Source organism: Rhinolophus ferrumequinum, chromosome 9 (assembly GCF_004115265.2).
Source record: "Rhinolophus ferrumequinum isolate MPI-CBG mRhiFer1 chromosome 9, mRhiFer1_v1.p, whole genome shotgun sequence".
NCBI lineage: Eukaryota > Metazoa > Chordata > Mammalia > Chiroptera > Rhinolophidae > Rhinolophus > Rhinolophus ferrumequinum.
Window position 1 is genome coordinate 49,497,428 of NC_046292.1, and position 144,179 is coordinate 49,641,606.

Consider the following 144,179-nt stretch of genomic DNA (forward strand, 5'->3'; position numbering starts at 1 on the left):
AATGACACTCAGTTGTTCACAGCACAGTGTGAGTAAGTATTTTCAGGGCTTTTGGTATCAACAGTAAACCAAAATAGACATTCGCAGGAATGGAAAAGTACCAGAAATGGAAACTGAACTAGCATTTCCTAGAAAAGTCTTTGTCACTGTCACTGTGGTTTAATTAAGCTTTTGATTTGCAAGTATATTCATGTAGCTATAGCTGTGCAGAAGGCCATCTCATCCCCACAGACATAAAATATCATCCTAACAATCACAGGCTGATACTTTGGTTTGTATGTTAGGCTCTTGCTTCATTAGGTACTCTCCAGAAGATCTAGGGCTTGTTCTCAGAAAACACAGAAGCAAGAATACACCGTCCCCCTCAAACTAGACAGGCAACCACTGATAACAGACATGCATCTACTAGGAAAACTCTCTCCAGATATTAAAAGGAGGAGAAGGAAGAGAAAGGAAGAAAATAGAAAGTTCTCTACAGATGGTTAGATTCCATATGGGAGGGTCACCGACTTGCAAAGAAAAACTATGCAAGTATATAACTTTCCAACTACATTGTTAAAACTCTGTTGAAAATTTTGAAGATTCAACACCCCCTATAACCTTGGTTAACCAAGGACAGTGAAATCTCTCCAGAACAAGTCAGTTCAACTCTAAATATTTGTTGAGCACCTGTTCAGTGTCATTCACTGTGCCACGTGCTGAAGATACGGGAGCAAACCAGACAGATACGGTCCTTGCACTGTGGAGTTTACAACACAGAGAAGATGTTGGAGAGATGAAGAGAATTGCTGTTATCAATAACTATTAGCACAAGTCTTCCCTTGATATTTAACTCTAAATTGAATGATATACTGATGTCCTAGAAAATGATTTCTCTAAAAATATTTATGTGAGATTGGTAATCTTCTGATTTATCTGCATCTGCGGAAAAGAAGAGCATAATGAAATCCACCATTTTTGCCTGCATCTTATTGTATTTTTATAATTTGTTTTGCTTGCTTAACAAACAGATTCAAGTCCTCTCATCTGTTCCCCTAAAGAAAATGTCTCAGAATGCATTTGGAACATCATCTTGTGTCTGAGTTGGCAATTTTGTAAGATGCTGCAATGAAAGTTAATAGACCAATGATCTTTAAACATTTTAGATTGTGCACACCATCAGAAAAAAGGGATTTGAGGATACATCCCAAATACGTGTTCAGTTGTGTTTTCATTTACTTATAAATTTTGTAAGTAATATATATTTATAACATGTATTGTGAAACATACACAAAAATAAATTAAATTTTAAAATGAGATAAAGAGTAAAATACATTTTTGGAATAATTTATTAACAAAATAAGAGCTTTTCTTCTCACTAAAAATTATTGAAAAATCTAATCCATGAATTATACAAGCTAATTATTAATATTTAGTTACCTTTCAAACTAATCAGAAGCAGCTGCATTTTCATTTTTTAAACAAATGGGTTCAAAATTCACTGAAATACTCAATTGAAAAATTGAAACAAAATAGCAAATTGTTTCCAAGGGTATTTTTTTTTTGTAGATGACAAATTTACATAATTTTTAGCAACCCTCCATACTCACACACACACACACACTCTCACACTAATGGCAACATTTTGAAATATTTGTTTTTAAATGTTCTCTTCATAGCACTCTCTCAGTCAGTGTTAAAATGTTATTCTTTAGTTTGAAGGGACAAAGAAGGCTGAGATATTTTTTTATCCCAAGAAAAATATATTAAGTAGCACACTACTGACAGACATACATCTCTACAGAAAAGATTAGCAAATTTAGAATATTTGCTTTTTGTAAGAAAGATAAATACAACAAAAATAACTAACTTTTAACTAAATTAACTTTGTCACAAATGATTTTCACAATCATTCACCATCTTGCTACACACTAATGTTAAGATTCTACAATTTGAAAGCTTTATTTTGATCAAATTGTTCACATAGATAAATTGCTGACGTATGTAAACTACAATATGTCAGAGTGTCATAAAAGCAATGTACTATACGTTGTCGATTCTAAAATGTACATTTCTCTTATTTAACATCTCATCTTATGCCTATTGCCCAAACAATATGGTTAACGCAGTTGACTCTGCACATGCTCAGCAAATGTGGATTGGTTTTAGTGGTCTGGAAGATATCCCTGAGACAACAGTGGGACATTCTTTTAAGAAATGCTACCTTATTAACACTCATGTCACCGAGGATGATATTGGGTGAAACAAAAAAGTAATCCAGAGTGTTAGACTCTGAATGTGAATATATCTAAAGAATATTTTAACCAATTTATTTTGCTTATATATGGTTTCCTTTTTATTTTTTGAATGAACAAGAGTGATACATAATAAACATATATGTCTAGATAAATCTTATAGGAATACTTCAATAAATGAAATTTTAATTAAAAATATTCTAAGAAATGTAATCATAGTAGGGGACTTTAATACCCATTGACACCAATGGACAGGTCTTCCAGACAGAAAATCAACAAGGAAACAGCAGTCTTAAATAACACACTAGACTAGATGGATTTAATTGATATTTTTAGAGCATTTCACCCCAAAGCAGCAGAATATACATTCTTTTCAAGTACTCATAGAATATTTTCCAAGATAGACCACATGTTAGGCCACAAAACAAGTCTCAATAAACTTAGGAAGGTTGAAATTATATCAAGTGTCTTTTCTAACCACAATGGTATGAAACTAGAAATCAATTACTAAAAGAAAACTGAAAAATACACAAACACATGAAGGCTAAATAACATGCTACTAATATACTATTATAATGAATGGGTTAACAATGAGATTAAAAAAAATTCAAAATCAAAAGATACTTGAGACAAACAAAAATGAAACCACAATGACCCAAAATCTAATAGGACATAGCAAAAGCAGTCTTAAAAGGGAAATTCATACCAAGGCAGGCCTACCTAAAGAAACAAGAAAAATTTCAAATAAACAGTCTAACTTTACACATGAGAGAACTGAAAACAGAACAGCAAACAAAACCCAAAGTGGAAGGAAGGAAGGAAATAATAAAGATCAGAGCAGAAATAAATGAAATAGAGTCTAAAAAAAAAAATACAAAAGACCAATAAAACCAAGAGCTGGTTCTTTGAAAAGATAAACAAAATTGATAAACCATTAACCAGACTTATCAAGAAAAATATAGAGGACCAATATAAATAAAATCAGAAAATAAAGTGGAGAAGTGTGAATAAAGAACACCACAGAAATACAAAAAAAAAATTTAAGAAAACACCACGAGCAATTATACTCCAACAAATAGGACAATCTGGAAGAAATGCATAAATTCCTAGAAGCATGCAATCTTCCAAGGCTGAATCAAGAAGAAACAGAAAATCTGAACCAACCAATAACTTCTGATGAAATCGAATCATTAATTACCAAGCTCCCACCAAACACAAGACTTAGACCAGATGGATTCACAGGGGATTTTTACCAAACATGCAAAGAAGAATTAACACCTATCCTTCTCAATCTATTCCAAAAAATACAAGAGAAAGGGAGGTTCCCAAGCTTATTCTATGAGGTCCTCATTACTCTGATTCCAAAACCAAAGACATTACAAAAACAAGAAAATTATAGGCCGATATCCCTGATGAATATGGATGCAAAAATCCTCAACAAAATATTATCAAATCAAATTCAGCTATACACTAAAAAGATCATACACCACAATCAATGGGGATTTATTCTTAGTAGGCAAGGTTGGTTCAATATCTGCAAATCAATTAACAAGATACACCACATAAACAAACTGAAAAATAAAATCATATGGTCATATCAATTGATGCAGAAAAAGCATTTGACAAAATCTAGCATCCATTTATCATTAAAAACTCTCAGCAAAGTGAAAATAGAGGAAACATATCTGTATGTAATAAAGGCCATATACAACAAACCCACAGCTAACATACTTAATGGGGGAAAACTAAAAGCATTCCCTTTAAGATCATGAACAAGACAAGGACGTCCACATTCACCACTTTTATTCAGCATAGTAATGGAAGTGCTATATGACATGATACTATCTGTAGAGATCCCCAGAGATGCCACCAAAAAACAATTAGAACTGATAAATGAATTTAGTAAAGTAGCAGGATACAAAATTAATATTCGGGAATCAGTTGCATTTTATACACCAATAACAAACTATCAGAAAGAGAAATTAAGAAAACACCCATTTACAATAGCATCAATATAAATAAACAAATAAATAAATAACCTAGGAATAAATTTAACCAAAAATAGAGAGCCCAGAAATAAATCCACACCAATTTGGTCACTTTATCTATGACAAAGAAGGCAAGAATATACATTGGGGATGATTGAAGAGTGACGTCATAAGAATGGCGGCAGCGGGGCACACTTTTTGAGTTCTCCTCCGGATCTTATCACAAATAGGACATCTATAACCCATCAAAGGACTCCCTGCTCATCACACAGAACAGCTAAGAGACTCGTGCAAAGATTACTTGAAGGACAATATACACAACACAAGAGTCACCTTTGGAGCACACGCAGAGGAGAAGAACGAAGTAGTGCAAGTCAAATATAAAGGACACATACTACATAAAATAACCCAGCAAAAACTAAGAACTCTAGGGGATCTACCTAATACATCGAAGCAAACACAGAGTCAGCCAGAATGGGGAAACAAAGAAACATGTCCCAAATAAAAGAACAGAAGAAACCTCCAGAAATGGAACCAAATGAAACAGAGGTAACCAACCTATCAGAGACAGCGTTCAGAACACTGATGATAAGAATGTTTAAGGAGCTTAGAGACGACATAAAGAGAGATAGAGAAATCATAATGAACAACCAGTTAGAACAAAATCTATGGGATGCCGTGAAAGCAGTCCTAAGAGGGAAATTCACAGCATTGCAGGCCTACCTAAAGAAACAAGAAAAATCACTAATCAACAGTTTATCTTCACACTTAAGGGATCTGGAAAAAAGAACAGCAAAATAAGCCCAAAGGGAGTACAAGGAAGGAGATAATAAAGATCAGAGCGGAAATAGAAACCAGAAAAACAATACAAAAGATCAATGAATCCAAGAGTTGGTTCTTAGAGAAGATAAACAAAATTGACAAACCTTTAGCCAGACTCATTAAAAAAAAGAGAGGACCCGTTAATAAAATCAGAAATGAAAGAGGAGAAGTGACAACAGACACCACAGAAATTCAAAAATTTTTAAGAAATTACTATGAGCAACTATATGCCAACAAATTTGACAATCTGGAAGAAATGGACAAATTTCTAGAGGCGTACAACCTTCCAAGGCTATCTCAAGAAGAAACAGAAAACCTGAATAGACTGATTACCACCAGGGAAATTGAATCAGTAATCAACAGTCTCCCCAAAAACAAAAGCCCTGGACCAGATGGCCTTACAGGTGAATTTTACAAAACGTTCAAAAAAGAATTATCACCTATTCTCCTCAAGCTCTTCCAAAAAATCCAGAAGGAGGGAAGCCTCCCAAACACTTTTTACAAAGCCACTATCACCCTGATCCCAAAATCAGACAAAGACACCACAAGAAAAGAAAACTACAGGCCGATATCTCTAATGAACATAGATGCAAAAATCCTCAACAAAATATTAGCAAACAATATTCAGCAATACATTAAAAAGATCATACACCATGATCAAGTGGGATTCATCCCTGGTATGCAAGGGTGGTTCAACATCCGCAAATCAATTAATGTGATACACCACATTAACAAAATGATAAATAAAAATCACATGATCATATCAACAGATGCAGAAAAAGCATTTGATAAAATCCAGCAGCCATTTATTATAAAAACCCTTAAGAAAGTGGGAATAGAGGGATCATATCTCAACATAATAAAGGCCCTATATGATAAACCCATAGCTAACATCATACTCAATGGGGAAAAGCTAAAACCATTCCCCTTAAGATCAGGAACAAGGCAAGGTTGCCCACTTTCTCCACTTCTATTCAACATAGTGCTGGAAGTTCTAGCCACAGCAATCAGACAAGAAAAAGAAATAAAAGGCATCCAAATCGGTAAGGAGGAAGTAAAATTGTCATTATATGCAGATGACATGATACTATATAGAGAGAACCCTAAAGACTCCACCAAGAAACTGATAGCTCTGATATCAGAGCTGATAGATGAATTTAGTAAAGTAGCAGGATACAAAATTAATATTCAGAAATCAGTTGTATTTGTATATACCAATAATAAAACATCAGAAGGAGAAATTAAAAAAACAATCCCATTTACAATTACTTCAAAAACTATAAAATACCTGGGAATAAATTTAAACAAAGAAGTAAAAGATCTGTACTCAGAAAATTATAAGACACTGAAGAAAGAAATGAAAGAAGATACAAATAGATGGAAACACATACCATGTTCAGGGATAGGAAGAATTAATATAGTTAAAATTTCCATACTGCCTAAGGCAATATACATATTCAACGCAATTCCTATCAAACTACCAATGACGTTTTTCACAGAAATAGAACACATAATCCTAAAATTTATATGAGACCATAAAAGACCCCGTATAGCCTCAGCAATCTTGAGAAATACGAACAAAGTGGGAGGTATAACGATACCTGACATTAAATTATACTACAAGGCTACCGTAATCAAAACAGCATGGTACTGGCATAAAAACAGACACATAGATCAATGGAACAGAATAGAGAGCCCAGAAATAAATCCATGCCTATATGGCCATTTAATCTACGACAATGGAAGCAAGAATGTACAGTGAGGTAAAGACAGTCTATTCAATAAATGGTGCTGGGAAACCTGGACAGACACATGCAAAGAAATGAAGCTGGACTGCCTCCTTACATCATATACAAAAATAAATTCAAAATGGCTTAAAGACTTAAATGTAAGATCTGAAACCATAAAATTCCTAGAAGAAAATATAGGAAGAAACTTCATAGAATTTACCCGGAGTAAGATTTTTACTGATATATCCCCTCGCGCGAGGGAAGTAAAAGAAAAAATAAACGTGGGATTACATCAAACTAAAAAATTTTTTCACAGCAAAGGAAACCATCAATAAAACAAAAAGGTATCCTACTGAATGGGAAAAGATATTTGCCAATGATATATCCGATAAGGGGTTAATATCACAAATTTATAAAAAACTCACTCAACTCAACTCCAAAAAAACAAACAACCCAATTAAAAAATGGGCAGAGGACATGAACAGACATTTTTTTAAAATGGACATACAGCTGCAAACAGACATATGAAAAAATGCTCAACCTCACTAACCATCAGAGAAATGCAAAAAAAACCACCATGAGATACCACCTCACCCAGTCAAAATGGCTATCATCAATAAATCAACAAACAACAAGTGCTGGCGAGGATGTGGAGAAAAGGGAACTCTTGTGCACTGTTGGTGGGATTGCAGATTGGTGCAGCCACTATGGAAAACAGTATGCAGGTATCTCAAAAATCTGAAAATGGAACTACCTTATGATCCAGCAATTCCACTCCTAGGTATCTATCCGGAGAAATCCAAAACTCTAATTCAAAAAACTTTATGCACTCCTATGTTTATTGCAGCACTATACACAATAGCCAAGACATGGAAACAACCGAAATGCCCATCGGTAGATGACTGGATTAAGAAACTGTGGTACATTTATACAATGGAGTATTACGCAGCCATAAAGAAGAAAGAAATCTTACCATTTGCAACAACATGAATGGACCTAGAGAACATTATGTTAAGTGAAATAAGTCAGACAGAGAAAGACAAATACCATATGATCTCACTTATATGTGGAATCTAAAGAAAAGAATAAGTGAATGAACTAATCAGAAACAGTTTTGGAGACATAGAGGAAAAACTGAGGGTTGCTAGATGGGAGGGGGCGTGGGAATAAGAGGGAAGGTGAGGGGATTAGAAAACAGTCAGTAACCACAAGATGGCCACGGGGTTTTCAAAATTAATTTGGGGAATGTAATCAATAATGTAAAGATTTTGTAGGGTATCGATGGACACTTATCTCATTAGGGAGACCACCTCAGGGATGATATAGATGCCTGATCACTGCATTGTACACCTGAAGCTGAAGCTGAACAATAATGAATGTCAACTACAAGTTTTTATATATATATACTCATACTTACAAGAAGCGGAGTACAGCATTAGGAATAGAGACAGCAGAAATGTAATGGCTCTGTGCGATGTCAGAGGGATAGTGGATGGGGGGAGGGGGTTCACACAGTGTGAGGGATATAAATGATAAACGTCTAAGTATTACTTTGTCTTGTGCACCTGAAACTAATAAAAAAACAAAAACAACTATGATTGAAACACAGTGGCTGACATGTAGTAGGCCCTCACTAGTGTTTTAAAATGAATAAACAAATCAGTGACTGAAAAACAAAAAACAAAACAACAACAAAAAAAGAATATACATTGGGGTAAAGAATGTCTATTCAATAAATGGTGCTGGGAAAACTGGACAGATACATGCAAAAAAAAATGACTGGACCATCTTCTTACTCCATATACAAGAATAAACTCAAAATGGATTAAAGAGTTAAATGTAAGACCCGAAACCATAAAACTCTTAGAAGAAAACATAGGCAGTAACTCTGAGACATTACCCTTAGTAATATTTTCACTGAATATATCTCCTTGGGTAAGGGAAACAAAAGAAAAAAATAAACAAATGGGATTACATCAATCTAAGAACTTTTTGCACAGCAAAGGAAACCATCGACAAAACAAAAGGCATCCTACTGAATAGGAGAAAATATTTACCAATGATACATCTATTAAGGGGTTAATAGCCAAAATTTATTTAAAAAATTCATACAGCTCAACACCAAAAAAACAAAAAATCCAATTAAAATAGGGGCAGAGGACCCAAATAGACATTTCCCCAAAGTGAACATACAGATGGCCAACAGACTTATGAAAAAATGCTCAATGTCATTAATCATCAGACAAATGCAAATTAAAGCCACAATGAGATATCACCTCATACCTGTCAGAATGCCCATCATGAAGAAATCAACAAGTGTTGGCAAGGATGTGGAGAAAAGGGAACTCCTGTGCCCTTTGAGGGGATTGCAAATTGGTGCAGCCACTATGGAAAACAGTATGGATGGTCCTCAAAAAGTTAAAAATAGAGCTACCTATGACTCAGCAATTCCACTTCTGGGTATTTATCCAAAGAAATCCAAAACACTAATTAGAAGAAAGATATGCACCCCTATGTTCACTGCAGTGCTATTTACAATAGTCGAGATATAGAAACAACCGAAATGCCCATCAATAGGTGATTGGATAAAGAAGTGGTACATACATACAATGGAATATTACTCTGCCACAAAAAAAGAATGAAATATTACCATTTGTGACAACATGGATAGACCTAGAGGGTATTATGCTAAGTGAAATAAGTCAGACTGAGACAGACACCTACCATATGATCTCACTTATATGTGGAATCTAAACAACATAAATGAAAAAACAAAAGAGAAACAGACCCACGGTTACAGAGGAAAAACTGATGGTTATCAGATAGGATGGAGTTGGAGTGCTGGTGAGAAAGGTGACGTGATAAAGAAGTACTAATTGATAGTTACAAGAGTCACGGGGATGTAAAGCACAGTGTGGGGAATATAGTCAATAGTAATAGTATTGCAAAAACTATGTATAGTGTCAGATGGATGGTAGACTTCTTGGGGGGATCATTTCATAAACGATATAGCTGTCTGACCACCACACCGTACATCTAAAACTAAGATAAAATAATACGGAATGTCAACTAGAATTTAAAAAACACAGTCACGGGGATGCCGGGTGGTGGGTAGTAGACTTGTTGGGGTTATCACTTTGTGAGTTACGTAAATGTCTGATCACTATGTTGTTCTAAAAAAAAAAATTCTAAGAGATAAGAAAGCATTATGCCATATTTTATGCAACCGTTCTTTTTATTTCTTAATGGTACACAAAAAATGGTGTGTCTTATACTTGATGAATTCCTGGATTCAATGAAATATTGTCCTAAGGGCACCACTGTCATCAACCCCACTGCATTTTGTGCAGTTTTCCCTCTTCCCTCCGAATCCCTCTTGTAACATATAGAACATGGGACCTTTAGGGTCGGTGTCCTGCCATCTGTTGATGTTCATTTCTTTCTTATTTTTCAGATAGCAAACACAGATGCAAGTTCTCATCTTTTCTTCCCACGCCCCAGTCCAGCATTCTGCCCACTCTGGAGATCACCGCCCTAGGGCGCTCCAGAGCACAGAGGAAGACCATTTCTCTGAGGAAAGTTATCTAATGAGTATCAACCAAGCGCCACGTCTCTGTGGCCGTGAAAGCCCAGAACATGATCTTGTAGAGCTTATCATATCTTGGCGCAGAATTCACCACATCGACTCATTCAGTCCTCGCTGGCTTTGGGGACAGGCTTTACTCACCGCATTTTACATATCGTCAGGGGAAACAGAGGTGTGGAGACATAATTACCTTGCTCAGGGCGACACAGGCACAGCCCACCAGCGGAGGGGCGGGTCCCTGGCCGGCTTTGACCCCTGCGTGGAAACCGCAGATGCTGGCGGGGAGCGTCGCGCAGCTGAATTCTATCTCCAGCCGCTTCCCCTCCGCCCCGCAGCCGCGGTCCGACCCCTGCGCGCCTCCACGCCGGTGCACCCCCGCGCGGAAGTGCCCACCCCCCGGGTCTGCAAGGCCGGCGCGGTGGCCGGAGGAGGGGCGCTGGCACCGAGAAGCCCCGATCGCAACACGTGCGTCCCAGAGCACTCGGGCCACCAGGGCCATACCGGCCCCCGCCCGCAGCAGACCATGCGCGGTGAGTGACCAGGAGCTCCGGGGGGTCAGGGGTGTCGGGGATCCCAGGATACAGTATGGCTGGAGTTGCAGTGCTTCTCTTCTCCCGGGGGGCTTGGGTGGTGGCCTCTCCTCGTCAGAATCCTCACTCAGGGTGCTGGGTTGGGGTTTGGCCAGAGGGAGGAGAGGGGGCCATCAGACTGAGTCCCGGGCACAGAATCACGGGGGGCTGAGGAAGGGAGGGGATGGCATCTGGGAAAGGACAGAAGGCACCCCTCAGTGTCCAGCCTTGGTCCAGGCCCACAGGCGTGACTCGGGGCTTGAAAATGGACCTCCTGTAAGATATTGAGGCTCTTATTTAGTCTGGCATGGGGGTGAATTGCCCCTTTCTTGGCAGCACTTTCCTGTGGCCTCCGTAGACAGACCCAGAGTCCCTGCCTGGCCAGTTACTAGCAGAATGCTGGGGTGAGCTGACTGGCCGGCCTCTGTTTTTTCACCTGTGAAGTGTCTGTTTAAGGAGGCCCTTCTTATCTCATTGAAGGGTGCTAAATATAAGACTTGTAAGAGATTAAGTTCTTATATATTAAGGTCTAGACATAGGCCTTAACAATAGTAACCCAAAAGCATACGAAAAGACTTTTCCCTTAAAGAACGGGGCAAAATTAGTCTTTATCCTTTATCAAACTCTGGATAATTGTTACAATCCCCTATGTATATATCCTGAGTAGATAAAATCTTTGTTGAACACCTATTATGTACCTGGCCCTTGGGTACACATTGTTATCCTATATAATGCTTCAAAACCCCAATGAAGTGGTTATTAGTATTCCCATTTTACAGATGTGGACATGTTTGCACTTTCACAGAGATAGTCTCACAAGTTTCTGGCTCCAAACTCTGAGCTCGTTGCTGTTGCAACTCAGGCTTATCCCGTGTTTCCCCGAAAATAAGACTGAGTTTTATATTAATTTTTGCTCCAAAAGACGCATTAGGGCTTATGGTCAGGGGATGTCATCCTGAAAAATCATGCTAGGGCTTATTTTCCGGTTAGGTCTTATTTTCAGGGAAACATTATAACATTATATCCTCCTCCTCTTGGGCAAACAAACATTAGATTCTCATTTCCCATTAAGAAGGAATGGTACAGTGCCCTATTTCTCTGTCCAACATTCTGTAACTGAAAGGACCTTAGTGGCTAAGAGCTGACACTCTTCTCTCCATTTTCATGTGAAATCCTCAATTTATTACTATCACTTTGTTAGGCAGGAAAGGTTCTGGAAGAGTTTGCAGCATTCTTTTAGCTTGTGTCATGTTTCTTGAATATCGTGATGTTTACATAGGATGGTAAATTCCCAAGTTTTGGCAAGCTTGGAATCTTTCCTGTATTAGAATGAATCTTAGTATGAAAAAAAATTCTAAAGCACCTGTAAGATTTTTATGGAAGAAGAATCCTCCAAGTACAGTAGATGTTACACATCATTTCTCAGTTGTGGACTTATTTTTGAGGTATCACACACCTGCTTTGTTCTCTAGCCAATTATTTGCCATCTTTGTAATTATACTCACAGCAGTCCACTCAACTTCCACATGTAAATGTGTGCAGACTCCTGTAAAGAGAGCTAAATCCCAAAGAAGTCTTGTCCAACTTCCTTTGCTCTTGGAATCTTGTGGTGCTCTTTACTAATGGTAACTGTTTTTTTTAAAGTACAGCTATGTATTGAACATCCCTTATGTTCAACACACTGTGCAGGTCACTGTAGGGAATATAAAGAAATGTAAGACTCAGTCTCTGTCCTCAAGAAGCGAAGACTGACTAGGGAGACAATAATTATGAGAATGCTTAATATGTCACAAATGATAGGTGACATGAAGTCACTTATTATGCAGGAGGTATGAAGCCTAGTTCTAATCAAATTAATCTTTCAGTGGTGAGCCAGATAAGTGGGCAAAGAGAGAGGTCAAAAAGCAAGACTCTCCAACATAATCCTGATAATATCCTTGAAAAGTAAGTGATATGATCATTTTTCTTCTAATAATAGCAGATAATATTTACTGAGCTCTTGCTACTGTGTGTCCCCTAAAGTAAGACCGGGTTTTACATTAATTTTTGCTCCAAAAAACACAGTAGGGCTTATATTCAGGGGATGTCATCCTGAAAAATCATGTTAGTGCTTATTTTCTGGTTGGGTCTTATTTTTGGGGAAACATGGTATATACCAGGCACTGGACTAAGAGCTTCTCGTCTCATTTAACCTCCCTAATAATTCTGTGAGGTAGAGACTATTTTTATTCTCATTTTACGGGAAACTCAAGCATGGAAGCTAGTTCTGATTAACTTAATTCTAAATTTTCTTCAGGGTTGTGTGTGTGTGTATGTATTATCTTGGTCACCTTACAGATTACTCCACCTATATGATAGAGGTACTGATAGTTACTTTATATAATAGAAGACCAAATACTAACAAGTCAGTTTTATGTGTTCTGAATTGTGATAAATTGCTAAGTAAATGCCTATAAAAGATTATTACGATTAGAATCTTAATGTACATCTCTTTTGCAGTGATACGCAGAGGAACAGGAAAACATGAAGTAAAATGTTAGGCAGAGATGTTGAGACATGAGGTTGTTAGTACAGAGACTTCTGGTGAATTCTTCGTCTATGTTAGAAACCTTGAGGAACATTACAGGATGGTGACCTTGAGGAACATTGCAGGATGATGACCTTGAGGAACATTGCAGGATGGTGACCTTGAGGAACATTGCAGGATGGTGACCACTAGTCTCAGTCCACCCACAGTGTGGACTGAGTGTGCCTCCAATTCTCTTAAGATAATTGTGAAATTCTTAGAAAACTTTCAAAACAAAGGAATTGTAATGTGCTTAATATTTTAATGCCTCATAGCACTTTATGAAAAAAACTCAGAGGTTGATGTTACAAGGTAAAGCAAAACTTGCCAGGATTTCACAGTACCCAAGATCCAAGGGTAAACCCTTAGCCCCCAAATAGGATGATTGAGGGTGTCCAAGGAGAGGCCTTTCCAATAAACTAAGAAAAGTCAGTGAAAGAGATTTGATTTTCTCAATAAGTGTCGACTATCATTTTTTCAAACAAGGAAAAAAGATTTTGAAATTTGAAGTTACTTGCGATGGTGAAACGGGAAGTGAAATGTGAAGTCCCTTGCGATAGAAGTGGAGGAACCAGAATAGCAGCCAGAGCCTCTAGCCCCAAACACTATGTTGTTTCCAGTTTGTCATCCTTTCCAATTAAACATGGCTTATATTCTTTATAGCTCTAGAAGGATGCAGAGAGTAAAAATAGAGAAGGTTGGATTGTTCAAATTTAATTGAACAAGTGTGAATATTGTGGGCTTGTGGAGCTCATCAAAGAAAGACAAGAGGAAATGTAGCAAATAACATCAGTTGATTTGAAAGTACCTTGTTTCTTCTATTCCGTGTCTTGTTTCTTCTTTCTTTATTTCTATTTTTTAATTGTTCTATTGAGGGAATGCTTGTCCAGTTTATAAGACCGTTCACAGTATAAATGATTCAGGGGGTGGGGCAGGATAAGGGTCTCTAATGCAGTTTACACTTGATCTCAGCCAAAAGGCCGCGAAGCAATCCCTGATGCATTTTAAATATAACTTGTTTACACACGACATTTTGGGTGCCTGTTTATTGTGTCCACCATGATATATCTGAGATGGAATATATATATCTGAGATAAAGACAAATAGAATTGATAGAAAGAACATTCCAGAAAAACAGAAAAGAAGGAATAAAAGTATAAGGGAATCTTGTTACGAAAAATGATAAAGGGAAAAGCGAAAACATTCTGACTGAAAAAAAAAAGAAGTACCCAAACTTCAGAAGTCTACTGAATTTGAGCAAGAAAATTCGTGCACATTATAAAATTAGGACTACAAATGCTTACCAGTGAGATGAGAGAAAATTCAAGACAGCCTCAGCAGCTTCATAAGAAAGGAAAGTGGGTGTGTGTCCAATTTGGCTCATGTAAAGGGTGATGGGATTATTGGATAGACAGATAAAAAAGCAGAGCGAGTTGATACGGTGTTACTTTCCCTTCCCCTTCAAGCCATCTAACATGGCATGAAGGGGCTGTTTTGATCAGAGACGGACAGGCCAGCATTTGTCTATATTATAGCGTCTTAGAGTCTTCACCAAATGGTAGACACAAGAGGGAAAAGGAGACAATGCTTCGGTCAACAGACTGTTTTGTTTTGCATGACTTAGCTCATAAAAAGTCATAGAGAAGACAAGGTTGGCCCAATGGTTAAGTTGCAAGTTAGCTACTTGGTGGGTTTGATTTTCCTTTTCCATCCTCATGGTGGAATGGATCATTAGAGATGGTTACATATCATATATGCACTGGGTTTTGTTGTTTCATCCTCTTTTGAGGGAGATGGATATCAGAAATAATGATTCAAACTTCTGAAAATTAAAGCATTAGGCATTGTAAGTGCTTTACTAGGTGGGTATCCTAAAGGTTGTATATAATGTGCATGGTGCCTGGAACAAAGATCAACAGACTGTAGCATTTCCATTAAATGCAGTGTTGATATTGGCATTATTTTTAATATTCTGCTGCCACTGCTGCTACTGATTGGAAGCAGTCTCATATGCTAGAAGTAAGGTTGGATTAGAAATCTGGAGACCTGTGTTTTGGTCTGGATTCTGCTATCAGTGTGACCTTTGGCAAGTCCCCTCTTTTCTCTAGGCCTCCATTTATCTATCTGTAAAATGGAAGATGTCTTTATACTGATCTCGTACCAGTAAGACATGTCTGTAGGTAGCTTTGCCAGAAGGGAAGGATTCTGTGCCCTGCTTCATCGAGTCAAATGGGTAATGGATGGCATGCATTTGTAAGACAGCCAGTCCTCCGTGCCCGCCAGAACCTTCATTTGGTTGTTCTACTGTGGCTCAGACTCAAATGTCAGCTGTTGGGAGGGGAAGGGAGCAGCAGGCACATGGTAGTTACTAGCAAACCATTGTGGTTCCCTCTTCCTCTGACTTATTAAATTATCGGATAGCCAAGGTTAAGAATAAAGAGTGCTACAATATGATATTCCCTAAAGTCTAACAAAACATGTGATTTCAGTACATTGAAAGTAGTGATTTAAAAAAGAAATGCAAACACAGGAGGCGGGAGGGCAAATGGGAGCTAACCTCCGTGGAGTGCCTGCTTTGTGCTCTTCTTACGGTCTGTGACACTATCTCATTAACCTTCCCAAAACCTGGTCTAGGTCTGTGTTACCTACTCTACACACTGCACGAATGAGGAAATGGCACTTTTACAGTTAATAGCACACAATGGAACTGAGATTCACTAGCTTTTTTTTCTTTTCCACCATACCATGCTGCCTCTTGAACTTACTATGGTGCTACAGAAGAAAAGTAATGTGGAAGTAGAAAGTGTTTCTGCCTATGTGAAATTATCACCTGTGGTAAGTAAGGGTTTTTCCTAGCCTCGTACAAGAAGATTTGAAGTAGTTGCATATTTTGTGTTTCTTCCTGGAGCAATGGGGGAAGGGACACACTGAGGGGTAACTGTTGCCTCTGCCTCCTGCCAGTGGCTCTATTTCTGGCTGGTCCCCCACCTCCCTCATTGAGACATTGTTTTCACTGTCTGGAAATTGTCACAACTTGAGTGATGAGTCAATGACATAGCATACTCTTTGTTTTTCTGATTCAAGATAGAGTTGTAGTTTTAATATCAACCCTCTAGGCAGGCTTGAATGAAGGATGTTTACAGTTGATAAAAGGTTTCATTTTATTGGAAGATACCTCATTTACTTGAAGGTCTTTGGGGTTCTGAGTTTCTTATAAATGGAGAAAGCTATTTTAGCTGGTATTCAGAGAAAATGTGCATGTTTGTGCTTGGATCAATGTATTATATAAATTCAAATTTATCCTCTATTTTGCCTATTTCATATATGAGTTTGTGTGTAGACATGTATATTTCATATGTATACATTTAAACATTTTTATAATAACCAACTGAATATTTTAGTATTGAATATTTTGCTATTTGGAGAATGTTACATAAATTTCAATGCTCACTGAAAGATACCCTGTAGATACCCTTTGCAGCTAGGAAGCAGAAACCTATTTAATGCCTCTGTATCTGTTTATTGAATTATCTTCTAGTTCAATTCATAATTTCCTTTATGGAGAATATTTCAAAATTTAATGAAGCAGCTAAGATAACTGCAATAAAATCTTGTTAATGGCATCAGTCACACTGTAGCAGAATAAGATTTAATATAGTTTTCACGTAATTACATTAAACTAAGAAGTTAAATTAATGAACACATAAAAACCATTTAAGTTTCATTCAGTTCAGCACACCTACTATCTGTCACAAATTGTGACCTCTGCCCATGAAGAGCTGGCAAGCTAATGGAGGAGACAGGTAGATACCTAAGTAAATTAGTTCTACTTATGGCAGATGCTAAGACAGGAGGATGCAGGACGCTCCGAAGATACTAATAGGAAGCTTCAGTCTGGTCTGAAGACATAAGTAAGGCTTCCAAAGATCTGACAACTTCTTTCCATCTTTACGACTACAACTGTGGTCCACATCATCATCCTTTCTTCCCTGGATCTCTGCAATTGCTTCCTAACTGATCTGTTTGCTTCCACTCTGGCCCACTTGCAAGGGGTTAAGACTGGTTTTTTTGTTTGTTTTTTTCATTTCTGCATATGTGTGCTTAATGTAATTCATATCCTGTAATAACCCCAGTTAAATAAATACATGAAATCTCTAATTAAACATCAGTGGATTCCCGTAGATTTGAGGGTAATAAAATCCACGCTCCCTTCCATGGCAAACACGCCCGTAGTAGATCTGGCTCTTGCCGTCTCCAATTTCATTTCATACTGTTCTCCCCACAGGCTCTTTCCCTAGCCACCTTGACCTTATTTCTGTCCCCACCCCCAGCAAGCTTGTTCCTGTGCCTCTGGCTTTGCTCTCACCATTTTCTCTGTCAGGAAAATTCTGAGTTTTCACTTGGCCTGTGCCAATCTCAGCTCAAGCTTCACCTGCTAGAAACAAGTTCATTGATCAGCCTTCTCTTTTCCCCAGTCTCTTTCTCCTTCTAGCCTCTCTCATGTTCTGCTTCTATCGTTATCTACATTATTTGATTGTTATTTCTTTGTCTTCTGTCTCCCCACTCCAGAATGTTGGTTCAATGAGAGCCAAACTCTGTCTATCTTCTTCTCCACTCTGTCCCAAGCCCCTGGCACAGAGAAACTGCTTCCTACGTATTTGTCGACTGAATGACTGAATAAAAGGTGTCTGAGCTGAATTGGGGTGGATGCATATTACTCCGCCAGTCTAAGAACAGTGTAGATGAACAAAGACACAGACACATGAATTGGGTGAGACGTGCAGGGGAACTAAGCAGCTCAGTGTAACTAGACAGCTGAGTGTCAGCAGAGAGTGCTGGTGGTAGATGTGGCTCGTGATAAAGAGAGGAATTAGCTCACAGAGGCCATTGTAAGCCATGACCTTGGGCTTGATGGTTTAGAGAGAGGGAAATGGTCAGATTTCTATTTACATCAGTGTTTCTCAAACATTTTTAACCAAGATCCACAAGGAATACATTGTATATTATCTGTAAACTGGGATTCTTCCCCAGATTTGAGAGGCCCTCATATTCCTTGGCTCATGGCCCCGTTTCTCCATCTTCCAAGCCAGCAGCCACAGATTCACTCCTTCACACACTACAGCTCTCTGTCTCTTTCATCCACTTTTAAGGACTTACGTGAATAGATCGGGCCCATTTGTATAATCCAGGACAACCTCTCCATCTCAAGGTCCTTAATTTTAATCACATCGCTAAAGTTCCTTTGTCATGTAACGTAATATATTCCCAGGTTCTAGGGATTAGGGCGTAGACATCTTTGGTGGGCCGTTATTCTGCCTACCACAGGGATGTTTAGGGAATTTTCTACAGTTCATATTCCTTCCCCCTCCCTGCCCTCTCTCCCTTCCTTCTTTTAATAACCATTTATTAAGTATTCTTTCCCAGTGCTCAGTGCTGGCACAGAGCAGTGTTCCTCCTCTCATGATACCTTAAATTCTAGCACAAAGATAGACGACAAACCAGTAATCAAGCAAATAAATCGAGTGGTTACAGATTGTACCGTGAAGGCAGTAATGAGTAAAAATAGCTAGTTGGGCAAGACCACTTTGGCTAGGTGGTCAGGGAGGGGCTCTCTGAGGAAGTGACACATGATATGAGATCTGAGGATGTGAGTAAGTCAGCCCCTAAAAACCCTGAAGAGAATGCTAGCAGAGGAAATGGAAAGTGCAGAGTCCCCTGGGCAGCAAAGGACATGTCTTGTTTAAGAAAGGTTCTGAAGGCCAGTGTGAATGGAGCAGAGTGAGCAGGGCAAAAAAGTAGAGTACATGATTCTGGCAAGACGGGAGCGGTGAGACCATGCAGTGGCTGAGACAGCATGTGTGGTAAGGACTTCGGATGTAACTCTAACAGCAATGGGGATCTGTTGAAGTGTTTTAAGTAGTGGTGGTATGAAGAGGTAACGTAATCTGATTTACGTTTTTAAAAGGTAGTCAACTATGTGGAAATGATTTAGAAACGGGCAAAGACGGATTGGAGAGACACATTAAGGGGCTACTTGAGTCCTCTAGGAGAGAGATGACAGTAGTTTGGACTAGGGTGAGGACAGAGGAAAAGGAGACAAATGGATTGATCTGTGATATATTTTGGAGGTAAAATTGAAGGGACTTAGTAATGGTTTGGTTGTAGGGGATGAGAAAGGGTAGAATCAAGGGTGACTTCTAAGTGTTTGAGCAACTGAAGGGATAAAAATGTAATTCACTGAGATTTAAAAAAAAAAAAAAGGCTAGGGGAAGAATCAGTTTAGAGTAAAGAGACCTAAAATTTGAACTGAACATGTTAATGTTGAGTAGTCTGTTAGAGGTCCAAGAAGAGATGCCGAGGAGACAGACGTGTGAGACTGGAGCGCAGAGAGATGTCTGAGTGGAAGGTATACATCAACATGCAGATGGCGTCTAGCACCGGGCAAAGATGAGATCCCCCGGGAGGGAGTAGAAACAGAGAAAAACTAATGTCTTGAGTGAACTGAGGTCCTCCAAGAGCTAGACATCAGGAGGTGAAAGAATAGCATATTGAAAAGATGCTAATATTATTTGGGGCTACCCTGAGTGATGACTAGGCTAGAGTTAGAGGAGTCAAAGGAGCAAGTGGGCCCTTTCTGAGAAGCCCACTAGGGCAAGACTGTTGTGTCTCTAGCACTTAATGTGCCTGGCACACGAAAGGCAGCCATGACTGTGGAATGAACAAGTGAATTTTTCTGAGGTTTTCCAATACATTCTGGCACATTTCTAGGTATGGGAATAAGAAGTGAACATTTCTATTAGCTGGTTCCCAGTGGCCTGGCATCACAGAACTTCCCAGCCTACTTTATGATTTTTTTAGCCCACCTTGAATAGAATTTAGAGAATTTGCTAATGACTAGTAGAGCCATCCCTTAGTCTTATATTTGGAAACAATCAGAAATCACCAGCTTGCATTTTCCAAACCGTTCAAAACGAAAATACTTAGTAAAATAGTAAGTAATAAACAAGAAAACACACAAGTAAAATTGAACTTCTATAGAAAACCCAAACAACCCCCTTGGAATTCCTCTCTTCCTGCCAAATACATCAATCTTTTACTAAGTTCCAGAGAGTGTTATGACCCACTTTTTAGATCTCCTTTTACTCCCAGAAGCACATGACTAGATCAGAAATTCTCATTAGTCTTGGGATTTCATGCTACATACTATGCTTGACTATGATGATTCATCCATCCTGTTTGGAAAAAAAAAAAAAATACTGTAGGACTGAGGCTTAGAAAGTTGAATAACTTGCCAGTAGTCTCAAAGTATTTAAACCTAAAGGTCATGTCTCTTTTCCCACCATTTGCTGTCCCCAAGAAGCTTAAGTGACATAGGGACTAGAGGTGGCTAAGATTTTCAATTTACTAGTTTTAGAGGTATATTTCATTATTTAAAAGAAAAACAAAATCTTAACAATGTAGAGAAAATTCAGGGGGTATTTTAAGCTCTTCTGAATGATGTTCGTTCTGGTATTTTCTGAATATATTTAACATGAATAAGTCTGTCTTCTTTTACAAGGAAAAACATAGCGGTGTATTCCAGAGGTGACGTTTCATGGCACATACAGGGAGAGTGTGCTGTTTGGCACTTATTTTTATCATCATGTCGTTGTTGGTTAAAGGGAAAATAGGTAAGTTATTTCTGTAATCTAATCTGTGAAAGGCTTTGTGGTTTAAATTTTCAGTTACAAATGAAATATACATTTGTGGTAAATAGTTGTTCTGATAGTTGTTCTTTTGTAGTCAACCTTCTGTCACGTAAGCAGATAAGTCTGGTTCTATGTATGTAACTAATATGTATTTTACTTAATTTATACTAATGATTAATATAAGAGTCCAGTCATATCATTTCCTCTTAAGAAAGTGGCTAGGTACAAAGTAATTTATAGATGATGTGATACAGAATTGCACACCTGAAATCTATGTAATTTTACTAACAATTGTCACCCCAATAAATTTAAAAAAAAAAAAAAAGTGGCTAGGTAACCACGCTCAGCATCATGAATTAATGTTTTACATTATAATGTATTTAATATAGTGTATTTAATTCACTTATTGGTGAATTCAGCTATGCTAAAAAAAATGGCTGGCATTTTCTTTGCTTTTTGTGTTGGGAGCTTGTTTTGGACTTTCTGGCTTATTAGAATCAAAGATCATAGAAGCAGAAAACAAACACATAAGTAAAAAAGAGACTTAGTTTTGGTTCTGAAAATAGAAGTGAGAAGTTATTTTGAATGAGTTTTCACTACTTTCTTTATTTGATTTAAATAACTTCTTTTAAACATCAATTCCTATTTATGATAGTTGATCTAAGCAATCTTACAATCACCCAAAAAAGACTTTCAATGGAGGCTTTAATCAGATCTAAAAATTTAGGGTGAATCTATAATCCTGAGGTTCTTAGCAATTACCAAGTACCACCAAAAACTGTTAATTCTGAATAGTTGTAATATTTATTTATACAGAAACTTATGGAGAGTAAGAATAGCCTCTATTTTAGAGTTGAATGGGGTAACTGGCAAATAGTAGATAATATGGAGAACTCTTTTAAAAAGAAGAATACATTTATGTAATTTCATATTAGCTGTATTGGATAATGTTTCATCCAGTCCAGGATCTTACATCCTGAAGGAATACCCAAATATGGCATAGAGAGAGAATTTCCATCCTTATTGCCAACTACAAACACACCAGAGCCCCTGGGTATTTTCTGTTATAAAATAATGTTATAGATTATACATACTTTATACCACAAATATAGCAAAACAGGGAATTATCCTTAAATCTGCCCCTTAAAGTTTATACTAGCTTTTTAAAATTGCTTTTCTTTTTTTGGTATGAGTTTTGAAGTAAGCATTATAAATCATAAATGGGGATGGAAACAAATGTGATTTATTCTGGGAAGTACTTTTTAGTAGTCTGGTGAATAATTTACATATAAAGAGACTGGCTTTTCCTGGAACTGTTCTTGAATGTTCTTCCAACCCTATTTTCTCACCCCTGTCCTATTTATAGTTCTGGTTATAGTATTACTGTTTTGAAAAGGATGTACAGTTTAATTCAAACACAGTTAGATTTCAATATGGTTGCCTTCTGTTCTCATTGTGCATCACCAGTACAGCCAGAACAACAGAGGTTATTTATCTTTGCATGATTTGATGGGGGTAATTTTACCCTGCTTTGGGGAATTACACAAACCCTCCATTTTGAAATGGGTTTCTTAGGTGCTGACTGAGTATTGCATTTGTATCTCACTGCAGATGTGTGCAAGAGAGGAGATGTGACTGTGAAGCCTTCCTATGAAATTTCACTTGGATCAGCTGTCAACATTTCATGCTCTTTGAAACCCAAACAAGGCTGCTCTCCGCATTCCAGTACTAACAAATTGATCCTCTACCAGCGTAATAGAACAATCAAGTTACAGGATGGTGACTCCCTCAGTACTCAAGTCTCAGGTCTTCCTCTGGGTACAACACTGTTTCTCTGCAAACTGACCTGCAGAGGTGGTGTGGAGATTCGAATATGTGGGGCAGAGATCTCAGTTGGTGGTGAGCATTTCATTCTAAATTCCTAAAAATTGGTGATCTTTAGGTATTTGTCATGTGTTAAGCAGAAATCCAAATATAGGATAGTGTTCTTTCTTCTCCTACCACATGGACATATTTTTATCTTGATAGCACCATGAGCACCTCAATGTGAGAAGTCTAGAAATCAATTAAATTGAGGTCTTGTTTGGTAAGCCTCTGTTCTGATTCCCTCTCTCTCTCTCTCTCTCTCTCTCTCTCTCTCTCTTTCCTCCCCTTCCTCTCCTCCTCTCTCCTTCACTCTCCTTCTCTCTCCTCCTCCCTTGCTCCCTTCCCTTTTTGTCCCATAAGACCATTTACCTGTTGTCCTTGGACTCCAGTAGCAGGAAAGTAAATCTCTGCAGCTGAGTCTTCATGCCTTCTTGACTTAGGAGAATTTGTTCAAAGCAGTAACGTCCTAAAAAGAAGAAAGAGATGTCTCTTTTGACTTATGCAGCCCAGACTGACTACCCTAGACTGAGTACTTCTCCCCTCTCTAAGTTAATGCACAAAAAATAGTTCTTCCATCCACATTCACTCCTGACCACTGGTTATCATACTTAGCAGAGGTTAAAAGAAAACTATCATTATACTTATTAACTTTTCCTGAGTTTTCTAGAAAACTACGTGAAGCAAAACTGACATGCTAATACTTCATGGAGGGAAGGGAGTTACACAGTTCCAGGGAAGGAAGAGTGAGGGAGTGAGCCAGGAAAGTAGCAGAGCAGATACAAGGTGGTTAAGTAACTGAGCTGTCTACCATGGGTCAAAGTTCACCCACAGAGCATTAGCTCCCCCATACCGCTGGACACACTGCTGGTCCCTCCAGGCAGCTGCTGGGGGTAAGAACTAAGATATCAGAGTTGGCATCTGCAGCATGAGTCACAATGCACAGGGTGAACCAGCAGAGCACCTGCCTGCAGCTTGCAGTCTGCAGCATGCAGCCTTAACAGCCCAGCCAGACAAGCCAGTGAGTGTGCATGGGCCCTGAGAGATCTCGTGGCACTCTGTGCCTGTGCGGTTCCAGGGAAACTCCAGAATGGCAGGTAAGAGGCATGAGGACAGTAGGAAAAAGTGCTGCAGCAGTCTGACCAAGATGCAAGGATAGGGTCCCAGTCACAAAGACAGTGATATAGAGCTCAATGAGGCTCTTTTCAGGAAAAATGGAAACTTCTTCTTTCTGACCTGTAACGATACGGCTGGTGGCAGGCAATCTTCCTAAGGGTCACCAGAAGTATTGAGCAGAATACTGATCAACGGGCAAGCAAATCTTTGGGGAGTAAGGAGACATAAACTAGGTCCAAAATTCTTCTTCCAGCTCAGGGTCTCCTGTTCCCACCACTTATTCCCACCACTTACGGTCACTTACTGTCAGCTCTGACAGCCTGTGGTGTCATAAAACGAGCATGAGCTTTGAATTCCAACCCTGCCACTAGCAGTGTACCCTTAGACAATTTCAATTCTCTGAGCCTCAATTTCTTCATCTACACTGTGAAGATACTAACACCTACCTCATCAGGTGCTTGCAGTATATTAGATGGTACCTTGTATATGAAGAGCTTCATCTAGTACCAGGCACCTAGGAGGCACTTAGGTGATGAGCACTAGGGTTGCACTTTGGTCCAGTTTTACTCTTTGCTTCATGTGTGCAGCATGCTGTAGCTGAGCATGCTTCCCTTAAACAAGTATAAGCATTGGTTAGAGACAAGGTGAAAAATTACCTAACAAACACCAGTGGTCCTCACCTGCCTCGTCCTCAGAACACCAGAATATTTCACCCAGGTAATTCACCATTTTACCAAAGCGACATTGCATGTTTGTGTTAGACATTCCCAGTCCTGTGATGTCAGTTCCAGATACCCAGTGCTGCTGGTGTTTTCCTTTTCAGTAGGCTAACAACATTCTTGGCAGTCGGTATCCTTGCAGATGTCCTTCGCCATTCCGTCCCATTTCCCTGTCTTTGCTCAGGTACATTAGAGTGCTACAACTCCTTTTTATGTTTCACTTTTCCATCCGGAGTATGCAGAGGCATTTTGCAGCATCAGAAGATCTAGGGAGATGGTGAAGAGGATCTGGAGCAGCTCAGTTGGGGGGTGCTGCCAGCATGTTGCTTGCGCAATGTGCTCAAGCCTTAACCACACCATCAAATGGCTGCTGTCTGAGCAAGTTTAGCACCTTTGAGGTCAAGGACAGACTGGAAGCAACACCTTTTTCTGAGTATGACTAGTCATTCCAAGAAAAGAAACAATGAATGTTGGTTTCACCCAGGGTAATAAACCAAATCCTATCTAGTGAAGGACTAAGCAGACCATTTTCTTTTTTGTAATCGGCAATAGTCCATACTGCCATTGCATAACCTGAGAGGGCCTGTCATAAAGTTGACTGGTTCTTCGGAACTGGGAAGGGGAAATAGCCTTTAAGCCTTTTCTTCCCTGCCCCTTCCTGGGCTTGTGCTGCTCTGCTGCCCAGAGCTCATCTAGACTGTGTAGAAACTAAGCAATCAGTGGTCTAGCTTAATCTCATAGGATTGATCCACATAGGATTGCCTGTTTCGATAATCAAGGCAATAAATGAAACAATGAATTCTTACTGGGTTCTTTTCAATATATGTTTGGTTATTGATTATTTCTGAGAGCCATTTTTCTCAGGCGTTTTTATTAACTATACTAAGTGGGGTTTTTAAGAACAATAACAATAATATTCAACAATTTGTTATATTGTAAACTATTTTAATTTTTAGAGCTTTTTATTTCTGTTATTTCCTTGGCATAAGTTATTATACATTTGTATCGAGGAGAATTAGGTCTGTTTTCCCCTGGGACACACAGTCCAGGGGACTGCCAAAACCAAGTCCTGAGCTGAGATAGATACTTTGATTTTATGGTCCACGGAACTCACATTGAGAAGATGATTTGTTGGTTAAACCTGTGGTCTTTAAAATGAGAGTCTCTGCAAACTTTTAGGAGTAAAGGTGAGGATGAGGACTAACTTTGTCATTATGTAAAAGTGTCATGTACTTTATATCTATCTCATTTGATCATCAGAAGACCCTATGCATGGTTAGGGTAAAAATGGTGGTTTGAACACATGTATTTACTTTCATTCCCCCTGAAATAAAGTCAAGATGCAATAAGGAAAGTTTTCTAGAGACACAAACCCTAAAGAACAAAAACAATGAGAGGGGAGACATATCAATAGCATTTTGGAAGCTGGAAAGCAGGTGAACCAATGCTAATTGGCTTAGCCTAATGCTGGCAGTGAGAAATTAAGATGCAACCTGATTTCATGCAGAAGCTCCTACCCTAGAAAGACTCAGACATTGATGATACCAGGTACTTTTGAACTTTTGAGAATCCAAAACAATGAAAGAAAATAGACCCTCATTAAGCACATCTTTGTGAAAATTCAGAAAAATGGGGACAAAGAGAAGATTCTACAGTCTTCCAAAAAAATAAATAGACCATTACAATGGTTCAAGAATCAGAATGGGTTTGGGCTTCTCAACAGCAACCTAGAATGTAAAAGACAAAAGAGCATGATCTTCAAAATCCTGAATGAAAATGCTTTTCAACCTAGAATTCTATACTCAGCCAAAGTATCAGTCAAATGTGAGGGTAGAATAAAGACATTGTTAGCCAAGCTCAAAAAACTTCCTCTACTGCATCCTTTCCCAGTTAACTACTAAATGATGTGCTCCACCAAAACATATAATTAAATCAAGAAAGATGAAAGCATTGGATATAAGAAACAGGAGCTCCAACAGAAGAAAAAGGAGAAGGCATTTTTGGGACACTGAAGATTGCCAATCCCAGAATGACAGCTGGGTAGCAGGTGTAGAGGCAGACCCATTGTATTGGAAAGTTCACAAGGCTCCAAGAAAGAGGTCTTCAAGCAGATGAAATTGATAGAATTCTCCGTGCATCTGAACATGTTGAACAATGATTCAAATAATTGGCCTGAGAGTTTGGAACTATATTAATAATAATAATATATATTAGTAATAAAACCTAAACAAATGGAAAACCAAGAGAATTAATTACTAAGTCCAAGATAAACAAAAAGTTGTATATAAAATGAAAAGTTAACATAGTATTTTATGTAGCTCAGTCATAAGTAATGTATATAGATGTATAAAGTATATATATATACACTTATATATGTATATATATATATACATATATATATATATATATATATATATATATATATATATATATATATATATATACAAGGAAAAGAGTCTATCCTAGGAAAAGAGTTTATTATTCTATTAAAACTATATGAGCTGCACTTTGTTATACCCATTTTATAGGTAAAGACACTGAAGGTCTGAGAAGTTAACTTGGCCAAGGTCACACAGTGCTCAGTCTATGGTGTGTGCCGAGGACAAAAAACATGTATACCATTAATTACAGCTTGTTTCAGTGCAAACGATATCTAGGGCTTCAGGGGATACTTGTTTTATCTCACCAAAAAGGAAACATCTTTCTACACGTGGGTCCAGTATGAGGGTAGAATAAGATGACTGTTATATCTGAAAAACTGTGGGTTCTGTCTTTGACTATAAAATGTCTTCATTTAAAAATACACACCTTCCAATAGAAAGAACTATGTCTGCCTGTACACCTTTGTATTTCCACAGCTAGAACTATGCCTAGCCCATGGAAGGTACTCAATGTCTGTGTACATAAAGAATTAACTTATAAATATTCATAAACTACTCCAAGTGATGCTGCAGAAATTAGATTTAGGTGATATAGCCCAGAAGGCTATGACGAGGGCCAGTGAGTAAAAATATCTTGGCAGCATATTTCAGGTCAATGGAGAAAAAGAGCCCCTAATTTTTAAAGGTTGCTAATATTTGAGTAGGCTTCATTCTGAAAAGGTAAATTCATCATCACTGGGGTAATGGACCTAGCATTAAATGTTCACCTGTTAGGGAGAATGGAATATGGTGGTGAAAGGCTTGGACTCAAGTTAGCCACCCCTTGGCTGGAGTCCTGATTCTGCCACTTTGTGGTTTTGTAATCTTGGGCAAGATGCTTAACCTTTAAGTTTTAGTTTCCTCTTCAATGAAATGAAGATAAAAATAGTATGTACTGAATGTTGCTGCTGTGATGTCTAATTGAGAAAAAAAATGCATATAAAGCACTTAGCATAGGACTTGGTATATAGTAAATGTTAGATCCATGTTCACTATTACTACTATTGTTAGTAAAAGAAATTCATACCTCAGAGGCAAATTTGAACTTGATAGAATCTAAAATAGCTCTCAGCTTGTCTAGATATGGGAGACATAGGAAAAGTGTTATCTTGTTGGCAAATAATAACAATGTGATTGAAATATCACCTGTGTGCTATTGAAAATATATGGTTTTGCCATTTATTTTTAAAGTTGTTCCAGAACAACCTCAAAACTTGTCTTGTATACAGAAGGGAGAACGTGGGACTGTGGCCTGCACCTGGGACAGAGGACGAGACACCCACCTATATACTACATATACTTTACAGTGAGTGAGAGGCTGTTTCTACAGCTTTTCTGTGGGTCTTCTGTTAGATGACATTTAGAAATCTCTAAGAGTTCTAGTTTTACCAAAGAGAAGAAACAATAAACACCTCTGGATAATTAGGTACTTTAAAAAAAAAAAAGCGCCTAGTGTTCATCAGTTGAAACAGGTTCATTCATCTAGTGTGAGAACTAAAGTCTTAGGTTTGACGTTTAACTCAGAGTTCTTTTCAGGGCATCTAAGGCCCATGTTATGGATGTTCTTCCCTGCTCTAGTTGGGCTAAACTGGCTGCATTATATCCCTTTCCTCTTTTGCAGTTGCAGACTCATGAGGTCATGATATATAGACTCTTCCTTGTGGTAGCTTTCCATTAGTCTTGGAGGAGTTTCTTCTCAAAGCACCTTTGCCTGATTTGAGAGTCCAAAAAGAGAGCGTCTGAGAGAGTCTGTTCCTTGGAGTTGATTCCATAATCCCATCCAAAGATCCAGCTGAGTTACACTAAATGAGCAAGAGATGGCGGAAAGGAAGTGGGACCCAGGGTTCCAGTCTGTACTAGGAGCTGGCACTTCTGTGCCCTAAATGGATCCTTTGGAGAATGATTGCATCTGCCATAAGAAGCTAAGATGTCAGTGGGGTTTTGGGAATTCAGGCAATGTAGGTATGGTCGTTCATTTACACGAACGTCAAACAAATTTCAGTCCTACCAAAAAAAGGCAGGGAGGGTGGGAATACGGTCCCATTTGGGCAGGGGGGGAATATGGTCCCATTTATGACTGTAGATTACAAACAATCCTATAGTATATCCCCTTGCAATAAGAGTGATCTTTAAAAACTGTCTAGAACTTTAACTAGGTGAACATTTTGTTCATTTGTACTAAAAGGAGAAAATATCACATAGAGTGTCTATCCTGCTAACACAATTTTTTTATTTACAGGTTAAACGGACCAAACAATTCAACTTGGCAGAAGCAATGTAATCATTGTCATCATTTGGACCTTGGAATCAACCTAACCCCTGAATCACCTGAATCCAGTTATGTAGCCACGGTTACCGCTATCAATAATCTTGGAAGTGCTTCTTCATTTCCATTTATATTCACATTCATGGACATAGGTACGTTTTATTTCACTTTTTATAGGTGTCATACACTGGCACATGAACATAATTTTAAAAATCACTTAAATGTTCTATATGTGATTGTTTCAAAATGGACAGTGGTTGATGGAAAGTAGCAAATAGGCATAGGCAAAGGACAGATGCTACTTTGATACAAGGAAAAGGGTGTGTGATCCTAGAGCTCTGTAGATGTGGCTATGTAAAATTATTCTTTCTATTGGAGAAATAAGAGCCCCTAGCTTCAAATCCCATGAAGCGTCCAGCTGCCAGTGATACCATCTGACTACTAAGGAGAAGGTCCTATGAAGTTATTCAAAAGCTCAGTGTAAGCCCTTCTTGGCAGAGGTGTCTTTTTACCCCCATGGCTACTCCACTGTTCTAAGTTAGGCTACATGTTCTGGGCTAGAGCAGCTGATGCAAACCAGAAGTAAAATGTATCAGGATTCAAATTCATCTTGCTCTGAGAATATTTACCTCCACCTCTCTCATCAGCTTGGTGGCTGCAGTGAGCCAGTTGCAGCACATTTCTGAGCAAACATAATTGGCCCAGTTGAATCAAAGGCCAGTCTCAGGCATTCCCAAATTCCACCCATCCCAGGTAGGGTTTCTGGTCTGCTTGAAGTTCCAGCCTCATACTATATGTTTCTCTTCTCTCTTCCCACAGCACCTCTTTTCATTCATACTGCTAACTACAAGTCTGAACATAAGCATTTGCTATGCATTTTCCTATGACACCTCCCCATCCTACCTTTCATCCCTTTATAGAGACTATTCATCTCGAAGCCACCTTCTTTTCCTCTTTCCTTCTATCCTTTTGGTCCTATGTCCCTTTCCTGTAACTATTTCTACCAATATTTCTCATTAGCCACCTCTGCCTTCTCAGCCATTGCAACTCTTGGGTTTGGCACTTTGGTTTTCTTTAAATCATTGAATTAAATGGAATTGACATGATCACTAATGTTGGTGGTAGTTTATTTGGTAAAAGGAGGATCGATTAAGGGGGATTATTTTAATGACTCAGAAGCGATCAAACTTCTTATTTCTAAAAGCCAGGGACTTGCCTCTTATTTATTGCACCAAATTTGATGGTTTTAACTCATCTTAGAAATGAGTTTTGTTCAACTCTTTATAGCTCATGTCTACGTATAAGGCAATTTCTGACCATGGAGCCCGAATCACACTTTTTGGTTTGTCCTGGTTACCAGTGATGCCCCTTCCTCCGTGGGACCTCAAAATCCAATTTGTCAATGCCTCTGTGAGCAGATGTAGTCTTCAGTGGAGAGATGAGGACCAGGTGCTGCATAACCGACTCCGATACCGTCCCAGTAATAGCAGATCCTGGAATATGGTAATTGTCTTTAGAGTGAAGGGCGGAAACAAGGAGGGTTTTTACTATTATTGCACAGATCTCTGTCTTCATACCATCCAAATGTGGAGTTTAAGAATATTTAACCCCAAAGTATATACTAGAGATACACTGGAAAGTGATACACACCTCTGTTTATTTAAGATATACCTTGAATTCTGATCACTGATTTTGAAATTTTTTAAGTCACAAGCTTCCATAAACCAGTATTAATTTTGTATAATTTTGAGTGACCCCCGACCCCATTATTACTTTTTAGTAATTTTTCAGCATATTAGAAAGAGAAATATTAGGGAATGTCCATAGAGGCTTAGATAGAATTTAGTATTCCAAAGATAAAGCCCTGCACTTTGATATATTATTAGGCATTAATTTTTTACAATAACAAGTTTAGGATTATAATCTCTTTCAGTATTGTTGTAAAATATAATGGCTTATAATGACAATGGATGAGTTTCACATATAGCTGATGCTCAAGAGAGTTATAGTAAATAATTAAATATTTCTTATATAATTAAAGTTTTCTGTTTGAACCCAGTTCTGTATCTGTGTTAAAATATGCATCACATTCTAATTGTGACCAAATGAAAAATAATCTCTAACGTAGAAACTTCTCCAAGGCCTTTTTGAAAACTAGTAGTTTTCAACGTTTAGTCCTTTTTCAGCTGGTTTCCAGATCCCCTGTGGAACTAGTATAGATAGGTTCTTAATCTCAGCAATTTTCTTTTTATGAGAAGCTGTTATTTCAGATTAACATTATGTGTTTTCAATAACCCAGTCATTGATATTGCTTCACGTTGAATGTGAAGTACTGAAAAAGTAAAAAGGTTTATCTGGTCTAGTTTTTACCTTTATGTTAAAATTACTTAAATGAATTTAGTATTAATAGGCATCTTTGAAAATCTGTCTCATTCAAGGTTGATACTACAAATGCCAAAGGAAGACATGATTTTCTGGATTTGAAACCATTTACAGAATATGAATTTCAGATTTCCTCTAAGCTACATCCTAATAAAAGTATTTGGAGTGACTGGAGTGAAGCATTGAGAATACAAACACCAGAAGAAGGTATGTTTCAAAAAAAAAAAAAAAAAGAAAGAAAGAAAGATGGGGGGTTGGGCAAGAAAGGAGGGAAAGAGGAAAATACAATGATTTCCTTGGTATGGAATCTCTAAAATACTGGTACTGAATCAAAAAGTATGATTGCAATGATTAACAAGTTAATTTTGACATGAACTTAAGGACTGAAACTGTCCAGGGAGATATGTTTATATTGGTAGGAAATTTTTAACATTAGGTAAGTCTTACTGTTGTTTGCCACAGGTTTGGCATGTTGCTTACAAGCTTATGCCTCAGTAATGTTTGGTTTTCACTTACTATCACAGTAACTCTCTCTTACACCACAAAGGTAAACCAGAAATTGATTTCATTCTTTTATAAAAGTTAAATCTTGATGCCCTTTACCTTTTGGATTCTATGAAAATTAATATGGTTTTATAAGCCACACTAAAAGCTTTAAAGAAGGAAGACTCTGAAGACGTAACATTTTAAAGTAAAATTTAACATCCAGCCATCTTTTGTCCTCCAAATATTGCAGCATTGCACTTCTTCACGCCTTTGATACTCACTGCCACCAGACTGTTCATAGCTATGAAAAGGATATCAAATATATTTTTAGACTTACATACTTTTCTTTTTGGTAATTACAGGGGAGACAATTTTATTGAAGTGATCAAATATTTTATTGAAGCACAAATGCTTATGTGACCTTTATGCCAATATTAACAAATCTTTGGAGACAAAAAACAGCCATCTGAGTATTAGTTTTCAAAAGCTCTCAATTAGTAATGTAGTATGGAACTTTATATAATTTGTGCAAATTTAGCTTAGAGGAAAAATTATTGGCATATAACCCATTGCTTTATTATCTGGAGATTTTGTAATATTAATGTTTATTTGTGAAACTCATGGATGTGTGTGTGCATATAAACTTGTGATTAAGTTACATTCATTTTTTTGTGAAGTACTAATGGCTTTTGGTAGCTGATGACATTATCAAAGATACCTCAATGACATTCAAGGACCTAAAGAACCTATTAATAAAACACAATTCCTAATATATAAATTGTAGAATAATTGTATATTTTTCCTTTCTCCTTGTATGAATTCCGTCTCTCTATTTAAAAAAATAATGTTTAAAAGTGAATTCATCCAATAAATTAGAATTTATTTCCTCTCATTTTAAGATAAAAATCTCTGAAATTAATGTTGAGCCACTTGGTCACTGCTTAAATGCTTGCCATTTTTATAATTCAGAGTTTACTCTTATTGTCCTTTTGTTATACGTAGTCAACCTAATGTAACTTTTAAAAATATCTCATGGGTTAGATTTTGTTTATACATAGCACAGATAAAATTAATGAAAATGGGCCATATTTTGTGTCCAAATCCAAGGTAGTAAATAGGCTAAGAAATATTTAAGTTATATCACATTAGGCTAAACTATAAATAAGGAAAACTCTGGGCTTGTGAATTCTTATCATTCTTACTCACATTGGATAATGACCTGTTTAGAGATGTGTGAAAAGGTTTTAAGTGTTTATCTGTTGGATTAAAAACCCTTCAAGGTAAGACAGTAACTTTCCCGTATCCTATAAAATAAACTACCATCATAACAATGAGTGCAGCGACTTATTAGAGTTATGAACTCATGGATAGTTGTGAATTGAGCCAAGGAAGCTGGTTTATTCAGATAAATTGCAGGCATTCATAAAGAAAGAAACCCATGCTCTGAGATATAACATGGTAACCAAGCTGTCTTGGCTTCCTTTCAATGTCTGAATCTCCCTTTTTGGTGTTTGATCTTTCTGTGGGTTGTTACAGGATCTCTTCTCTTACTCTAAGCTGCATGGTTTCACCTTTTACCACTACTTCTGTCATCAGTTTCTTTATGAAAAACCAACTGATGGAAACATAAAAGGTGTGAAATTTTTTTTAGTACTTCTTCCTTTAAATGTGTACTCATACCGTGTTTCCCCGAAAATAAGATCTAGCCGGACCATCAGCTATAATGCTTCTTTTGGAGCAAAAATTAATATAAGACTGGGCCTTATATTGCATTATATAAGGCCCAGTCTTATGTTATAGTAAAATAAGACCGGGTCTTATATTAAGTTTTGCTCCAAAAGACACATTAGAGCTGATGATCCGGCTAGGTCTTATTTTCGGGGAAACACGGTATGTAACTTGGCATTTAAAAAGAACACTAGTAAGAATTTTTTTTTAAATTACTCTCTAAAACTGTGAATGATCGGCTGCTACCAAAACTGAGAGCAATATGTTGTCTTCTCATAGATTGGGCACAGTTATTTATATCATGTCAGCCAAGAATGAGGCCGTTATTTACTCCATATGGCCCTTTCCTGTGTCATTAAAATTAATTCCAGCCATGGCCCTCCATGAAAAACACTTTTAAATGACCACTCAGTAAGGAGTAGGAGGAAAGAAACCACTTCTCGTGTTTAGGAGGACAGTCCCACAATCAGTATCCATCAAAGTCAGGCCCAATACTGGAAAGTGAGCAACTATATTTTGCTTCAAGTGGGAAAGCACTCTTGATTTTGGACTGCATGGTGTCCAGACATACCTGAGAATATGCCCAGGTGTTGGGGGAAGGTGATCCCTCACCACTCAGAACACCCAGGAGGAGACTCCAAAATAAAGATGAATGAGCCATTCCTTAGAACTGTATTAGCAATCAAATTAGGTGTTTCTGTCTATTCATTCACCATTTTTAAAATTTTATTTTCATGTTTTGGTCCTGCTATTGTGGACACTTAATAAGGAAAGCATTACATGCTTACACTTGTGCCAGAGCGGTAAAGGAGGAATTCTCTCGTATCATGGTGATGACATAGTTGATTAGTGAGAGATCCCCAAGAGGGAGAAAATGCAGGGTTACCTGCTGCAGCCACTCTTCCTTATATTGAGACAAGCTAGGTAATTCCTTCATTCACTTGTAATTTTAAAATATTGCAAAAATTGGTTAGATGTGAACAACTAAATACTAGAGATTATTTTTATCATCTTGGTTATTAGCAGGCATTTCATAACAGTCTAGCTTAAGGGTCAGCAAACATTTTCTGTAAAGGTCCAGATAGTGAATATTTTCAGCTTTATGGACCACACTATCTCTGTCACAACTACTAAAATTTGCTATTGTACCGTATTTCCCCCAAAATAAGACCTAGCCAGACCATCAGCTCTAATGCATCTTTTGGAGCAAAAATTAATATAAGACACGGTCTTATTTTGCTAATAAGACCCGGTCATAATATAATATAATATATAATATAATACCGAGTATTATATTATATTATACCGGGTCTTATATTAATTTTTGCTCCAAAAGACGCATTAGAGTTGATGGTCCGACTAGGTCTTATTTTCAGGGAAACAGGGTAGTGTGCAAGCAGCCATTGACACTATATACATATTTAGACAAAGCTGTGTTCCAATGAAACTTTTTTTTTGGACACTGAAGTTTGAATTTCATGTAATTTTCAAGTCATTAAAAATGATTCTTCTTTTGATTTGTTATCTACAATTTAAAAATGTAAAAACCATTATTATTAGTTCGCAGGCTGTACAAAAACAGGGAATGGGCCAGATTTGGCCCATGAGCCATTGCTTGCTGACTCCTAAACTAGCTCAACTTGAAAGTATCATACTTGTGTCTTTTTGCCTAAGGCTTGAGGAAATGAGAATGAATGGCTCTTTACCCTTCCAAAGGGATTTATATCCAAACATTTTTATTAAAAAGAAAATGTTATGTTTGAGATCCGATGCCAGTCCTTAGCCTCTTTTCTTCTTTTGGTCTCCTCTAAGCCCAACAACTAAGCTCCCCAATAGGAGAGCAAATGCCTAAGCTCTCCAATAGGCAAATGCCTAAGCTCCCCAATAGGAAGAAGTACTTTCCATGAAGCTCTCCAAACAGAAACCAATGAAAACAATATTTGCTTCTCTGGACGATCTGGGGGGAATGTGTGTGTATATCAGGAACTATGCCAAGTGCTGAGACACAATGATAAACAGTCAGATCTCGCAGACTCAAGGGCTTATAGTCTATCTTGGAACATCAGGGAAAGATTCCTGGAGGACATGCCACGAAGAAGAAATGCCAAGTCCAAAGGGAATCTTGTGGCTTTCCTCCATCTGGAACATATGGCCTCTAAAGTCATTGTAGTAGGTGAAGGGAGTTATGTCTTCCTTGAAGTACTTGATTCTCTTGAATTCTGTGAAATCTCACATTCCTAGTTTTTATTCTACCTAACTGGCCAATTCTTGGTCTCTTTTGCTAGCCAACCTCAATCCCTAAGGCTTTACACTGGGCCCCCTTCTTTATCAGGTGACCTCATCCAATCCCATGGCTCTAAAACTGGATGGATAGATGGATGGATGGATGGATGGATGGATGGATGGATGGATGGATGGATGGATGGATAGGTAGATACAGAGATGTAATATTTAGTTTCAGTCCTGAACTCAATCCAGAACTTCAGATTTGTGTTTCAATCACCTATTCCATATCTATACTTAGATGTCAACAGACATCCCAAACCTCACATAGCTTAAAAAAACTTTTAATTTTTCTCCAAAGCAAAATATTTACAAAATACTTCTGTTCCACTCTTTTCCCTCTCAGTAAATGACCTACCATCTTTCTAGTTACCCAAGTCAAAAATTGAGAAGTTACCCTCAAATGTTGCTTTTCTCCCATTTCCCCATGTCAGCAATTGACTCTGTCTCCTAAACATATTCAAAATCTATTCATTCATTCCATGGCCACTATGATTATGATAGTTTTAGCTACTTTCTCATTACAAAGCATAACAACAAAATGAACACTATGAACACTTATGAACCTACAATTCAACTTAAATACTATAAAATTACCAATATATCCTTACCCCGGTATGCCTCCCCAGAAGTAACTACTATCCTGGATTGTATGTTTATGAATCTCATACTTATATCATAGTTTTCTGAAAAGTATATATCTCTAAACAATGACTAGTTTTGCTCATGTTTGAACTTAAAATTATATCCTACATGCAATCTTTTGCAACTCACGTTTTTTCCCCATCAGTGCTCTACAGCACTCTAACCCAATGCCTCCTTTGATTTTAGTATGGATGAAGCATTCCTGTTTCTATGAAGAAAAAAGCTCACCTTTCACTTGTGATCTGGATGTTAAAAGGTTATGTTTCTAAAAAAAAAAAAATTGGTGGAGGGAGTATTCAGCTATGTCAAATGCTGCTTAGAAGACCAGTGCAATAAGAACAGAGAAGTGGCCATTAGCTTTGGCAACACAGAGTTCATTGCCAAACAGAAGCAGTGTCAGTAGAGTGATGGGCACAAAATCTCAGTCGGTATGGGTTGAGAGTGAGTGTGACGTGAGGGAATAAAGACTGGTAACAGTTAACAATTATTCAAGAAGTTCTGTGAAGGGGACGAGCTTCAGAGCAGTAGCTGCACCAGGATGTAATATTAGGAAATTTTTTGTCTCTTTGTTTTTGTTTTTAGGATCAGAAATAATATAGTATGTTTGCAAGGCAATGATAAGGGCCCAGTAGAAAGGGGAGAAATTAACGATACAGGAAAAGTGGGAGAGAGGCCTTTGATAAAGCGAGAGGATGGGATCCAGAGCTCAGGTTACAGGACTGAACTTTGATGGAAGTAGAGATGCTTCATCCACAGTAAAATCCGTGGGGGTATTGCGTTAGGGATGGAGAAGTTTGTAAGTTTTCATGGTGGAAAGATGAGGGAATCCCTGCCTGATTGCTTCCTTTTGCTCAGTGAAGTGTGAGGCAGAGGCGTCAGTTGAGAGAAACAGATCATTGAATGTGGGTGGGTGGGTGGAGTAACTAACAGGACAGCCTTTGGGAAGGAACACCCATGTGGATGATGAACCACCAAGAATAGTGACAGAAAGAGGTGAAAAGAAAGCAAGAACCAAGTGTTAAAAAGCCATCAAAGAGTCAGGAGGGGGGAAGTCTATATGATAACATCTGAAGGTGAGAACCCTACCATGAAAAACTTGTTTAATGAAGTAGGTGTTTGAAAGATTTGTTTGAATTGGATTGTTTGAAACTAGATTTTAGATAAATATATCACAACCTAAAGAGTAGACATTAAGGAACAAAGACAGTGAAGGATGACTTACCTCTCTCTTGCCCTACTGAGAGCATGCCTTGGACCAAAAAATTTTGTGCGTCTCATTGAGTCCACTACCTAAAACCACTCAAGGAAAATATGCCTTTTCCATATTTACTTTTTTATTAAATTCTCCAATTTCATTGTTTTTGGAGATCTTTATTGTTCTCTTCACTACCTGCTAAAACCTCTGCAGAGATGGCTTCCCACCCCGATTCAGCGGCTCTCGTCCACACCCCTTTCACGACCTTGGCTTCAGATACGGCTGTTAATCGCAGAAGCAACAACACATGGCTCGGTTCTGATTTGTTTGCTGCACACATTGTTTCACAGAATCCTAGAATCTTGGGATTTTAGAGTTGAAAGAATTCCTGAAGTCATTTAGGCCAATCTTTTGCTTAACTTAGGATCTTTTATTTTTGTTTATTTTTTATTGGTGACTCTAGTTATCCCTACAATATTTCCCTTTTCATAGGAGGTAGTTTCATCTCAGGAGAGCTGACTTCCGTTTTCTCAATATTTGTGTATTTAATCACTTGTACCCACTTGTTTTGTAATCCAAAAAAACTTGGACAAATTGGCCTACGACTTTCCTTTCCTCACCTGCCTATAATAGTTGTATCTGTCTTTTGCTAAATGACACTGTGGTTAGAACTTTAAGTGATTTTGTGGTAGCTAAGTGCCAAAGATTATCTTTAATATGAGCCCTTACATTGTTTTAAGCAGCAGTGGTTTGACACCCTTGGTCATGAATAGTTACACTTTGAAACGCATGCAGATTCAATTAATCTCTCTCCCATAGCAGCTTACACTGCAAGAGAGCACCATTAAAATTTCAGTTTCACTTGTAATGTCTCCTTTGAAGAGAGTATGATTCTAAAATTCAATTCTTAGCTCTGTAATAATATGGTAGGTTGTAGATCTTTCATGAGGCAATGAGTGTTCCCTTTAAATTTCTTACCAATATGTAATTAACTGAAGACATTTAGCTCAGTGGAACAAGTCCACTGGCTTTCACACTGAGCACACCCAAGTTTCCATGTCCTGCTTATGTGTCAATGTCTGGATTACCTAGTTTTGTGAAGTGTTCAGATCTTTGATCAACATAGTGAACTGTAGTGGAAGAACAGGGTCTTTGGAGGCAGTTAGATCTGGGCTCAGCTCTCAGTTTTGCCATTTACCAGCTATACGTCGTTTGTAAATAATTTAGACTTTGTCAGCTGTAAAATAGGTGCAATCACACACCCCTGCAGTGTGTGAGGATTAAGTGAGATAAAGTATATAAAGCATCCAAATATTACCTGGCATATAATAAGTGGTTAATGAATGTCAGGTTCCCTTTCCTTCTGTGGCCTGTGCTTTTTTCCTTTTTTTGCATCTGGACTAGCAGAAAAGTCCTGGATTGATTCTTGTGTCACTCTTCATAGTCCTGAAGGATCGAGAGCATTTTCAGATGTTTTATGTAGGTGTGTCTTACCTCTAACTCCTCACTGCAAGGGTAAATAGTACCACTGGTGGAAGAGAAGGGGGTAGAAAAGAAGTGAATATTTAGAGAAAACAAAAGAAAAGAGGATACAAGAGGCAGGAAGAGGAAGTGACAAGGAAGAGAATAGAACACTAATAATACCTAATGTGGAATGCAAATTTTACAGAGAAATCATAAGCTTTCTCAGAGCCAGGCAACTGCATGGTACAGAGTGAAGACCACAGACTATGCAAATAAACAGACCTGTGTTCAAAGCCCAGCTTCTCTGATTATGAGTTCTGGGATCTTGAACAATTCCTTTACTTCTCAGCACTTCAATTTTCAAATGAAGAAAACAACAGGTAAATTTACTGAGTGTTTACTATGTGTCAGCACTCTGCTATTCATTTAAATACTCGCAACAGTCTGAGGTACAGAATTATGATCTTCAGTTGACAGATTGAAGATCAGAGAACACTGGCTTAAAGACGTGGTTAATATTTATTCAAAATCACAGAGATGGAATTTGCTCATAGATGGTCTGGCTCTGGAGCTCACACTTTAACCACTGCACTCAAGCTATGTATGTCACGGCAGTGAGGAGGACAGGAGACTTAACTGTGAATGGGCCCACGTGGGACCTGCCCATAGAATGTGCTGGTACATGCGCTTCTTTCCTTTCTGTCCTCCTCTCCTGGCTGCTTGTCTTCTGTTATCCATGTGGGACTTAATTTTCTGGAAGTTTCCATCAGGTTAAATGGAATTTGCTACTCCAGAAGCCTTACCTTAAATATATTCTGTCACTGTTAAACAAGTTTGGTTGGGGCAATTAAAGCCCGTTTTCAGGGATTGCTTCTATTGATTCCACCCCTGGCTATAAATGAAAACAAATCTGATAATGGGAGAAATAAAACAACTACCACCACCACCACCATGTTTCCCCGAAAATAAGACCTAGCCAGACAGTCAGCTCTAATGCGTCTTTTGGAGCAAAAATTAATATAAGACCCGATCTTATATAAGACGATGTCTTATATAATATAATATAATATAATATAATATAATATAATATAATATAATATAATATAATAATATAATATAATATAATATAATATAATACTGGGTCTTACATTAATTTTTGCTCCAAAAGACGCATTAGAGCTGATTGTCCGGCTAGGTCTTATTTTCGGGGAAACACAGTACTACTACTACAACTACTACTACTACTGCTAGTACTACTACTACCACACACACACACACACACACACACACACACACACACACAGGTTGATTATTCAGTTTCAAGTATGTTTGATTGACTTTCTCAAATTAGGTCATATTTGACTGTTGTCTTAAAGATTGGTGGTTATTTTCTCTATCAGGTCATCCTGTGTTTTAGCATCAAGTAGATAATATTGCCTGCTTTGTTCATTCATCATTTAACCAAGAGTTACTGGGAGCCTATTATATTCTAAGCACTGTGCTAGGTAGGAGAAATATTAAGATGCATGAGATGGGCCTTCCTTTCAAGTAGATCATTGTCTAATGATCATAAAACCAAATGATTATACAACATAAGGTCAGGAATGGAGATGAACACAAAGTTTATATTTTGTACTTTTACAGGATCAAAAAATGTTTTCCATGTCATTTATGTCTTTATTTTTAGCTGAGAATTCTTTCTTCATTCCAATAAAAAAGAAATAACTACATATACTATCTTTGAGTTATTTTATTAATACATGTTTTAAGAGTGAGTTAGGAATCTAATTTTCTCATCATCACTTTTTTTAAAATTGTTTTTAGGTAACTGTGCTTTCTATGGCCAAAGATATACAAGTTCATTGATTAACAAAAAAAAATACTGGGGCACAAAGAAAATGGAAATTATCTTATAATCTTACTCTCCCAGAATCATGTATTAAATAACCCCTGGACTTTTAAAGGTTTCATATTGTTTATATATATGAAAATATGTTTTCTCCCTTTCAAAATAGAGCCTACCGGGATATTAGATGTCTGGTACATGAAACAGAACATTGACTACAATAGACAACAGATTTCTCTTTACTGGAAGGTAAGTTGTCAGTGTCAACTTAAAATTCAGGAAAATTATTTATTTGTTTTTGTTTGTTTTATTTTGTTTTTATTGAGATGTAATTGGCATGTAAAGAGAGCTAGATATTTGAAAAATATGTTTCAAGGACAGAAAAAGACCTTTTATTTCCGTAGTGGCTTTCATATGAGGCTTCAGAGACTTTTTCAGAGCTCATTTCCTCAGCCATATAATCATGATACTTGATTCAGTATCAATTACTTTTGCCAGATAAGGGTGAGAGCTCTGAGTGCGTTCCTTCCTCCACACAATCACATCTTTTCTTCATCCACTTCTTCATCTTTTCCTCATCAAAGTCCCTTCCCATCCCCAAGTATGTCCACCCTCTGACACCATCTCTTCTGACTCTTGTCCCCTCTCTACCCACCCCCTCTCTCCTACATACAATGTGCCCCAGCAACCATGCCACCTGACTTACTCAGTTTTGGGGAAATTAAAGATGGGAAATCTGCAGGTGTGGATATTTAGGAATATATTTTCCATAGTCATTGAAAATTGAGAGGGTGGACAGAAAGCTGCCCTACCTCAGGAACACAAATAATAGTAGAAAATAATACAAATAGGAACGGAAAGCTGCTTTTCCTCGGGAATAGTAGTAAAACAATAGTAAATTAAACAACCTTTCCGACAACAGTGCAGCCTAATGTGATTACAGGATGTGAAAGTTTCACAAAGTGCTGAAAACAGGCACTGTTGTTTCCTTTAATCCTTAAAAAACCCTGCGAGGCAGGTACTGGATCTCCCCACTTAAATACAAAACCTGAGGGTCAGAGAGAAGAAATTGTTCCCCAAAATCACTCAGCTACTAAGTGCAGAGCTGGGACTGAAACGTGATCCAGAACTCTTTCTTCTACCCCTTGACTCATCTTTGTTGAAAGAAAATACGATTTGAATTGAGCTACTGACTGGCATACTCAAAATAAGAGCTTTTCAGGTGAGCTCTACTCCTCTGTATTTCCTTTGTTCCCCCAAACCTCTCACTACACCCCTTCCAGTTACGGGGAAATAAACAGTTTAGGAATTATAAAGCTGATAAGCACAAAACCAGAAGAGTCAGACTTATAAAGTCCTCTGATGGAGTTAGCGTGATAGGTTGTTTTTTGTTTTTTTCTATATATATTTTAATTTATTGGGGTGACAATTGTTAGTAAAATGACATAGATTTCAGGTGTACAATTCTGTATCACATCATCTATAAATTACATTGTGTGTTCACCACCATTTTTTTAATTTTTATTATTTTTGTTTATGCGTAATAGGTTTTGATAGTTGCAGTCTTCTTCAGATTTAAGAAATGAGCTCTTTCTCCCTCTTTTCCTTCCTCTCTCTTACCGACAAAATGTCTGGTATAAGAGGAGAGACTGCAGCGTGGTGAGTCATAATCAAGCTCTTTACTTTGAAACTAAAACGTCAGCTTAAAATTTATTTTAAAACAAAGCCATTTTTAATAGCAAGACAATTCTCAAAGCAAGAAATTGAGAGCAGTCATATGTATGACTATTATAGAAGAACCCAGCTCAATTCTTGGCTATCGGTTTTCATTTTCGCAAGTAAGCAACTGGTTAAAACCAAAATTCCTTCTCCCATAAAGATTCTTCCTCCCCAAATGTCCTCAACAGAGATCTGAAAAGATAAGCTGTTTTAGCCCCATTTTACTCCTCTCTACTCCAGGGTTTGTCTCTGTAGAATGAGGTTCATGATACGAGTGCCTGTGTCACTGACAAGACTTTTGTGCAGATCTATAAATGAGAGGACACAAACTTAGAAAAATCCCTGGTCCCACCAAAGAACAACTGACTGGTACTACATCATGCATTGTTACCCTAACAGGGAAAATTACACACCCGGTGTCGTGCCTGGGTGCTTCTCACTGTAACAGAGAGAGTTTAGAACAGGTGTGATCATGGTACTCATGAAACAAGTATCAGAGCGAAGTCAGAATAAGCCGTTAGCCACAGGCAAGGCTCAGCACATGTGCATATGCAAATTCTTCTCTGCTTCTCATTTTGATCTTGTCCAGAATCCTGACACATCTTAGGTTCTAAAATGAGGTTTTGGAATTCAAAGGGACTTTAATCCTCTTCTAGTTCACCTTTCTGCTCATAAACATTGTATCTGCTCCAGCCAGGACAGACAGATGTCTCTGCTGGGATCCTCTTAAAATAGAATTCCACTTCGTAGGCAGTCCATGCCAGAATCGGCATCTCTTATTGTTAGAAAACCTTTCCTTCTGTGGAGTCAGAATTGTGGATGCTTTGGACTGGGACTGGCTTGAATAAGACACCCAAAATGTCAATACTATAAGCTTCTATAACTGGACACCAGATAGTAGCCAGGACAGAGCACCTTTAAAACCTTCAGTGACTGTCCAGCCTGAGAGGCTCCGTAAGGAACGTTGGATCTGGTCCTCAGCTTTGCAAGTCTGTTACAGGATGAAGTCCTTTATGCCCAAATCCTGGGCTTCTTCAGTGGCTCCAAATAGGCCACTCACCTGTGAGTGGGAATAAAACACCAACCAGAGTTCCTGAGATGAGCAGACCTGCTTTGGACCACAGAATCACAGACCTCTAGAGCCAAAGGGAATTTAAGCAGTACTCAGTCCCACCACCATTTTACAAACATGGAAACAAGTCTGGCGAGGGGAAGTGATTTCTAATGGGAGGATTTGGGGTCAGAGGGTGCTTGCTCATTTCTGAGAGCCTTTCCCGGGCAGAAATCATTGGCCCTTCTGTTTGGAACCACTCCTGTCCCACTAGTACAAACGGGGCTTCCTCGGGCCACTCTCAGGCAGGCTTGGGAATTTGCCAGGGTGGTGGCATGACACAAGGGACTCATCTAAATGTCAGACTAGAAAAAAACGCTGCAGTCAGATTAGGTGCTTTGTGGTGGGACCCAGGTCAGACCTCATTGAGGAAAGGAAGCAAAGATATACGTGTGGTGGGTTTTTTGTGTTTGTTCTTTTTTTAACTGTGATTAATACTGGGAAAACCAATGAGGGGACACCCCGACACTGCAGAGGGGAATTTCAGGTCTTAGCCCCAAAGGAAGCCCCAAGTAAAACCCCATTATCCTGTGAACAAAGTGAGAGCACGTTTCTCTTGCAGTTGGGGAAACCTTTCATTTTTGCAGGATGTTTACATTAGAGGAGAACAACCAGGAGCTGAATGGGCACAGCCCCTGTGTGGGGGGGTAAGCGTGTGAGTGTGGGTATGTGTGAGTGTATATGTAAGTGATGTGTGTGCATGTACATGCGTGTTGTATATGTGTGGATACAAAGGGTATGTGTGAATATGTGTGTGAGATTTATATGTGTGAGGGATATGAGTGAGTGTGGGTATGTATATATAAATACATGTGTGAGTGTATGTATGTGAATGTCTTGGTCCATTCGGGCTGCTATAACAAAACACTACAAACTGGATGGATTATAAACAGCAGAAATCTATTTTGTGAAGTTTTGGAGGCTGGAAGTCCAAGATAAGGGTGCCCGCATGTTCTGGTGAAGGGCCCCTTCTGGGCTGCAGACTTCTTGTTATATCTTCATATGGTGGAAGGGGCTAGGGAGCCCTTTTATAAGAACACAAATTCTATTCATGAGGGCTCCACTCTCATGAGCTAATCACCTCCCAGAGGCCCCACCTCCTAATACCATCACACTGGGCATTAGGATTCCAAAATGTGAATCTTGGGGACACAAATATTCAGACTATAGCAGTGAGTGAGTGTGAGCGTGCAGAAGATGGGTAAAGGGGCATTTGTGGGTACAAGTGTGCAAATATCAGTGTGTGTCTGCATGAATGTGAGAGTGTGAGTGTATGAGAGTGAAAGAGACCTGTGCTTTGTTGTACTGGTTCCCACATAATTACTCATTTTCCTACACCTTGGTTTCTCCCAATAGCTCCATTTCCTCAAAAATATCCTGTATTATTTTTTTACCATAGTTATTTTTAAGAGGAAAAAATACTTTCTATGTTGAAGCCAAAAAGTACAACCTAATCCATGAAATACAATAAAAATACTTGGGTATTGTTAAAACAACAAATGCACTAACAAGTAGAAAGTGTTGCTCTGTCACAAACAACCTGTTTTGTGTGACAGCCCTTCACAGGAGGCTTTTATTAATAGCAATCCTGTCCCTCAGATTCCCTCCATTACCTCCTTCTGTGCAAAGTTTCATCCTGTTTCCTTTGCTTTGATTAGCATTTCAATCCATGAGTTCAGTACACTTTCCTTCCAGTTAATACAACATATATCCTTTAAGAAGAAAATCACCTTGGATGGATGGATGGATGGAAGGATGGATGGATGGATGGATGGATGGATGGATGGATGGATGGATAGATGATAAATACATAATGTATGAAAAGATATGACAATGGGCAAAGCCACATTAACCTTTCTAGTTTCCTCTGTTAATTTCTTCAGAGTCCTCTCACTGTCTTGATCATAGCAAGTCAAACTTTCAGAAATTGTGGTTCAGGCTATGGGTCTGGAAGAGAAATAGCTGTGTAAATAAAGCTGAATTTGTCCATTCCTTCATTCAAGCAAACAAATATACTGAAGCCACTCGTTAGTATGCCAGGGATGTAGAAGTGAACAAGACAAATCCAGTCCTCACGTCCTTGAACTCACAGTACAGCAGGACAGGAACAGGAGTGGGCACTCAGGCATTAAGGGGGGGTTCAAGATTCAGCTGGAGGGATGATGATGGTCAGGCTTACCCAGTAGAGCCAGGCAATGGGAGAGGCGTAAGAGACGACCTCTCGGAAGACAATACTACAGCTGAGTCCAGAAGAACAGGTGAGCCAGGAATAGGGTGGGAGCATGTTTGGCAGGAGACTCTCTGGGGTCTATGGTTTCCGCATGTACAGATCACGGCAGTGAAGCACCATCCCATAGAAATATAATGCAAACCACAAATGCAAGCCACATGGGCAAATTAAAATTTTCTCATAGCCACATTGAAAAAAAAAATAAACAGGTGTAATTATTTTTAAAAGATATTTTATTTAACCCAAATATATTTGCAATGGTTTCAATTCAACCTGTAATGGGGATTTTGAAATTATTAATGAGTTGTTTTCCATTCTTTTTTCCTACTAAGTCTTTGAAAAATGGGGTGTCTACTAAGCATCAGCCCAGCACAGTGGCTGAGTGTTCGCCCTCCAGCTAGCGGCACATCTCAGTTCTGAGAGGCCACACTTCCAGGGCTCCGCGGCCTCCTGTGGCTAGTAGCTCCCTACTGTGATGGACAGCACAGCTCTTAGGCTTTGGCAAGCAGCACAGAAGAGAGGTAGGGAAGCTCTCGGTTGCAAAAGTGGGGAAAAGATGTAGTATTTTTTTTATTAATTTGTTAAATGAAGTAACCCATTTTAATAAACAGCTACCCTCAAACCACGGAGGGTCAGAAGAAAGAGAAAATAACAGGCCCCATACACCGGCCTCAGAAAGACTTCTGGACTGTAGGTTGCTTCGTCAGCACATTTACTTTGTCCGTTTCTCCCTATATTTCTCTATGTCATTTGAAGAATATTCCAACCAATATCACAGGGCACTGAAGGGATGAATTCTTTGGCCTCTTCATTGAAAGAGATTCAGTAAAAGTAGACAGTATTATTTGTAACCTGATTTATATTGATGTAGGACAAAAGCCTATTGTGAATCCCCAGGGAACACTGGCTGCCAGGAACCCGAGGCCCTTGTATAATTATAGGAGGTATCTAATCTCAGAATCAATATTTAAGTACAAAAGTAGCAGATGGCAAGATTTCAATAGTTTTATTCCAGTATTCACCTCTATGTCCTTCCCTTTCCCGAACCTTGTCCTACCACAGGCTGGCACAGCGTTTCAGAAGACAGTTTCAGAAAGAACGGGTTGCTTTTTTCCTTGCCTACTAGTCACACACATTATACCAACTATAATGGAGGGATTTCTGGCTGGATAGCAGAATGGGATCAATGACAAAGATAAGAGGGTAGGTAGCAGAGAATTCACAGAAGACCGAAAACAGGTGGAAGAGGAGTTAAAGTTTTGCTCTTACAAAAGTTTCCATGATTTTGCTGTTTTTCTAGCTGTAAAACAAGATAGAAATTATGCGTGAGGTATGACTATCAATTAATCAGTTCAGTGAAGCAAAACACCTGGGAAATGTCTACAAAGTGCTAGCATGATAGCAGTTAAGAGTGCATTCTCTAGATAGAGCTAAGCAACCTGTGTTCAAGTTCCAGTTTTACCACTTAATGGCTGTTTGTTCTGAGCAAGGTGCTTAACCTCTCTGTGCCTTATTTACCTCTTGAGTAAAGTGCAGATAATAATAGTATATACCACATGAGTTTATTGTTAAGATTAACGAGAGAATTGTGAAAAGTGTCTGGTAAGCCACTGTTAGGAGATAAACATTGTGCGTGACACAGGGTGCAAAGGTGAGCTGATAGGCTAGTGGGACGACAGATACATAGATAGATAGATCATTTCAACACAGTGATTTTTAAAACTTCCAGATAAGGGTTGTCTTTTGAGTCACTCCTTCACTTGAACTGGGGTTGCTGAAGGCAGTCATGAGTTCTGAAATCAAGGTACCCAGTCTTTAACCCACAAATTATATGTACTTTGTAATCAACTGTATGACACTGGCGAGCTCCATATAGAACTGTGGCATACGCCGAGTCAAGACTGACAGAAGAGGCATATGAGTATGATGGGAAAAGTGCCAATTAGGATGATTTTTATATTAGAGTGAGAGAAGGGAACTCACCCAGGGTCTTAATATCTGTCACGCACCAAGCGCTCTGTGAAACAGTTTACTTCCATTAGCCCATGGGATTCTCCAACAAGCCTATGCCATACATAGAATTATCCTCATTTTATCCTTAGGAAATCGGGCCTCAGAGGAGTAAAATAATTTGCCCAAGGTCACACAGCTGCTATGTGGTGGAGCAGGAAAGCAAAGGATCTGTTCTTTCCCCCTCCAAAAAAAGGTCTTCACAGACAAAGCTGTGACTAATAAGTGTTCAAGTTCTCCAGCTTTCCAAGGGGTCTTGATTATAGATAGACTCTTCTTTGATATAGGCTAAACTCTGACAGGTTTTGTTTTTGTTTTCATCAAGGGAATTTCAGAAGTAAAATATTACTTTATGACAAGTACAGTAGTTTCTTTAAAGTTTTAGGAAGATAATTTATCAATTCACAGAAACACCATCCCTCCAATCTGCAATGTATTTTAAAACAAAACAAAAAACAGTGGCCCTGAATTCTGACATGTGTTAGATTTTGTCCTATCGTGGATGACATTCACAAAGTTATTTTTGATGCTGAAAGCCTTTTCAGGCAGCAGAACTCTTATAGTAGGTTGATATGGGAGCTGTTCACTCTTTGCTTCTCAGACAAACCTAAGCCAGAAAGCCTAAATTTACTTATTTAAATCATTTCCCACAGGACAGAGCAGAAAGAAAACTGAAGGAGAGAGGCAATAGGAAAGCTTTTCCTTTTTAGCATACTCTTACCAATAGAAGTGGGTGACAGTGACAGTAGGAATGCTGGCTTGAGACCAGCCTCAGCACTGCCCAAGAAGCTACAAAAAGTACTACCAGGTCTTTAAGAGATAATCCCAATGATGCCAGAAACAGTCCTGACATCTCCTTCCTCTCTCACATCCACCAGGGGGCGCACTAAAATCTCACATTACTTTTCTGTAGAGACTGCTTGGGTCAGTTTCTTAACCTCTCCAAGCTTCAGCACCCTCATTAGAATGGGGAGTTATAAAAACTAAATGTAACAATGGTTGTAAAGCTCCTGACTCATGGTATGGCCCAATGAAGGATAATTTCTCCCTTATCACCCACCCACATAAACACTGGAGTAAAAATAAGTTCATCTGGAAAGACCCAACTGGCTCCTCAGGTCACCGACTTCTGGGTTCACAGCTTGTCTCCTTGTGACTCAGGGCCTGTTGTCTCTGGAAAAAAAGAATTCTGCATCTCCACCTTCCCCAAATTGCTCATGTCACATCTGCTGTTGATGCTCCACGTCAGAATGTACCACAGCCTCACAATAAGAGAAGCTCCTTTGCAACTTTGGGCCAGAAGAGTGACTGGAGACCCCAACTATGAAACATGGTGACTCAGACGTACCAGTTCATTGTCTCAGACTCACCAGTATAAGGAGCAGAGGGGTCACTAGTTTAGAAGTCAGGAGCCCTGGATTCCACTCTCACCTCCTTCATGTATCCCTTGAGTGCCCTTAAGCAAGTCACTTCAGGCTCTAGTTCTTAGTTTCCCCATTGATAAAATGAAATGTTTGATTAATTGTTAATCTGGAGCATTGCTTCAGGTTCTGCTGTTCTGTGGTGATTATTCCATTCCGTCAGAGCCAAGTGTGATCCGGGGGTGATGGATTACATACATTATTGGCAAACTTTATACTGTTACTATTTTTTAAAACCAAACAAATTATTTTGTTTTCAGTTGCTTCCGTTGCTATGAGCCCAGTTGGATAAATACCTGTCTTCCTATCGTCTTATTGAATTTTTTTGTTCCATGGACCCTGTTGGCCAAGTTAGGCTCATTTTTGAATTTGGTTAAGGAGATCAATTACCTGAGAGAGGTTAACCTTCATCCCAAAGGTTGAGCTTGACATTGTATACAAGCATATCTCACAGGACACCATGTTTATTTGTCTAACTACCTCAACCCGACCCTTACCTTCTCACTGACATTTTCAACTCTAAAATATTGGATATGGAAGGGAAAATGCAAAGGTATGGATCGAGGCTCGTCGCTACCATCTGGGACCCTTCACTCATCTTTCAGATCCACACCTCTGTTTACTGTGATCAGCTAGATTTCCACTGCAGTGACTAGGCAAGGTCACTGGATCCAAGAAGACTTGACATTTCCCCCCTTCTTTCAGCACTCTACTATAGGATTGAATGAGATTGCTGAGGTGTCTATGAAGGGTGATAATAAAAGCTGATGTGCAAGGCGTTTTTTCCAATAAGGGCTGTTTTCTTAGTTGTCAGAGCGGGACTGAAGCCTTGTGGGTCCCTGGCAAGAATGCGGAGCTTGGTGAATTCAGTTAACTCTAGAGGCTGCATTAGGGTGGGGGTGCATAGAGTGGGGGTGGGATAATAGTCCTACCTCTGGACCTCCAGAGGAGACAGGTAGGAAGAACAGAGGGACAGATAGCTGAGGAAATGGTCTTCCTTAGCCAGCGTTTGTTCTAATTTATCTCATTTTTTTCCTCCTATGACAAAGGGCCTGTTTATTATCAACGGTGTAGAAAACCGCAATGTCAGAAGTATTCTTTTATTTTAATTCACACAACAGGCTTATGAAATCAGCTGTGATGGACATTTGAAATGCTAATTTTCTCGGTCCTTGCCAGTATACAAAGATGTCGTCTAGGGAAAGGATGACTGTACGCAAAAGAGCCCTCAGCAACATGACACTCGCCTGGTGCATTGACCACGGTTCAAGATCTGGTCTTGGGCCTTATGAATCCAGAGAGGCACTTAGACAGGACCTGCATTAATCAAGCTCTCAGAGACTAAAATATAATAAAAAGCTGGGTGTTCATAGATTAATTTATAGTGAAAAATACAGCTGTTGTGCCAACCAGAAGGCTTGAGTCAGCAGATAAGAACATTCTCTCTCAGTATGCTAATTACTTTGGAAGCCAAATTATAATCAGAAGAGTAATTTATTCACTTAAAGTGAAAAATACAAATTTCAAGTGAACCAGATGTTCATGTTAGCTCAGTCTCTTCTGACAAATAAATTACATAGGAAGCCAAATTATTAGAAGATTGCTTAGGGAGTAGGGAATCAGAGACAGGGGTAGTTGCCAATCCCAAGGTATGTCTTTCTGCAGCTTGAGGCCACCCCGCACCCCATGTAAAGAACAGCCTTGCTAAGAGAACTATAATGCCTGAGACTGGTGAGCTAAGCCTTCCTCTCCCTGCACTAGGCATGGGCGGGCACTGCGAGGTCTGGCCTTGGCAGCTCTCCATTTTCATTGCTTCTGTTTACCATGGTCCTTATCCAAACAGGGTTACAATACAAATTAATTAGTTTTCTGCTTACTTTCTGGGATTGTTCCTAAATGATCTCAATTGGAATTTTTGTAGTTTCAAAAACTCATTAGTCACACATTTATAAACAGTGTCTCAGTTTCCTGCACAGAGAGTTAATCCAATTCACTAAGTATGGATTTTACTAGTTCAGCTCTTGAAAATCTTGTGTTTGATTTTGTGAGTAGCATTGCACTTTCTATTTAAAAAGTTACACAGGTATGTGTCACAAATTTAGAAATGGAGATTCAGAATGGACCAAATGCCTTGCCCTGGGTCACACAGCTGGTGATTGGTAGTGCTGGAATTCTATTGGATGTAGTTAAGTTTTTAGGAAGTTTCATTTTGAAGCAAGAAAGGAAAATCAATGTGTTTTTAAGAATTAGCTTTAAAAAAATGTTAAAGTGATATTTTTTTCTAAATGGTGGGGATGTGCAGAGGCATAAAGTGTACAGTGAAGGAGATGAGAAGATGTAAATAAAAAGGTCACTCAGTTGTAGCCATCTGCTGCAGGGAGCCATGAGGTCCAGGCATAGAGTATCCAGTGGCCTGGTCTGAGCATACACAGTAAGTGGATGTGTTTTGTTGCAGAATCTGAGTTTGTCAGAGGCAAGAGGAAAAATCCTCCACTATCAGGTGACCTTGCTGGAGGTGGCAGGGGGAAAAGCCACACTACAGAATATCACAGAGTATACCTCCTGGACTTGGGTCATTCCCAGAACTAAGAAGTGGGCTGTGGCGGTTTCTGCAGTGAACTCAAAAGGCAGTTCCTGGCCCACTCGTATTAACATAACGGACCTGTGTGAGGCAGGTAAGTACCAACTTTTCTTTAATATTGCCTGTAGGAAACTGTGTCTTACTCATCTCTTATCTTCTGCAGGCTCATCTGAGGGCTTGGCATAAGTAGCACAGGAATTTAAACTTTGGAGTCAGTGGCTTTCAGAGGCTGTCTTTTCCACTCAGACTATGAGTGGCCTTGGACAAGTGAATAAAAACCTCTGAGCTTCAATTCCCACCTCTCTGAAGTAGGGATTGTATTACCTGCCTTGCAGGTCATTATAAGAGTAAATATAGAGACTAATACATAGCAGGTGCTTAATGAATGTTAGTTAAGGAAATATTAGTTGCATTACACTGAACACTAATGTCTGCCTAATTTTTCCAGAAGCAAGAATAATATGTGCTGTAAAATTCTAGATAAAAATACAGTCAAAGCATATTTTAAAACCAATAGTATTAAAATGAAATTCTGGCTGTAATGAAACTATAACAAAATTTTTCTATACTACAGCTCTTTATTACACAAATTTAGACATGTATCCCATTATCTGCATTGAAAACCTCCCAAATAGCTGTATACATTTTATAGCTGCATTCTCTGAAAACTAACTTCTCTCGGTAAAAGCCCATAATTAGTCAGAAAATGGATACTAACGCAATTTCTCAAGATCTGTGTTATAAAAGGATTATGTCAAGATCACTGGCTTTTTCTAAAAATGCCTAATAGAACAAAACTATAATTAGATCCTTCCTTAAAATTCAGTGTGACAATTTTATCTACATATGCATCTAGCAATCATCGTTTCAAAGAAGCTTCTACCAAAACATGATTATTTTATACACACTGTTAAACCTTGGCTATATATCTTTTCAGTCACATATCTATAAATATAGATAATAGAGTAGATGAAAGTAACTAGAAGAAAATACAAGTAAATATTGATATAACCTTGGGTTAGTATAAGTTAGGAATTGCTCTTAGGAGTAACGGTTGCTCTTACCAGAGGCCTGACTACAGTGATTTATTTATTCTCACACATGAAAGAAGTTCAGAGGTAGACAGGCCAGGGCTGGTGTGACAGCTCTGTGACATCATCAGGACTCCAGGCTCCTTCTTTCGATTCCCTCTGCCAAGTTGGCTTCCTCAAGATGGAAATGGTCCAAGATGGCTGTCAGAGCTTTAGCTACTGTGTTTTCCCGAAAATAAGACCAGGTCTTATATTAATTTTTGCTCCAAAGACGCATTAGGGCTTATGTTCAGGGGATGTCATCCTGAAAAATCATGCTAGAACTTATTTTCCGGTTAGGTCTTATTTTTGGGGAAACACAGTATTTCCATCTAGGCAACAGAAAGGAAGGGAGAAGGGCTCATCCCTCACTCTTGAGGAGCTTTGCCCAGGTCACACAACACACTTGCAGTTATTGACTCTAACTGGTCACCGGGCCACAGCCAACTGCAAAGGAGGCTCAGATATATATATTTCAGGCAGCAGTGTTCCCTTGCTAAAGAAGATGAGGCAAGCATATTCAGTAAGGTACTGGTAATCTGTGCCTCATGTGGGGTTGGTACCTAAGGCAGAAACCTGAAGGAAAAGATTAACTATGGGGGATAAAAAGCTGAAACTCTACATAGTAAAATACAAATTTTTAAAGCATTATAAATAAATCTTTAAAAATATGGATAGTAATTTAAGAAAAGTATATATTACATTGTTGGCAAAAAGAGGATTATCTATCTATGTAACTTTTTAAAATAAATAAGAGATTGGGGATATGAACAGGAAATTCAAGTAATAAATATAAAAGGAGCAATACAGATATGAAAATATGTTCAGTCTAACTAGCAATCAATGAGATGCAAAGTTTGAAAAAACATGAGAAACCAAATCAGACCGAGAAAGGGTAAATAACATAAGTATAACCCATGTTGGTGAGAGTGAAAGGAAAACACACTATTTTGTTTGTTTTTTTCCTTCTGTTTGTTTGTTTTCTTATTTTATTTCTTTTTTTGGGTGGGGGGAGGGGAAAATACTCTTATCCCATGCTGGTGTCTGTGTAAATTGGTACAACTTTCTGAAGAACAATTTGACCACATGTGACAAACTAGATATGAACATATCTTTTGACCAAGAAATGTTACCATTAGAAATGTATCCTCAGCAAATAATAGGATAAGTGCTTAAAAATGCAGGCAAAAATATGTTTGTTGAAAAACAAAATTGAAATAGGGAAATACCACAAACAACCTAAATGTAAAATAACAGAGGATGAACTGGTTTAAGATGTACTGACTCTCTCCTGCCTTCATCCCACACTAACATTAAAGTGATGTTGTCGCTATGTTTTTGTTGACATGGAAAGATGCACATAATACGTAAAAAGGTAGGCTTTCAATAGTGTATATGGGGTGATGCCATTTAAAATATATAATTACATGAGTACACATTTTTTACATAGTAAAAAAAATCTAGCAGAATCTATGTGCAGATGTTAACAGAAGTCATCGCTGTACTATGGGATTATAGGTGATTTTCCTTCCTTTTTTCTTTTTATATTTTTAACTTTTTTCTGCAGTGGATAAATACTACTTGAGTAATTTTTAAACTGAATTCTGTGGGAGAAGTTGAACTCAAACCACTGGTTGGTATCCAGCTATTTTTTAAATATAATATGTCAGAATACTTTACTTCTTCAAACCTTACTGCAGATGAGTCTTGGGGATATTAACCTCATGAATTTTCTAGGCCCGTTCCAGTTTCTTTATTTAGATTTGGTAACAACTTCTCAAAATGACACACTCATTATTTTAGAGTTGGCCTCTTCTTTATTCATTCAATAGTCTTTTATTGAGCATATACTACATAAGGCAACTGGAATTCAGCAATAAGTAAAAAATACTGTTGAGGTCCTCCAGTTATGTGTAGTCACATGCAAGGGGCAGACATATAAGCATGCAAACTGTAGTACAGTATAAGTGTGAGATAAGACTTATGCACAGGGAGCTCTGGCAACAGAGAAAAGCTGAAGCATGGGCTTGGAGAGGAGGCAACGTGTGAACGGAGTATGCAGAGACAAGTTGGTGTCAGCCAGGTGTGAGGGAGTGCAGGTGTGCAGGCAAGAGGATTTGTTTTAAAGTGGCATCTGACAGAGCATGTAAGTTGATAAAAAGAATCAGGTGGGGAGAGTTGAAGATAAAGGGGAGAGAGGGGATAACTGATGGGATGAAGTCCCTGGGGAGCTGGAAGATGATGGGATCCAGTGACAAAAAGAGTAAAAGGGGCACTTCTCCCTCTCAGAATGGACAGGTGTTAAGTAGGGATGAAGCTCAGTAAGTATGAACATGTAGGGGAGGTAAGGTAGGACTGAAACGGTTCTGTACACCAGAGCTATCGCTAAGAGGGGCCTAGTCCTAGGAATTTTGGATTCTCAGAAAAGCCTGTTGCCTCTCCAAGACCACACCTGACCCATCCAGTAGAAGTTGTTGTGCATCCCAGAGGACAGATTGATAAATTGCATAATCCTACCCTTGATCACGCATCTCACACATATTCGGAATGACCTGTAGGAATAGCGTACCATGATTTTGTGTCTCCCTCTCTTTCAATGTATGTTCACACTACTCACATATATAACTTTCCTTCTACGAAGGGAAAAATAATGCCCCAACAGGCAGAATTATGTTGATTTTAAGAAAGTAGGGACAACTTTGTTGTAAAAGGCACCTGCCATAGCATTGTATATCAAGAAGCAGAAGAATGATTTTTGTGGATTTATGATGAAAGTTGAATGTGTGCTAAACCCAGCAGCCAACAAGTAAAACACGTTGAATATTTCAGACCAGTCCCTGTGCTCAAGAATTCTTGAAACTATGGGAAGAGTCAGACGCCAGCAGAGTCATAAACAGGGTCCACACAAATGTCAGAGACTGAGGCCCCAGGAGGTGAAGTAACTTAGCCAAGATGAGACATCTCCTCAGTGGTGGATGGAGCTGGACAGAAAAACCAAGCCACCTGTCTCTTAGGTGGGCACTTTTCCATATACCTTATGAACTTCATAACTCTATTCAGAAGCTCTCGGGGAAAATGGAGATGGGAAGTTGAATGATTGAGGCTAAAGGAATAATGTTAAAAGATCACACAGAGAGAGAGTGAGTTGTGAGCAGAGATCTGAAGGAGAGAACGAGTCCTGGCAGACATCATGGGGGAGGAAATCCAGGCTGGTTCCTGGCAAGTGTGGTGACTCAGAGGCAGGTTAACGCCAAGTTGATTTGCTTAGCTAATTCCAGAGAAAGCAATGGTTAGAAAGGCTCTTTGGCTGTTTTAGCCCCTCACCTGGTAAAGGGTCTTGTGAGCCATAGGTGTATTTTCTGAATGAATGCACTTCACACAAAAAAAAAAAAAGAAAGAAAGAAAAGAAAGAAAGAAAAAAGAAAAAGAAAATGTCCATAGCCAGGACATCAGGTACCGAGGCAAATGAAGATAAAGGAGTTCCAGTTCCTGATAGGATAGCCAATACACAGGTTACACTCACCACCAAGCCCAGTCCTGAGGATGCCACAGGCTGGCTAAGCGCCTGTGCAGGAGGTAATAGTAATGAAGGGGGAGAGCTGAAATAGCCCTTTCTGGTTGCACACCTTTTTCTTGCCCATGTTGCTCTGATAGGATTATTGCCTGGGCGTTTCTACTGTGGGGCAGGGAAGTCCTGAGAGCATGGCCAAGTATCTTCAAAGAAGCTCTGGAACCTAACTGGGGAGGGGAGCTGAAAACAAAGAGTGCCGGTGAGCTGGCTGGCCCTTGCGATTTCTCCTGACATTTACCCCATGGGCTTGGCAATTACAAAAGAGAATAACAGCTCCTCTCCCACATGAGGAGCAGTAGGTTCTGGAGGTGCCAAGTATACCTCCAGGGAACCTGCGGACAGGTAGCATTCAGGCTGCATCCCCACAGGCTCTCTGGCCTGGAGCTTTCCACCCTGAAAAGCTCCTCCTAAACTTACTTGGAGGAGCATGAGCTACAGCTAAGCTTTCGCTCCTCCCCCCACAGAAAAATGAAGGTCAAGGCTACTGATCAATCCAAGAAAAGAAGACATGATCCCAAATGAGAAAATTAGGAGAAATCCGAGGGGTCCAAGTTCTGGGAAAGAAAGGCAACAAATGGAACAACCTGTGCCGTAGGAAATATAACTGCCATAACAGAAAGAACTGGAGTTTAGAATAAGTATAATAAGTATCTTTAGAAAGATAAGAGAGGATGATAGAAACATGAATCAGAAGTAGATGGTTGTGAAGAGGCCCCATATAGAGAGATTAAGAGTGGAAAGTTTAATTGTTGAAATAAAGAACTCAGCCAATGGGGCTGGGTAGTAGAAAGGACTCATCTGAAGATTGAATGAGGGAATGGAAGATTGGATGAGAAACTCTTCCAAAAGGTAGAGAAACTCTTCCATAAAAACAGAGAAAGAAATTGAAAAATGAGAAAACTTAAGACACTGAAAGAATTGAAAGAGAAGTAATGACAAGCGTATGAGAAAAAGGAATCCCAGTAAGAGAAAAAAGTAAATGAAAGAGAAAACACACTTGAAAATATTTAGCAAGAATCTTACAGAATATACCACACTGATGCAGGATGTCCATAGTGGGGAGGTTGAGTGGGAGGGGTATATGGAAAATCTCTGTGCCTTCTGCTCATTTTGCTGTAAATTTAAAAACTGCTCTAAAAAATAGTTTATTTTTTTAAAAGTCTCTGCGATGATAGATAGATAGATAGATAGATAGATAGATACTCGTAGATAAGTGCAGAATGATCAAACAGGGTTGATCCTGAGTACAAAGATGGAGCAGTACCAGAAAAATGTATCAGTGTAATTTATCACATTCATACTGAGAGAGAAAAAAGACACATGTTTTTAACAGATGTAGAAAAGGATTTAGTTCTAAAAAGTTTTCAGTAAGTTAGCAGTATTTTGTATAAATAAAACCTATATGAAAACTATGAATAAAAAACTTTTAAGATATTAAGACTTTCTAGCAAAAACATGAAGCTAATGTCTTTTAATAAAGACATATAGGCATATTCTCTTTAAAATTAGCAACAAGATAAAAGCAAAAAAGTGATATTTAAAGATTGGAAGGAAGAAATACTTTAAGTACGCAGCTAATAAGATTATTACATAGAAAATTCAACAAGGCAATAGACAAATTATTAGTACTAATTAGAGAGTTTAGCACGTTTGCCGGAAATAAGAATAACACAAAAATTAATAGTAGAAAAAGCAGTAGAACACAAGATGCCATTTAGGGTGCCAGATAGGCATTGGACTTATTAGGGAGACTACTTCAGAGACTGTGTAGATGCCTGACCACTGTGCTATACATCTGAAGCTAAAGTTGAATGATATGGAATGTCGACTATAAATATATAAATATATACATATGTATGGTCATGGATGTGGAGTACAGCCTAGGGAAGACAGTCAATGGGATTATAACACCTATATACAATGTCAGAGGGGTAGTAGATTGGGAGGGTTATCACTTTGTCAGGCGTGTAAATGTGTAACTCTTACATTGTTTTGTACACCTGAAACTAATGAAAAAAAAATGGTGCCATTTATATAGCAAACTGAAAGTATAAAGTGCCTAGGAATTAACCTAACAAAAAAATACATGAAAACTTGAAGGAGTAATGTTTTTAAACTCCACTACAAGACAAAGAAAAGCTGAATAATTTCAATGAAACAGCATATTTATGAATGGAGCAATCTAACACTGTAACAGCATCACTCCTCTCTGAATTAAACTATAAATTTAACTTAATTCCAATAAAAAAAATACGGGCTGGAATTTAGGGGACTCTGATAAACTAATTTTAAAAGATACATGGAAGAATAAAGTTTTATAAATATCTAAGACCATTTTGAAAAAAGAAGAGCAAAACGAGGAGGGAACTTGACCAACCAAATAGACATCACAAAAGCCTAGTAAATGTGAACAGTGTGTTCTGGTAAAGAAGTTGACCCAGATCCAGACCCAGTAATATATGGAACTTGATGCATATTAGGGATAGTATCACATTTGGAAAAATTGACTCACTGTGTGGGAAAAAAATAAGAAAATTTATTCCCTTAAAAAAACAAACAAACAAACAAACACAAAACCTTTCAGCTAGATTTGGATTAAAATTTTTAATGTGAAAGGTAAAACGAAAAGCCAATAGGAGAACGTGGTTGAGTATCTTCGTGAGCCCAGGATGGAAGGATTTCATAAACAAGACTCAAAATGCAGAAACTATAAATAACTTTACCTACAGCCAAGTGCAACAAGGGCATCAGAAAGTTATCAGAGAATTGAAACACTGGAGTAAGATATTTTTAGTGTTGAAAACTGACAAGTGATTAATATCTAGAATATAAAAGCTATTTCTGCAAATCAGAGAGACAGGAAACAGAAAACCCGAGCAAAGTATATGAACAGGCAGTTCACAGAAAGGGAAAGTCAGATGACCATAATATGTGAAGAGGGACTCAGTCTCATGAGTAACTAGAAAACGAAACTAAAACCACAATTAAATAATACCACTTTGCATGTACCAGATTGGCAAAAAATAGAAAGTCAGAAAATAACAAGTGTTGTTGGGGAAGTGAGAACGCTTAAGCTTTTCTTGTTGGAGTGTCAACTGATTGGCTATTTTAGAGATCAGTCTGGTCATATTTAGTGAAATATGTGATTTACTCTGTAATTGAGCAATTCTGTGCATATAAATCCAGAGACACTTGCACAGGCACACACGAGAACATGCAAGAGAATATTCATTACATTCTTGTTTATGTTGTTGTTGATGTGAGAACATCTGAACCTGTAGAGAATTTTTATGAGAGTTTATTTGAGCCACACTGATGACACAGGCCGGGCAGCACGCTCCAGAGAGTAACAGTTTTGCAGCTTCTTCTATTCATTTGAAATTAAGGAGAGAATGTAAGGAAGATTACATGACGGTGGGAGAAGGCAAGGCGGGAACTGGATTAGATTATGTGCTTTCTTAAGGATGGTTATGCCTTCAAAGGGCATCCCAAAGGTGTGTTAGGCTAGATGCACAAGCACAATGGACAGGGTCAGATTAAAAACCTTTCCCGTAAGTTATAGGCCTGGGCAGGCCTACCCACCATGACCTGCCCAGTTAGGAATTTGTGGGTTATTACAGCACCCCTTTTTCATCCATGTTAGTAAAGAGTTGGAGGGAACCTCCTGCATGTCACTTGGAGACTGGACAAAAAAGGGTTGAGTCAGCAGTCTAAAGGAAAGAGCTGAATTTACATATAGCAGCAAGGTGGATGATACATCCCAGAAGTTTAATGTTGAGTGGGAAAAAAAGTTAGCAAAAGCATTAGATTTACTTCCAATACAGTTCATGAAAATACAACACACAAGCACAAAGCAACGCTAATTTTCAAGGATGCATATATATCTAAGGAAACATGTGGAAGGTGGATTAGAAAGATGTATGTTACATTCACTAGAGCACGTACCTTTGGGGACACAGAAATGGAAAGTGAAATGGAAAATGAAGGGAAAAATAATTCTACAAATAACACTGCACAGTGGGAGCTGATGATGCCAGTTCTCCAAGCACTGAGAAGTGGGATAAACTTAAATCTGTGAACGTGAAGTCCTTAAAAAGAAATCGGTTCTTCTTAGAACTTTGCTGCCATGAGTTGTTATGTTTTACATCTTTATCCACCGTGATTTGTTGTTGTGCCTCCCCCTTTCTCCCCATAAAGAGTTGCTGGTTCCTGGCCAGGTCTCTGCAAACTCAGAAGGCGTGGACAACATTATGGTGACGTGGGAGGCTCCTGGGAGAGCTGCCCCTGCTGTCCAGCAGTACGTGGTGGAATGGAGGGAGCTCCATCCGGGGGTCGTCATGCAGCCCCCTGTAAACTGGCTGCGGAGTGCCCCCTACAACATGTCTGCTCTGATTTCAGGTACTTAATTGTTCACCTACCTTCTGGAGAGTTACTAAATTCACATTTGTTTGAGGAATTTGCAAGCGGGACACCAAAACCCTGCCCTCAGTTACTGGTGGCTACATAGAAGAGGGATGGTGATGACCTAGGATCCATCATGATGACATTTCTAAATATACCACTGAAGCTATAGAAGACCGATCAGTTGACTAAAACTCTAGTATTTATGGAAAATCCATGTGCTTGGCACAGTGCCATATAAGATGAGTGAATCATTAAACCAAACAAGCATGGCTGAGAGCTGTGTTGTAAGAGTCAGTGGTCACCTTCCATTTGGGAGGTCATTTATGTCTCAGAACAATCATGTGTGGCAAGAGTTATCATGCCCATTATATAGGTAAGGAAACCAAGACATCTTTCATTCCCCATTCTGCTATTTATTGTTTGTGTGACAATAAATCCAGAATTATCTATATGATAATTGGTGGTGCAAATCCTCATATTCCAAATCTGTCAGTGGTTATAATCAAGTGATTGAAAATATCTGAAAATATATTTAAATGATGGGACAGAACTTAGTCAATAGCATTTGTAAGTGTAAGTTCAGCATAGTGGTTGAAAGTGCTGGTTCTGCAACCAGACTACCTGGGTTTGAGTTCTGGCTCTGTCACTTAACGAGGTTGTGTGGTCTAAGGCAAATTACTTCTCTGTGCCTCAGTTTCCTATCTGTAAAATAGGAATAATATTACCTATCTCCTTGGGTTATTGTGAGGACTAACTGAATTAATATAGGAAAAAAAAAGCCTAACACATTTTAAGTGCTCAATAATTTAGCTATCATTATTATTATATGTAACAGACCTAAGATTTTAATAGGTTTTCAAGCTCTAAATCCCATAATATTTTCATTACGCTATGACAATTATTATACCTGTCCAGGAGGATACACATGCCCTGCTTAAGGAAACAAGATTTACACAGATGAAATAAACAGCACACTGCATAATACGTGAGCTGGTCTTTAGCTGTTACCTCTTTTAGAATCTAGCTGCTCAGACTGCTGCTGGGTTGTGTTCAATTTTAATCACTACACTTAAAGAGAATGCTGCCCGGTGAGCAACAGAGGAAGGTGAGCAAGTCAGTGGGGTTCTGGGACTTTTAATGTGGAAAGCTCTTAGCCTGCGGTAGAGAATTCTAGATGGGGGTGGTGTAGTTTGATGGCTGTTTCTGGCTTTGATGTGTACATGAGAAAGAGTTCTGTGCCCTTTGTTGTTCTGGAGGGTAAAACGAAGGCCCCTGCATGGAAATTATAAGAAGGCAGATATGTCAGCTGAATTTTGAGAGCACTTTCCTTACCTGTTATGGAATGTAATAGGACTCTTGACTGTCCCTAGAGTTGTTGCAGTAGAATCACTTTTCCTTTAGGGTCGTTATACCCATCAAATCAGATGACACAGTGGATGGGAAAGGCATGTAGTAAACTCTAAGCTGCTACAAAATTGTAAGTGCTTATTATAAACTACATTAGGACTTACCCCGCGAGAGAGTTTGAACCATATAGTCCATACAGTTCCTTCCTTTTAGAAATTCTATAATTCTACACAAGTAGCATAAAATAGATGACAAGAGGGAATGTTTTCCATGTGTAGGAAGCTAAAATGTTTTTAAGCATGTTAGAAATATTCATTTGAATAAAGTCATTATTTTATTAATTAAAGGTATTCTCCTCCTTGAAAACACTTGGCTAACTATTACTTTGTATTGATGTTATATTCTGGAAATGAACTCTTACCAAATGTAAGTAATTCACACTGACCATGAATTCAAACTGGCCCTCTCCGGTCAGGAAGATGACACTGCCATCACCTCGCCAGCATCTGGCTGGGGCAGAGTGGCGTGTTTTGGAGTTAGGTCAGAATACAGTCCGGCTCCTGGACTGTGGGTTGGTGGGGCCTAGGCTAGCAATCATCGGCCCCGTCCTGTCTGGATGAAAATGGTTTTGACCATACAGAGCCACTCCTTTTACAAATACGTAGACATCGCCATGTCTAGGAAACTGTCCCTGATGCCTAGGCTATTTGGGACCTCCCTCATACTTTCTCTATGATTACTCCTCATTACTGATCATCTAGTGTCTGTCTTCTCCCACACTTAGTAAGTGAAATTAGCTTTCTGGAGAAAATCCACCTAAGAGATGGTTTATAAATGTGGAGACAGAACCTTTGCCCAACGGTGCCGGGTATATCTGTATGCATGGGAGTAGTGGAAAATGAGCCGGAAAGTGGGGCCAGACTGGAGAAAGAAAGAAAATCTTAGGAGTGTGGGCTGCAGCCACTGGGCTGCAGGACTAAGGAATTTTTGAGGTAGGGAGCAGACATGATTAAGGGGTGTTTGCAGAAGAACCAGTAAAACAGGAGTCCTTAAGGTCAGAACCAGGGAACAAGCTCGCTAGGGCTCTACTCTTTATGGCAAGGGAAATGTCAGCTGAGTTATACGGAGCCACATTTTCTTCCCTCCTCTGCTAAGAATAGGCTATTCACAAGAAGAAGCCCTCTGTTTCTGGTTCAACAGTTCCCACCTAGCAGTTCCCTGGTTCTGACCTTAAGGATGCCTGTTTTATTGGTTAATTCTTATACAAACGAAATGCAGTGAAAGCATTAGGCTAATGAGCTCATCTGGAACTCCCACACCTCCACACGACATCCTGGTTGGTTGGGCCCTTCCATCAAGAGAGGCAGAACAGCCAGGCACTGGCCCCTCCCAAATGAAAAGTGATTCCGTAGTCCATGTTGCCCGTGGGGCTTCTGGATGCCACTCATGAAGAATCTTTGGGTTCCTGGACTAAGCTGACTGCATCCTTTTCTCTGTTCCACTGGTTCATGAATATGAATTGCACTCACCAATGGCCTTAGTTTTATCTCCTCACGGCCTCTCTGACAAAACTGGTTGTGTGTTTGAGCTTTATATGCTGCCTACTTGCTGGAATATTAAAGGGACAATGGGTTTTCATATAAAACACACACTATTTAGTAAACTATTCTGCGATGTACAATTCCTCTTCCCAGAAAGAAAATGTTAAATCCTAGTCAGTTGTCAGCAGTAGGAAACCAGATCTGCCTGTGGCAGGGCGTTAAACAATATGGACGAGAGTTCTTATTTCGACCACATGATGCTATAGTTACCTGGTAGGAATTCTCTCTCTTTTTCCTTTAAATTTTCACTGGGAATTTAAAGATATGTCATGGGCAGTAGCTATGAGAAGGGCCTTTGAGAAGAAGTAGAAATCATGGAAATAGGGAGTTTGGGCAGGGAAGAGCAACTTGGCAGGAAAGAGAAACTTGTCTTTACTGATGGAACATTTCAAAGTGCGGCACTTTAAAAGCTCGGAAGGAGTATTCCCGTTTCCAGGCACCTTCCAAAGCGTCACGGTTGTGAAGCAGCTGAGATCTAACTAGAACATGGTGGTGGAAGGTAGAGGGGATGGATCGAGGGGTCAGGTTGCACTGAGAGTGCCCTGGTTATTCATGCCCAAACGTGTCACCCTGTGCTGTCCTGTTAGATCTGGATAAGCATCTATGGACTTAGAAGAACCTTCCAGGTTCCATGCCTGCAAAACCCCAGCCTCTCTTTTCTGTAAATGGCAAATGATTTACTTGTAGAAATCAAAGTTGTTTTTGTTTGTTTCAAAAGCTGTCTTGTATGGTTGTATTTAAATCCATGTTGGAACTAGAATAGCTTTTGTCTCCTTAAGTATGTCGACCCTGGAAAGAAGCTCAGGTTGCTTACTTGTTCACCATGAAGTGAACGTGGGAGTTGGGAGCAGTGGCTTCCAGAAGCTGGTGCCGTGGCAAATAGGATGCTGAGATTTGGTAACTTAAGTCATCCCTTTACCCTCAGTCCAGATTGTATTGAACCCTCTTCAAACTAAGAGGCAAAAAAAAAAAAAAAAAAATGCCCTGAATGCATCTGTATCAGATATTAAAATGGCTTCTTTAGTGACTCCCATGTGATGCCACCACACCTGTTATAAGAACTCCCTTTTCCTTGCAGAAAACATAAAACCCTTCGTCTGTTACGAAATCCGTGTGCATGCATTGTCGGGGGGCCAGGGCGGATGCAACTCCACCCGGGGTAACTCAAAGCACAAAGGTGAGTTTTGGAACTTTCTGCAAAAATTTTGCTTTAATGATTTGGATTTGGAGGGTGGTAAAGCCTCCTGTGTTCTACTTTACAGCACCACTGAGTGGTCCCTACATTAATGCCATCACAGAGGAAAACGGGAGCATTTTCATTTCATGGGACGAAATTCCAGCCCAGGAGCAAATGGGCTGCATCCTCCGTTATCGGATCTACTGGAAGGAACGGGACTCCAATTCCCAACCTCAACTTTCTGGTACGTGTGAGAAACCAATACAGTGGGGCCTTTCTTGTTCAGATGCCAGGAGAACACAAGCTTATGCGTGTGCTCGTACCTAGTGCTCGCCTAGTGCTTAGTAGGTGCTCAATAATATTGTGAAATTAATTGAAGAAAAATAAAAGACATCTAAACACACACACACACACGTGCCAAGCAAATTAAACAAATGAAGACAATGGACTCGGCTCTCAAGGAGCTTACTCCTCAAAAAGCAGTCAAGGCCCAGGACTATTATACAGACCCTTGAGGTTTGCAAGGCACGTGTTTGGAGAACTTTTGAGTCTCCACCTTTGCAAATTCCATCACAGCACATTATTTTCTCCTCAAAATGGGCACCGTACAATTTAAGTAATTCCTTACGATCTGTAATTATTCTATAACTATAAGACTAAAGCACTTAAAATAAATTCTGACTGGAGCATTATCTCAAATGACTCGACGGAGCCCTCGGAGATCTAAGTCACTTGCCAGATTTGATGTTCTAATCTTTGATTTATTCAGAGTTTTTGTTGTTGTTTTTTTCCTGTCTTGCCCTTCTCCTTATTTCATAGGCAGCTTGCTTTCTTCCCGAATGTGTCATAAAGAAGCAAGATTTGTGTTCCTTTGTGGGAGTTAGTAGGTCGAAGAGTGTAACAGAGGCACCCTGAGATGTGGGAGCCAGAGGCTGCCTGCCAGAGTGATTGTTACCTGGGAAACTTTAGGAGTCAGTCCTCGCTCTTGACCTTAGAAGATCTCCAGTGCTGCTTTTCTAAGTTAGGACTTTTGAAGCTAGTTAATCTTTTTATTCCATAAATAATACCAGCACATGGTAAAAACATTCAAATAGTAAGATATAAAATCGAAAGTATCCCTTCCTCTATAGTTAGGCTGTTAGTAGTTCTTCGTGTGTTATTCCAGAAAAAAAAAAAAGTAATACATATAAAAGCACAGATTCTGATCTGTACCCTGCTTTCACTTCTCAGTAATACCTACTAGAGATCTTTCCACATCAGTCCATATGGATTTGCCTCATTCTTTTTAACAGCTCTCTAGTATTCCATTATAAGACCTTACTGTCGTTCACTTAACTAATCCACCATTGACAAACAGAATGGATCATTGAATAGAATTGCTTCCCACTGGGTCAAGGTCAGTCAGTTCTGAAAAGCACCCCAAATAGTGAGGAATCAGTTGACCTCTTCGTGAGCCATTTCAAATTGTTCATGTGGAATTTGCTCCTCCATCACTCCCAACCCCCCACCCCCGTTTTCATTTTGGCAGAGTTTAAACCGAGATGTCTATTTACAACTAGATAGGTGAACACGGCCATTTGGTTCTTAAAGCTGCTCTTGTAGATGTTGAAGAAAATACTACTTATTTTGCCACAAATATGATGAATCTAAGGACTAGATAAGGGTATTTTAAAATAAGTTAAAAGGGAAGGAGGCCCAGAGTCGAAGTCCTATTTTATACCGGTGTGGATTAAATTTTCCTTTTACTCATTAAGCACTCATCGATGAGTAAGACCCGTTGCCTGTCTTCACAAAGCTCACATCCTATTGAAGGACATGGAAAAGTACACAAAAGTGATGTAATGGCTATAATCGAGGACTGACAACTATCTATTGCATTTGGCAATCAGAATCACAGGTGAATTCACAAGTGCAGCTTCTAGAGGGTGACAGAGGCCAGATGATTGAGGGCAAAAGACCCCAAGAAAGAGGCACCACAAGAGCAGAACGAGGATGGAGTTCCAAGGGGAAGGGACCCTGTCTTACGGGTCTTGGGGCACCGTCTACCAGGCCCCAGTTCTAACAGCACATGCAGGAGCACTTAGCCCTGCCGGGCAGGAGAGGACAGGTATAGAACTGAGATGGGGCCCAGGCCCCTGCACGTCAGTACATTCTGCAGGTGATTCTGGTGCACAGCGTCTCCTCTGGAAGTTTACTGGTTTGTTGGTACCGCCCTGTGCACCAACGGCCAGGGCACTTCTGCACTGGTGCACACATTAGACTCTGTTACCAGTCGGCGGTTTTTGCCCATAGACTAAGCTTCATGAGGGCAGCCTCCACGGCACTTTGCTAACCACTGTCTCCCCTGTCCTTACAATACAGCCAGGCACAGTAGGTGCTTAATAAAAACAGTGTTTGCTGAATAACAAATGGGTGGTTACCACCCTGCGTTTTGTTAAATCAATGAAGACTGTGAGGGAACACCTAATTTTCAGTAACAATGGAGCTGTTTTGCCTGGTTCCACTGGCCCTTCTTACCCAGTGCCTATCAGAGGATTGACAACTCTCACGTCTTCCTAAACTGGTGCTTTTGTCCTTTAACCACCCTGAGCCTAAACTTTCAGATGGCCAAGGACTGAATGGCCCCCTTTATCGGTGCCTGAGATCACAGCCGAGACCTAGGCAGCAGAACCAGTATTTCCTGCACGATTCCTTTCTCCCATTGCTCGACTCAAACTACTTTGCCAAGCAAACTGCTGACACCATCACCCTCCTTACTGCTCCCCACATAGAATCATAGAATGTCTATTTTTATTCTTCGTGTGTGTGTGTGTGTGTGTGTGTGTGTGTGTAAATATTTTGGCCCAGCAAACCATTCAAATCCCTTCCCTTCTGTTCTGACGTCTCATTTCACTCCCAGAACTAAGGATGCCCTGACTCAGACGATCCACTCCCTGATGCTCGCTGATGCTTTGCTGCAGCGAGATGAGCAGAAGGTCTTTCCGAAATTAATTTTTTAATCCCCTGCCTTAGGAATAAGGAAAGAGATTGTTTAGTTTAATCATATAGTTTAAGTCTGTGCAGGCAATTTTATCATGTTGGAGTACGCTTGGGAATTTTCCACATGGTACTTTTTCTCAACGGGATGTAAAATACAGAAATTGCTCTGATCGTCACGGCTGTTCAATGACCTGCTCAGACCTCAGCCCCGTTGGGTGGAGTCACCATAAGATTACAGGGCTCCACCTTGGTGGTCACTCACAGTAAGCAGGGGTGGGGAGTATAATAAGGGTCTGCGTTCTCCACTAGATGTGAACTCTTTGAAGCAGATACTGTGTCTTTGTCTACTTGGTACCTTGTCCAGAGCAGACACTCAATAAATATTTGTGACTGTTGAAATAAATTCAGCAAATGGGCATCATCTGACTTGCTCTGGGATTGGTGGGCCAGTAAATGATGTTGAGATACAAAGTGCTGAGTTCTAGTTTCCGCTCAGGCTGGACAAGTCTGCTGAGCAAGCCAGCAGGCTGTTCCTGTCGAAGTCTGGCCTTGGGTTTACTGTCCCCCACCTGCTACGCCCTATCCAGCGTTTGCGAGGGCACACCAAACCCACACCCAGCAGATCACTAGAGGAGAAGTTTGCCTATTTACTGAAGGCTACCCACAATCATGTTTCTGGGAGGAGAAAAACATCATCAGTGCATTGTTCTAGGTTTTAGATTTTATGTCAAATTGTAGCAGATCATCATATTTAGCCCCTGAGCCCAATACTCAGAGCCTACAAAAAAGTGGAAAATCAAAATGAATAAATGTTGCTTAAATACGAGAATTTCATTCATTGCTAAACTTAGCTTTCTTAAAAATTCCATTGAAAACCATTTGTACGTTAAATGTCCTCCCCAAAGTTCTCAAACATACCTGGGAAATGCCAGAAGCAGTATAATCAATAGGAAGTAAAAGGAGTTAACTACAGCTAAATAATTTCAAAAGCAAAATGATAAAAATTCTTTCAAAAGATTTTACCACAGGAAAAAAACATTTAATTCTTCTGATACGCTGTGAAGTAGGGCCTCCATAAATGACAGTGTTTAGGGTCTCCTAAAGTGTTAAATACCAATGACCTTGAACTATTTTAAAACAGCAATGTGTTTTTTTCTTTCAAAGTAAATGAAGTATTAACAAATAAAAGGGAGGAAAACCCTACATCCAAATATTTCCTTTAATATGTGCCTTTCTTCCCTTATCTTTATCTTCTTTTCAGAAATTCCCTATAAGTTCCCTCCAAATTCACATCCAATAGACAGCCTGCAGCCCAGAGTTACATATGTCCTGTGGATGACAGCTCTGACAGCTGATGGCGAAAGCGCCCCAGGAAAGAAGAGGGAATTTTATCTGCAAGGTAAGAAACAACTTTAGAGATGAAGAGTCCACCCTGGATGCCCTACCATGTCACTGTGCTTGGAGACAGTACCTACTCATTTTTCAAAACCCAGTGGAAATATTTCCTTAGTCCATGGGCAAATATTTCCTCCTCCAGCAGGCCTTCCCAAATGCACCTCCATATTTCCTTCATAATGCACCATTTGACGCATAGTCACTCAAAATCCAATAGACAGCACTGGGATCAGTTTATCTCTATCTTCAAGGTCTAGAATGTTGCCCAGCACATAGTTCTTGTTCACTAATTATCTGTTGAGTCAATGATGAGAATAATCTCAACAATAACAGTAGCAGCTATTGCATATCAGATAATTATTATGCACCAGTCATTGTGTGAAGTGCTTTGTATACCGTATTCGTTTGCCGGGGCTCCTATAACAAAGTACCACAAACTGAGTGGCTTAAACAATAGAAATTTATTTTCGTCAGTTCTGGAGACTGCAAGTCTCAGATCAAGGTGTCAGCAGAGTTGGTTTCTTCTGAGGGCTATGAGAGAGTATGTTTCATGCCTCTCGTCTTGCATCTGGTGGCAGTCTTTGGCGTTCCTTGGCTTGTGGATCTCTGCCTTCATCTTCACATCTGGTGTGTATCTTTGTGTTCAATTTTCTCCTTTTTATAAGGACTCCAGTCATATTGGATTAGAGGCCACCTGACTCCAGTCTGACCTCATCTTAACTAATTACATCTGCAATGACCCTATTTCCAAATAAGGTCACTTTCTGAGGTACTGGAGATTAGGACTTCAGTATATGAATTTGGGGGATGGAAGGACACAATTCAACCCATACAACATGTACTTTTAATCATTTAACACTGACCACAACCATGTAAAGGATCTGCTTCACATGATTGTATCTGGTCACAGTACCAGGCACTCAATATGAAATAAATATAGGAATAAGGGATTAGAATGCCTTTTTTTACAAGTGTAAAGTACAGAAAGATTACCCAAGGTCATAGAGGTGGCAAATAGCAGAACTACAAATCAAACTCAGATTTGAGTTACTTGAATTAAAATATATGAAGCAGTGACCCAGTTCTCATAGGCTTCCACCAGCTAAGTTATGCTGTTCTCTCTGGCAGCACTAGTTTATATTTGCTCCAAGCACAAAACAAGCTTTCCTTGCTTTGAGAGATGGAGTATCAAGTTGCTCATTCAGGACTTTGTTGTTCTGTGCCAGATACTTCTCCCCTGGGAAAACTGAAAAGCCCTCTTCTCATCTCCCAGCTGCTCCCATGAAAGTGAACTGGTGAGCAACTGCCTGAATTAAGACCTCATCAGCTTTCTATGGGTGGTGCTCCACATTTGTCCTGTGTGCTCAGGAAGGAAGGCAGATGCTGAAGAAATGTCAGACTGTGCCCACTGTGTGGGGTGGTGACAAGGCTGCCTGCGTTAACTCCCCTGCTCAGCCCTGGTAACACCTCTCACCCTGCTAGTAGGTCTCTGGGCCCTAGTCCCGCCCTGCTCACCCTCCCTCCCAGACTGTCCTTCACTCATCAGAATCTTTCTGCAAGACCCCAGATGCTTTCACCTCTTATTGCAACCCAGCAGTGGTTCCTCACGAGCCTTCAAGCTAGAATTCAAACTGCTTTGTTACTGGGCCCTGCATGATCTGTCTGTTCACCCATCCAGCCTCATCCTCTGCCACACATTCATCATTCATAGTCCACCTGAATGATTCTAGTCTACAAGACTAGTCCACCTGTAGTTGTAACAAAGTGCTGTGCTGTCTCCGCCTTTCATATATTTGCATAATTCTCTGTCTAGTCTGTGCTTCCCTAACTTGTCCACTTAGCCACCTCCTTCCTGTCCATCCATCTCTAAACTTCTGACATCATGCCTTTTGGGTAACCTTCCTGAGCTGCTCAACGAGGACATTTCTCATTTTGTGCTCTGCTACACTGCCTTGTATCTGCCTGTTTTTATAACTGTTTCCATGTTTACACATCTATGCGTATTTCCTGGGCGACATTCATGATTTCTGAGGACAAAACCCATGCCCTATTCATCTTTATACCTCAGCACCTAATAGGGCCTGGTACATGGTGAATAATGAATGCTGGATGAATTAATAATTCCAACACGAAGCAAAATACATGTTCGTAGGAAGAAATCAAAACAATTTCAAAGATCCTAGAGGGCTTATTCAATGGTTTGGTAAAATTACTAGCTACTGTTTCTTGAGGGCCTCCTATGTTCAGATACATTGCTGTGTTCTTTAAATACACCCTCTCTAATCATCACAACCTGCAAGGTAGAAATCATTCACCTTTTACAGATCAAGAATCTGAGGTCCCACAGATCATGTGTCAGTGAAAGATCCAGTACTAGAATTAGGCTCCCAGTTCACAACCAGTGCTTTGTATACCATCCCCCTTTCCTTCTGCACGTTAGAGGAAGCAGCCCTTTTAGGGAGGGAGCTCCTCCGAGAACTACAGGATTGGCAGGTGTAGGGCCCCTTCTCGCTAACTGGACAAAAATGAGTTGGCCTTGTTCCTGGGCCCAACTACCCAGGAGCTGTGGGTAGAGCCCAGAGGGCTCATGCAGCACTATTGTGAAATGTTCATGGAAGATACTCAGTCACAGGGTTTGCTGTCTTTTCAGGTAAAGTCAATTGGAGCACATTTGTGGCACCAAGCATTTGCGTTGGTATTATCATGGTGGGCATTTTCTCAGTGCATTACATCCGGCAAAAGTAAGTTGGTTACACCTGCCAATTTTGGTAAATGTGCTTTGTTTTAATAATAGTTGTTGCTGCTGTGAGTCAAAGAAGTGAATGCTTTCATACATTGCTGGTGACATACTAAATCTTTTCCACCTTTTGGGGTGACAGTATATGTTAAATTTTTGAAAATTTCTACAGTTGACCTAGCAATTCCTAAGTAGAAATTTATTCTACAGTATATCTCGGGTGTGTGCAGCTATTTGGTGGCAAATATGATTACTTAATATTGTTCATGAAACCATCTAAATGGCTAGTGACATGAAATTAACTAAATCAATATATCTCATGTTATCTAGCAATATTATGCATCCATTAAAGATGTAGAAGAAAATTAAGTCGTAGGAATATTTGCTGTATTAGATCTTAAAAAGCAATTCTTAAGGAAGAGGGGGAAACAGGTTATTGGGTGGCAATTCATATTCTCTGCCCCAAGGATATACACCAAAATATTAATGGTAGTCATATTAGGGAATGAAATCATAGGTGATTTTAGTTCTATTTAACTGTGTTTTCTAAAATTTCTTTAAACTTGTATTTTATTGAGAACTTTTTAATGACTTTGTTATCCAATACAAAGTTTTCTTCAGAAGTTATGTAAAGTAAGAGGTAAAAAATAAAACTAACTCAGTCATTCTACTACCCACTGAACTCGTCTGCAAGGCTTTACATTTATTTAAGCACCTATGTGTGACAGGTACCTCAAAGCAGTACTCTTTAAATTTTGAAAAAATTTAACTCCAAAAGAGTTAACTGTGATCAACGCATCCTCCTCAGGGAAATAGTGTCAGTTATGGTCAAGGCTTCTGCTATTTTAAAAACAAAAAAATGAGGCCTCAAAATATAGTGGCTTTAGTAAAACAGTTTATTTCTCTCCCATGTAAGAGTCCTGAAGTCAGTCATCCAGATTGGTGGACAGCTCTGCTCCACAGTCGTTTGGGGACCCGGTTTTCTTCATTTTATTGGCCCACCAACCCTTGGGCGCTGCCCTCAACTGCATGATAGCTACATAGCAGGTCACGGGTACCTCCGCTCACATTTCTTTAGAGAAAAAGTAGTCACATGGCCACATCTCTTGCTTCAAAGGTCTAAACACATCCCAGCTTACCATTGTTATTAAATATCAAAGCACTGTGGGCTTATATTAGGGGTTCAATTATTGTTTGCTGAATGAGTGCATGGCTGGATAGTGACAGCTAAACATTACACTGAGAAGTTCGTTTGTTTAGCAAACCCCAAGTGGTTGCATCAGACTCCACTATCATCTATTCAGACTTCACAGGAAACTAGCCGAGCCTCGGATGACGTATCATTTCTCTCCTTCAGTGTCCCCATGTTATTCATTGGCGTACCCCTCCACTGAAAGACCCCTCCACTGACATCACTGCACTGAAAACCTGTGCTTCCAAGCCACTGCGGACATGCTTAACCACGAGTCAATGTTTCTTTTATCTCTAGGGTGTTTGTTCTCCTTTCAGCCCTCAGACCTCGGTGGTATAGCAGACAAATTCCAGACCCAGCAAATAGCTCTTGGGCCACGACCTATCCCATTATGGAGGTAAGGATAAAGCCACAGCGGTCAGTCAGTAGGGTTCTAGAGATCAGCACATCTAAGCGTCCCATTGTAGTTGGGAGGAACATGAGTTGGGAAAATGAGATCCTATGAGTAAGCTGAAGTCATTCATGGTAGTTTACCATCTGAGTCATCACTCCCATGTACAGTAATTTTCTGAGCCTTATGACCAAAAGACTCAACAACTCATAGCTTTTCATTCCTGTCTCTCCCTGATGTTCCCCTCACCTCACTTCCAAAGAAATAAAACAGCAAGTATTTTTGCCATTTGCCGAGCACTAGCCTGACATCGACTCATCCAAATTCAGGAGAACTGAAGCTTTGCCATGATGTCCCCAGTCCTGTGTGAACATAGAACAGGTAGATCCCAGACTATTTTGGTTTGGACAGGAAGACAGTAAGTCATTCCACTGCGCACAGAAAAGGTTTTAAAGGAGAGGTTGCTCAACCACAGGTGAGAGAGCTCGAGTAAAGGAAGTGAGGGGAGCTGCTGCTGTGCAGTCTCAGGAGGTAACAGCTCACAGTTCTCACCTCCTGAGACTGCACAGCAGGCTGTGGGAGGTCTGGGAAGGGGAAGGCATCTGGATATGGCGCAAGAGTGTATATTTAAGGACAGCAAAGTGGAGGGAAGCTGTAGCCTGTACTCTCCCCATTATCCCGCTATCCGAGGTGTTGGCAGCCCCACTCCCTTTCTCACACCGTACAGACCTCCTCCAAAGTTCTTCATCTCAGTTACCCAGGGCATTCTTATCATCTACACCCTTCCTGAGGCCAGAAGCCAGTGGTACCGGCCATTGCTCAGGGAAAGAGCTGGTCTCAGCCATGTCTGCCACAGTAGGAATTTAACTTGCAAAGACAGTTTAGTGCCTTTGAAATAAGACTTGGATGTAAACCCCACCTCTGCTACTTACTACGTGAATGACCCTTGAGCAATTTGCCTGACATCTGAACCCTAGTTCCATCCTCTGCAAAACAGGAATTGACAATATCTCCCATGTATATTGTTGTAAGGATTAAGACGCCACGTAAAGCACACATGGGTCACACAAGGCAAAGATTGCTCATTTTCTTCCCAGGAAGACTCATATTGGATGTCTCCTCTATTGAGGGTTTGTGTGCCTGCTAAGTTATAATAGCAAGAACAGCAAGAATAGCAAGAATAGCTAAGTTATAATAGCAAGAACAGTAAGAATAACAGTAGCATATACTGGGGGTGCCAAAAAAATATACACATTTTAAGAGATGTTATCTATGTATTACTTTTCAAAGGTGAATTCCGGTAGCAATGTGAAATATGACATTTGCTCAAAAGCGGCGTTAAACAAATGAATGCTAGCGTCATTCATTGTATTACAATTTTATTAGTTTTTTCCTTTCTTAAAATGTGTGTACATGTTTTGGGCACCCTCTGTGTGTGTGTGTGTGTATGTATAGACACACACACACACACACATATATACACACGTTATATATCTACATATAAATTACATAGCTACATGATATAGTTATATATAGTATGGTATATAATTGTATCACTTGTGTATACATATATATTTCTTTACATATGCCAGGTACTTTAAGAGACGGTTGTCATGCATTAACATCTAATCCATACAGCTTTATAAAGTTGTACTATTATTATCCTTTTTTAGATGAGGAAACTGAGGCACACAGGACTACACTTCCCCATTAGTCAGCTAGTAAATGTTGAATCCTGAATTCACATAAAGGAGGATGTGCTGTCCACCATTACACTATACATCCTAAAAGCACTCTAAGCACAGGTGTGAGGGGAATCTTTTCTAGAAGTCAACACCTCCGGGCTGAACAGACTCACTGAAGAGGTGTTCACACACAGGGCCCTCACTTAGTGGCAATATTATTTCAAAGGCACTAAACTGCCTTTGCGACTTAAATTCCTACTGTAGTCCAGTGGAGGGAAGATACTAGGGCAATATTGTGACGACCTGTGCGAATGCACTCTGTAAGGACACCTCTGCTAGTGTTAGAGGGGATTCAAGTACTAGGAGTTGAACCAACTGAGCTTTAAGATCTTGCTTTTCCTGTGTTGCGATTGCAGTTCCTTGTCCTAAAAGCCTGAAATAGCACGGTGGGAAGCAGCTCCAGGTCAGTCACGGAAACCTGGCTTCCCAAGCTAGCAGCTTTGGCGTCGTGGGCTCCGCTTGCCACAGCCTGGGCATAAGGGCCCATAAAACGCCTAGAAGAAATGCTAAGACACACAAAAGATTTGAGATAATAACACAGAAAAAGGTAACAGAAATTGCCACACATGTGCCCAAAGTTGTATAGTATAAATACTCACTGCAGCATTATAAATAGAAGCCAAAAAGTGGGCATCATGTAACCTGCCACCAGGGGCCAGGTTAAACATTTTAAGTATATTCATACAACAGGGTATTATGCAGTTACTAAAAAAAAAAAAGATCTGTTAGGTTGGTGCAAAAGTAATTGCAATTTAAAAGGTTAAAAATAATTGCAAAAACCGCAATTACTTTTGCGTCAACCTAATATGTGTGTCTAAAAATCTCTAAGATACTTAAAAGTGAAAAAAGCCAAGTCTGTAACAGTTGTCTGAAGTGGGTTCTCATTTGTATAAAAAGGAGGAAGATTTGACAGACACACACACACACACCCCATCTCCACATGCGCACAGCGTATTTCTGGAAGCTTACATATGAAACTGATCACTGGGGTCGCCTTTGGGGAAGACGTTGGAGATATGAAGGCCACTTAATTTTCATTACAAATTTCCTTTGAACTTTTAAAATTTCTTTATAAACTATGTGCATCCATTTCTTTTGCAAAATTAACTGGTAAATTAAACATTTTTAAAATGTAGCTTACACAAGGCATCTGCGGTGACGGCCTTGAGGCAGCCTGAGCCCCGCTTGCCCCTCCAAGTGGGTAAGGCTATTTTTAAAGACTCCGACTGCTCTCCTGGTGATAGGCTAAGGCCAAAGTCCATCTTTCATCTCCAACAAAACGTTTTCAGTTCTCAGGCCTTACAATCCCCTACCATTTCTTAAGATGTGGCTAAAAATAACCACATCTTAAAGCTCTGGAGGAAAAGGCCACATCCTAAAGGTTGATTACAGGAATGTTATCCTTGTTAAGCTTGTAAAAGCTTAAAATAGTGTCCTTGAGCTACCTGAGCTAACGGTGGTCTAAGAGGCCTTGCCCCAGAGGGATGGCCTGCTTTGTAAGAACTGAGGAGCAGCCTTTATCAATACTGGAGACGGCAGAGCCTCACCTTGTGGGAACTAGCCGCTTCCAGGCCCTGAGTGATCTCTCCCACATCTGTGATAGCTTCCCAGAGCCTCCTGCCACGTTCCAAGCCACACCCTACGTGCCAGAACCAGTTTGGGAGCGATAGGAAGAGTAGGCTCCCAAGAGAAACACATACGTACCCTCTAGCTTGTCAGGGCCCCTTGCCGAAGTCTGTCCTGGGACAGCACCGTCACTCACTTTTTGGAAACTTCTCGTGCTCAAGGCAAGGGAGGGGGACAACAGAGCCACTCTGGACCAAATCACTCTTGCACAACTTGGCATTTGACAGATGAGGGAACTGAAGGCCGGAGAGGTTGAGTTTTCCCCAAGCTGTCGAGTCAGAGTCGGGACTAGTCCTCAGGGTTTGCCCTGTCCCAAGGCTCATTTTTTGTCATCCTACTCCTCCCTGAAGACATGGTCCCTGCTTGTAGATGGCTGATGGAAATGTAAAAAGATAAAAATAAACATGACAGTATAAAGCATTGTGTGCCACACATCTAACAGGTGGTTTCTTCGCTGCTGTAGTCCAGTGGAGGGAAGATACTAGGGGCTTCAGAAAGAGCAAGGTGTCAGGCGGGGGATGGCGAGCGCACAGAAGCAGGTGGAGGCTGGCAGAGGAAGCACGTGTGGAGGTGGCAGAGCAAAAAGCATGTTAAGACCAGGATGGTGAGTGCCTGAAATAGTTTCTGAATAAACTATTGGGGAAGTGGAAGAAGGTGCAGGAACCTGACTGCCAAGCTAAGGGCTGGAAGCTTTACTGCCTGTGTAAGCCTGAGTCCTTGAAGGCTGTGGAGCTTTGCTTTAGATCAGTCAGTGTGAAAGATCGTTTCTAGGACCTAAGGAGAGCCCAAAAAAGCCCATTAAAAGAAACGTTAATGAAGTGCTTGGACTTGGACTCAAGACTCAGGAATCAGCAGTTAAGTTTGGTGAGAAGAGATGGTTCTCAACCAATGCACTGGTTGAGAATGAGGAAGCAAGATAAGTAACAGAAAAAATTAGGTACAGGGAAAAAAGGATGAAAATTTCTTCCAGTTATTCCAGAGGGGTCTTAAGAGCAGAATAGGTAGGTATTACCCTGCCTAAAACCTTCCAGTAGTTATAAAAACCCAAACTCCTTAGTATCCCTTAAAAGTCCCTTCACCATGTGAACCCCCATTTCTGAAGCCTCAGTTTGCCTGTCATAAGAACAAGCAGGTTCCAAAATAGACCCGTCCTCCTTGCCCACAACCTCCCTATTTGGTAGACAGTATATCTCAGGATTCAGCTCTCGTGTGACCCTTTTCGTCTTCCCTGCCTCCTCCACGAGGCAAGCTCTGCCTTTCCTTGGCACCTCGTGTGCCCTCTCTTAGAGAAGCAGCTAGTGCCTTCTGACTCACCAGGAAATGTGGCTGAAGGTGAGCAAGGTAGTGACTCACTTGCTGGCTGGGGGTTGAGTCCTGCTCCTCTGCCTCCCGGACGGATGGTGTTAACGGCTTCTTTGATCTCACAAAGCCAAGGGCCCAGTGTCCCACCTCAAGGTGACTAGGCAGTGCAGGCGGAGAGCTTTAAAAACCCTGGAGAAGTCAGCTGACGGGGCTGCCTACATAACAGCACCATGAGCCTCTTCCTCCTCTTTCTCAGGAGAAGACACAGCTGCACGTGGACGGGCTCCTGACAGACTGGCCCACTTCTGAAGAACCTGAGCCCCTGGTCATCAGCGAAGTCCTCTGTCCAGTGGCCCCAGTCGTCAGACATCCTCTTCGCCCCAAATGGCCAGAAAAGGGACGAGGAGTCCAAGGTCACTACCCTTCTGAAAAAGACAGTGCCCCAAGCCCGCCACCTCCAAGAGCTCTCACAGCAGAGACAGGACAACTAGTGGATCTGTACAAGGTGCTTGGGAGCAGGGGCCCTCACTCAAGGCCCGGAAACCCAGCCAGTCCCTTGACGGTCCTCCCCGTGGACTACCTTCCCACGCATGAGGGCTACTTACCCTCCAACATAGACTATCTCCCTTCACGTGAGGCTCCTATAACTGACCCCCTGGAAGAACGGGAGCCTCAGCATATCTCTCTTTCCGTTTTCCCCTCAAGTTCCCTGCACCCGCTCACCTCCTGCGGTGAGAAGCTAACTCTGGATCGTTTGAAGATGGGATGCAGCTCCCTCATGCCGTGAGTGGCAAAGCTTGAAACTTGGAAAGTGAATGGACCCCAACCAGTACAGCATACCCATTTCCCAGTCCCCTGCTCCAGGTGTCACCACTTCTTAAGTGTCACCATCTGCTAGATAGAGGGCAGTCAAGCCAGCTCAGAGTGGATCTTGGGAACGGAGAGTTGGCTGTAACCCAGATACCTCATCTTGCCTTATCCAGAACCTTAAGATTACATCCTCCACTGGACCTAGAGACTCCAACCTAAGTGCCTGCAACTTTCTTGACTACGCTGGCCAGAAAGGGGTAAGACGACAGTAGAAACCAAAACTCTTACCAGCAGTGGCGTCTAATCCAGAGGACCAACCATTTATGCAACAACTGTTTATAAAGCAGCTATTACATACCAGGTCTTATGTCTAGATCCGTATTGTCCAATAATAGGCCTTTCTAAGAAGTTTTCTAGAGTCTAATCTACACTGTTCAATACAGTAGACACTAACCACATTGGCTGTTCACTCTGGAATGTCTAGTATGACTGAGGAACTGAATTTTGATTACTTAAAAATCGCAAGTGGCTACTGTATTAGAAAACAAAGCCCTAGATGATAGACACTAGTAAACAAAGCCCTAGATGATAGACACTAGTAATTACAGCAGAACCATCAAAACAGATCAACCTAGTCTTATAAGTGAGGTCATAAAAGACCCTGGTGAACACCAATATAGGGGCTCCCAAGATGCTTATGACTTGTCCTTATTTGTGGAAGCCTAAGAATGTACCTTTTTCCTAGTTTGCCTTCACCTTCTTTCAGCGACTCAAGAGCAGCTTGATGGTACACAGCTAACAAACCCACCTTAGGACCTTAAGCAAGCAGCCTCCTGAGAAGCCTGCAAACCTATCACCGCGAGACAATAGAAGCCAATTTTTCTTTCTTGAAATACCTGTTTTTCCTCTTTGATCTTCTTTTGATTACCTGATATCCATCTGAGTCACTCCTCCCTTTCCCCACTTACCCCATACACACCCTTTCCCTTCTCTTAAAGCCCTGGGGGATACTGGCGTTTTCCTAAAGAACCATAGTGTTTCCCCAGCACCATGCCTGCTGGCATACATATTTCCCTTAAAACTAACACCTAACCAGAAAATAAGCCCCAGAATGATTTTTCAGGATGCTTGTAATATAAGCCCTACCCCGAAAACAAGCCCATGAAGATCGTCAGCCAGACAGACGCATTTAATACGTCCGTTGCAACCCACGACAGATGTATTTAATTATAATATATAATTAAATATAAATATTATTGACATTACTACTTAAAATAATATAAATTATATTTGTAAATAAGCGGGCTCCGTAGGGTGAGTTAAATGCCTATGCAAACAGATAAACTCGAGACTTATTGCTGAGTGACCAATCGGAGTAGACACAACGCACGAATAACGTGTACACTTGATAACGAACAGACGTGGTTTTGTCTATCATGAATTTTCATAATTCAATACGTCATGTGTTGTAACGGGCGTACTTAATGCACTCGTGTGAAATAAAGAAATGTTTTCTGAATTTCAGTGTCTGCAATTTTTCATCACTTTTGTGTGGACCATCATTCTTAACTGTCATCATTTTTGTTGCCACTCCTGTTTCATAAGTCTTCAGCTAACACTTGATTTAATGGAAGATTTAAAGGGAATAATATTTTGACCCCCAGATGAGTGCAAAAAGAGCTATTCCGTCGAGTACAAGAAAGGAATCGTGGAGGACTCCCGGGGCAAGAATCTTACGGCTTTCTGCAAAAAGAAGCTGGATCTCCAAATGGTCTGAAAATGGCGAGCAGAGTACAAAAATTTCAGTCAACAGGCGGACGAAGGAAATACTAAGAAACGCCAAGTGTGGATCAGGTCGGCAACCATTATTTCCTGAGCTGGAAGACATCATCTGTGAATGGATTGCTGACAGGAGAGCAAAGGCTTTGGTTGTGCACAGGGCTGATATACAAGCATTTGCCCTTGCAAGGGCACCACAGTTAGAAATATCCCAAGAATTCAAAGCATCACAACACTGGCTGGATGGCTCCCTTCAGCGATATGAACTAAGACTGACAACACTGTTCAAGCTGGAAGATACTGAAGTTACTAAACGTGCACTTGCATTCGAGTCCTTTGTTGATGGCATCGACTTTTCTAAATACCAACTCTCACAACATGATTGCTATGGATGAAACTGCAGTGTTTATGGGCCAAGGATCTCAAACGACAATTGATCAGAGGGCTGCCTTGTCAATCTACATTACCTCCACTGGTTATGAAAGTGCACGTGTTACCTGTATTTTGGCAGTTCGTCTGGATGGAAAGAAAGCGCCGAACTCTAATCATCACTAAGGGCAAGAAAGATAAGATTGAACGTGTTTCAGGTATTTATGTTATTCACTCCGAAAAAGCCTCGTGCACACAAGCAGTTATAAGGAAGTGGGTCAATTTAACGCTGCCACTTGTTTTGCAAGGTGGCCAAAGAGGTGTGCTAGTCTGGGATTCAGCCAGCACTCACCAATCTAGACATGAAGAACTTCCTTGGAGAGATCACATAATGATTCTCGCAGGAATGACTGCCTATATCCTTGAATAAGCAAGCCATTCAAGGACCATTTGCGCATGGTAATCAATGACTACGTTGAATAGAATGGAGAAATCAGCGTGGGAACTGTGTGAAGCCTAGCCTGCAAGAGGTTGTGATGTGAGGGAAGAATTCATGGGATAAAATCACTGACAGCTGTGTTGCCAATGCACCACAAGCAGGCTACATGGACAAGAAGTGCCCATTTCAGGAGAGCTCTATTGCTGGACATGAGAGATTGGGGCCAATGGTTCTACAGGAAATGGAGTCGCAACAAATTCAAGCCGGAATTCGTGGTTTGGAGAGGTATGACTGTGTTCCAGATGACATGACTGTATTTGAATAAATGTAGATTGTTGTACATGAAAAAAATAAGACATCCCCTGAAAATAAGCCCTAAGGCGTCTTTTGGAGCAAAAAATATAAGACCCGGTCTTATTTTGGGGGAAAAACGGTAGTAGGCTATCAATAAAAAGTAAAAGATGCCACCACTTTTATCTTGTTCTGTTCTAGAAGCCAGTCCAGCTGTGCCTGCTTCCTTTATTATATTAGGACAACTGAGTTTGCAGTTGTTCCCCTTCATTCCCAACCCCCGTACTACCCCACTGATCATTGACAGCACTGCTGTAATACTAGTTTAGTTTAAAAACATGTGAACAAGACTGGCTGCTCACTCTGCCAGATAAAATGTCCTCTTTCCATGAATGACAGAGCATAGGTAACCTCCTTCTGCCCCTGCTCCAAGTGGTTTTCACACTCTCTTCCCGCCCCCACACAAAATCCCAAATTAGGTTGCCTAGTTTACCAGGAGCTCACCAATATATAGGTGGAGCTCACCTATATAGCCATGTTTTGAATCCTCAAGAAAATTTGTAATGATTTAAATCCTGATACACATCCAAAGTCAACCCAGAAATCTCTATTTAAACACATCAAAATTCTCTGGGACCTAAATACTACAAATAAAGTCCAAATTCATACTTAATGGAATCATGAGACTCACCATTAATTCTTGGGTAGAAATCCTTCCTCTTAATTGTTCCTCTAAAGGCCCTCTTTCCCATACGCCAGAGATTGTTTCCTGGGCTTCTCTCTTCCTTACAAATAGGGAAAGTCAAACTGTGTTACCTAGTTCGCTCCCTTTACTGCTTTTTCCCCTCTACCCTGTCCCAATTTCTCAGCTTCCATTAATAGTCTACAGCTGCAACTCACTGATGCCCTGAGGCCACTGAAAGAGATGCCAAGCTAGGCACGTTCTATTCTAGTCAACCCCCCATGTTCGATTCTTTTTTTCTCCATCAAGGACTGTCTTTTTCTTTCTCCTGATGCAGTTGTCATCTGTCCCAACATCACTGCTCAAGCCCTCCAAAGGAGCCCTGTTCTTCTCGTCCTAACCTGCAGGATTCATGTTCACATTATCACTGATAGGTGAGTCCTCAAGTAAATCACACTCTAAAGTATCAGAAGGGTCTCTTCCCCCTAAAAAAAATAAGCAATTCAAATCAATTGGCTAACTGACAACGAAAAGAAACAAGTTAGATCTTTACATCAGCCAATACTGGAATAAATTTCCAATTAAAACTGCAAAGCTCACACACACCAAGTTAGATAAAAATATTCGCAATATATGCCCAAAATAACTTATTAATAAGGCACTTGACAGATCACTATGAAAAGACAACACTTCAAAGAAAAATGGACTGTTAAAAACACAAAATACATTAAATGCTCAATAAATATGAAAAACACAATAACCTGTAATCAAAGAAATGAAAATTAAACATGCTTTTTCACTTACCAAATTAGCAAAACTAAAGGAAAAAAACTCAGCCAATGTGAATCAGAGAAATTGGTGTTCACAACCAGGTATGTTAGCTGGCTCCTTTCTGGAGGCAACTGGGCAATCTTTTTAAAAGTTTGAATAAGCAACTCCACTCCCAGCCAATGTATACCAAACAACAGTACAAATGAGTAAGATTTGTCACAGCATTGATTAAAATGGAAGGAGCCGAAATGCCCTTTAGTAGGGACTTAATCATCTATACAACAAAATACTGAATTTCATCAAATATAAGACTACCAATTTTAGAACATCCTATTAAATTACGTTCAAAATAGAAGGAAATGTGGCTACTTAAACTCTGATATACCACTGACTGCTATGGTGCAGCCCCACCCATTTTAACATGCCTGAAATTGGAATGGACCTTAAAATTGACGACATACTATGTAATCTTTTATAACAATATTTGACATAGAAATGGTCAGTTACAAAAGACTGAACAGCATCATCTCACCTTAATAAATCAGTGCAAAAAATTTTTGAAAAAATATACACCAAAATGGCAACAGTGGTTACCTCCAGCCATAGGTTTATAGACTACATTTTTGCATTTTCATTGCAAATACTCATTACTCTTATAATTGGAGTCAATAAAATATAAATTATCTATTTTTTCCCTAAGGCCTGAGACAGTGGGTCTGCAGACAGACACTAACCACATTTTTTATGGCCCATGTCTTTCTTCCTCCACTTTGGCACTTTCACTGACCCTTAGTTTTCCTATCAGATGGTAGGAAAGGCAAAGGAGATGACACATTCAGGTGGGGGTGTGAGTTGGGGAATGTTAGGGTAATAACTGAAGCAATGGATCTTTGAAATACAAACTTTATGTAACACGCCAATTTGTGCCAAATTCCCATTCTAACAGGAAATGTTAAGGATTATCATGTAACAGTACAATTGTCCTTTGGTATCCTCAGGGGATTGGTTCCAGGAACCCCTCCCTTGCATATCAAAATCCTCAGATGCTCAAGTCCCTTATATAAAATGGTATAGTATTTGCATATAACCTATGAACATCCTCCCACATACTTTAAATCTCTAGATTACTTATATTACCTAATACACTGTAAATCGTACTGTTAATGTTTACGGAATAGTGACAAGAAAAGTCTGTACATGTTCAGCACAGATGCAACCATCTTAGGTCTAACTACATAGTACATGTCAGCAACAATAACATTTTTTTCAAATATTTTTAATCTGCAATTGGTTGAAACTGGATTCAGAACGGTGGATACAGAGGGCTGACTATAATAAGTACATGCAGTTTTTAAGATATGTAACTCACTTCTCACCACTTGTTAAGATAGGTGTTATCTCCACTACAGATGAGGAAATCGAGATACAACTCAGCCAAAGTCACACAACTAGTACCTGATACCAGACAGTCTTGTTTCACAGCATAACTTTCAATTATACAATCCCTTTCTATGCAAATGACTGCTCTACAAATTTACATCAATTGGGATTTTGACTGGAGTTGACGAAAACTATGATTCCATAAAAATCTTTGAAGCTGTTTTTACTAAATAACCAAAACCTGGCATTTCCATCCTTCTCAAGTTCTAGATCATTCTTGGTTAAGAAATCTACCTTAAAAACAGGTAAATTTTGTGACAAATGACACCAAGACAAATCTGGTACTCCTGAAATTTGCTTATTTGTCTACTACCTAGCTAATCTAAATTCAACAATACAAGGCACAGATAGGCCACAGAAAGGAGGTAACACTCCCAAGTCCATTATTTTAAGGAAATTTATAAATGAAGTATTTAAAGCTATAAAAAAGAGGCCTTCCTTTTGACTAGAAAAGTAACTAGAGCAATGTTTTCTCTTTAATTAAAAGAGGTAAACCCACCCAATTTACCTGATTATCCCCCCCAAACATGAAAGCTATTTCTTAAGCAAAAAGGAATTAGGGTTGCATTTTTGTTGACTCAGTTTTGTTTGTATTGTTGAAACACAAATGCCTTTCCATATTCTGCTAGTGGTCGTTTATTCACAAGTGGTTCTGCTGAGATTTCAATCATATCTCTAAGAAAAATAAAAACCTTTTGTGTGCTGCTGTGGGGGTCCGTTTAAGTCAACTGAGGTCACTTTTTAATTTCCACAACTTTAAGGAATTATTCCATAAGAGGCCATGCCCATATCTAGACGAGAAAGTAGGTGAAGTTCAAATTATCTTCCCTTGCCACTTTCAGACATTTTACTACTTATATCATTTCCCTGAAAATAAGACCTAGTCGGACCATCAGCTCTAATGCATCTTTTGGAGCAAAAATTAATATAAGACCCAGTATTTTATATTATTATATATTATACATTATATTATACCCAGTTTTATATTAAGACCAGGTCTTATATTAATTTTTGCTCCAAAAGATGCATTAGAGCTGATGGTAGGCTATGTGTTATTTTCGGGTAAACATGGTAGGTAATAAAACCCAAGGAAATACTATAAAAGCTATTATGAAAAATTCAAAGAATAAACTGTTCTGGAAGGCCATAAACATTCACTGGAAATATAGAAATACCCACAAGCGGGACATTTTCACTATGTTCAAAGTGGCAAAAACATTCTTTCAAAACCTGATAAAAATTAGTTAACAAAAAATACTTGGTTCCTTTATGCAAGAAATCTGAATTCACTTGCTAAAATGGCTTTGTCTCCCTGCACGGTTAGCTGAGAACATGGCCTGTTTTAACCTGAGAAATTTTTGTGCTGTCTAAACCAACAAACCTGGAGGATACCCGCATCCCCAGCCCTCATCAGCCAAAAAAACTCAAGGTGAAAATAGGACGCTGCAAGATTTCATTTAGAAACAGAAATCTTACTTTATTCCATCACAAAGGGAGTAAAAGGTCATTAGCCTTCTTTGCGCAACACTGTACAGCATACTTGTTTCCTAATTTTTTTCTCCTCTCATTTGTACTACAACCCCACAACTGGATACCTTTGCATTTCCATAAATACTCCCTGTAGTTTATCCACTCTGGTCTTTGGCAGCATAGCTTTCAGTGCATCTGAGTTGACAGTTTAAAAAAACACATCCCCTTTTGACCTGCTTGCAATAGATAACTTGCAAGGATAATTAAGTCAATCGAGTCATTTCTCCAGCTACAGATGCAATCTTCAAATCAATTCAAATTCTTCCCTCTAAAAATTTGCACTTGAAGTTTAATAACTGACTAAGTAGCAAGATTGATGATCCTGGAAAAATGCTCTCCTGTTAACTATGAGGTACTAGTTCCTCCACAATACAGTAGCAATTTTCTCTTAATAAACTGTCCATCTTTCCTGAAGACGTCTTTCTCAGATGATTTGTATTTTCTCTCAGCATTACACAGCATCCAAAGCACTTCTCTACTTAACATGACTTTCAGCTCTACTTTTTGACTCAAGAAGCAGGGAAATCAGTCCTATTGTTAAAAACACTTGGAACTACTGGATTGTTGATGTGACTAAGTGCCACTCAGACTTCAAGGCATACTGTTATGCACATAATACAGTGGTCTGAAGTACACACTGTACTTACTAGGTATGATAATTTTTTCCCTTACTGGTGATCAATGAACATGTCTTAAAAGTAGCTTTATCCAATCCAGTCGTCCATGCATCCCTCAGAAATTCCTCAGACTAGCACCTAAATGAAGCCTCGTACATGTATATTTTGTATACACATACACAATATCAAGTTGAAATCAAATTATCTGTAGTTTGTATGAAAAATTCTGCCTTTTTTAACTGGGGAAAAAAAAGGAAGCTTCATTGGAAATTCAGAATTTCTAGTGAGAAGACAAACCAACTGCCCATCTCTAAAAAGAAAGGTATGTATGTGTGTTTAGTTTAATTCACCAATCATGAAATCTTGAACATCTTCAGCCGTGAAATTGCAGGCAGGAAGGTAAATCCACTACCTTCTTTGATGTGTTTAGTCATCAATTTCCAAACCTCTGGCAGTCTGAACACAAAATCTAAACATGTGCTCATCTCAAGTACTGACAAGAGTATGGCTGCCAAACAAAGCAACATTTCACTATGGATTATTACACTCAAGGTGTGAAACGAGATTGGATACGTGAAGTTCCCCAAATTTCTGACATTATGCAAGGCAGTCAAATGTTACAAGAACCAAATTCAGCCAGACCACCTTATACAGAATATTCATTCTAGAAAGAGGAAAACTGATGCCATTTATTCAAATTAGAGATCGTTTTAAGTTCCTAAATTCTGTTAAATCAATCAGCTACAACTGCAATTACGGAGATATCAACATTATTTTCCAAAGATAAGCTACTTATTTTCCCTAAAGTTCACCAAGTAACAAATAGCCCTTCACTTTTCACATTTCCATACCAGTAACATTTAAATGCAGCTATTTAAGGAATAAAGCCACAGGCAAGATCAATTCAGAGGAATTCTCATTACCTGATGAGTCTATCTAAATACGTTTTTAAAAATCCATGAATCGTGTCAGATAGTAGTTACTACTAGGTATCTTTGTGCCTTCCATGCACAAGGCTTGGAATGAACATAACAAGTGCACTAGGAAATTCACACCCTCCTCCCACATGGGCAGCAAAAGGGACAAATATTACTGATTTAAACTAAGCACCAACATAAGTAACACAGGAAACAAAAACACAATTTGTAATTTTCTAACTTGTATGGGGCATTTCTCACCTTTTCTTTCCTAACAGAAGTGAACAATTGACTCCCCTTATTTAACACACAAGTAATCAATGGCACAAAAGCTCAACTCTGCCCAAATGGATCCTCTCCTGATAAAGCTGAGAAATGCAGTCCTCAGAAGCCATTAATTCCTGTCCCAGCTCAATTTAATAGAGTTAATCAAAACAGACATTTTCTTACCCATATAAAATGTTCAGAGTTCTCATCATGAAAAAAAATCAATCAGCACAACAGAAAGACCTTAACACTAAGTGCCACTAAACATGAAACATTCAACTACAATCATAGCATTAAGCTTACTTTTATAGCAAATTTATACTTAACAGCTTTCAGAACATACTTAAGTTTCAAGCCACACAATCTTTTCTTAAAATAACAAGACCATTTTTACCAAGCAGTTCCCAGATATCTTGCCCTTATTCTTATTAAAGAGGTAAACACTCTGCTTTAAAATACTTCTGATTTCGCAACTTCCCGTGAGGTAGGATGACTTAATTTGTACCTACAATTGTACTTTTATTTTACAAGAACTCTTATATGTTGATCTAGTAGTGCTAGCTTCTACTGGGAATCAGAATCACCAAACATCTGTAAAGGCCAGATAATGTTTTAAGTTTTGTGGGCTACAAACATCTTCGTAGAATATTTTTACCTTTTAAAAATGTAAAGGCCACTCTTAACTCAGGGACTGTACAAAAGCCACCACAGGCTGAAGCTTGCTGGCCCCTGGCTTAAATATAGAACTTATTTAAATGACACTCATTTCCAATGTTAGTCCTTTCCTCTGTGGCCACAATCTTGATGGCTTTAATAATTTATCTTTATATCCTAATATTTTCTCAGATTAAGCTTCTTATCCTCTTGAAGTTACCTTTCTTTACTTTAGCTATATTCTTTGATTTAGTGAATCCCTTCGCAGCCTGAACAGACTTCTTTCAAATGCTTATCATATAAACTTCATTATTTTTCTAACTTCAAAATAAAGATCAAGTTGAGAGAACTTGTCCAAGTGAAACAAACTCAGGCTGAGAAAAAAATTGAACCCAAATTGCTGAAAGCTGACACTTAATATACATCTCAATGATAAAACCCGACAATTCTGCAAACTTAAATTTTTTCACTACCAGTACAAGGTCTGCAAGTTTGATTACATATCATTTTATTGCCTTGTTACTAGATACACTCTACAAAGCAAACTGGTAATCAAGTTCTGGGCTTTCTTTCTCTAGTTACTTGGAAATGATCTGGTTTATAAATGTTCAGACACTAAAGTTGTTTACATGTTAATTTCAGTAGCATTACAAATGTTTGGATTAGAATCTATTTTCTAAGCACTGATTTACTTTCTTTAGAAAGTAGAACTGCGTGCACCTGAGAGCTGTAAAATGTTATGCCAGTAACTTCAATGTCGGGATAGATGTCCATTAAGATACCTGATACAATCTTACCTTCAAGTCAAAATCTTTCAGGTTCTACCACCTTCACATTTCTCCATTAAGTTTCTTTTAAATTTTGTGTTCATCTCCATTCCTAACCTCATGTTGTAAAATCATTTGGTTTTATGATCATTAGAAAATGATCTACTTGAAAGGAAGGCCCATCTCATCCATCTTAATATTTCTCCTACTTAGAACAGTGCTTAGTATGTAACAGGCTCCCAGTAACTCTTGGTTAAATGATGACTGAACAAATCAGGCAATATTATCTATTTGATACTAAAACACAGGATGAACTGATAGATAAAATAACCACCAATCTTTACAATGGTCAAATATGACCTGATTTGAGAAAGTCAATCAAACATATTGAAAAGAAACTGAATAATCAACTCATGTGTGTGCTCTTAAAGATTGTTTTAAATCCAACATACAATAGACTTTGTATGCAATTTTCTAATAGTATAGCATTTTTCTATTTCAGTGCAATCATCTCTAGCAAAAAAATAACACAATCAGAATGAGTACTTAATATACTCCCTCCAAACCCATAGCAAAAAATAAGCCTCAAATATATTTACAACCCTGGAGATGTGTTCTGCTTCCACCTTTAAAATAAAACTAAGTAACTAGATGTATAGTACCTAGCGATACATTTTTAACTCCACTCTCAAAATAGTATTTAACTAAAAAAAGAAACCATATCCCAATCATTTCAGTAGAAGCTGAAAATATCTTAAGAAATATCAACTCGAACATAATTCCCATTTAAAAGCAGCAAGGTAAAAGTTCACTAAAGCATTAAATTAGCCACCATTACAATTTAGGGATCTCTATCAATTAAGTTTTCTTTAGAGTATGAAAGAAAAAGTGGCCCCTCCAAAGAGTGGCATTCAGTATGATTAATCTTCACACTTAAATATGTGATCTGCTAAGAGAAATGCCAATTGTTCGGTCAGTCCTCGAAATTAATTTCATAAGAATGCACCTAATTATAGTACTCCTTAAAACAGGTATCCCTCCCAAATGTCATTAAGACAGCCTGGTTTAACAAAAAACCCCACATAAACAAAATCTAAGCATAAGGGGACAAAATATGAGCATTATCTTAGGGATGCACAAACAGGTCAGAAAACACATGACGATAAATGGGCTCCTATTTGATTTTTTTATGACTTTTAAGAAGTGAGCATGAAAATAAAATCTTTATTACCCACCAATAAAAGAAAGTTAGGTTCACAGTTTTAGCTCTTGACACAGAGTGAACTAGGAGGCAAATTACATCCACCAGATACAACTAATGGACCAACTTTTTAAAGTTCAGGCTACCTTGAAAGCTTGCAACATATCAGATATTGCCGTGTATTCTCTAGTGACAGAATGTCAGCAATGGTTGACAAAGAGTAGAACTTGAAGTGTTTTTAATAACAGGTGATTTCTGTATGTTGCTAGAAACCAAGAGGTTTATAAACATATTACATGTCCAGAAATGAGTTAAGATACTCTAAAGTCTAAACACACTGACTTAGGAGTACGTATGCTGCAATCTCGAGGGGTCAATAGTCCATATGGACTAAATTAATACTTGCCTCTGGGTAGAAGGTATGTTTGTAAATATAAAACTGTATTAGACATTAGCACCAGAACACACTCAGCATAAGATCCAAAACACCAGCACGTTTATCCATCATTAAAAACCATTACCTCCTTCCTAAGATGTCAAACTGGTAGGTAACTAGTAACCCAAATGAATTAACTTTCGTACTGTGCAACTTCTCTCAGAAGTGTATGGTAGAACTAATCAGCTAAACAGCAGACACTTTATGATTTAAGATCTTCAGTATTTTAAAAACTGGACATTACCATACATTGGTAGAAAATAACTGAAAATTAACGAGTGACAAAAAAAGTTTTTAAAACTATAAATAAAATTCCTTTCCTGCTTTAACAATGTGTCAGAAGACTTAAAAAAAGGATCGTAGAAAACCTGTTTATTAATCATTTTCTCCATGTTTTACTAACTAAGTGGTGATGTTCCAGTTCAGTAATCCATTATTAACCTAATTTTCTAATGGAGAAGAGGTAAAAGATACCACCTTCTGTGGAACAGTATCTATCAACTCAGGACCAAAATTAATAGCAATATAGGAAATTCAAGAACAGGATTTTTTGGTTTATATTTCATGGATGGTGCTGCTGTTCCAATCTTATCGACTAAAGCTGTCTGCTTTCCAAATTCCAAAAAGTAATATACTCCCCCATCTTACCATACTAACCAGTGCCCTTTGGTTTCTTTAGAACAAGGAAGGGTTAAAGGATTGTTGATTATGGGTGTACAATTTTGATCTGGGACCTTTCACACACACAAGTCATACCAACTTGCCATACAGTTGAAATTTCATTATGCATTAGCCAAATCAACTTTGTTCCACCCACTCTATTGGAGTGGGGAAAGCCCAACACCCATAAAACTACTTCACCTAACAGGATGTGTCTATCAACAGTAAGTAGCTTAAACAACTTTCACCAGTAAGATGTCTAATTTGGTTTTTAAAGTGGGAAAGTCACACATTTTGAAATTGTGAATCAATTATAATTGGAACCCAATGAACCATGCAGGAGCAAGGGTTAATAAACCAATGGGCTTTGAATTTTTTCAAGTCTGGTATTTCTGTATATAAAGATTTAGCATGTAACTATCATGAGAAGTGAAAAGATTTTTTCCCAGAAATGAAAATATTAAAACTAAGTTAAAATACACAAAGTAGTTAGTATTCCACACAGCATAAAATTTGACAAAGTTTACATGTCCCAGTTAACCATGTGTGAAAATGCAAAGCAGGTATTAAAACTGATATGTCCAGTATTTAAAACCGGTCGGTAATTGGGGGAACGTCTAAATCCTTAATTAAAAAACACAAATGAAGTGAAAGCTTTAAACTGGTACACACTGTTCACACCTATATTTCAAGTTTGGAAATGCATGTTTGCAAGCAGCAATACAAAATATTCATGAAGAATGCATAATCTCTGAAAATTATGAAAACATCCCTGCTACCAATACATTTCTAAATACAAAACTGACTACCATATTGTTACTTCTGTGTAGCTAGAGAAGTTCATTTTCAAAACAGATAAAATTCAGTCTGTAGGTGTGAAAGGTATGAATGACAGTCTTTTTTTTTTTTTAATTTCTTAGTCGTTTGGGATCCTTAAGCATGCAAAACCTCAGAGAGGAGGGTCCACAAAGGAACCAGGGTTGTTTTATGGCATCCAGTTAAGCCAGAGCTGGGAATGCCTCTGGGTCATCTACATCAGGAGCAGAAGCACTTGACTGAAAAAGAAACAAACCAAAATTAATTCTCAAATTTTGAAGATAAATTGCCAGTGTCTACATTTAGACACAGAACTCTAAAAAACCTTGAAGTTATTAAAAATAGTAAAGTGTGTCAAAGCTTTTAGTTCAAGGCAAAATTATAGATCAGAATAGGACTACAAATAACTTGCAATGATCCTTGTCCTGAATTTCTATCAAGGTCTAGGAAAATATCCTAGTATTAGCATGAGTTATTTTTTTCTAATAAAGCATACAAGTAGATTCATATGGGATATGTGGATTCTTCCTTTAAGTGTCCCTTTATTTCCCCACTTGCTAAGTAAGAATGGCATCAATTTGAAAGCAGGCTAAGAAACCGATTATAATGATTTAAGCAACACATTTATCAATGTTATTACAGAAAGAGACTCAACTGCCAAATGCCATTTACAAAGTAGAAATAACAACAACAAAAGTATTAAAAGGGTCCACGTATACAACACTGGCTTTTAAAAACACGTGATACCAGAGGAAGACACAGAAACAAATCACACTGTTACTAGTGACCATAAAATCTGTAATACTGAGACTCTAGCAGATGGGTCCCCAATTTGTGTTATCGGGTGTTGAGAATTCAAAGACATTATGGTTGTATCCTAGATAGACCATAAGAGACAATGAACCAACCCAAAGGTTAATTCTAATACTTTAATAATATCTACACATTAAAAACATGGACTTGGGCATCAAACAGATCCACATTCAAAACTATCAATTACTAGGGCTTCTCTCAAAATATTTCGTTAAGAACTGGTTTTGTGTTGCACGCTGTACAAAGCATGGGAGACTATAAAAACTAGGACAAAAATGAATTCCAGCTCTCACAGAAGTCTAGTAAAAACTTAAGGAAAAAAAGGTGTTTACTAGACAATCATTTAGTGAGTGTCACACGATTACATAATGAACTCAAAGGATAAGCTGAGACCTAAAAGCAATGAAGAGTCAAGGCAAAGGAAGCAGTTGGCATTTCAGGTAGACCTTTGGCAAAAGCCAAGAGTTAACTTTGGTTCCCTGTACCTGAATTTCCTCTTCTGTAAAATGGTGGATGTCAACATAATAACAATTAAATGACATAATGCATAAAATGCCTACCACCACACCATGACCAGCACCTAATAAGTATTCAATAAAGGGTGGTAATTTAATTATTGGCAACATTACTCAGTCATTTAAGTGCTTTAAACAAAATATAACCTAAAATGAAGTTTCTTGAAGACATGTCTACCTTTTTCTTCTTCTACTTATGTCCCCAAAAGGACCTTGAGCAGTGATTTACCACAACAGATCTTCAAATTACATAAAACAACAAGTCTTACGATTACCTTGTCAGTCCTGCTGCCACGGTTTGGACGGCCACCACGCCCACGGCCACCTCGTCCTCCCCTGCCACCACGTCCTGGGCGGCCAAGGTCTCCAAAATTGATCTCCAGCTGAGACGTTATATCATTTGCTGGCTTCCGGAAATGATGATCCATAACCGAATCTTCAGCATGAGCCTAAAAATTTAGGAAGGCCATTGAGTGATTAATAGGCAAGTAATGCTGCAAATTTGTAAATGAGCTCTAAAAAGACCACATCTGTACTTTCTGTGAACAAATCTATCACCACCACTACAGATAACAAGCAAGCTTTGGGATCAACTATAATGATCTTAAGGGAAGAATTCCTTTCATTTTCTTTCATATTCCCCTAACGGGAAGTATGGGTAAGTCCATTTAAGATATGTCCTTCAGATTAGGATTCCTCATAAAGAAACCCAATAAGGACATGGACAGATGGCATGTAAGGTTTCTATGTTGATAATACTGAATCTCTTTATAAGTTATAAAGAAAACATGCTCTATACTCTTCCAACCATGACTTGGGGAAAGCAATTGTGTAGACTTCTCAAAATGTTTCTCTATTCGTATACAAGTATGTTCTTCCATATAAACTAGAGGGCTATAGTTTCAAATGCAAAAGAGCTTTACCTAAGGGAACCTTGAAAAGCTGCACACAAATAAAATCATGCCTTATAGTAATCATCTTAAAAATGAAGCCATCACGTTTGTGAAATCAATCCCTACTTTGCATTTATGTTTATGCCTCATGACCCAGTCTGCAAAAACAGCCAGAGAATTTTACTCTGCTTAATGCGTGATTTCTTCTTGTATGTTTGGGATGAGTGAGTTTTAATCTTCGAGTTGGAAACTTTCCTTATACTACTGTAAAGTACATAGTTTAATTTTTCTAAATACATGTATAACCCTCTTTTGTGAAGGAATGAAATATTTTGTTCTTTCTAAATAGTTTGTAATATTTCAACTGTTAATAACTACCCTGTAAAGCACAAGTAAATTTTCTATTTGTATCCATGTTTTCACCTCTTTAATCATCTAATATCTGAATTAAACACATCCCCTAGTGCCATACCAGGCAATAGAAAGTCCTTTTTTAAATATTAATTTTTAAAGAAGCCTAAACATAAATGTCAATCCACAAAACCAGTAGCAAATTAAAGTCAATTATATATACTAATTGTCTTATTTTCAAATGTTTGCAATAGCAAAACAATGATCACCATTTATTAATTAGAAGTTTTTATAAGTCTCTAGAGCACAGAAGCAAAAAGGTGTAAGCTGATACACTACTGAAACACCTCAAAGGTGTTACTACATTAATAAAAACGAGGTCTGGATATTCAAGGCACATCTCTAACCTTTAAGGTAACTAGCAGGATAAACTGGCAAAAAATTCTTTTTCTAAAGCAGTGAATGATCAGGAAATAAGATCTCTGGTCTCGGCTGTCAATAACACCATAACTCAGATCTCCATTTCTAAAAAGTTTCTTTTCCCTACTTTATACGTGTTGTGAGGCTGAAGGTTATGTAAAAATGAAACAGCTCGTAGAAAACTGTATATAACTAACTTGAAGACCTACATATATTCAAATACAAAAGCGATACTTGCCAGTAAGGCCAGAGGCCAGATCTAAACAAGTGCCCACATCACAAAGGCACTCAAGGGCCCAAACACATAAAAATGGCTTAATAATGAAAATGTCCTGGTATCAAAGTTATTCATAACCAGTTTCACATTTCATAATTTTCAAAAATTTCTAATCACATACATCACCTCATATATAGTGATTATTTCTAAAAAGCTCACTATAAAATAATACTTAAAACTGGAATACCATACCCAATTTTTATAAAATCCATGAAGAGGCTTCAGGATATTAATGAATCACCTAAAACTGTATCAGAATTTTGTACATATATCTTTTTCTGGAGAAAAGTTCTGTCGGGATCCCAAAAAAGTTACAAATAATTGTCTCAAATGTGCCTAATAAATCTTTTTCATATTAACATAACAAATTTAATTAGTTCAAATAAACAATCTCTCCAAGGTGAACTTCCAAGGTTCTTTAATCAGGAATCCTATTGTTTTACCCAGATACACAAAACAACTTTATCTGCAAAAACTGTGAAAAATAACCAAAAGTGTTCTGATGAAGCAAAATGTTTTTTTTAAAGGCCTTGACACTTAAAAGAATGTCCTCATTTTTACTATTTTAAGAGTCAATGTTTAAAAAAATCATCTCTAATCCCAGAAATGTATTTAAGTCTCTTCAACCTCAGTTTAATTTCAAAATGTTTCGAAGTTTTTTTCACAGCTATTTTGTTTAGAAAATTAAAATGTAGTAAGACCCTATTGAATCTTATTACAAGGTTGCCTTCATAACATTTTAATTCAACTTTAGTTCATGACTAAAATCTCATACTTACTCAAGCCCTAAGAAGATATAGCACTGGGATTGTGTCCCAAGACTTAAATAGAAGCCACCAAAATCAAAAGCCACAAACCTACCTTTCTCAAGTATTTTCATTAGTTTCCGTGTTTCATAAGTAAAGAAAAACTGTAAATTAATTATCTGGTCTTTACCTCACTCCTCACTGCCATCTACTGAAGAGTCCGGACCATTATTTACAGCACAGGCAGTTTCAAAAACTGAATACTGAACGAAGCCACTCATTTTATTTTAAGCTAAGCCACATGAAAATGCCAACCTTTCAATTTAACACGTCCTTGCATGATAACCAGTTAGGCAAAATTTTAAAAAATATCATCACAACTTTGAAAAGACCTACCATATTTCTAAAACACTAATATGATATACTATTGACTAACAGCTTTGGCGAGGGGGAGACTACCATATTATAAATAATTACGAACTGATTGAAAGACTAAATTTCTTGGTATATAATAATGTAGCTTATTTTCCTGAGCAATTTATCTGCCCCAAACAATCCTATGTAAAGCTTTTCTTCTTTATAAAGATTATCCACATGAAATTTTAAACCAAAACTTATAAATACAATTCAAAACACATCTGAACATTTTCAAACACCACAGAAGTTAATTTTACCTCTTCACTCTTCGACTTATGAAGAACAAATCCCTTCTTCCATTGCCCATCAGCACCTTCATTTGGTTTTCGGATATTAAATTCTACTTTTGCTCGGTCCTTATTCTGAATAGCCTTCCATTCATCCAAAGTCATTTCTTTTGGACCCTCTTCCTTTACTTCTTCAACTTCATTCTCCCTGTGAAAAGATATTTCAATTTTACTGCTGATACATGACTGATAAAATCTACATTGCTTATAAGTTAAGGGAGTTAATCTTGGCTGGTTGGTAATATTTTAGAGATTATCCAAGGATGGGAGGATCATAGTTTTCTTCGTAACCCAACAGCTAACATGTAATTTGGTAGAGAGAGAGCAGGAATTCAATGCTTGTTAAATTAGTGGAAATATGGATACCTGAGAAAAATACAATTCATCTTCATAAATTTTTAAATGATCATCTATCAGTAATACAATCTGGAATTGGCTTTACGAAACCTAACATACAAATTTCTTAAAAACCACACTCCTTTGTTTTAAAATTGTACCCTTATGTGAATAAACTCTGGCTTAGCTTCTCTCATGAAACACATTTCTAATTTCTGTAATTTCCCACAATACATAACTCATAACATTTATGAAGGTAATCATCTATAATGCCCATGAAACCAAGTGTCACCTTCTAGAATATAAAAGAACTGTTTCTCTATCCTTTATTTGAGCCATACTAAAAGCAAAACAAAACAAACTTTAAAAACCAAGTTTCTACAAATCCTAAACTCTATGTATTCCAACTTTCAAACTAACCTTTGTGTATGGACAGAAGACTGAGGTTTCAATAGTAATGAAACTCTCCACAAAACACATAGGTTTCAGTATTTAATACTAGTTATTTCCAAATACACTTCTCAGGTTATAACTACTTTTTTCTTTTTTTTTTTTTACAAGATTTTTATTCAAGGTTACAACTATTATACATTATCATTTTCCTTTTTTGCAGAATAAAAGCACAGGCCTAGGAATCCATTATTTTAGTTTAATCTCAATTTCCAATTGTCACCAAACAAGGTGTTTGCTATTTTAGGAGCTCTGCTTCTTTCCAAAGATAGCAGGTGATTCAGTTAGCCTTAGAGCTCAAATATCCCCCTCTTCCATTAATCTCTACTGTTTGACAAATCCGATCTTAAAACTTCCTAGACCAAATTTACATTGATGATATCTTGGCTATCAAGTTCAACTCTATCAGTTTACACATGAGAAAACTAAGAAAAAAGGTCCCAGTTACTTAAGTTGTGACACAGCCAAGAACAAAACTCAGTACACTTCATCACATCATGACACCTACCTTCTTCAAGGGTTCTTGTAAGCATCAAATGAGACAAAATAGAAGCTCTGGAAACTATATAGGGGAATCAAAGTCAGCCAAAGTTGTGCTTCTTAATTTTATACCTCCATTACAAGATACAAATATTAAGTTCAGATTCTCCCCTACTCTGGAGCAAACTGGAGACTGCTCTCATGTCATCGCGACCTTCTTTAGATCAAATACCCTCAATTTCATTCCTGGGTCCTGAGTTAAGGATTTGCTTCCAATACCCTATCAATACATGACGTCCTTCTGGTAAACATTTATAATCTCTGCAAATCACTCTTAAGCTGATTTAAACCTGGACTCTTTATTAAAAGAACAACAGTTATATTGAGGATTTGTGAAGTAGTTGATGTTATATAAGGTTCATTTAACTCACCCATCACAATTTCATTGCTTACCACACAAAATTATGATTCCACAGTTTCATATAAACAAATTTATATTTCCCCAAGTTCAGCACATCACTTAACACCATGTATTTTTAATCTATTCTCTCCAACAGCAAATCTGTTATTCCTTATTCTATGGAATATGATACTCCAGTCATTAATAGTGGTTCACTGTAAGAGCAATTCTTCCTGGAGAAAAAGGAAAATTTAGAAAAGCATCCCCGATTGATTTGAGTATGTCCTGGTTAAGAATTACTGACCTAAATCATCTATAATGGAAGAATTTAAACCACAATACTGTAAGAAATGACTGCTATATAACTTCTGCTTGGGTTGATGGAAACTAGAGGAAGGAATTAAATTATTTCTACCAGCATAACTTGAATCTTTAAAACTCTCCCACCCCTGAATAAACAAAAACTTCAAGTCTTCTACCTAAAAACTCAGAAAATTAAAAAGATTAAGAAAACTAGTAAACTAATATTCTGGCTCTTGCACGACTCATACATCTTAAAACAAACCACTAATATTATTTCCAAATTCTACGTTGATGGAAAAAAATTTCAAAGAGTTGGAGGAACTAATTTTAAAATGGTCAAGTTTTATAGTTTTAAACCGTCTCAGAATAAAATTTGTATAGTTAGAGAGTCTCAAGTACTGTCAACTATGAGGTCTAAATATTACAACTTCTCTTAGTTCAACCATTTGGTCTAATTTTTATAAATCCCCAGTTTCAGATTCCGGTTCCCACCTATTCGATGTCTTCAGACAGTTACCACTTGAATTGTTCATTACTTACATATCATTACCATTACCTCTACCACGTAAGGTAGTTAGATAAAAATCATTATCCTATTCCTATTCTCTATTCTCAGATTAAGATAGTTAATTTTTGTGCTCAGGGCTAACAGGTTTCACTATTTTCCTTATGGTTTTACTATTTTCCTTCTATTTTTAAGACAACAATGATAATTTCAAATAGAAACAGCCATTTCTATTTTTCAAACCATTATAGAACCCAATATGTATCTTCATAAAACACTCCTCTAAACTGATACTCTTTGAAGGACTGGGGTATAATGAAAGTCTCTCCTGTTACAAAGCCATCAAGTTAACAGCATTATACCTATAGGTTATTTTCTTGGTAAATTCCAAACTGATTTCAATGCTGGAGCATTATCACTACACATAAAACCACTTACTTATTTTCAGTGTCTGCAACTGGATGTTCTTCACCTTCAGGTGTTTCCTCAGTCACATTTGATTGCTCCAAGTCACTGCAATTATAAGATATTTGTTTCTGAATGTATTTTGGGGACTCTCTAAGGAAAGAAAGAAAAAGAAAGGCATCTAGGTCCATTTACATGTAGCCAAAGGATTCTTTATACAAAAATATTTAAAAATTTTACATTCTGTAAGTCTTTTCCTACTAAATTTACTCCCCAGTAGACTTTAAAGAGAAAATAATTTAAAAATGTATACTGATCCAAGTTATAGCTCAAGTACTATATTGTAGTAGGACAGAACAATTAGTTCTAAAATAAAGCTTCACCAGCTCGTCCAATTTTTATGACCAGAGCTCAATAGCTAGGAACTATTCAAGACACAGAAAATCAGAATATCCAAACAAAATCAATTTAGGGTTTCAGATATCCATATGAAAAGAAAAACTCTTATCACATATATTGAAATAGAGAAATTGTGATCACTTACACATTATAACCCAAACATATCCAACAAGACACTATCTTTTAAGGAAGTAGCTGAAATGAGAACATCAATTCTTGCCCCAGGGACAAATAAAAGTTAATAGCTATGGGTGAACCTCTGTGAAGGTATAGGATCAATTTTGTTAAAATTAGTTATTTTTAAAAATCAGAATACCAACGTTAATTCATCTTTGACAGTTCCCCAGTTGTGAGATCCGCTACCTCCACGTTTGTCCTCATGCTTCAGGCCACTGTAATGTGAAAAAGAACTAACAAAACTGAGTTAACATAATACTCTTTAGTTCTAGAAATTCAAATTTTGTTTTATTGAAGAAGTAGTTTCAAATACAAAAATATAATAAAAACCAGAAAGACTTACGATCTATCACTTCCACTATGCCTATCAAATTCACGTTTGCCACGAGAATCAAATCCATCTCCTCGGCCCATTCCACGTCCACGGCCTCCTCGACCTCTTCCAAGACCACCACGGCCTCGGATAGGCCGGTCAATAATCGGTCTAAAACAAATAAAAACTATTATAGTCACCCCAGGTTGCCAGAAAAAAGAACAAGCAAAATTCAAAGGCTCAAAAATAACAGGAACATATTTACTGACTCATTACCCAAACAGTTCAATACATTTTAGAAAATTCAAAGTAGTCTATTTCTAAACAAATAAAGGAAATCAAAACTAGGAAGCTCCCCCAAAATAAGAAAATTATTTTCACATTCTTTAAAACTTACTAGTGCATATACTTTTTCATTGTTATTCATTTCACTTTATAATCTAGTAAAATTGCTATTCATCGATACACTTAATTAAAATAAACACATCTAACATGCATAGTGTGAGAAATCTGCTTTGCTATAAACAATTACCCCACAGGACTTTCCTGTTAACTCAATACCTGGGGATAGCAAGGAAAAGAAATTGTTCATCAATTCAACTGAAGTGTTTCAATACAAGAAATCTAAAAACTGTTACCAAAATGTCTGAAGTATAACAATGCACACATTCAGTCATTTCTTTGAAAAACTGATACTGACAAAACATGAAGAGTATTTTAAAAAATCTTGCCTATCAACTGAAAATTCTCCTCCTTCACCCTTTTCTTCAAGTGGCTTTTCAAATCGTCGTTCACGAGGTGGTCGCCTTTCTGGTCTCCTATCAATTATTTTCCCATCACCCTGAAGTTGCTGATCAGGTCTTCTTCCAACACGTCTTATTCCTAAAATGACAAAAAAACCAGCAAAAGGTAATTATTTTTGCAACACAAAATAATGTAGGCCTAGACTGGTAAAAGAAAAAAGAAATGTTGCTACTCTTTCAGTCCACTAACTAGCACTTCCTGTCGAAAAAGGCAAACACTGGACATCTCTAAAGTATAAAAAAGTATTTTAGAGCAATTCCCATTTTAAAGACAATAAACTTGTCTCAAACTACTATTTAGTTTGCCAACTCATTTTCCCCACTAAAGCATCCTCTGTAACTGACTTGGAAGTCATCTGGGTAGTCAGCCATTATTCTTCTAATTTTTGAGATGCCAATCAATTCAAAATCCTAAATTTAAAGAAATTGTACCCAAATGATTCATTTTGGCTTTCAAGATACCAAAGAAGACAACACAGCAGTAGCAATTCAAAAATAGCCAAACAAATCCACACATTCACCAGATAATAACATTTAGGATTACATATCCATAGTTTGAAATAGCTATTTAACCAGGAAGAAGCACCACCATCCTCTATTTGTTTATATACGTATATACTATATAGTATATACACACACACAACACTTCACTTAAAGAATATACATTATTATGCAACCATTAGGATATACGTGTTATTTTATCATTATGGAGATCTTTTATTTTGGTTTGCTCTTACAAGTATCTTTGTATCCAAAGAATCCTGCCTCCCCACACACACACACACACACACACACAGACCCCTTTCAAGCAATATTTAGGAAACAGAAACTTGTGGCATTAAGTGATGGCTAAAGGAGTTACTGATTTCCTCCTTTATTACTTTTTTCCTGGGCCCACAAAGGCAACCAATACTCATTACTGGTGGCCTTAAAGATAGTAGATAGATGGTTAAATTCATGATTGTAAAATTTCAGGTATGCTGTAATTTCCAAACCACAAATTCTGACAGTCAAAAAGGAGCTGAGGAATTGGTTTTTTATAACAAGATCTTAAGCTGATTCACTCTGGTTCTAAGAAAGTGGACCACCACCAGGACACACCTAGTCATTCAGGTAGATGCTTGTAACTGGAGTCAAACAGTAAATATCAACAAACTCTTCAATAAAATTTTAAAGTCCATTCCCCATAAACTCTCAAGATAGGCCACAATTGTTAGATCTTACACCAAGGCTTTTTAAATTTCGTCACAGGTACATTGTATCAGGGCGGAGCTATGGAACCAGCCCTTATAATGATATCCAAGCCAAACACACCCAAATGAACAATGGCTTGCTTCCCCACCCAATATTCAATATAGGCTTTACAGATTCTAAAAACCTTACTAAATTCACCCAATAATTGACATTTAAAAATGCAAGTTCTCTTCATTTATTTCTCTGTACTTGCAAGCCCACTTAACTTGAACTAGATTCCAGGCTTTTAATATTTTTTTTAAAAAACACCTTGGTCTACACTCAATGATATTCTGTGGTGTCAATTCTCAAGTTCTTCAAATAGACAAAAGATGAACTACAAAACTATTTCTTAAAAACGTTAAATACATGTCTAAGGTATGTCTAGCACTGTGCCAGGACCTATATTCAAAGGCACAGAACACATGATCAGGGCAACAACTTTGTAAACACTGACTGACAGTAGGATCTCAAAGTGAATTTTTTTTAAATTCAACATTTCCCCTTTATTTACAAATTTATGTTTTATGCAGCTTAAGTTTCAGGGTGCTCTGAAACATTGATCTATAAGGAGAATGTTGAAATATGGAAGATTTCCCAAGGAAACACTACTGAATGGCAAGCGGTCCTGGTTGTAAATTTATGAAATAATTCCCTGCCGCTGTAACTTAAAATACTAGTTTCCAGGTAAGAGTTTATTTCAAAGATGTGCTTTATGGCCAAAACAACTGAGGGATTTAAACCATGCTTCATGCTTTGAACATTCAAAATGGGGGAACACACCTATCTTGTATTGTTTTAGATTCACACTTCAGACTCAATTTTTTCATGTGCTTTCTTTGGATTAGTGTGATCCAAGAGGTCAAGCTGAGCACAGCTTAAGTAATTACACAAGCCAGTGTTTCTTAACACAGAAATTAAATGATTTATTCAGTTGTGTACAGGTTGCTATGAAGCTTAGCTGACTGAATACATATTTGGCCTAAGCGACTATACATGCTTTCCAATACTTCCAACCTGTAATTTTAGTATGAGAATTCTTTTGCTTTATTCACCACCTTGGTTCTTCACTCCAAGCCTCACAGAAGTTTTATTTAAAAAAAAGACCCTAAACCAAAATCTAACATGATTTGATTTTTCGAATTAGTTGAATGCTACCGAATTCAACCAAAGCTAATGAGAAACATCTCCTTTCAGGAGCACGTGGCAGTAAAGGGTAATTTCAACTTGAAACACATAAAAGCAACTTTAAAGATTCAGAGCTTTGGTCCTACACCTACTTGTTATTGATCATGTATGTTTTTCTTATCCCCAACTGTTTTGCTTTTTCATTCACCACAAAAGATAAACCTGCAAGGAGTGAGAATGCAAAAATCAAGCTTAAGACAATCCTGAGAAGTTTACAGTGATCTGGAAGCAACTATTACCCGCCAATGAAATCCTGACCATGCTTCACGCACATGTGGAGGAAAAGCTAGACTCAAGAGCTCTGCTTTGGCTAACGTGACAGCCTCTGCACTCAATTCACCGAGAAGCTCGGGCCAAGCCACACAGTGCGAGAGAGTGCGGAGTGCGGGGGGGTCGGGAGAAAAGATCGTGACACGAGGACGATATCCTCAGGATTTCCTCCAACAACCAATCCTCATTCAGAATTCCCGCTTCTGCTTAATCGACGGCAGCCAAACCTCTCTCCTTCCCAACAGCTTAACTCACTCTAGCAAGTTACAAAGTTTAAAATAGTTGAGGGGGTGACGGGGGGGAGGGGGGACAATAAGCACATGTGGCACCTAAAACAGCAACTTATTCGAAAATACCGGAAAGCCTCACACACAGAAGGAACTTGGTATAAACTGAGAACCCAGCTTTTCACTGGGGTACTCCCCGACATCGTGGGACAAGATGGCAGGAAAGAAGCCTAAAACAGACAACCGCACCTCAAAGCAGCACTCTGAAGTAGCGCTCTGGAGCAGGAAGAAGCTGGGGACCCCACGCTTCCCCGTAACCTCCGTCCACGCGCTCACCCGCGGAATCCGGCGGGAAGGCAACCACCTCCCAGGATCCCGCGAACGCCAGAGGAGCAGCTTAATCTCCGGACCATGCTCCTCTGCTCAGAACCTGGGGCGGGAAGGGGGTGGGCTCCAGGAACCTTGCAGGCGGTGGTTTGAACTTGGGGCTAGCACCCTCGCAGAACCTGGCTTTTGTCGTGTGGGGAAAACACAGAGGAAATCGACAGCAAAATCTCCCGTGGACACTCGGAGCTGGAGAACCAAGTAGTAGCCGCAAGTCCCCCCGGCTCCTTCCCTCTACCCTGGGTTTCCCTCACCTTCTACCACAGATTTTACCTTCTTTCTTAAGCGCTACGGGCGGCTGCGTCTCCTCTTTCTTGTCAACCACGCCAACGTTGGGCGGCAACGGGTTCTTGCGATCTTTCTGAGATTCTTTACGCAGCTGTTTGCCTGCCGCATTGGAGTTGGTCTGAGCTGCGGCCTGAGCAGCGCTCTTGGCCCCAGGGCCCCCAACGCCGCCCCCGCCGGCTTCTTTTTTCTTGTTCTCTGCTGCCTTCAACACCTCGAACGGGTCCGATTCGTCGTCAAATAACTGGTCGAATCGGTTGGTGACCACGCAGCCGAAGCCTTCCTGTAAATGCCCAGGCATGATGGTGGCTCGGCGGCGCGTTCCTCCACGGATTGCAGCGGGCCGCGCCAAGCCAAGAGCGCCTGCTTCAGCTCTTCCCACAAGATGGCCGGGCCGAGAGAGGGGGGCCGTCTTCTCTTCCGGCGCCAGGCACACATCCGGGAGCGGCTGGTGCCGCATGGCACCATGGGGTATGTAGGCCAGAGTTGCTCCTACCGAGGAGGCTCCTGGCGCCGGGACTACAATTCCCAGAGTGTAGGGCGAGACAACTCTTCGCGCGCGCCTAAGAGGCGGGGCCTCGCGGAGGGAGTGGAGCGTGCGAGCTGAGGGAGGGGGAAGCTCGGTGGTGGGCGGAGTCCTGCCACCTGCTCTCGCCACCCTTAAACTCTCTGGGTCTCGTGCTATCCTGGAAGCAGGAGAACGTGACCGCGTATTTTGCTCTCGAAAGTACTGTCTATGGTTTTACTCACCCCGCCTCCGGCCCAGGGCTAACTTTCCCCACCTCTCCGGGAGGGTCAAGGTGACTCCCAGGTCTCACAACTGGAGGCTAACAAACTTCCGGGGCTGGGGGAAGGCGGGGGGGTTGCTAAGGTGCCGCACTGGCCTCACCCAGGCAGGACCCTATCTGTTTCAAGTCCCTAGTAGCTGCTCAGTTGCTGGAGTCGCCCCTCCTGTACCCCCAATAATGAATCGAGACTTTTCTGTATAATGTGAAGCAGAACACGCTTCCTCTCACAGGGACGTGAACTTGGGTAGCAGAATTAATCAAGAAGACAAATTGAACTACCACTTGGGAGTAGTGTGCGCGCCTTTCCTGGGTGAGAAATGTCGTTTTGCAAAGGATGCTTTAATTACTATTGACTCCTGACGTGCAGCACTTCCTAGAGGCTGCAGAAGCCTCGAAAAGCAGTTTTTAGAAACACTTTCTTGAGTCAATCCAATCGTCCGTTAGTGTCCGGCAAGCCAAGAATTAAATGTTAGTAAAATGTGATCAATAAAACATTTTAGAGCCTGAAATGTGCAATGAAGGGAGGAAATATGTCAGCGAATTAATCGTAATTTACTAAAAGCATTGATATTGAGAATATTAACGACTATTAAAGTAAAAGAGTGTCAGTGCATATTCAAGCATATCAGTGTTTAAATATATCATAAATTTAAACCTTTTAACATTAACACAAGATATAATAGAAAAATAAATCACTATCGTTCAGGTGCTACAAATAACCTTAATCTCAACAACTGGTTAGATAGGTACTTTCTCCTTTTCACTGATGATGAAACTGTCAGAGGTGAAATGAGTTATCAGATTCACACCGGTATAAGTTGTAATACCAGGAGTTAACGCAGTCTTCTAATTCCACTATGAGACTGTTGACATCAACTCTTAAACTCTGTCTTCTGATAGAAGTCAGTCAATTCTTAATTAATTTCCAATATTTAATAAGATTTAAATGTTGATGCCAGGCAGGGTATGTGACACAGCTGAATGTGATCTTATTAATTTCAGAGTAGGTTTTAAATCAATTCCTTAATGGAAAATGAAAGTCATATTACAGGCATGCGGCAGCAAGCCTGGTGGTTTTCTTGTTTCTAAATCCAGCCCCCACTCCTCAAAGTCACCTATTTCTCTGTTACCTCAGTCTGTGCCACACACACACTTAAGTCTCGAATACACCCTCCAACACTCTCCACAAGCTCTGGCTCTTGTGGCTCCTACCAAGAAAAAAAAAAGGAGTTTTGACCATACTCTTCACACTTCTTTGAAAATACTAGTTCAAGTGCAATTTGGAGGATCCCCATGCTTTAACAAGCCTTTTCTTTTTACCAAGGGTTGTTAACAGCTGCATCTTAAAGACATCTGCAGCTTACCTCTTTCTGGCCATTGCCACAACAACACAATTAAGAGCTAAAATGATATTTTACTATGTATTTGGTGCGCTTTACATGTGTGCCTTCATTTAATCCTCACATCAACTCTATGAGAAAGGTATTATTTCCTTTCTAAGGAGAGAAAAATGAAGCACAAAGGAACTAAGTAATTTGCCCACTCCTACCATAGTCTGGCCTGTACTTAGTCATTTTTATCCTATGTACAGAACCCTGGTTTCCCCAAATAGATTTTTATAACCACCAAGCATTATTACAATAAAAATATTTAAAGGTAAGCTACATATAGGGGGATTGTATGGCTCTGAGTTTATGAGGTTCACTTATACTTCCCAGAAAACGTACCTATTAACTTAACATGGAAATATGAATAAACATTTGGGATGAGAAAAAAACTGTTGTAAGCACTTTCAACTTCCTTCTCTCCTTTTCTTCTCTCCTAGAATTTTGGTTAATCCAAGAAAGTTTTAAAGCCCATTTTTAAAGTACACGACTAAAGTTCAAAATAGTAATTCTTTTATATCACAAATCAATTATTGTAAGTAACTATTTTTCACTAATGTTCCCTTTCTTCAGAGAAGTTAAAATAGTTTTTAAAAATAATTAAATGTTCCTGCTACTCTCAACAGAAAATATATTGCGGAATAAACCTCAAGGTAGGAGGAAAGGAGACCTATTGGCAGACTGTTATTCAAATTAAAAGCGTGAGTACAGTGACAAGTTATAAGATACCACTGATTAGAAGTGTAGCCTAAAATATCAGTTCCCTGTAGCAGTGCTTGAATCACATATTGTTCTCTGAAAAATACTTACGCAACTTCACAGCCTTATCTGTATAGTAAGTTCTCTAAAGAGTTTCTAGCAGTAAATGCTGAGAACTATCCAAATATCTTGATTAAATATCCAAGATAGTTAGCTAATGTTAATAAAACTGAGACACAGAATATGATACCACCTTCTAGTTCTCACTTGCTTTTAGGATGCTAATACTCAGTTCTCAACCACCTTACAACTTGTTTTTACCCATTTCTTAATAATCTCAATCCCTTATGACTAACTGTTGCTATATTATAATAATAATTACTAACAACTATAATTTGAGTGTTTACTATACACTTGATATTGTGCTATCTTACATGTATTATTTCCTTTAATTCTCAGAACAACATTATGAAGTAAGTATCATCATCTCTACCTCCCTGTTACAGATAGGGAAACTGGTTAAGTGCCTCCCCCAAATTCACACAGCCTGAAAGAGTCCAGGCTGTCTGATCTCACAGCCTGGGCACCCAACTATTATACTTGTTAGGAACATGGTAGAGGGAACAAAATCCTTCATCCTTATTTTGCTACCACTTGTAGCAAAAGAAAACTATTATTCTGTTATAACACTTTGGACTAGAACAAACACCACATAAACGTAAATAAGAGACTAATTTTTAGTGTGCTCTAAATATGTATTTTTAAAACAAAAGCAATAAAAGTGGTTCTTGTGAAGAAAAGGGGAAATCTTCTATGTCTGAGGATGTAATGCTAAGAATAATCTTGCAAGTCTAGGCTTTTGCTAAAGTTAGAATATCAAAGCTAAAAATAGAAATATTACACTCTTATTTTGCCACCTCAAACTTGCTTTGAAGGTTGATCATCTTGATTTAAAACTCCACCTTTTCCCCTGACATTGTACTCTTAAAAAACAAAAGCTTTATTGAGATATAATTACATGCCATGCAATTCACCCACTTAAAGTGTACTATTCAAAGGTTTTTAATGTATTCACAGAGTTGTACAACTATCACCATAATCTAATTTTAGAACATTTTTATCACCCCCAAAAGAAACACATACCCAATAAAAGTCACTGCTCATTCTCTACAACCCCAGTCCTAGGCAGCCACTATCTACTTTCTGTCTCATAGATTTGCCTATTCCAGACATTTCATATAAATGGTATCATATAATATGTGGTCTTTTGTGACTGGCTTCTTTCATTCAGCATGTTTTCTAGGTCCATCTATGTTGTAGCATGTATCAGTATTCCCTTTTATGGATAGACTACATTTTATTTATGCATTCACCAGTTAATGAATATTTGGGTTATTTCTGCTTTTTGGCTGTTATGAATATTTGTTTACAGGGCTTGTGTGGACATACATATGTTTTCATTTCTCTTGGCTATATATCTAGGAATAGAATTGCTGGGTCATATGGTAACTTTATGTTTAACATTTTGAGGAGCCAAACTGTTTTCCAAAGAGGCTATGCTGTTTTACAAACCAAACCCATCAACAATTATGAGAGTTCCAATTTCTTCACATCCTCACCAATACTAGTTATTGTCTGTCTTTTTTAATATAGTCATCCTAGTGTGTGAGAAGTGGTATCACCTTGTAGTTTTGATTTGTATTTCCCTGACGGCCAAGGGTGTTAAGCCTCTTTTTACATGCTATTGGCCATTTTTATATTGTCTTTGGAGAATGTCTATTTAGATCCTTTGCTATGTGTATCTTTTTATTGTTCAATGGTAAGAATTCTTCATATGTTCTAGATTCAAGTGCCTTATCAGTTATATAATTAGCAAATATTTTATCCCATCCTGTGTGATGACTTTTACTTTCTTGGTGGTATAATTTGCAGCATAAAAGCTTTAACTTTGGTGTCTTTTCTGATGAAGTCCAGGTTATCTATTTTTCTTGTCACTTGTACTTTTGTTGTCATTTCTAACAAGGCTTTGCCTAACCCAAGATCACAAAGATGTACTTATATGTTTTCTTCTAAATGTCTTATAGATTTTTAAATAACTTTAGCTTTTACATTTAGGTCTAGAATCCATTTTAAATTAATTTTGTGTTCAATGTAGTCCCCTTCTTTTTAAGTTTAATTTTGACTATGTTAAACCAAAACAAAAAATTTGGGGGGAAAAAAAAAAGATACTGCGTCTTATGCCTGTTTTAAAACATTTCATTTTGGACATTACAATAATAGGAAGCTTTTAGATTTAAATATATCCAATGAAGTTCCAAATGCATCTGTATATACCCTTTTGAAAATAGAAAATATATTTCACACTTAATATCATTTATCTATTCATTCTGATAATAAATATTTAATTCAACAATTATTTATTGAACATTCCACCTGTGTCAAGCGCTGTTCTGAGCCCTGTGGATTCTGTGGTGAACAAAACAGTCAAGACCCCCATTTTCATAGAGTTTACATGCTGGTGGAAAAAAGCAAAGAGTAAACAAGTAAATAAATGCATCACCAAGATCATTTTCAGAGAGTGATAAGTATTATGAGAGAGTAATGTGAGGGAGGGACTTTGTGGATTGTATGGTCATAAAGCCTTCTTCTGAGTTGAGGTCTGAATGATGAGAAGAATCCAGCCATGCAAAGATTTGAAGGAAAAGCAAAAGAAACAGCAGGAAAGAGAACATGAAGTAGGAAGGAGCTTGTAGAGTCCAAGACAAAAACAAAAGCAAAAACAAAAATCTCTGAGTGTAGCCAAATAAGCATGAAGTTGGGGTGGTGAATTGGAAGACAGATCCTGTAGAACACAAAGGTAATTAAGTCTGTGTGTGCTTTCAAGTTGCCTCCAGTTTCCTTTTTCAAGAAAACTTCCCCAACTAACATGGTAATAAGGTTTAAAATTTAAACCAGGAAAATATTCTGTAATCAAAATTTTCATTTGTTATTCCAAAAGAGCCCAGCTCAATACATTCTTGAAGTTCTAACCTGATAGTTTAGGCGTTGAGAGGACAAAGACTTTCCTACCTGGGGAGCTCAAACATTGCTTTTTTTTTTTTACTATCGAAGAGAAAATTTCCCCCTTCGTACTCCAACTGTTCTTGGCTTCTGTGAAGTGGATTAGAGACAACAATACCGAACAAAGATTGTTGGCAGAGGCTTTCTTCATGGTGATATCATATTATTTACCAGGAGCTACCAGAGAGCTGAGACAGAACATGTCCAGGTGGTATTCCTAAAACTGAAAAATTAGAAGAGATAATTATAAGCACAGTGCTCAGACACAATAGCACTGAATAAATAGTAACCAGTATCTCAATATCTTGGACCAATCTTGAGAGATACTACTTTTGATTGTTGGCTAGAATCTCTTAGGTTTCTGCTGCTCCCAGAGGGAACAAATGGTGAGTTTGAAGGAGATGGAGCCTCCATGGCTGACATTCACAGGCAGAGATTATATGTAGAAACTTTGGAGGAGTGTGTGTGTGTGTGTGTGTGTGTGTGTGTGTGTGTATGTGCGCGCGCGCGCGCGCGCGCGCGCGCGCATATGCACAGAGATCCCAGGTCAGGCAGAGAGATAACAGGAATGACGGTACAAGGGCTGGCTTCCCACCACCACCACCAGCACCTGGAGTTTCTTCCTCTATTGCCAACTTTGTAGACATTGGATATTCCTTTTAAATTTTAATCTGGGGTCTAATTTCCTTGAAATTCCATACAAAATTTTGCATATTCCCGGGATAGAAGTTACTTTCATCAGATTTTCTGAAGTACTTCAGAGCAAATCTACAGAAACTGAAAGCAGATTACTAGCTGCCTAGGGCTGTGGAGGAGCAGTGGGGAAGAATGCACAGTGACTGCTATTGGATATGGAATTTCTTTTAGGGGTGATTAAAATATTCTAAAATTAGATTGTGGTGATGGTTGCACAACGCTGAATATACTAAAAAGTATTGAATTGTAAACTTCAATGGGTGAATTGATGATACATGAATTGTATCTCAATACAGTTTTTTAAAATAAAAAAGCATCTATGCCAGTCAAAAGACGAAGAATCACTGCTGTCTGGCATGAACCTCTGATCATGTCCTATTTTTGTTTCTTTTTCTTTTTTCTCTTGTCCTATTTCCTAATCCCAAAATACAACTATCACGTACTGAGTGCTCACTATGTGTTAGGCACTGTACTAGGTGTATTATTATTATATTACAAACTTTGAGGTAGGATTATTAGCCACACTAAACATGAAACCAACAAGTGTTAGAGACGGGATTTGAATTCAGTTCCATCTAGCTCCAAAAACTCACATTCTTTCCCGTAGTCCACCAGTACTTCTGAAACCTTTCCAACTAAGTACCCATAATAGCTAGAAGGATACCACTAGGATATTATTGCCCTTCCATTCTGCTCTACAGCATGGAAGGACATTCAAACAATTCTTCCTACTACCTCCCAAACATCTTCTCTTCTCCATCCCCATGGCCAGCACTCGAATGCAGGCCTTCATTTCTCTTCAGGAGTATTACTCTAATTGTTGGCCCTGACATCAAATCTCATGTGGTCTGGATTATATGATCATATCACTCTAAGACTTGACAGCTTTTTGTGGCTCTGCATTATGTACAGGATAAAGTCCAAATCCCCAGCAAAGCACTAAAGGCCCTTGATAATCTGCTGCCATTTTCTTTCCAGCCTCCTCCCCTTTTTTCTGCTTCCATCCTATGCACCCTAACCCTCAAGCCATAGAGAACTCTCACTCTACCCCACGCACATGCTCCATGTCCTTCAGATACCTCTCAATTCACATCTTGTTTTAATTCATGTGGCAAATTTCTTCTCATCCACCAGGTCTTTCCTTGAGTTCATTTCCTGTAAGATGCTCCCTCTGACCCTGTACCCCCATGTGTTTAGCATTACCCATTTATACCCCATTTGCAGTACTTATCACACTTCGTTGTCATTGTTTGTCTGTTTACTTCTCCCAGCAGTTTGTAAATATTTGCAGTGGAGGTGTTTTATTTATCTGTTTTGCCCAGTGCCTGGTGCTTAGCACATAAGTGGATCTATTGAAGGAATGTGCCTGTATTTCCCACTTGATTACAAGTCCTTTTATTTCCAATGCTTGGCATACTTCTATTTCCTAAATATCTGTTTAATGGTATTTCATGCTTATCGAGCATTTACGTGTGCCAGACATGGTTCTAAGCATTTAATATGGATTAACTCATTTAAAACTTATAATAACTGTGTGAAGTTAAGTGTTATCATTAACCCATTTTACATAAGGGAACTGAGGCACACAAAGTTTCAATAACAAGCTGGGTGACCTTGAGCACATAAATGGCAAAGCTACAATTCAAACAAAGTACTCTGGTTCCAGTGTGCGCACTCTGACACTATGCCATATTGCCTGTCAAGTGAGGGAATGAATAAATAGAATCCCTTGCAGCCTCTACAGAAGTAAAAGCCCAGGAGCTCTGAGCCTATTGAAGGAGGGAGGATAGAAAGTGCATCAGGAACTGTAGTGTACTTATTTTCTTATGGGAGAAATGTCATAGATTTCATTGGGATTAGTTGAAATACATACTGGGAGAACTTAAGGCACATTACAGACGGTATAAGCAATTATGAGTTGGCCAATCCTACTAGGAGGTGGCAGAGCCTGGTCTTGATCCTAAGCTGTGTGAGCTTGACTCAGATGGGCTACTATGGAATAAAGACCTTCCCATCAAACCATCACTCCACTTAATAACCGTGTGACCTGATCTCATTTCTTAACCTCTCTAAGCCTCAGTTTTCATATCTGTTAAATAGGGATATAATTTTAGGGATCTCTTAGGATTCAATGAGTTCATACTGTAAAACACTTAAAACAGAGCAGGGCATGTAGTTAAGTGCTGAAAAAAAAAAAAGAAAGGAAAAAAAAAATAAGGAGGGAAAAGTGTTTCCCCTTTGGGAGGGTCATAAAGCCGGGTAATCATTTCAGTGGTTTGTGAATAGCTGCCAGCATCTTTCCTAAACGAGTAAGAAGAGAGAAGAGAAAAGATGGAAACTTAAGCCAATTCTGCTACTTTTCATTAAGTTTAGGAATTAAATGTTAGGAAAGAGAAGGCCATTGTAAATATTTGCTCAAAGGAAATGTTGGGGTCACAACACAAATAAATAATCACCTTAAGGCTCATTAAGAGGTTCCTGACCATATATTTATACTTAGAGAACAGCTCTCTTTTGAGAAATTTAAGCAGCAATTAAAATTAGACAGAACCTTTCTAATTCAAGGGGATTCAGAATTCTGTTGATAATTTTAAGGGCCCTGTTCCCTCCTTTCCCTCAATCATCTTTTTCTCCCTACCCTCTAGTAACAAATCTCCCATACAACAGCTTTTTAAAATGCATTTCCACTAGTAAAATCCCTGAGTTCTTTTTTGTTTATGTTGAGAGGAAATGGTTAAGAATGAAAGTAAAAGAAAACAGAGAAATATTCAGTCCCTATGGCTGCCTGCCAGGAAAAATGCCAAATGGCAGAAGCCTTACTGAAAGCTACCCAGCCACAAGCAGGAGGGATTGGCCCACAAGATAATCCTCCAAGGGGATTTATACCAACAGTCTAAAAATTGGATGGCTTTAGAAACTCTTCCTCTACAAGGTCTGACAACCGGACTTGATAGTAAAATATTAGGATCTTAAGCTCTCATATCAGTCACTTAACAAGAGCCTGGGGTCTCAGGTCACAATGGGAGGATTAGGATTTGTGAATGCTTTAATCTATCTGGGAGGCCATATCGCAAGATGGGGAAAGCCAGAGAGACCTCAGTTTGGAGCGCAGCCCACTACTTACTACCTTGGTGATTTTGCACAAATTGTTTATTCTCACCACATTACTGTTCCTTCATCTTTAATACTGGGAGTAAAATAGAACCAACCTCACAGAGTTGTCGTGAAAATTAAATTAAAAGTCCCTAACACATTTAAGTACCCTGCTCAGGAAATGTTCATGACCACTACTACTATTTTTGCCAGCCCTCAGCACTGATAGGTAGAAACCAACACCTCACACCACACCTTCCAGTACAGAGGCTACAGGACCAGGCCATTCTTAGTTGTTTTCATTATGTCTGCACCAGTAAGTCACCCCAGAGGACCTAGGTGGGTCTAAGAACTCAACCAGGAGTTTCAAGGATAAGGGAAACCTAAAAGGGAGTAACTCGAATCAAAGACAAGTAATATACTTGTTCATAACAGTACCTATTTGAGCACCTAATACATTATCCTACTTAACCATCGCAATAGTCCCTAAGGGAGTATCATCAGTCCCACTTAATAAATAAAGAAACTGAAGCTCTCAGAGGTTTACCTACCTAGTAAGCGGTGGAATTGGGGTTTACACTACACTTATCAAACACAAAACCTTCTTTTTTCATCTCTAAGATCTTGGATCTGAAAGCTTCAAGATTGAGCAATATAATCTAGAAAAGCTCATTATTTTTACTCAATATAAAGTGTCACAAAAGCTCAAAAGGGGGGCAGCTGGTTAGCTCAGTTGGTTAGAGTATGTACTCTTAATAACAAGGTTGCCGGTTCCATTCCTGCATGGGATGGTGGGCTGTACCACCTGCAACTAAAGATTGAAAATGGCGACTGGACTTGGAGCTGAGCTGCGCCCTCCACAACTAGACTGAAGGACAACAATTTGACTTGGAGCTGATGGGCCCTGGAAAAACACACTGTTACCCAATAAAATTAAAACAAGAAAAAGCTCAAAAGGTGGCTCCTCCCAGCAGCCCCTTAACCGACCTCAGGATTAGAATCCCCCTTAAGCACACGTCTCATAGACACTTGCTTGGTTTGAAGAGATTCTGAGCAAGACCCATTGAAATCATATTAGAAAGACACCAAATGGCAAGGCTGGTACCCTGAGGCTGTCTTGTCTATCCACACTTGGTAATGAACGTCTACCAGTAGGGCAGAGCTTGCAGGAAAGCTGGAGAGAGGCAGAGCACTGAAGCAAAGCAATGACATGCCCATATCCATGGCAGGATGTATTTTCCAAAGATGAACACAACAGTGCCTCATCCCACATGCTTTTCTGCAGTGTAATCTTGCAACTCTCCATCAAGAGGTGGAGTCCATTGTACTAATCCTTCAGCCTGGGCTGGTCTTAATGACTAGCTTGATCAGTTGAACGTGTTGCAAGTGACAAGATATTCTGGGTTTTCCGAGGCGGGGTCATAAGAAGCACTTCAGCTTTTGTTTGCATCTCTTGGGCCACTCACTCTTGAAATACTCTCTCTGAGAGGCCCAGGCCACACGGAGAAGTTATGTGTGGGGACTCCGGGTGACATCCCCAGTGGAGCTCCCAGTCAACAGCCAGCATCAGCTGCCAGTCTTGTGAGTGAGACATTTTGGACAATCGGCCTACTCAAAGTCTTTAGAGGAATGCAGCTTTATCCAAGACCAGCTTCATAATTTGTAGGGTCCAGTACAAAATGAATATTCCAGGCTCCCTGTTCAAAAAATATTAAAGAGATTCAAGAGAGCAACATCAGGGCATTAAACCAAGCATGTTTCAATAGTTCAAGAAGCCCCTCTAAACATGGGGCCCTACATGACCGTACAAGTCACACACCATGAAGCCTGCCCTGGCCATAGTAGACCCCCTGCAACCAGTTGAGAGACCCCAGGTGAGAACATCCCAAATGAGCCCAGTCAACCCATAAAACTAGGAGGCATAATGATAAATTGTTATTTTAATTCACTAAGCCTTGGGGTGGTTTGTTATGTAGCAATAGAAAGTCAGAACATTTCCACAAAACAGCTACAGGTTACCCAAACTAGAAAAATGCTAAAGGCAGAAAATCTATAAAAGGACCCTCTGCTCGAATATACACAGGAGGTTGATTTTATACAATAAAACGCACAAATCCTAGATCTAGGAGTAAGGTTTCGTTGGGGGTCAGAGAGATTTTTCTCAGCTGGGGAGAAGGCCATCCGTATAGCTCCCTTAGTAATAGCTAAAAGAAGAGGCATTGCATTAAAAATAAAAGTCAAACAACATACGTATAAAGTTGTACTCTGTAATTATATTTGTTGCAGCAATGGAAAGAAGTTAAAAATGAGGGAGCTGGACCACTTTGGTTATCTCTCTAAGGTATCAGGGAGAATGAGAAAGTTTCCTGGAGATACATAAATAGATTTTCTAAAAAAAAAAAAATGGAACAGTTGGGTTCTGCAAACTACAGCTTAGTTACTTCAGTGTACATCCTGGGCAAGCATGTTAAGGGAATAGTTAGTGAATTACTAAGAGGAAGACTTGATCACTGGGATCCCACATCGATTCACTTGGAATAAATCATGGTAGATGGAGGGCTTGGTAGCCAGTAGGTAATCAAGAAATATTTGCATTATGAATTAATCTTTTTTTTTTTGATGGAGTTACTATACACTTCATAAGGAATTCAAGGCATTTAGAAAAGCATTTCATGAATTCCTTGAGGAAAAGAGAGGAATATGGGTCACAGAATAGTGGAGTTAGGTGATTTGTAACTGATTCAACAATCTGTTACAAATGCTTGATAAAAGTCAGAAGGAGAAGACCACCTGGCTTACCTAACAAAGTGGAATAAAGCATGGATTTTGACTTCTCTGCCATCAATTACTGTGTCATTACGTTGCTGTTTGCTAGCAAGAAGACCTCAGGCAAATTACACAACCTCTCTCAATCTCAGTCTTCTTTCCTGCAGAGAGTGAATAATAACCCATATGGAACAGGCTTGAAGTAGTTAAAGAGAAAACCCCAGGTCAGTTGGCTATGTTCAGCCCCCAGAGAATCAGAGCAGGTGGTTCCTCTGCCCAGGAGACAATTACAGTGAGAGGCAGGAAACAACCAAAGAGGAAAAGGTTTTTGAGTAAGAGGAGAGTCGTCCGGGCAGTACTTGGCTCAGAAGACAGGCTTTTTTTCAGTAGACTTTATTTAGACACATAGTTCCCTAATAGCCTGTCTTTCCACCATAGATCTGAGAAGAGTTACTGACATTCTAGAGCCTTCAGAAGGATTTTTGACTGGAGGGAGAGCCATGGCTCCTAATATATGTGGGTCTTTTCTATAATTATTAGGTACAGAAACAGAACATAAGAATAATATAAATTCAGCAACAGATTTATAGAATGCAGGGAAACCACATGCTCGAACCCAACTTTGGGCACCTTCAGAGATTGGCAGTTCAGTGCAGATGAGCATTAAGAGAGAAAAGTAAACAATCCAGGGACAGTCCAGGAGGCCTGACACAAGGCCCCGGGCCTCATGTTTAAAGCCCTCCAGTGTAGACTTTTGATGTTATCTCCAAATGAGATTATATATTTGGCTGCCTTGGAGATATAGACTTGCAAGGAGGTCATATTCATTATGCAATTTTAAATGTACTTTTTCATTGCTGGAACATACTACCTATAATATGTTATCAATTAATATGTTTAATAATAATGAATGCAGTAATATAATCCTGTAATTATTTTGTGCATAGCAAAAATAAATTGCTTTTGTCATACGTTAACAAAACTGTTACTAAAAACCACTTAATGTAAACATGACCACAATTTTTGTAACCCTATTCTAGCATTTCTAAAAAACATACCAAGATTCTCAAAAAAACCATGCATGTCCTGGGCTTCTCTCAGCCTCTGAGAGAAGGTTGATGAAAGCCAGGTTCAGAATCATGACAGTGAAAGTAGATGATTCAGGTCAGGACAGCATAGGTGTCCTGAATTTCTCCATAATCAGAGATATGACATGGTGATGCAGGCCCTAAGTCTATGAGGTACTATTTATGTGTTTGGAAATGCTTCCTCTATGGACACTAGTTTTCACCTTTAAAAAGGGGGAAGATGTTAGATTTAGTGATCTCTAAGAGATTTTCCTTTTTTAACATTTTCGTGCAGCTATTAATACCTGAGTCAGGAAAGGTGGTCCTCAATTCCTTATCCCAAACCTTTGGAACCAGAGGTTTTCAGAATTTAGAATTTTTCAGATTTAAGAAAAATACTATGTGCATATAAAGTATATTATACAACACTCTGGTGGGGTATACACGTATAGCTGATCCCTAATCGTAATCAAACAATATTTCTGCAGCGAAACATATGAATATTCATACTAAGACTATAAATAGCCACGTAACATGTGAGCTCAGTCAGGTTTTGCCACTAAATGAATTCAGGTCAAGTTAGGTCTTATCAGGAATGAATTACAAAACAAAACAAGACAAAACAAAATACCACCAACTTGCAGCTTTTAGAACTTTTCAAAAGGTATGAGTTTCGCAGTTAACTTCAATACCACTTTAAACATATGTCTTCACATTAAATGAAATTTATGCAGGTGTAAATATGTTTCAATAATTCTTAACAAATTGTAAATTGTTCATGTTAGAACATGTCTTGCCCTTTCCTTTTCATCACTGATTTTTATTTTTTTTTCCTATGAGGCCCTAAGTAAAAGAAGTCCTTCAGATATAGAAAAAGATAGCTGGTCATTGCAAAACTAGTTTTCCAACTACAAAGATACCATGTTATTTTTCAGTACAAAACACGAATGTATTTGTTGGTATATTTTTGAAAAACTTTTCAGGTTTTATATCATTTGTTTCTTGGGATGTAGCCAAAGAATTATACCCTGCATTAAAATCTCGAGTCAAACAAAAGTGCAGGTTTCAAAACTGTTCTGACCACATCCCTCCCTGTTTAAAATCCCTTCCAAGGTTTGTTAGCTTTGTTTTAAATTTCCATTTCCCAGATTTCCAGAGAAGTTGGCAGCTGTTCTTATGTTTATTAGGCATTTGTGCCTCCCCCAGAGCCTGTTTCTGTCAGAGGGAGTACTTTTAGAATGCAGGATGGTGGGGCAGGGAGGGTGAGTGGTGGTGGGTACAGAAAGTGTGTAAGCTGGTAGTCAAGGGAATTGGGGAGGAAGGGATTAGGAGAGGAGATGGGGATACAAGAAGAGAGGGGGGAGGAAAGTGTCAGGTCCAATTCCAGTCCTGTCCCTGGAGCCTAACCACCTATCCTTTGTTAGGGCCACCTTCCCTCAACACTCCTTTCCCTTTTGCCTTCTAGAATCAGATCCATTTTCTCACAGCCTGATTCTGCCATACTCCTAGGACTACTTATTTTTAACCAGGATCTTCTCCCTAAGCCTGAGCATCCTACCTGGAGAGAGTAAAAGCTCCAGGGTGGAGAATGCCCAGCCCTGAACCCCGGTCTTTCCCACAAAGAAGAGCATCTGAGGACCAAGTGTAGAGGACAATGAGGAAATATCTCACCCAAGTACAGAGGTACCAGTCTGGCCATTTTGTTCTGGCGTTGCAGTCCCTGCATCTTGAGGACTCACCATGCTCCCCACTGGCATTTGTCATCAATCTCCTAGTCCCAAACGAGATCCTAGTAGGAAAATCCCAGTGGGTTTATTCCAGTCTCTGTCTTCACTAATCTATACAGATAAACAGCATGAGTTTCGAAGTCAGGCTGAGACATGTTGGCATAGATATTTAGCCTCCTTGAGCCTCAGTTTGCCCATCTATAACACGTAGATTTTAAAATACCTACTGCCTGTAAATCTGTGTGTAGTAGAGATAAAGACGGCAGCAAGCCTGATGCAGTGATGATGCATATTGAGTGCTTAAGAAATGTTATTTCCCTTTTCTCTTTTTAGTAACTTGTGGCCCCAGCAAACTGATGGAGCAGTTATAGGAGACAGACAAGGGAGGGGAGAGATGTGGGGCCCCTGAAATGACAGGTCTGCTTAGCTAGACCTGAAGGGGCAGTTGAGTGATATATCTTTTTTAGATATGAAAAGTGGTGGGAGGGGAGACAGGGACAATTTACTAGAATCCAATTATTTCCCCCAGTTTATCTGACACTTGACACACATCCCTTGCTTTTATCTCATTTCTATTGCTCCATGACTCTTCTCACAGAATCTTGCCATTGCAACAAGTATCACCTTTATGGTCATCCCTGAAGGTAGTAGGTCATCAGGTGAGTGGTTAGCGGACAGGCTATAATCAGATAGACTTCGTTTCTAGTCCAACTCTGTCATTTATGTATGGCCCTGGGCAAATCTCAAACCTTCTGTTTCATCATCAGTAAAATCAAATAATCTTACCCAACTCGTAAGGTCATTAATTTTCTCTCAAATATTTTTTGAGCCCCCATCGTATGCCAGACACTGTATTAGATGCTGGGGATAGATAATTAACAAAATAAAATCCCACCCTTCTAGACCTTGTATTCTATTGGGAGAGACAGAGAATATACTAAGAAATGGAAAAATGTAGATGATGTCTAGTCAGATGTTTGACTGTGGAGAAAAATTAAGCCGGGTAAAAAAACTAGGAGTGGGGTAGGGAGTAGGTTACTCTTTTATAAAGGGTGGTCTGAAAAGCTTCCCTAAGTAGGTGTCCTTTGAGTAGAGACTAAAGAAAGTAAGCAAGTGATGTTTGTTCTAGGTTGTTGTAGGATTTAAATGAGATAATGCATATAAACTCTTAGCACAGTAGCGGAAATATACTGGGTGCTGTGCCCATGTTAGTTGTTTATCTTATTAAAGAAGGTATTGCACTACAGTGAAAGGTACAAGTAGGTGAAAATCTTTCTAGCTCCACCTAAGACACTCCTGAGGGACCCTTAACCATTGTGAAAGAGAGGGATGGTGGTTCAGGGGACTTCTTAGACACACATTTTATTACTGGCAATAAATTGCCAATTCTATAAGCAAAAGTTCTTCTGTGTGAATGGGATGTTTTAAGCCAGCAAAAAAAGAGATGTGTAAAGAGATGCCCCATAGGAGAGTCTTCAGATTCAGTCTTCAGTCTTCAGAGTCTCTGTAACAAATATTCCCAACTCTGAAGTTTGCTTGTATGCTGAACTATTCCCCATCATCAGCAATAATAATGGTGATGATGATGTTTAATTATGCCATTTATAGGTTCATAAAAGCTTTTCTTTCAAAGATCTCAAGTGTTTTATGGACATGACCTAATTCACCCTCACAACTTCCCCAAAGTCTGGTCTAGTCCCATTTAACAGATGAGGAAACTGCGGTCTAATGAAGCTAAGTAACTTCTTCAAGGTCAAACAATTACTTAAGCAACTCTAATCTGGATCCCAGACTTAATTTTCAGGTCAGCTCCCTTTTTGCCTGACTCTTCATCTCCTTAGAGCTCAGGAATGACAAGGTGGATGCAATGAAAGAAGACATGATGTCAGATGTCAAAGTACCCACCCACTGCTCATCAACAGTGAATGTTGGTTTTTTTTAAAAGATTTTTTAAGAAGGGGGTTTTTAATGCTATCAAAATATTAAGTATCTGGCATAGCTTTCTACTCTCTGATAGCCACATAGTGCTTTTATGTCAAGATCACAAATACAACAAATACAAACCTTGGTTGATGAGAGAAGCCTAGTTTACAAATACTCACACACTTAACTACAGATATTTGGCTTTTCTCCATGAAAGTCAACAGGAACATAGCATTCCTGTTGAAATGAGTCAAGGGAACTCATTTTTGTTGATCACCTTCTCTAGGTTAGGCCTTTAATATATGTTATATATTATTTAATCCTCAAAACAAACTTTTGCAGGAAAAATGATGGACTATTCTTTACAAATGAAAAAAACAAGGTATCCAAGGAGTGGCTGGTTAGCTCAGTTGGTTAGAGCATGATGCTAATAACACCAAGGTTGCTGGTTTATTCTCTGCGTGGGCCATTGTGAGTGGTGCCCTCCTAAAACAAACAAACAAACAAACAAAAGAACAAGGTATCCAAAAAGATTTTTTTTAAGTAATTTATTTAATGTCACATGGCTTATAAATAGTAAAGATGGGAATCAAGCCCACATCTATCTGACATCTAAGTCTTGACATCTATAAGACCAAACTGCTAATTCCTATTGCCTTGCTCAGAATATCTGTAGTGTGATGATGCAATATGAGTCAGTTATGACCCATTTCTCCCTTTATATTAAATACTAGCAAAAGAAAAAAGTCAGCAGGTGAAATTTGAGTAATGTAATTTTGCTATTTTAAAACTTGTTTCTTAAAAGTTTAATAGGTTGTCGTATACAGCCAAAATTTAGAATTTTGAAAGTTCAGTCTGGATTTTAATGATCTAGTCTATCCGTTTGCTGATCAGCATAGATAATTGGTAACTTTCTAGATAAACATTTCAGTAAACTTCTTTTTCCTATGAAGGTAACAGCCTGGATTTCTCAGGTAAGTACCTCTGGAGACATGAGGAAGGTCTGAAATCTGGACCTCAATGACATCAAAAGCTTCTCAGGTGCCAGAGGTGATGTCTTGTAGTTAAGTGTTACAGATTTTGGAAAGAATTTCATTCATAATTCAATGATTTGTATCATTCAAATTGGTAAAATGATGACACCAATAATTATGTGCATATAATACCTTAACAACCACCAAAGTGCTATGCAAAGAAATATACTCAAAAGCACTACAGATAATTAAAATAGAGTTCTCAAAAATGGTCAGATAACTCAGAGAAGATATAAAAAGGAAAATAGAATAAATAGAAAATAAAAATAAAATGGCAAATTGTTCGCATACCAATAATTACAATAAATGCAATTTATTTTCCATTTAATTCACCAATTAAATGACAGAGACTGGTGGAATGAATTAAAAAAAATTATCCAACTATATGCTGTCTGTAAAAAACTCACTTCAAATATAACAAAATAGGCAGGTTGAAAGTAAAGAGATAGAAAAAGATATGTCATACAAACAATCAAAAGAAAACATGTGTGGCCATACTAATACCAGATAAAGTAGTCTCAAGAAAACAACCAAAGATGGAGAGAAACAATATACAATGATAAAAGGAACACTACACCAAAAGGACATAGGAATCCTAAATATGCATACACCAAACAACACAGCTGCAAAATATGTGAAGCAAAAACTAAAAGGAGAAATAGATAAATTCACAATTATAGTTGAAGACTTTAATATACCTTTCTCAATAATTGATAGAACCACTAGACAAAAAATTAGCAAGGGTACAGCAATACCATCAACCAACAGTATCTAATCAATATTTATAGAACATTCCACCCCACAACAATAGGATACACATGCTTTTCAAATGTTCATGGATCATATATCAAGATAGACCATATCCTGGTCTATAAAACAAACCTCAAAAAAAATTAAAACCATATGGAGTGTGTTCTCTAATTACAATGAAGTCAAATCAAAATAACAGAAAGATTACAGAAAAATCTTCAAGCTCTTGGTAACAAAACAAAAACCTTCTAAATAATCCCTGGGTTTAAAAGGCAGTCTCAAGAGAAATAAAAATGTACATTGAAATAAACGAAAATTCAACACATCAAAAATTGTGGGACACAACTACTGAGTGCCTGGAGGTACTTCTTTTGCCCTCTGCGTCCCCTAGCAATTTGCATGTTCCTTTAACAAATCACAAAACTTTCTGTTTTAAAACCACTCCTTCTATATCTTTCTTCTTCTTTAGACTGTGAGTGGATAATATTTACTTGTTTTTCTATGCCAGCATCTGGCTCAGTGCTCAGGAAAAGTTGTCTGAACAAATAAATGACTGGACAGAGCAAACTACTTAGCTGAATGGAATTGAGGTCAAACCAATTTCCCCCTGGGATTAGAAAGTGTTTATGGTAATCCAGTGCAAGATACACAGGCCCTTACACAGGGGTGCCACTGCACAGGCACAATTCTGACCAGCTACCTCGTTTCTCTCACAGCAGAACCTCCTGGGATTGATAGCTGTCCAAAGTAGCATTTGCCTATGAACAATGACAGTAGAGAAAATTCAACATGCATAATTGCATATCTCTGTACTCCATAAAAATAATTTGTTTAGTTAATTAAATTAAATTTAGCCCTTTCCTTATTTACCTGCCTCAACTACCAAACTTTTCCCACCCCCTTCCTTCATTCCTCTAAACCATAAAACCATAGAATTCAGAGGGACCATGAAGGTCATCTAGTACAGTGTTCCATCCAATAACTGAATACGCTATAGGGGAGCTGCCAGTTTTTCTCACAATTGACTCAACTCGGAACTCTCTGAGAACATTAGTGAGAATCACAATGTAAGTCATAAGCTCTGAGGAAATGACATAACAGAGTCTGTAAACCCTCTCCTTCTAAAATAAGCATTTCTACTAACCACATAAAAGCAGACCTAGTCTTGAAAAAACTACCAATAGTTAAAGTCAAAAGTTGGAAACACGTTCCAAAAGGTGAGTGTGCTAAAATCACTCAATAGTCTTACATGTTATAAGGGTCTATTCCTAGAAAACTAAAAGGATGATAAAGTCCCTAACAATACACAATCTTGACAATATATTTCCAGGATTCTGGAGATAGGTTTAAATCTTGTTCTTTACCCTTGGGATTGCTACTGCAGTCAGCTGTTTGACATGTCCAATATGCTGTGTAGTTATATTTCTTAGCAGGAAAGAGTGAGTGGTTCTTTAGTTTATATACTATATATGTCTCTCTCGAGTTTGATAAATTAGTCTCTTAGCATTTGATCACATCTTGATATACTTGTAGTTCAATTTATGAGCCGTTAAAGGGGATAAACCTTCCTGGAAATCTGGTGACTATACCTGATTAAAGCCCCCATCTCATAAACTCTCGAGATGGTCAACTAGCTTGCCTTGCCCAAGTCACATCTGACTTTATCCCAGGCTTTTCCATTCAGATGACAACATCCTAAAAAAAGATCACACTGTCTATTCTGGTGCTCCTCGATTTACAATGTCCTGATAACCCCATCGTAAATTGAAAACATCGTAAGTTGAAAATGCATTTAATGCACCTAACCTACCAAATATCAGAGCTTAGCTTTGCCTACCTTCAACGTACTCAGAACACAATATCCAAAAACACTGGCAACAACAGGGTGCTGTAGAGTATCGGGTGTTTATTCTCATGATCAAGTGGCTGTCGGGGAGCCGCAGGTTCACTGCTTGGCTTCTGTTCGAAAGACGGAACACAGTCTTTCTGAGGCTACCTTTTTAGTCTTTGCTTGGTGCCTTTAGAAATGCTAAAACTCGCCTCCTTTTCCTTTTTTTGATCCTTGTTCCATCTCTGGGACTATGCTGAGAAAAATGTAAGTTTTGGTTTAGTTAAACCAACCTTAAAAACCAAAAATGGCGAAGTGAAATGAAATAAAATAACCAAGTAGCAACAACAATAGTATCTTTGCACTCTTGTGTTTATTTTGTGACAATGAAAAAGAACAAGAAGTACAGATGCAGCAATCATCACCCCCATCGAAAATCTCACCTGAGTGGTAATCCCAGGGAGGAGGAGCCTCCAAGGATCTAAAGCTGCAAGTCAGCTGCAATTACCCTCCCACTCTGAAGTCAGCAGGGCCACGGGCTGGTTTGTCCTCACCGGCCTCATTCAAGGTGCATAAGAACTGGCATTAGTACAGCCTACTTAATAGCGTGTGCTATCTGTCAAGATACTGGATTAAGGAGGGAAAGACCAGTGGGACCTGTTTGCCAGCATCCTAAAGTGGGAGTTTTCCTGGTTACACACAGCAACATTCATAGTCGGAAAAACCGACAGGATCAAAAGCTTGACCCTGAGTCTGCTGTTAATTCTTAAATGATGTGCCCCCAAAGTGGCGGAATCCACATTTCTAACTTAGAAACAGCCTACATCTTACCTTAGCCGTAAGATGTATGTTTCGTCAAGTTACATTTTGTAGAAGTTTATTTTGCATTCATTAGAGAGTGTTTAAACCTTGAGAAGGCTGTGGGTAAGTTTATAGAAAATGTAGATCCCAGAGCTAAAATGTTCTGAGCAGCTGCTTGGAGATGATTGAAAACTTTAGATTCCTCAAGTAAGCCAGTGAGTCTTTTCTACATTTGAATTTTCTACCCTCCCCCTCACCCCGCTGCAGCTTTTAATTCCTGTTGAGATGCTGAAGTGGTCTGAGTTTAAAACACTAAACAGCACATCTGGGAGGCTAACAGTAGGCTTTTAAGCATTTGTAACCGTGGCTTCTGGAACGATGATAACAGACATAAGATGACCACCAGGGTCTAACAGACTAAACATCTTTCCTAGCTCTTTTCCTCAGCCTGAGTTCCCTGGATTATTCCATGAGACATCTTCCTTCCAATTACCCAGGCTGAAAGACTGAGACTCAATTTTTTTCACTTTCTTCCATTCCCACCTCTTGTTGCCTTTGCTTTGAAACATTTTTTGTGTGTTTGTATCTGCCTCCTTTTCTCCACATATACTTACTCTATCAGTAGTCTCCCTCTCCCATGAATCATTGCAAGAGCCTCCAAACTAAAAAACACAACTGTTAATAGTTGTTGTCTCTGGGCTAGAGATTTAGGGGCATGTACACATTTCTGGTTATACATTTATGCAGTCTTTGAAACTTTTAACTGGCATGAAGTAAAGAAAAAAAATGTTAATTGTAAAAAGGACATGGGAGAGGGATATTTATTCAAAGAGGCTTCCTTGATGTGAGGTGATGGGACAGGAGTGGGAGAGGAACATTTGAGAACAAGCACATTTCTGTAAGTTTTTCATGTGTAACATAACCTGGAACCAAACTTTAGTTCCTGCAGTGGCTAAAGCAGCACAACTGTCTTCTATAAATAGTTAGAAAAACTTAGTCTGGATTCTTATATAATATCATCTGACAGACAAGACGGAAAAGGCATGTTAATCAGGAATGGACAGGAAGAAAAGGGAGTGAAGGAATGAGGAAGAGAAAGTCCTAAATTACTCTGACACCAATTTGTTCTTAAAAGGACTCCTCACTGTTAGACCTAGGTAATAGGAATTATCTTTTTTTCCAAGCACAATCATTGAGCCTCACTGGGTTACAATCACTTAGGAGAGTCAGCATGTTGTCCTGACCCACCTCCCCTCTCACGTATCACAGGTGCTATTTATGGAGCTGCCTGGGTGAGTTGTCTGTCCCAGGGGTCCATCCCCAATGAGGCCCTGTGTACTATGTGACACACTCTCCTAAGGCTGGGTAATTTTCAAGAATAGCCAACTAGTTTTTAAGAAAAAATAATGCTAACAGGGCAAGGGAGAGTACAACACAGAAGACTCCTGGGAACAAAGTCTTTCTCACGCCCTATTAGATCCAGGCTGGAAATGTAGCACACCAGCTTCTCCCAAGCCCAAAGCCTGAAGCTGAGCTTGTTGCTGGGCTGCATGTCAGTCTCCTCTTGGTGCATCTTCCCCGCAATTAGTGCTTATGGGGACTCTGAAATTAGGCTACAGGCTGGTGTTTACTGAGGTATGGAGAGGGTTCTAGAAGCCTTTACCAAGCATGCCTTCACTAACAGGTACCTGCCTCAGGAAGAGCACATGGATTATATTTACAGTGAGCAGGGAACTAAGAAAACAAGACATGCTCGCTCAACAAATGTCTGTTGAATAAATAGTAGAACATGGTGGTCGAAAGCATAAGCTCTGGAGGCAGCCTCTCTGGGATTCAAATCCTACTTAGCTGTGTGACCTTTGCAAAGTTGGAGCTCTCTAAGTAACAATGTGGTGTCTAGTCTAGACTCTAATAACTGAATGTGCTTGGTCAAGTTTTACTTCTCCAAGTCTCAGTTTCCTCATCCATAAAGTGGGATAATTATACCTGCCTTGTCTACCTTACTGGGTTGTCAGTAGGATCAAATGAGATAATGTCATAAAAGCCCTTTGTAAATTAGAATATACTATACAAATGCAAGCTATTATTATAGTTAATTCTAGTGATTACCGAATAATAAACTAGTATAACCAACAATCGCATTGTCACCAACCTGAATCTTACAGAGCAATTTCCCAATTCTACCCACTCTCCCTTCTAGGCACTTCCACCTACCTCCTCTCAAGACTTTGGAATACTAAACAGACTACTTTTACTAGACAAGAGAAAGAGACTGATAATTTTCCTAATTAACTTTCTCAATCAGAGCCTTATGAACTTGTATCCAAAAGAAAAGGGGACTGCATAGCAGTGTGTACTGTTTGCTTTAGGCCAGTGTGGGGACAGAGCCAGGAGTGCAGTTTCCAGGCTCTAGGCCTCACGTGGAAAGGTGCTGGCTCAGATAGTAAATGGCCATTAACTGTGATTGGATGGCCATCAGCTGTAACCAGTGAGCCATTGGCCACTAATATAACTGCTGTGGCTACACTAGCAGAAAATAGGGGGCTAGCGAGAAGATGGTGGCTGAGCTAGCAAGTGCGGATTGCAGTTAGCAAGTGGGGTTGGTTGGCAGAGAAGAGGACGGCAGCTTGCAAGTCGTGTGGCTCCTGCTTCCTGTGTCTCCAACCCAGCCGCCAGCAAGAATATAGTGGGGGCCGGACTGGTGGCTCAGGTGGTTGGAGCTCTGTGCTCCTAACTCCGAGGGCTGCCGGTTCGGTTCCCACGTGGGCCATTGGGCTCTCAACTGCAGGGTTGCCGGATGGACTCCTCGAGTCCCGCAGGGGATGGTGGGCTTCGCCCCCTGCAGCTAGGATTGAGCACGGCACCTTGAGCTGAGCTGCCGCTGAGCTCCCAGATGGCTCAGTTGGTTGGAGCGCATCCTCTCAACCACAGGGTTGCCGGTTTCGACTCCCGCAGGGGATGGTGGGCTGTGCCCCCTGCGGCTGGCCACGGCAACTGGACCTGGAGCTGGGCTGCGCCCTCCACAACTAAGACTGAAAGGACAACTTGACTTGGAAAAGAGTCCTGGAAGTGCACACTGTTCCCCAATGGAGTCCTGTTCCCCTTCCGCAATAATAAAAAAAAAAAGAATATAGTGGTATAACTCCCCTATCTATGGCTCCGTGGGTGTTCCTTTTTGGCCTCACCATTTCCTGCATTCCTATGTGCGGAAAGGGACCAGAGACTCCGCATGATATCCCAGCATGACACCAGCATTTTGTTTTGTTTATTTCAGTGCTTGTGTCTAAGGTTATTTTCATACAGTCACTTGGGTATATATCATCAGGCTAGGGTCTAGTCTCCTGTTTGCCATAGTTGGCTTGGTAAGCATTCACAACTTATCCTCACACACCCACTTCCTCTCATCTGTAAATTTAGGAGTTAAAGTGTTGGTCCCTTCCAGTCCTAATGGTCTATAATTCATCTAGAATTGGGTTCCCTGACTCCTCTGCCCCCTCCTGATAACTTTCTTCAACTTTTTGGTATTAAGCATGTGTAATTTATGCTGGGATGAGATTAAGAGCCAAAGAAAAAGTCACAAACACAGTAACCACAGGTGGTACTTGCTAAGCTTCTTTCCAAATCCTCTTCCCATCCTCTCTTGTAGCTCTTGTCTGGAGTGAGTTACAAAGACCCCTTTTAAAGAGGTGGAAGTTTGGAGGGAGTTGGGAAGTTGGAGTAGATTTGGAATGAGAAACTGGGTTAGCTCCTCAGCCCCATTTACACTGTCTGTGACTTTGGGCAGGCTAATTATCTCTGGCCTCAGTTTTCTCATCTTTAAAATGTGTCTAACAGGTGCCTTATTTACTTTATAGGCTTGTTGTTAAGAGTAAAGGAAGCCATTAATGTTAAAGTGCTTTGTTATTATTATTTACAATAAACCAAAGGTTGATTCTGGAATCTAAGGGCATAACAGGACACTTAGATCCATGCAGACTGAAACCCAAAAATTGAATCACAATTGCCCAGAACCTAGGAAAAAAAGAATTACTAGCTGCCTACGCATCTTTCTCTTTTCTACAGCAAATTCTTCCCAGGACCTTTGTGTTGAGTTAGTTGTCAAATGTTCCTGCTCTCAGATGATTCAGGTTTACTTTCCTTAAAATGCCTCAGATGTCTAACACATAACTACCACTGTGTTTAGAAACCTCTGAGAAGAGCCATGGAATTTGGAACTATTTCCTGCAGCCGAGCTCCATAGGTGCAAGGCACAACTGCCAGCCACTTCTCATTGCAAATCAGCTCTATCTAATTGCACTGACAGCAACAGGCCGAATATAGGTCTGCAGCAGGAGTTCACATTGGCTAGGGAAGGCCAGCTCACACATTTGCAGAGGACGAGCTAGAACAAGCAACAGTCACCACTTAGTCTAATTACCCTTAATGGATTAGGGCTGCCTCCCTAGAGAAAGGGAAGATCATCAAAATTCTGTAAACAGTTTTCCTCTTTGCACTCCACACTCGATCCCCTGGGTGATTTCATCCATTCCTACCCTTTCCTGATGACTTCTAACTCTCCATCTTCAACGTGGATGTTTTACCTGAGGTTTAAGCTACCATCTGTTTACTGCTCATCTCACTTGGGTATCCCATGGGCCCCTCAGACTCAACAGGTCCCAGGTGGAAGTCCTTACCCGTGCATCTACAACCAGCTTCGTCTCCAGTGAATCCTGTCTTAAAGACACCCTGTCCACCCAACTGTCTAAAATTCCAGAACAAAGCGACGGTCCTTGACACTTCCTTCCCACCGACAATCTATCATCAAACCCTAGCAGTTCTACTTTCTAAATATCTCTGGAATTCATCTTCTCACCGTTCCTGCTGCCACTCGCCTAATTCAGGCTGTGATTATCTTTTGCCTGAATTACTGCAAGAGCCTCCCAACTGGTTTTCTTACTTGTATTCCTGCCCCCTTCTAATCCATAGCCTACAACAGGGATGTTCTGAAGTCTGCAAGTCTGAACATGCTACTTGTTTCCTTGCTGAAATGTTTAAGTAGCTTTCCAGTGCTCAGAGAAGAAAACCCAAGCTCGTTGACACTGTCTTCCAGGCCCTGTGTGATCTGGCCTCACCTCTCACCACTCCCTCCCTTTCATCCCAGATTCTGGTCCAGTGGCTTTCACCCCTGGCTTCACATTAAAATCACCTGGGAAGCTTTTAAAACATACCCAAGGCTGGGCTCTATCCCAGACCAATTAATTCAGAACCTCGGGCAGTGGAGCCCCATCTGACAATTCCTCGGTCCCTGTGGAGTGTCATGCCCTCTCTCAGCCTAGTTCTTTGCGCATGCTGTTGGCGTTGCCTGAAATGCTTTCCTTGAACCTTTCCTCCCCTCCTGCCACCTGGCTTACTCGTTCATCCTTCAAGCCTCACCTGAGGCATCACACTATCCTATAAGAAGCCCTCTCCCAGCTTGGTGCTTCAGGGCTGGGTTAAGTGCCCTCTCCCATGTGTTTGGAGATTGATCACCCTGTACTTTCCCTCTGGCAGTAGCACCTATCGCACGGTCTCATCTTCACCTACACACTCTGATGTTGAGCTCTAGGAGAGCAGGAACAGGGCCTGCCTTGCTCAGCCTTGTATCTCTAGCTTCTAGTACAGTGTCTGGCACAGTGACATTAAAAAGTTACCCTGGTTACTCTAGACTTTATCCATCCCTCATAGCAGTAGGGGCTCTAGTTATAGCCATTTCTGAGTTCCTTTGTGCCGTCACTCATAAATTCTTCCAACAAATATTTGAGAATCTGGTATGTAATTGGTATGAATTATCCTGAAATCAATTGAACTTTTTCAAATGAAAAAGTCCCCACCACTGGGGCCTGCGACGTATCTGAGGAGAGTTAAGAAAAGGGTCTCAGAATTGCAGTTTGCCTGGATCACAGAACCATAGTTAGAGGACCCAGGCAGCTTCCTCTGTTTGCACTCACTCCACCCCTCTTCCACACAGGGAACCAGGCCAAGTCTTACTCATGATCCTTTCCAGGGATTGCTTCTCCGGATGCGTGAGACCTTGAACGAGAAAGACTAAAAAATTTAAGGCATTATAGTAAACCCTGAGCTGATGACTCCAAACGGTATGAACTGCCTTCTTAAGTATCTACTAAGTGAAAACATAGGTGGACCTCTATCCAACTGACCCAGCTCAGGGGGCCTTTGACTCTTGCCTGCAATAGTGTTAGAGGCCCACCGTGGACAGCAGACAGCCAGAGTTCGAAGTCTAGTGTGCAAGGTTCCCAGGGAGCCTGGAAAGCTCTCAGTTCTTCTCCAACTAGCACTGAGCTGGTTCTATCCAGTTAGAACTCTGTACTATCTCCAAGAAGACCTGACAGGATTCCAACTTCACCTCATATAAATGAACCAAGAAGAGTAAAACTAACCAAATGGGAGTGAAAAGGGAGGGAGAGAAGAAAGGGCAGGAGGCTGAGGCAAAGAAGAAACTTGAATTACCATTTTAATAGTAATGAGACTGGCCAGCATTGCTTGAGCACGTGTAATGCGCCAGGCATGGTGCTGAGCTCATTTAATCCTCACACACACACAAAAACTCTCAAATCCTTGTCACCGGTATGACAGCAACCCTGTGTTCTTAGCCATGATGTCAAAAATCTGTGTGGAGACTCAAGTTGCAAGGAAGCTAATGGGCTTGGGGGATTTGGGAAGGGTTGAGACATTGGATTGCCTACTTTAGTGGAAGTAGGAATAAAGGAGGCTTGGAAGAAATGGGGGTTTGAAGAGAAAAGAGTGGTTCCAGGCTGGAGGTGTTTGAGTGGGAGCCCCAGAGTATAATGGTAACGGCCAGAATATGGCTCTGCTGATATCTGGGTAGCGTGGAGGGGAGGCAACGAGGAGTTAGGTGTCATCAAAGTAGATGATCCTCAAAATGGCGGTGGGGGAAAGAATAGGGAGAGATTAGCTTCTACAGATAGATACTGAGCTCCGCTATGTGCCAGGCAAGATTTTAGACTCTGGGGATCCAGCGGTGAACTGGACAGCTCCGTCTTTGTGACCATGGAGCTTACGTTCCTGTAGGAGTGACAAACAACAACAATCAATGGCCAAGTACAGAAGAAGAATAACAGAAAGTGATAAGTGCTGACAAGTGATGAAGAGGCTACTTCAGAATGGGTGGTTTATGAAGGTCTCCTGGAGACGGTGACATTTGAGTGGGACGTGAAAGACAAAGAGTCAGCCATGCGAAAATTGGGGAAGAGCATTTTAAACACAGAGAATAGCTGGTGCAAAGGCCTTCAGTGGGGACAAAGCTGGAAGAAGAGGGACAAGTCCAGGGTAGCTGGAACATAATGAACAGCCAGAGGATAGTGTGGAATGAGGCCTGAGAGGTACACAAGGGCTGGCTCATATGAGACATTATTGTCCACAGTTTGCTGTTTGGATTTTAATCTAGGGACAGTGGGAAGCTCTGAAGCATTTTTATTCTGGTGTGTGTGTGTGTGTGTGTGTGTGTGTGTGCGCGCGCGCGTGTGCGTGCGTGTTTAGTCAAGTTATCTTAACTGGAGAGCAGCCATGGATTAGAGAAGGGAAAATAGGGCCCCCAACAGAAATAAACCATCATTCACAAGAGGTTGTTGGGCTTGGTTTTGTTTTGTTTTCTCAGACCTTGAAGTAGAATTCATTTCTAAGGGTCAACTCCCAAGGTCAAAAGTAATCTGAGGAGTGTCTGCTCCCTCTGGTTGTTTGTGAGGAAGTGAAAGAGAGGCTCAGACCAAACCTCTTATTATGGAGGAGAGGGTGTGTGTTTTTCCTTTCCACTGAAAAACAGACGAGGAGAAGAGTATTTGTTTGACTCTCTCCCTGCAGAGGATGTGCCTTCCACTGTCCCCCCTCCTAGGTACCTGAAACTCCTTTCCCAATAAATTAATCCTTCCAACAGTTTCACAAATTAAGCTCTGCCTATTGTCCTAAGCTGATTTCCCCCGGGCTCTGGCTTGGGGAGTGCCCTTTCCTGTGGTAGGAACCAGCACTGACTTCGTTCTCCTTCCTTGCCCCGACCACTAGGGCAATGGACGTGGGAACCGCTTCCCTGTCTCCACACTGGCCGCTCCTCAGCCTTCAGATTGTCCCTCTGTGGCCTCTGTTCGTCCTGCTCCTCTGGTGGTCCAGACTCCTCATTGTCACCAGTTTTCACGTGGATAGCGTGCTGGGGTGAGGGAGGGGATGACCTGGGTGAGGGCCCACAGAGATATCTTTGCATCTGGCAGCCACTGTCCTAACTTCCCAAGCCCAAAGCTGTGGGGAGGCTGTGCCTGGTCCCAACCTGGGTTCCATAAATAGCCTACCATGAGGTTACCAGCAGAACCCCTGTGAATGTTGGTGATTCAGAGCAGGGAGACCACGTTTACTTATTCCTTTAGTTCTGGTTGCCATGGCACTGCACCAAAAGAGTGCATCACACAAGAGTGGCTCATGCTAAGTGAAGACATACTATGTGCCTTGCTCTGTGCTGAGATCTCTATAGGTATAAGCCCATCTCATGAGAGTCTCACAATCTTTCAACAGAGACAGGATCTTTACCTTCATTTTGTAGGGGAGGCTCTGAGTGGTTGAGTAACCTGTTTGCCTGAAGTAACAGAGATGGGATTCTAACCCAGGTAGCCAGGCTCCAAAGCCTCAAGGGGCTTTTCCGTGACATGCCTACCATGGTCTTGACTTTTGTTTGTCTCTCACCATGATTTCATTTTCAAGGTGACCTTCTGATGCAGTTTATTTTCAGGATCTCAATTCCAAAATTACGCCCCCTACCAATGAACTCAACCGTCTACAGAAAGATTCTTTCTCAGTGTGGTCTCTCAAAAGAGGTGGAAGACGTTCTGATGGATGATGTCAAATCCAAGGTCCCAAATTTCTCACAAATTTATGTTCTCAATTAAAGGACTTCTAAGTGCCACACATGGAAGCGTTACCAATGTTTAGAATTATAGATGTAATATCGTCAATACTTAACTGTTCTATCTAGGTTTCTTTTTTGCATGTAGCATGTATTTATTTTACTAGCAGGAAGGAAGAAAATAAGAAACAGTGGGGTATAAAACAACAATGGAATAGGAATAAAGAAAGAAGAAGAAAAATTGTTTAGACTTGTCTCTGGCCATCTGCGCACTGTGTGTGGAGGATCTCATTACAGTCACATAGACCATCCTTCGACTTGAATTCTTGCCTGGCTAAAGACCAGGATTTCATATGTGTAGTGCATGGTCAGCCCCTTGAACAGAGATAGAGCTCAACAGAGATTAGTGGGCTGAATCAAATGTGGTCCAGGATACAGAAAGAGTACAATATTTGGCCACTGTGGGGTTAACAGTCCCACAGACTTATTCCCTGTTGAGGTGTGAGATCATTTTTAGTGAGACTCAGATTTTAGAGACTTGAGAAGAAAACTGATGTCATGATTCATTGAGTTCCTGAGGAAACATATGGAATTTTTTGGCTATCTGTTCTCTGCTCTTTGGTTTATTTGGCATATCTCCATGCTAAGTTTGAAAGCAAATGTCAAACATAATTATTATATATGTAGAAATTCACCTCCCAGGGACTTACATTCCTCATCTGGAAAATGAGGGGGTAGACCAGATGCTCCCTAAAGGGCTTTCTAGCACTTGTGCTCTCTGGTTTATGTATTTTGGACATTGTATTTCACATTCTGTTTATGATAAACTGAAAAGACTCAAAAAGAATAATATCCAGCCTCCAATTTCCCAACCACCTTACAGTTGACCTACAAATTGGATGTCTAAAGGATTATATTACCTTGGACTAAATGAAAAGAGTAAGTTATCATTTTGAGAAGATGCCTGGATTGTGGCCTTCCAGATAAACCTCATGCCCAGGCATTTGCAATGACTGCCCTATGTCACAGACAAAAGGATTATTCCATGCCTTTTGAGTGTATATATGAGAAGGAATTAAAATAAAGTACTAAACCAAAGACAACTATGGTATTCAAACTTTATTTATGTTTTTACCCAGAATGTGTGTTGTTTTGGGTTCTTTTTCCTTTTCTTTTTAAGCAAACAATCTATAAATGATAGTTACTTAGGCCGCTTTTATTTTTAAAGTCACACAATATTGCAAATAAACTCTCCAATGCTCAAGTGTGTATGAGGTGGTATTTAGTGACAGAACCATGTACTAGTTAAAAGTAGAAGTCTTAGATTTCAGTTTTGCCACTTACTTAGCTGTGTGACCTTGAGCAAGTTACTTAACCTTTCTGAGTCCTCATCTATGAAATGGAGAATATTAATAGTTCCTTCCTTCCTTCCTTCCTTCCTTCCTTCCTTCCTTCCTTCCTTCCTTCCTTCCTTCCTTCTTTCCTTCCTCCCATCTTTCCTTCAACAAATACTTTTGTGAGCACCTGCAATGTGTGACTCAAGGTTCTGGGAATAAATATAGCAGTGAACAAAGACAAAGTTCCTTTTTTCATGTATCCAAGAATCTAGTTGAGTGAAACAGACAGTAAGTAAGTAAATATGGATGTCTGGTGGAGAGTACAATGAGCAGAGTAAGGGATATGAAGGATAGAGGAAGCTATTTAGAAGGGGTGGTCAAGGAAGGCCCCTCTGAGGAGGTGACATTTGAGCTGAGATATGAACTAAGTGTAGAGAATAAGATGCCAGGTGGTGGGAACAGCAGGTGCAATGGCCCTAAGGTGGGAGGTATGCTTTGTGTGACTATTTGAGGAAGCGTAAGATGAAGTTGGCTAGAACATTACCCCGTGTAAAGCCTTTAGGTTTTACTCTAAATGAGTTGGAAAGCCATGGTGGAGGAGATGGGGGTGGAGGGGGAGGTTGGGATTTGAGTAGAAAAGTAGTAACATGATCTGATGTATGTGGGAAAGGATCATCTTTCCAGATGTTTTAACATGTGATTTGACTATGTGTTTAAGGATTGACTTCTCAGGCATGTGGTGAGATTGACATGAGTTTATGAGGCAGTGTATGTGAATTGCTTATCCCATGTCTGGCAGGAGACTGCACTCATGGGGCAGCTCTTATTATGCTATAGTGAAATTGATAGACCATCACCAAGGTTCTGCACTGATGATGATAAAGCATCTGTCTGGGGCCCAAGGAAACAGGGAGAGAAAAACCAACATTTGTTGAGCGCTTACTCTGTGCCAGGACTGGACGTGTTTAGCACAGATACAATATAGAACAAAGCAGCCTGCTTTGAGGAAGGAAAAGCAATGTCATCTGATCCAAAAATAGTTCTTCTACCTTATACTTGTCATGGTACCCAGAACTAGTTATAACTTCGGGTTGAAGTTACTATTAACGTGAACATTTTAACCGGGGTTGGTACGTAGTATCAAGCCCTATTCACCGCTTTCACCTTGATTTGATTTTGTGGATCAGATGAACTAGCTGGCCACTCCAATGGCTCTACGGTCTCATGGCCTGGTGTCAAAGTCCAGCTCAACCACCTATTAGCTGTGTGGCTTTGGGCAAGGTACTGCACTTCTCTGTGCCTGAGATTTCCTATCTCAGGGATGACAGTGATAACTATCAGCATTTATGTGTGCTAAAGCAAGGTGATTCATCTGACATAACTATATTATTTGCACAGTTAAGTTTATTAATAAGCCAACCAGAAGAGCTCTGAAGGGGTGAAACAAAGGACTAGGAAGTTTTCAGAAGAAAGCAAAGGGCCAAAAATGTTATGTGCACAGAAAAAGTAGGTACCAAGTAAAAGTCATAAGTATAGTTGACCCTTAAATGATGTGGGGGGTGGTGGGGTTGGCCGTGCCAACCCCCACACAGTCAAAAATCCATGTATAAATTTTGACTCCCCAATAACTTAACTACTAATAGCCCACTGTTGACTAAAAGCATTACTGGTAACATAAACAGTTGATTAACACATATTTTTGTATGCTATATGTATTATATACTGTATTCTTATAATAAAGTAAGCTAGAGAAAGGAAAATGTTATTAAGAAATCATAAGGAAAGGAAAATACATTTACAGTATTTATTGGGAAAAAAAGAATCCATGTATAAGCCAACCCATGCAGTTCCAACCAGTGTTGTTTAAGGTTTAACAGTACCTTGAAAAGGAGGGTAAAAGCTGCCTTTAAGTCTAGAACAAAGGGAGGGAGACAGAAAGGGTTTTGGAAGAGTATCAAAGACATGTTCTGCCTGATGTCAATTTTTCCAGGGATCCTGTCTGTCAAAATAGTGTCTTCATATCTAGACACCGGGCAGGTACCAGGCCTTTGATTCCCTGAAGGTACACTGTCTCCATCTATGCTGTGTAGCTGCACCTTGCTTTAAGCCGATCTGATAAAGAAATTGGGTAAGACAGGGGAAGAACGGAATCATTGGTGCTGAGGGCCTTTAGAGCACATGGACGCATTTCAACCCCCTCATTAAACAGATGAGGAGCTCCCTGTCCAGAGCAGCTGAGAGATTTTTCTCATGGTCACACAGACAGTCTGTGGCACAGCAGAGATCAAACCCATCCTGCCTTATTCGTAAACCAGTGTTAGTTCCACCCTCCCATTCTGCCTCTGCCCAAAAGTTAAATTAATAGGTAGAGATTTGATTGTCAGCAAGAGTCACAGTAGAATTTCTCTTAAATGGTCAATTATCTTGGAGCAGAGCTGTTTGTTAGAAATATAATGCAAGCCACATATGCATTTTTAAATGTGTTGTTTGTTATTTATCATTTAAAAAAATGTATAAGAGTTTATTCGAGTCAAGCTGACAACATATGCTGGGGAGCAAAATCACAAATGCTCTTATTTCTAAATGTTTTAGTAGCCATATTTAAAGAAGTAAAAGGAAACAGTAAAATTAACTTTAATAAAACATTTTATTTAACCCAATATATCCACAACATTATCCTTTCAACATGTGATAAATATAAAAAATATTAGTAGGTATTTTACATTCTTTATATGTACTAAGTTTTCAAAACCTTGCAGAACATGGCTATTTGGACTAGCCACATTGCAAATGTTCAATAGCCACAGTTAGATAGTGTCCACCATATTGGAGAGCCACATCCCTCCAGCATCGCCCTACAGTATAAATAAATGGCTTAGTTTTTCTGTTACAATTTAAGTTTCTTTTAGCACTCTCAGAATCATGTTTATTACAAATGTTCTAAAGGACTTCTCTGTATTCATTACAGAATGGGTGCCTCAATTTGATTTTATGAAATTCCACTTACACTCAACTTTATCTATGTATTACACAAATGAGGAACAAATATCTATGATTATGTTTCATTTATCATTTAGTCATTTCTTAATTTAGTCATTTATCAAAAACATTTATTGAGCATCTCCTATGTGCCAGCCACTAGGGACCCAGAAATGAATATGACATATAATGTCCTTATACTTATGGAGCTTCTACTTTAGGGGGAGAGACAGACAAACAAGTAAACTAATAAACAAGCAAGAGAATTTTGGATAGGGATAAGTGCTGAGAACATCACAAAGCCAAGTCATGTAACTAAAATGAATTGGAAGGAGGAGGACCTCTTTTAGTTTGGGAGGTCTAAGTTTGAGCTGAGCCTAAATGACAAAAAAGAATCAGTTATAAAAAAATTTTCAGGATAAGCACTTCCAGGAGTGGGAACAACTGGTAAAAAGAGATAAAACATAAAAAAAAAAAATCTAACTTAAATTTTTTCAAGTTCTCACCATGGAGACAGAAGATTGAAGCGATCCAGCAAAAAATTTTGATCAGTGTGCTGCAGGATGATGGATAATAAGAAGACAAAAGATGAGATGGGCCATATAAAGAATTCAAACAAAGCACCAAGAAACACAGATAAATGTGGGAAAATTGATTGAGTAAGAAATACAACTAAAAAACAAATTAGGGAGGAAAATGTTTGCCAATCAAGTTAGCAAGGGTTAAAAAAAAAGGTTCTAATTCCCTTACAATTATGGCGAAAGGTAGGGGAGCTTTCTTATATACTGCTGGGAGGAGTGTAAATCAATAAAACCATTTGAGACAGCAAGGTTATAACATAGATCAAGCACCTTTAAAACGCTTATTCCCTTTGACTCAATAATTAAATTTCTAAATTTAATTATTAATTAAATTTATTATTGATTAAAATTATTAAATTTATAGATTTTTCTAGGTCCTATTGATTGGAAAAAATTAATTCTAGATGCATAAAGACTCTTCATAGAATTTATTATATCAGCTCCAAATTAGAAACATTAAAATATCTTCAAATAGTAGGCATATTTTGCAACCATTAACAAAGACATATCCACACACAAAAGAATGAAGTTGGACTCCTTCCTCACACAATACACAAAATTAACTCAAAATGAATCATAGATTGAAATGTAAATTCTAAAACTCTAACCTCTTAGAAGAAAATATAGGAGTAAATGTTTGTGACCTTGGATTAGGCAAAGCCTTCATAAATATAACACCAAAAGCACAAGCAACAGAAGGAAAAAGTGGATAAATTGGACTTCATTGAAATTACCAATTTTGTGCTTCAAAGGACACCATCAAAACAGCAAAAAGAGTCTACAGAATGGGAGTAAATATTTGCAAAACATAAGGGACTTGTATCCAGAATATATATATTGATCAGTATGCTGCAGGATGATGGATAATAAGGAGACAAAAGATGATACATATACATACATATATACATACATACATATATATATATATATATATTTACATATAAATTACAACTCAAAAATAAAAAGAAAAGTAACCTAATTAAAGCATGGGCAAAGGCTCTAAATAGACGTTTCACAAAAGCAGGTATAAGAGTGGTTAATAAGCATATAAAAACATGCTTAACAGCAATTGCCATTAAGGAAATACAAATTAAAACAATAATGAGAATACCATTTTATACTCACTAGGCTGGTTATACTAAAAAAGATAGATAATAGTAAGTGCTGACAAGGATGTGGAGAAATTCGAACCCTCGTATGCTGCTAGGGGGAATGCAAAAGGGTACAGCCACTTTGGGAAACAGCATGGCAGTTCCACAAAAGGTTAAACATTGAGTTATCACAACCCCGAGCAATTCCACTCTTAGGGATATACTCAAGAGAAATAAAAACATGCACTTATACACAAATATTCACAGCAGCATTATTCATAATATATAAAAAGTGCAAACAACCCAAATGCCTATCAACTCACAAACTGATAAATAAGAGGGATTAAGAAATACAAATTGGTAGTTACAAAATAGTTACAGGGATGTAAAATACAGTATAGAGAATACAGTCAATGATATTGCAACAACCTTGTATAGTGCCAGGTGGGTACCAGACTAATTGGGGGAATCACTGCATACATTATATGTGTCTAACCACTATGCTGTGCACCTGAAACTAATATAAAATAATATTAAATGTCAACTGTAACTGAAAAAAAATCATTTAAAAGAGTGGTATATCCATATAATAGAATATTATTTGGCAACAGAAAGGAATGAAGCATTGATACATACTATAACATGAGTGAGTCCTAAAACTATTATGCTAAATGAAAGAAACCAGTCACAAAAAAACATATATAGTATAATTCAATTTAGATGAAATATCCAGAATTGAGAAATCTATAGAGACAGAAAGTAAATTAGTAGATGCCTGGGGCAGGGGTTGGGGACAGGCTGGGGAGTGACTGCTAATAGGAGCAAGGTTTCTTTATGGGATAATGAAAACGTCCTCAAGTTGATCATGGTGATGGTTGTACACCTCTGTATATGTACTAAAAAAACATTGCATTGTATACTTTAAATAGGTAAATTGTATAGTATGTGAATTATATCTTTAAAAAACTGTTAAAAATACATTTGTGTAAAGTATATATTATGGAAGAAATGTTCATAATACAGAGGGTGACAAAAAAATGTATGCACATTGTAAGAAAGGAAAAAACTGTATTAAAATTGTAATACTCAATATATCCCGATAACAAACGATGAGTTCAAGTCATGTGTATACATATTTTTGGCACCTCCGGTATGTGTAAAT

General features: G+C 39.1%; 2 protein-coding genes across 5 annotated transcripts; one reads left to right on the forward strand and one right to left on the reverse strand.

Annotated features, from left to right (window-relative positions):
• The first annotated feature begins 10,631 nt into the window (after positions 1-10,631).
• On the forward strand, positions 10,632-80,570 carry IL12RB2 (interleukin 12 receptor subunit beta 2). The gene is made up of 17 exons (XM_033115328.1): positions 10,632-10,890; positions 16,274-16,330; positions 21,054-21,165; positions 22,795-23,082; positions 28,493-28,607; positions 29,541-29,719; positions 30,928-31,070; positions 32,006-32,156; positions 41,766-41,845; positions 52,543-52,762; positions 61,507-61,707; positions 65,740-65,838; positions 65,924-66,082; positions 70,079-70,216; positions 72,863-72,953; positions 74,439-74,538; positions 79,462-80,570. The coding sequence occupies exons 3-17, from the start codon at positions 21,090-21,092 to the stop codon at positions 79,990-79,992; spliced, it is 2,571 nt and encodes an 856-aa protein (XP_032971219.1). The 5' UTR covers positions 10,632-10,890; positions 16,274-16,330; positions 21,054-21,089; the 3' UTR covers positions 79,993-80,570.
• An 11,172-nt stretch (positions 80,571-91,742) lies between these two features.
• On the reverse strand, positions 91,743-106,951 carry SERBP1 (SERPINE1 mRNA binding protein 1). 4 transcript variants are annotated; one of them, XM_033113520.1, is made up of 8 exons: positions 106,517-106,951; positions 102,870-103,020; positions 102,169-102,309; positions 101,969-102,040; positions 101,283-101,402; positions 98,341-98,518; positions 95,255-95,428; positions 91,743-93,890 (listed from the first exon to the last, which is right to left on the reverse strand). In XM_033113520.1, the coding sequence occupies exons 1-8, from the start codon at positions 106,827-106,829 to the stop codon at positions 93,834-93,836; spliced, it is 1,206 nt and encodes a 401-aa protein (XP_032969411.1). In that variant the 5' UTR covers positions 106,830-106,951; the 3' UTR covers positions 91,743-93,833. The 4 variants fall into 4 exon arrangements, with proteins under 4 accessions (XP_032969411.1, XP_032969414.1, XP_032969413.1 ...); XM_033113523.1 differs by having other exon boundaries at positions 101,283-101,357; positions 106,517-106,950; XM_033113522.1 differs by having other exon boundaries at positions 101,283-101,357; positions 101,969-102,058; positions 106,517-106,950.
• Between the last annotated feature and the right edge of the window lie 37,228 nt (positions 106,952-144,179).

What these genes read in the sequence shown, in the direction of transcription:
- IL12RB2 (XM_033115328.1), top strand. Translation starts at nt 21,090, where the DNA reads ATGGCACATACAGGGAGAGTGTGCTGTTTGGCACTTATTTTTATCATC. An exon ending in GGCAGAGATCTCAGTTGGTG is followed by an intron (nt 23,083 to 28,492) that starts GTGAGCATTTCA and finishes TTATTTTTAAAG; the next exon opens with TTGTTCCAGAACAACCTCAA. An exon ending in CATGTCTGCTCTGATTTCAG is followed by an intron (nt 61,708 to 65,739) that starts GTACTTAATTGT and finishes TTTTCCTTGCAG; the next exon opens with AAAACATAAAACCCTTCGTC.
- SERBP1 (XM_033113519.1), bottom strand. Translation starts at nt 106,829, where the DNA reads ATGCCTGGGCATTTACAGGAAGGCTTCGGCTGCGTGGTCACCAACCGA. An exon ending in ACTGTCAAAGATGAATTAAC is followed by an intron (nt 101,403 to 101,968) that starts GTTGGTATTCTG and finishes TTCTTTCCTTAG; the next exon opens with AGAGTCCCCAAAATACATTC. An exon ending in GTTGCAGACACTGAAAATAA is followed by an intron (nt 98,519 to 101,282) that starts GTAAGTGGTTTT and finishes ATCTTTTCACAG; the next exon opens with GGAGAATGAAGTTGAAGAAG.